General features: G+C 42.8%; 5 protein-coding genes across 8 annotated transcripts; 4 read left to right on the forward strand and 1 right to left on the reverse strand.

Moving 5' to 3' along the window:
- The first annotated feature begins 7,067 nt into the window (after window positions 1–7,067).
- LOC311107951 (mitogen-activated protein kinase kinase kinase kinase 4-like) lies at window positions 7,068–63,695 on the forward strand. 3 transcript variants are annotated; one of them, XM_084150575.1, is made up of 32 exons: window positions 7,068–7,207; window positions 7,704–7,769; window positions 18,971–19,027; window positions 21,708–21,833; window positions 22,399–22,509; window positions 22,939–23,029; window positions 23,187–23,317; window positions 24,635–24,689; window positions 25,712–25,790; window positions 26,477–26,649; window positions 27,957–28,029; window positions 28,536–28,743; window positions 29,242–29,373; window positions 36,751–36,816; window positions 38,762–38,971; window positions 39,277–39,456; window positions 40,312–40,443; window positions 41,737–41,804; window positions 42,985–43,064; window positions 44,254–44,348; window positions 46,881–46,993; window positions 48,704–48,794; window positions 49,872–49,961; window positions 50,659–50,779; window positions 51,159–51,326; window positions 52,218–52,361; window positions 52,558–52,692; window positions 54,021–54,121; window positions 55,548–55,697; window positions 59,495–59,654; window positions 60,460–60,599; window positions 60,802–63,695. In XM_084150575.1, the coding sequence occupies exons 1-32, from the start codon at window positions 7,151–7,153 to the stop codon at window positions 60,883–60,885; spliced, it is 3,687 nt and encodes a 1,228-aa protein (XP_084006701.1). In that variant the 5' UTR covers window positions 7,068–7,150; the 3' UTR covers window positions 60,886–63,695. The 3 variants fall into 3 exon arrangements, with proteins under 3 accessions (XP_084006701.1, XP_084006702.1, XP_084006703.1); XM_084150576.1 differs by lacking the exon at window positions 38,762–38,971 and having other exon boundaries at window positions 7,069–7,207; XM_084150577.1 differs by lacking the exons at window positions 38,762–38,971; window positions 39,277–39,456; window positions 40,312–40,443 and having other exon boundaries at window positions 7,070–7,207.
- A 9,019-nt stretch (window positions 63,696–72,714) lies between these two features.
- Window positions 72,715–78,485, forward strand: LOC311107666 (palladin-like; the record flags this gene model as incomplete). Its single annotated transcript, XM_084150189.1, has 7 exons — window positions 72,715–72,722; window positions 72,966–73,116; window positions 76,932–76,997; window positions 77,510–77,651; window positions 77,877–77,900; window positions 78,059–78,178; window positions 78,313–78,485. The coding sequence occupies 7 exons, from the start codon at window positions 72,715–72,717 to the stop codon at window positions 78,483–78,485; spliced, it is 684 nt and encodes a 227-aa protein (XP_084006315.1).
- Window positions 78,486–84,958: 6,473 nt separating this feature from the next.
- Window positions 84,959–96,362, forward strand: LOC311107339 (myotilin-like; the record flags this gene model as incomplete). Its single annotated transcript, XM_084149823.1, has 9 exons — window positions 84,959–85,647; window positions 86,223–86,370; window positions 87,814–87,915; window positions 89,197–89,234; window positions 90,817–90,949; window positions 93,010–93,217; window positions 93,304–93,469; window positions 93,701–93,834; window positions 96,232–96,362. The coding sequence occupies 9 exons, from the start codon at window positions 84,959–84,961 to the stop codon at window positions 96,360–96,362; spliced, it is 1,749 nt and encodes a 582-aa protein (XP_084005949.1).
- A 1,520-nt stretch (window positions 96,363–97,882) lies between these two features.
- On the reverse strand, window positions 97,883–105,603 carry LOC311107531 (histone deacetylase 3). Of its 2 annotated transcripts, none has more exons than XM_084150038.1 (15): window positions 105,258–105,603; window positions 104,758–104,840; window positions 104,523–104,665; window positions 103,751–103,832; window positions 103,472–103,528; window positions 103,288–103,343; window positions 103,034–103,167; window positions 101,804–101,884; window positions 101,380–101,453; window positions 101,197–101,261; window positions 100,917–101,006; window positions 100,546–100,604; window positions 99,098–99,177; window positions 98,769–98,926; window positions 97,883–98,589 (listed from the first exon to the last, which is right to left on the reverse strand). In XM_084150038.1, exons 1-15 carry the CDS (start codon window positions 105,310–105,312, stop codon window positions 98,520–98,522), a joined length of 1,287 nt encoding a protein of 428 aa, XP_084006164.1. In that variant the 5' UTR covers window positions 105,313–105,603; the 3' UTR covers window positions 97,883–98,519. The 2 variants fall into 2 exon arrangements, with proteins under 2 accessions (XP_084006164.1, XP_084006165.1); XM_084150039.1 differs by having other exon boundaries at window positions 105,424–105,570.
- A 21,207-nt stretch (window positions 105,604–126,810) lies between these two features.
- LOC311107667 (uncharacterized protein) lies at window positions 126,811–136,466 on the forward strand. The gene is made up of 5 exons (XM_084150190.1): window positions 126,811–127,145; window positions 127,654–127,764; window positions 127,895–127,958; window positions 129,757–129,957; window positions 134,302–136,466. The coding sequence occupies exons 1-5, from the start codon at window positions 126,941–126,943 to the stop codon at window positions 135,683–135,685; spliced, it is 1,965 nt and encodes a 654-aa protein (XP_084006316.1). The 5' UTR covers window positions 126,811–126,940; the 3' UTR covers window positions 135,686–136,466.
- Window positions 136,467–144,179: the final 7,713 nt, after the last annotated feature.

Raw genomic sequence — 144,179 nt, forward strand, 5'->3', positions numbered from 1 at the left:
CACCCAAGCTCCGCCCATGTGCCTTCTTCTCAAAGAAGCTCAGCCCGGCGGAGCAGAACTACGACTTTGGTGATCGGGAGCTGTTGGCTGTTGTTCGAGCTTTGACCGTGTGGAGGCATTGGCTCGAAGGGGCGAAACACCCTTTCCTCGTCTGGACGGACCACCGTAACCTGGAGTACATCCGGGCAGCGAGGAGGCTGAATCCTCGCCAGGCCAGGTGGGCCCTATTCTTCACCCCGTTTGATTTTACACTGTCATACATTCCGGGTACGAAGAACGTGAAGGCAGACGCACTGTCCCGGCTGTATGACACAGAGGAGAGGCCCAGAGACAACACTCACATACTCCCGGCCTCCTGCATTGTGGCGCTGGTAGTATGGGCGATGGACGCGGATAAAGAGCAGGCATTACGCACAGATCCATCTCCACCTCAGTGTCCAGCTGGGCTGCGGTATGTGCCTGCTCTTATCCATGATCATCTGATCTTCTGGGCACACATGTCACCCTCCTCTGGTCACCCAGGTATCGGTCGTACAGTGCGCTGCCTGATCGGAAAGTACTGGTGGCCTACCATGGCTAAGGATGTGAGGGTGTACGTCTCCTCCTGCTCGGTGTGCGCCCAGAGTAAGGCACCTAGGCACCTCCCAGCGGGTAAGTTACAACCTTTACCAGTTCCACAACGACCATGGTCTCACCTTAGTGTTGATTTCTTGACTGATCTTCCCCTCTCCCAAGGTAACACCACCATCCTGGTCGTTGTGGACCGCTTTTCCAAGTCCTGCCGCCTCCTTCCTCTGCCCGGTCTCCCCACGGCCCTGCAGACTGCGGAAGCCCTGTTTACTCACGTCTTCCGGCACTACGGGGTGCCAGAGGATATAGTGTTCGACCGAGGTCCCCAGTTCACGTCCAAGGTTTGGAAGGCGTTCATGGAACGTCTGGGGGTCTCAGTCAGCCTGACCTCTGTGTTCCACCCCGAGTCAAATGGGCAGGTGGAACGGGTAAATCAGGATGTGGGTAGGTTCCTGCGGTCCTACTGCCAGGACCAGCCGGGGGAGTGTTCGGTGTTCTTGCCATGGGCAGAATATGCCCAGAAATCTCTCTGCTACTCCTCTACTAACCTAACGCCAGTCCAATGTGTTTTAGGTTACCAACCGGTTCTGGCACTGTGGCACCAGAGCCAGACCGAGGCACCTGCGTTGGATGACTGGTTTCGGCGTGCGGAGGAGACGTGGGATGCTGCCCCCTGATTACCGTATTAACCCCTCGTTTCATATGTCTCTCCTCAGGCCGGTGGTGGTTGGTCCGCTCCAGGAGTCTGAGGTGCGGGAGGTTCCTGCACCTCCTCTGGACATCGAGGGGGCCCCGGCGTACTCTGTCCGTTCCATCCTGGATTCGAGGCGTCGGGTGGGGGGCCTTCAGTACCTCGTGGAGTGGGAGGGGTACGGTCCGGAGGAACGGTGCTGGGTCCCGGTGAGGGATATCGATATCCTCGATCCCTCCCTGTTGCGGGATTTCCACCGTCGCCATCCGGCTCGCCCTGCTCCGCGTTCTCCTGGCCATCCCCGAGGCCGGGGTCGGCGCACTGCTGGAGCTGCGCTTCAAGGGGGGGTACTGTCACGACTTCCGCCGAGGCTGCCTCCCCTCCTTGTTCGGGCAGGCTTCGGCGTTCGTCGTCACCGGCTTACTAGCCACTGCCGCTCCATATATCATCATTCAATTTGTTTTGTCTTGTTTATTCCACACACCTGGTTCTTATCCCCTCATTAGTCCATGTATAAGTGTTCCCTCTGCCCCCCTTGTCCTTGTGGGTGATTGTTGTTTCGTGAGAGTAGTGTAGCTCGGTGGAGCTACTCGTACATTGTTATTGCCAGGGTAGATATTTCCCCTGTTCCTGTTATTGTTGGAGTTACCGTTACCTTGTATTGCCAGGGTAGATTTTCCCCTGTGCCTGTTTCGTTTGTCGCTATCCAGTGCTATTTGTGTACGACGGAATAAACTCTGCATTCGGTGATTACCCTCCTGCGCCTGACTCCTTCTATCACACTCATCACACATGCAGTACAGTGTACAGTCAGAAAGCAGTTTAGTAGCTATACTGGTGGGCCCCAGTGCCAATAAATTAATAAAACCAAAAGCTTACCTTGACTTGGAAGAGTTCCAGTGTTGGATAGAGAGCATCCCTCTCTGTTTGAGACAGGTGTTTGAGTAGGCTAAACTAGCTAGCTGCATTCGCAAGTGAAAGTGAAAGTTAAAAATTCAACCAAATATAGCTATCTCTCTCACTCTCGCTCTCGCTCTCTCTCTCGCTCTCTCTCTTGCTTCTCCTTAATTTTTGAAGAAATGAATTTGTTCAAAACTGTTCAACTATTGTCTTTCTCTCTGTGTCAACTACTCACCACATTATATGCACTGCAGTGTTAGCTAGCTGTAGCTTATGCTTTCAGTACTAGATTCATTCTCTGATCTTTTGATAGGGCGGACAACATGTCAGTTCATGCTGCAAGAGCTCTGATAGGTTGGAGGATGTCCTCCGGAAGTTGTCATTATTACTGTGTAAGTCTATGGAAGAGGGTGAGAACCATGAGCCTCATAGGTTTGTATTGAAGTCAATGTACCCAGAGGAGGACAGAAGACAACTGTCCTCCGGCTACACCATGGTGCTAACCTACAGAGTGCTGCTGAGGCTACTGTAGACCTTCTTTTCAAAACAGTGTGTTTGAATCAATTATTTGGTGACGTGAATATATTTAGTATAGTCTTATCTTATCTTTTTTAATGTTTCACTATTTTTATTTTTATGAAATTCACTGAGGAGGATGGTCCTCCCCTTCCTCCTCCGAGGAGCCTCCACTGGACTGTGGTGTGTGTATGAATGTGTGTACGGGTGTGTTTGAGGTAGATTATTACATGAGGCCCCACAAAGCTAGTTTCGTAGCCCACTACTATTGTAAAGGGTCTTCCAGAAATCCATGTCTGTATTTGAACCATTATTATCTCCTGTCTCTTTTACAACAGGTATTAAAAAGGACAGTACATTTCTGGCCAAACCAAGGACCAAAACATACTGTATCTGGCAATTGTGACACAGCAGTTTATATTTTAATATACACAGTGGTGTAGGGCAGTTTCGTGGTGCCCCGCCGCAAGGTCAATGCATAAATGTTTGCCTATATTTGCAGTTCAAGCCGATGTCAATATTCTGCATGAAACAGAACCAGCTGTATGTATCATGTTGCAGCAGAAGCAGCAAACTCTGTCTGTGTATGTTCCAAATGGCACCATATTCCTTTTGTAGTGCACTACTTTTGACCATGACACATAGGGCTCTAGTCAAAAGTAGTGCACTATATGGGAATAGTGCTATTTGTCTTGTCAAATAGTGCTATTTGTCTTGCATGCCAGTCCCCAAGGCCATGCCTTGCAGCTGAAAACCAGTGGAGTTACAGTGGGGAAAAAAAGTATTTAGTCAGCCACCAATTGTGCAAGTTCTCCCACTTAAAAAGATGAGAGAGGCCTGTAATTTTCATCATAGGTACACGTCAACTATGACAGACAAAATGAGGAAAAAAAATCCAGAAAATCACATTGTAGGATTTTTAATGAATTTATTTGCAAATTATGGTGGAAAATAAGTATTTGGTCAATAACAAAAGTTACTCAATACTTTGTTATATACCCTTTGTTGGCAATGACACAGATCAAACGTTTTCTGTAAGTCTTCACAAGGTTTTCACACACTGTTGCTGGTATTTTGGCCCATTCCTCCATGCAGATCTCCTCTAGAGCAGTGATGTTTTGGGGCTGTCGCTGGGCAACACGGACTTTCAATTCCCTCCAAAGATTTTCTATGGGGTTGAGATCTGGAGACTGGCTAGGCCACTCCAGGACCTTGAAATGCTTCTTACGAAGCCACTCCTTCGTTGCCCGGGCGGTGTTTGGGATCATTGTCATGCTGAAAGACCCAGCCACGTTTCATCTTCAATGCCCTTGCTGATGGAAGGAGGTTTTCACTCAAAATCTCACGATACATGGCCCCATTCATTATTTCCTTTACACGGATCAGTCGTCCTGGTCCCTTTGCAGAAAAACTGCCCCAAAGCATGATGTTTCCACCCCCATGCTTCACAGTAGGTATGGTGTTCTTTGGATGCAACTGAGCATTCTTTGTCCTCCAAACACGACGAGTTGAGTTTTTACCAAAAAGTTCTATTTTGGTTTCATCTGACCATATGACATTCTCCCAATCCTCTTCTGGATCATCCAAATGCACTCTAGCAAACTTCAGACGGGCCTGGACATGTACTGGCTTAAGCAGGGGTACACGTCTGGCACTGCAGGATTTGAGTCCCTGGCGGCGTAGTGTGTTACTGATGGTAGGATTTGTTGCTTTGGTCCCAGCTCTCTGCAGGTCATTCACTAGGTCCCCCCGTGTGGTTCTGGGATTTTTGCTCACCGTTCTTGTGATCATTTTGACCCCACGGGGTGAGATCTTGCGTGGAGCCCCAGATCAAGGGAGATTATCAGTGGTCTTGTATGTCTTCCATTTCCTAATAATTGCTCCCACAGTTGATTTCTTCAAACCAAGCTGCTTACCTATTGCAGATTCAGTCTTTACATTTTTACATTTTTAGTCATTTAGCAGACGCTCTTATCCAGAGTGAGTGAGTGCATACATTTTTATTTTGTTATACTGGAATCGAACCCACAACCCTGGCGTTGCAAATGCCATGCTCTACCAACTGAGCTACATCCCTGCCGGCCATTCCCTCCCCTACCCTGGACGACACTAGGCCAATTGTGCGCCGCCCCATGGGTCTCCCGGTCACGGCCGGCTACGACAGAGCCTGGATTCGAACCAGGATCTCTAGTGGCACAGCTAGCACTGCGATGCAGTGCCTTAGACCACTGCGCCACTCGGGAGTCTTCCCAGCCTGGTGCAGGTCTACAGTGTCCTTTGACAGCTCTTTGGTCTTGGCCATAGTGGAGTTTGGAGTGTGACTGTTTGAGGTTGTGGACAGGTGTCTTTTATACTGATAACAAGTTCAAACAGGTGCCATTAATACAGGTAACGAGTGCAGGACAAAGGAGCCTCTTAAAGAAGAAGTTACAGGTCTGTGAGAGCCAGAAATCTTGCTTGTTTGTAGGTGACCAAATACTTATTTTCCACCATAATTTGCAAATAAATTCATTAAAAACCATACAATGTGATTTTCTGGATTTTTTTCCTCAATTTGTCTGTCATAGTTGACGTGTACCTGTGATGAAAATTACAGGCCTCTCTCATCTTTTTAAGTGGGAGAACTTACACAATTGGTGGCTGACTAAATACTTTTTTTCCCCACTGTATGTTATTTATACAACGTCAAAAGTAGGCAATTTAGCCTACTCAAGAAAGGCCACTTATTTGTGTTTGCATTCAAACATGACCATGTATGACACATCCGTTTCCAAACTGAACAGTGAAAAGTCAGGGGGGTGTGAGACAGTTTAAGAGTGCCGGCATCTGTCTGAACATTGGAAGAAGAGGAGTCAAATACAACAGGGGAAAATGTCATAACTACACTGTCTGTCTGTATCCAGGGACAGTCAGACACTCAGTTGAAAAATCTCTGTGTCTGCATATGTTGTCTGTTTGTATTATGAGAGCAACTGGCACAAGTTGAACCATCTGGCCGAAGTTCAAGAGGCGTTTGAATCCAGACCATTCTCCTAACCCTCCCCCCATGCACCCCCCTAAAATTTGCTTTGGAGTTAGGCAGGAAGGTTACGAGAATCTGTGAATCATTGCAGTATGCCACTTGCAGAGAAATGAATGGTGGAAGTGTGTTTTTATTTCCATAGGAATGCATTGTTGTACTACTTCAGTGTCTTTATGGGCAGTGGAGAGAAAGGCAATGGTTTGGCTGCATAAAAATACAAATGTCAAACTCACTCCCACAACACTGGAACCCCTCTATGTTAAAACATCCATGTTTAAACGCTCAGGCAGGCAGACACAGAACCAGCTCGCTCATACTCTCTTTTATTCTCTAATTCAACTTTACATATGAATGTCGTTATAACATAAGAAATTACTATCTGCTAATTCAAAATGGCTCTGCATTGTTTGTGTCCTGGCTAGAGAATGGGCCCTCTGTGGCCTTACACAGTGGTCCTGTTCAGGGTTCAGCTGCCTCTCACCCTGTGCTGCTCCTGCCACCAGTCGCAGTGTGAGGGAGTATAACACAGTCACAGAGACTAGTCATCGTTAACCATGTGGGTCACTCATTCAGCACAGCCATGCTAGTCAGGAAGGACTGTAGGAACAGCATAGCAATGCACAGAAGCTGAATCTTACAGCTAAATCTGTTGTCTTTTTGTGTCATGAAAATGTATACATTGCTTTTGATATTTCACAGTTTCTATATTTTCCCCTTACTTTTTAACTCTGCATTGTTGGGAAAGGGCTTGTAAGTAAGCATTTCACGGTAAAGTCTACACCTGTTGTATTCGGCACATGTGACAAATAACATTTGATTTGATTTGAAATCATTATGTAGGCTATGTGACTGTCCTTTTCCCCACCATAAATCAACATCACTCCTATTTGGATTGGGCAATCTCTCATAATGCAGATGTTGTCGACGTTACCATGTTATTAGTCTCTTACAGTAATACAACAACATTAAACTGCTTAGCCTACTATTTTGTGTTATTGGTAAAACTATACAGATTTTCTTTTACTAAAGCGTTGAACAATCAAAATCAACAAGTTACTTTGCGCGTCTTGCAGTGAACAGGGGATACAGTTATTCAAAAAAGTTAACTATTCGAATTTGGTTTTCGTCGGGAGAGTAGGGGGGGCTAAAGTGTCCTCAGAATTTTCCAGGTTTTGCTTGTTGAAAAGTTTCCTGGGGCGTATTCATTACGCCGATTCTGTTTCAAAACGTTTCTTAAACTGAAGCAAACGGAACGAAACGGGGAGGAACCTACCTGAATTTGTCCAATAGAAACCAACTGTTTGGACTAATGATTACACCCCTGTTTTGGTTGCTAGTGAGAGACGCTGCAGAAGCAGTACAGTATGGACTGACACGCCGAAACCGTTAACTTTTGGAAAATCAAGTACATGTCCTCTTTCTAGGTGCATTAGCCGGACAAAGTCATAGCTATGGCGCGAGACTGCACTACACGAAGTCTGGACAATATTGATCTCTCTGCTTTGAGGGTGAGTTCTGGATATGCCTAATTAATTGAAATGTAGGCAGACCTTTGTGTAAACATTGTTGCAGCAGATGTGGGTTACAAAGTTTCAATCTCTATTCAAGTCATTTGAGGAAAAGTTACGTAAAATTAAGTTAGCTAGCTACTTCGTTACAAAAAGTTAGAGCTTTCATGTCACAATAGGCTTTAAAGAAACCATGGATCTTACAGTTTTCTGGTTCGTTTTGCTTTCAGAAGTTAATATTTTTTTTGTTTACCGGATTTACAGCTGTTTCATAAGCAACGGAATTGTTTTGAAAAAAGTAAAGCAGTAGTAATATGACATGTTGGCATGTTACAAGTGTGAACAAATGGAACATAGTTGTAGCCAGCAATGCCATGCAATATTCCATTTTAAGTGATGACCTAAAGGTCAGAAATTATTCTGATTTGTGAATAAACATAAGGTTCTTTCAAAATTATTTCATTTGAAGTAATGTAATGTTGTCCTCTTGTTTCAGGATCCTGCCGGAATATTTGAGCTGGTAGAAGTGGTTGGAAATGGAACATATGGGCAAGTCTTCAAGGTTTGTAGTTTGTGTCAGACCCACTCTCCTATTCTTGTCTTTGACCATGATTACAATTGCAGATGTGTTGCCAGTTGCAATGATTTACATTTTAAGGAGCATATAGCAATATACACTATGCAAACATTGCATGGCACCATCTTAATCTTTAAGTAAAAAGAAAATGAATATAGCAATACTACTCGTAATACTATAGCTGCCAGCAGTTGATAGCATGGAACTTGGTGTAGTTCCCATGAAAGTACTCACTAAGTGAGAAAAACTGTGAGAGAAACTGTGACCTAAATTGGCTTACAAACACAAGCATCTTCAACACTCTTGGGTGGAGTCAACATCCTTATCGAAATCGGCTCAACTGAACGCTTCAGTGATGGTTTGTGGTTCTTTAAAAAAAAAAACATTGAGGTGTTTTAAATTATCTTGACAAAGCTGGGCCTTTCGAGTAGTTCTTGCCACATTCTCACAGATGTGTCAACTCTGACCGTGAGGTAGCAGTTGAGTGGATACCTTAGGTTGCACAAGCCTTTGATTTACAAGAAGGGAACCTGTTCAACATAAAGAATATCTATCATTATCAAGTGTACATTACTTGAATATCACTGGAGAAAATCACGTTTCGTCTAGTTATATTCAGAATTGCAAGAAAGTCCCTACACATTAGTTAACGTAGTACCAAAAAATTGACTGTGAAATGTTTTGTTGATGTAGTGCACAGCCTGTCAGTTTCTGCAGGTATCTCAGCTGAATGAAATACATCTCATGTCAAGTGGATCAATGTCAAGAGTTGGCTTCCTTTTCTCCTTCTACTTGTGTGTGCAGTGCACAGTTTCAGCCCATGCTAACAGGAACAGTGACTTTACACAGAACAATAGCTTATCCTCCTCTCAAACTACATGAAAAGTACTTTCCAAATTCCTAGCCATTCTTTAGGTTATATAAACACCAATAAGTGTGTTTAGTAGTACTGTGCACTGTAATTACCCAGCCAAACACTTTCCCTCGAATGTGTTTATTTTCATATTTTAAGTCATACATTCTGTACATATTGTTTACATGTATGAGAAATATTGCAGATTATTTCTTGAATTTTGTTTCACTAGAATAGTCTAAAGAAAGTGGTGGGCCTAACTCAGAAACAATCATATTAAGTTATTACAAATTATTACAAATGTTATTGGCCACATGCGCCAAATACAACAGGTGTAGACTTTACAGTGAAATGCTTACTTACGAGCCCATTCCCAACAATGCAGGGTTAAAAAGTAAGCCAAATATTTCCTAAATAAAAAAGGAAATAGTAACACAATAAAAACAATAACGAGGCTAAATACAAGGAGTACCAGTACCGAGTCAATGTGCCGGGGTACGAGGTAGTTGAGGTAATTGATGTAATACAGTATGTACATGTGGGTAGGGGTAAAAGTGACTAGGCAATCAGGATATATAATAAACAGAGTAGCAGCAGCGTATGAAGTGTGTCTATGTGTGATTGTGTGTGTGTGGCATCAATATGCATGTGTGTGTGCTTGTTCTGTGAGTGTGAGTGGATGTAGTGTGTGTGTGTGTTTGTGTGTGTGTGTGTGTGTGTGTGTGTTGGTGTGTCCGTGTAGTATGTGTGAGTGTGTGGGTAGAGTCTATTGAGTGTGCATAGAGCCAGTGCAAGGGAGTCAGTGCAAAACAATTAAAGTAAATCAATAATAAAGGGTGTCAATGTAAATAGTCCAGGTGGCCATTTGATTACCTGTTCAGCAGTCTTATGGCTTGGGGGTAGAAGCTGTTCAGGTGCCTTTTGGTCCCAGACATGGCACTCTGGTACCGCTTGCCGTGCGGTAACAGAGAGAACAGTCTATGACTTTGGTGGCTGTAGTCTTTGACAATTTTTAGGGCCTTCCTCTGACACCACCTGGTATAGAGGTCCTTGATGGCAGGGAGGTCGGCCCCAGTGTACTTTACTCGCTTAAAAAGGTTGGATGGAAACCTGGTTATTGTTGAGAAAAATGAGGTTGTGGGTGTCTTCTGCAGGCAGCCTAGATTCATTACAGTAGTAGAGGAGTGGATGTTGGTTACAGACAGGTAGAGGGCACTGGTCACAGTGTACAGATGTAGGATCTTAATTGGCTGGAATGGAGCAAATGGAATGGTATCAAACAAATGGATCACCCTATTGCAGGATAGCTTTCCTGAAATGCAGGACATGTAAAACTTGTAGTGTAGTTGAGGTTTAAAAAGGCTTCTGAAGTTTGTAATTTCTACTTTGACGAAAAAATGTATCAACCCCTACAAGAATATCCATTAATTATAATCCACATAATAATTCACATTTCCTGTTGCTGCAGAATTATTTTCAAATTAAGATCCTACATCTGTAAAAGGAAATTCTGTTTTTGATGCCACTACATCAGGGCGTCTGTGGCTTTCCTCTCCTCTCAGAATCTGGTTCTTTTTCTTTTCTCCTGCCAATTTACCCATTCTGAAAATAGAACATCACAGGGAATGCGCGTCTGTGGAAAATATCGATTTTGAAATTGTTTACTGGGCTTGTTCTGAAGGCAGCGAGTCTTGTTTTTCAGTACAGTCTGAGGTCTTGGTTTTAATCATCCGTCCCCTTGGAATTTCAGTGTAGATGTTTGATCGATGCCACAGTTTTGTTCCTTGTTGAATGTGTAAGACGTGACAATTACTGTCAGGCTGAGAAAACAAAGAACAGTCCAGTTTGCTTCTCTGCTTCTTCGGAGGCCTTAATAAAGGACTACCACTTTATCTGTGTCCCAAATCAATACACTGGTAAAATTAGCATCTCATTTTCTTCAGTCTTACAGTACACTTCAGGGCAAATCTTCAGCAGTTTGAAATGCAGAGCAATGTTGTTGTTAGCCTGATGTGTGGTGTGATCTTTGGTGAGAGCAGTGGAAATGGCAGTGGTGTCATGCCAAGAGAAACACTGATGAGAATGTCCACCCTGTAAACCCTCTCGGATGGGTGACCTTTGTCATATGATGTTCAATGTCTGTTCTTCAACACTCCAGTCTATAATACGTTATGAAAGATGAGATAGTATGTATCCAAATCAAATAATAAATAGCGCTTGCAAGCAGCACAAAATTCAAACAACATATTACTTACTATTCTTTGATTATTTCTCACTCATTGTATCTGTTAGAAAAGAATATGACTTCAGTTCACAGGAGGTTGGTGGCACCTTAATTGGGGAGGACGGGCTCGTGGTAAAGTCTGGAGCAGAGTAAGTGGAATGATATCAAATTCATCCAACACGTGGTTTCCATGTGTTTGATGCCATTCCATTAGCTCCATTCCAGCCATTATTATAAGCCGTCCTCCCCTCAGCAGCCTCCACTGCTTCAGTTCATATAATACTGATAATACCATGCGGTTTTATTATGCTAGTGTAGCTGGTTTGTTGTCATGCTCAGAAGAAGCTGACTTGGCACCAATGCTGATCTATTGTTTCCAGTCTGCCTTCAGTTACATGGGAGGCTATTTTTGACCCTGTCCTGTTTTGCTATTTAACACAGCATTGTTATCATCTCATTGTTAAACGCGGAATACCCTTGTTTTATCTGGTAAGTGTTTTGGATCATCTTGTTCTTGTCTTGTGTCTGGCTGGGTTCATTTTTAGAACCCCCCACCCCCTAATCTCTTCAGCTTTTAGGGTGGAGCAACTTGTATGTCAGAACGAGAGGGAATTTTCTCATTATGTTTTCCAGGGGTTTAAAGCTTTATGTGTCAGGCCTTGTCTTTTGTATTCATCCCAGGCATCGGAGTCATGGCTTTCTTAACATAGTAAATCTTAAGAGACCCATCCATGCTGGTTAAAAGGGTAGATTGTAAGCAAGGGGTCACATGATGAGCGTAGTTTCCCTGAGGTCATTTATCCTCTGGGATCTTCATGTTTTTTGGCAGCAAAATAGGATGGTCCATTTAGAGATGCTTCATATTAAAAGAGGAGCTTGTGTGATAGGATCTCTCTCACGCAGCCCAGGGTGAACCCTATCATGTGACCTTCCTGTGTTTGTATGAGTGGGAGATGGGTTGTGATTTGTTGCACCACTGATCTCATCTGTGTCTTCTGGGGATACTGTAATCAAGGGTGTGGAATTAGTAGCCGTAAAGTAAATGGTTTCATCCGTGCCATTTTCAATGTTTAAAATGTTGCATGTTGTTTAGGTTTGCAGGATTCAAAGATACATTCCTATTGTAAGATGATAACTGTCTCATTGCATATAGCAATATCTCATCCTTTTGTTCTTAGGGTGGCTACATCTAGGGCGTATTCCTCTTTTAAATGGGCACTTCCCTATCTTGCAAGATGCAAACTCATGAAGTGTGAAAAATTGGGTCAGGCCAGGCTTGCACTGCAGTGACAAAGCAATAGACAGTGATGCAACACTCGAGAGCTGTCGTCACTTGCATGCCTCCAAGGTCTGATATTGAGAAAGTCCCAGTGTGTCGGGAATCATCACGAAGCAGGCAGGCTCCACTTTGACCCACAGAGAGGAAGCGTCTTTCTCAACATACACTTCCTGAACCGCAGTCGCTGCTCAAACCACTGGGACGCCTGCCTGGATCTGGTGACGTTATCCCAGTGCCCTCAGCTCTGGAAGGGCCATGGAAGGGCCCCGTCGTGGTGTTGAGATGTGGGCTCACTGGATGCGTCCCGAATGGCACCCTTTTCCCTATTTAGTGCACTACGTTTGACCAGTTCCCATAGGGCTCTGGTCAAAAGTAAAGTAGTGCACTACATAGGGAATAGGGTTCCATTTGGGATGCGACCACCAAGTAGACCTATGTTTGGGTAGGGGAAGGAGAAGAATGCCCTCCATGCGTGCGGGGTAGGAACTGTGGTAGTGGGTGATAACCCTTAACCCCTGTACCCTGGAGACTGGGGAGGACAGCCTGTCGCTGGTGGAGATATTTCTGTCCAAAAGGGGATTTCCTCATTATTCCCTAACCCAACTGTGAAGCCCCTTGCTCCCCCATCGCATTGTATCTAATGACCAGCAGAAAAACAGGAAGTAGTGAATGAGAAAAAGCAGATTTCCATCAGAAGAAAGGCAGTGGCACTTCCATCAACACTACTAAGGTGTTGATAAGAAGTGTATTGTGATGAGAGGTTCATTGTATGAGATTAGATCATTACCATGCAGATTGAGTTTAGTGTTGATAGAACCCGGAGTATATCGACAGTGAAAAGATAATATAGATGGATACTTTCCATATGCCAGTAGTTAAAGTGAGCCCTTCACATTTGGTTTAGGAGCCGATCAATTTCTCTTTGTTGGATGACCTACTCGAGTGTCTCTTTATTAGAATAGGGAATGTGATTTATGCAATGCGTCCCCCCCACAAATTGAATGTGTTTCAGAGAGACCATGCTGTGACTGTGTGTTGTGTGGAATGCTGAAGAGGTTGTAGGGGTTTGAGCCACGGGCCGATTAGTGGACAGTTTTCTCTTTTCTCTCTCTCCTTTGATCAGCGGGAGGAATGTGCTCTCATGCAGTCTCTTTATGGCCTGCTTTGGATCATGTGCACATGCTTGCAATCATTATCTGTCAAATACTAATGACTCTGTGGCAGCATGCATACAATGCCAGTGAAGTTTATTTTTGCAACATGAATAAATAGTTGACTATGGTAGCTACATGTATTATTATTGAACATGTTAATCTGTGGCGTACTGCATTAGCATTGAACAGCCCCCGTGATATGCAACTTTTCAGGGAAGTCAGGAACCAATATACACAATCAGTTAGGAAAGCAAAAGCTAGCTTTTTCAAACAGAAATTTGCATCCTGTAGCACTAACTCCAAAAAGTTTTGGGACACTGTAAAGTCCATGGAGAATAAGAGCACCTCCTCCCAACTGCCCACTGCACTGAGGCTAGGAAACACTGTCACCACCGATAAATCTAGAATAATCGAGAATTTCAACAAGCATTTTGCTACGGCTGGCCATGCTTTCCACCTGGCTACCACTACCCCGGCCACCAGCTCTGCACCCTCCGCTGCAACTTGCCCATGCCCCACCCCCCCGCTTCACCAACTACTTCTCAGATAGAGTTCAATGTGTCAAATCGGAGGGCCTGTTGTCTGGACCTCTGGCAGTCTATGGGGGTGCCACAGGGTTCAATTCTCAGGCCGACTCTATTCTCTGTGTATATCAATGATGTTGCTCTTACTGCTGATGACGCTCGGATCCACCTCTATGCGGACGACACCATTTTGTATACATCTGGCCCTTCATTGGACACTGTGTTAACAAACCTCCAAACGAGCTTCAACGTCATACAACAATCCTTCCATAGCCTCCAACTGCTCTTAAACACTAGTAAAACTAAATGCATGCTCTTCGCCCAAACGCTGCTTGCACCCGCCCACTCGACTAGAATCACTACTCTCGGCGGGTCTCACCTAGAGTATTTGGACAACTACAAATACCTAGGTGTCTGGTTGGACTGTAAACTCTCCTTCCAGACTCACATTAAGCATCTCAAATCAAAAGTTAGATCTAGAATCAGCTTCCTATTTCGCAACAAAGCCTCCTTCACTCATGCTGCCAAACATGTCCTCGTAAAACTGACTATGCTACCGATCCTTGACTTCGGCGATGTCATTTACAAAATAGCCTCGAACACTCTACTCAGCAAATTGGATGTAGTCTATCACAGTGCCATCCGTTTTGTCACCAAAGCCCCATATACTACCCACCATTGTGACCTGTACGCTCTTGTTGGCTGGCCCTCACTACATATTCATCGCCAAACCCACTGGCTCCAGGTCATCTATAAATCACTGCTAGGCAAATCCCCGTCTTATCTTAGCTCACTGGGCACCATAGCAACACCCACCCCTAGTCTGTGCTCCAGCAGGTATATCTCACTGGTCATCCACAAAGCCAACAGCTCCTTTGGCCGCCATTCCTTCCAGTTCTCTGCTGCCAATGACTGGAACGAACTGCAAAAATCTCTGAAACTGGAGACTCTTATCTCCCTCACTAACTTTAAGCATCAGTTGTCAGAGCAGCTTACCGATCACTGCACCTGTACACAGCCCATCTGTAATTAGCCCATCCAACTACCTCATCCCCATATTGTTATTTATTTTGCTAATTTGCACCCCAGTATCTCTATTTGCACATCATCTTTTGCACATCTATCATTCCAGTGTTAATACGAAATTGTAACTATTTTGCACTATGGCCTATTTATTGCCTTACCTCCATAATTTACTACATTTGCACACACTGTATATATAGTTTCTGTTGTATTTTTGACTTTATGTTTTGTTTACCCCATATGTAACTCTGTGTTGTTGTTTTTATCGCACTGCTTTGCTTTATCTTGGCCAGGTCGCAGTTGTAAATGAGAACTTGTTCTCAACTGGCTTCCTGGTTAAATAAAGGTGAAAGAAAATAGTAACAAATTATCTGACATGTTGGGCAAAGGTTTTGCTGGCATGCAACAAGAAGCATTTTGAAATGGGAAATCAAATGATCTGCTACTTCTACAGTCATTTCGTGAGCTTGAGACCTAGCTATTATCCTACTGTATGTAATGCATGTTCAAAGTCTCAATGTCTCATATCCCACTAACACGAGGAATTATTCCTCTATATTGTAAAAATAGTCTACTCTGCAGTGCCCACAACTGATGGTGAATTGTCGGACCACCAAAAGCAATTTCAACCATTTATTAACTAACTTCATTTTTGTGTCCCTTTGAAATAGCCTGTATAAAAGCTTGGCTTTGTATTTGGAGAGTTTGACTGTGACAATGGAACACAGCCAGCTTGAATGTTTAAGAATAATTTTGGTCAAAGCAAGACTATATGCCACAATCCCTCTTGTGACTAACATGTTTTTCTACAGAAGTAAAATACATCTATAATTGTGTAAAGCGTTTGTAAAAATTCCTATTTTGATCATACTATTATCAAAGTAAATATCAGTGACTTTGCCTAGAAGTCTATTGTTAGTATTTGGTCATTAGCCCAAACAGTTTTCAGCTCATTGTTATTGTTCAAGATAATCATATTTTAATCAGATTCGATTATGGGGCTCTTGTTATTTTCCCATGTGTGCTTGCTCTCTCACTCTGCTCTAGTCTGGCACAGGAAGCTGTGGCCATTTTAACTCCTGCCTGTGCTTGTGGGGAGCACTGGCCCACTTCCTAATTGAACCTGGTGCTGAGTGTCTGCTTCAAAAATCTGTTCACATGGTGTGGCCTGCTGCTGTCTGCCCAACCGCCAAGCAGCAGTCTGCACCGACCGCTCTCGAATCTTTTCTCACATTGATGTCCTACAGTACACACAACTATCACAGATAAACATGGGCAGGCAATGGCAGGAAATAACAATAAACATGGGAATACTCAAAGGCACCGCTGTTTGCCTGTGTATTTATTTTGTATTGCAACCTGTACAGAAATAATATAGGGGTTTATTTCAAGGCAATCTGTGGATCGGATCGTTATCACATATGTGAGTGATTAGTGATGCCGAATTTCTGTGGATGTGCAAGACTGTGGTTACATAGACTAGCATATTGTGCAACAGTGCAGCTGCACAATACTGTCCCACTGGGCACAGACCTCAGTTCAACGTCTAGTTTTGATTTACATTTGGTTGAGTTGTCAACTAATGTGAATTCAATGTGAAATCAACAAAAAAAGACACAATGTCATTGGATTTAGGTTGCAAGTTGGGTGAAAAAAATACAAAAATCCCTTAGGTTGATGACTTTTTGCAAATCCAAACAGTTTTCCACGTTGATTCAATGTCATCACATTTAAGTTTTTTGTTCAAATGATCTGGAAAAAATGTTTATTCAACCAGTTTTTGCCCAGTGGAATGTGATTGATACTAGTCCCCAAGTTTGCATTTGTGAAACGAGTAGGTGTCTTGTCAATTGCCATTGGGATATATTGGAACAATACTGGCAAGCTACCAACAGCTACCAACAAACTCTCTCTAGGTTTTCCCTGATGTGTTCATGGTTTTCAAAGTTGAGTTAGAAACTCTGCTTTAGATGGGTAGCTTGGATCTAAATGGATAGCTAAATCTGCTGCCTATATCCCATAATATCCATATATTAGAGTATAGAAAGCATATTGGGAATTAAAAGACATTCAAAGTGCTCTCTCTCCTTGTGCATTTCACTCCCTTTTCCTGTTTTGTTAAGGTAAAATACACCAGACTAGTGAGAGCATTGTTGTGTTATGGAGTGAAGTGAGTAGTTCACACCCGGTATAGCTGTGTGAAATTCTCTTCCTGGACACAATTGTCCTCTCTTCTGCTACATATGTACAAACAAAATGCTTGCGGTGGGTAATTCAGAATGACAAAGTAAGGAAAAATCATTTGTGTAAATGCACTGAGGCAAAAAAGACACATATGCTGCTTGCATTCTGTCCTCTTATAAAAAATGAATGTTGGTCACGGTTGTCCTCTTACCATTGGTAACATAAATAGCTCTGTTGTCACAAAATTACATACCCATGAATATGTGATTTTAACCTTTGCTGAGTGATAATAAAAATAAAAATAAACGTAGTTTGTGTACAGCATTGCCAAGCTGTAACATGGGAAGCTAGCTACTAAGATCTTTCTCAATTACCTCCATCTCCGTGCACTTTATTACAGATGGGCAGTTGTGTCACATTCTGTCAGTGAGCATAGCCACGTATGAAAGGTCAGGACCATTCCTCTCTCCTCTGGGATAAGTGATTCTACCATCTAGAGCAAAACTGCACAGTGCTATTTCCAATACTGGATGATAAGTGCTTGCTTTGCCTGTAGTCTGTGTTCTGTTTATTTTTCATTTGGAGAATAACCTCCATAGTCATTACACTCACTCCACTGCATAAGTAACTCAAATGTATGGCATCTGTCAAAATGGCAAATGAATTTGCAAAATAACGGTAAAGTGCAACGGACTAACATCAATCTGCCTCAGCCCATTGCGCTGTGACTGAACATGGACGAGATGGCTGCAGTCAGTGGGAATGCTACAGAAGCCTCTTATTGGCTTATGAGAGGCAGCTAAATGCATTGTATTGATTATGTGATTGTCCCACCTGAATGCTCCTCGCTACACTCCTGATTTGGGAATAGGATATTGACTCATATTTTTTGAAAAACATTTCATATGGGGATAGTTTTTTTCCCGCACATTTACATTCATTGCAACAGTTCTCAGGATGGACAATGTAACTGTTTATTTGAATCAGATTCACAAGGAGTATTGCATCATTTTTACTTTAGAATAATTTTACTGAAACTCTTATACCATACTAAGTGTGACTTTCTGCTTGCCGAATCAAACATATGAAATATAGTACGCTTTTGTATGTGAAATAAGAAATTACAATATTAGCGGAGGTTATAAGAGTTGTTCTCAAGATTGGTGGAGTAAAACTGTGATTTCTGAGGTGGATAACAGCATTTTGTGGTGTTTTCAAGCAACTCAATCTCGCCATATGTACATGATATTCCGTAGACCACAGTCAATTGTGTTGGATGATATGAGCCATTTTTCAAATGAACAAACAATGGAGGTCAGTCTAGTGAGACATGTACTGTTCCAGCTCAGGCCCGTGTTCCATTTTCTCTACACACTTTTCACAGAGTTTCTGTACCTATACCTCTTCTGCTCCTTAGGTTCTGACACATACATAACGTTTAAAAATGTTCCGTAGCAACTCACTGCTCTCCTACCTCCTTCCTCTTTTTCTGCCACCAGACTCAGTTACAGAAATAGATGCATTTTCCCCTCCCTCAATTTACCTCACCTGACTGGTACACATGGTCTTAGACGTTAGACTTTCCGTTGTGGTTGCCAGTATGGTTGTTGCCCTGTATTGAATGATGCGTATGTTTAAAAAAAGATGTTTCATAAAATGCTGTGGTTGTCTCAACAATAACCTTAACTACTGCATAATGTTTGTGCAAGTAGCCCAACTGTAATTATTATGCGCTAAATGCATTGTCTTACTTTTTACAATGTGTCTTGAGTGACTTTGTGACATAAGCTTCAAGGGTCACAGTACCAAATTTGCTTAATAACTCTTAACAGTATAATCATCATCATCATAGACTCTGAGGGTCCTTGATTGTCTTAGCTATTATTGGCGGCCGATGGCCATTCTGTCCCTAACTGTCCCACTGACTGTCCTTGGATCTCGACAGGGACGACATGTGAAGACGGGACAGCTGGCTGCTATCAAGGTCATGGACGTGACAGAGGTAAGACGGCCACTTCCTGGTTCCTGTCTCCATCCCGCCACACAGACATATGCAGGGAGGGCCACGGCCGTGCGACTGCCACTCTGCCGAGTCAAAGGGGCAAGGAGGGGCTTCACACTCAGATCAGTTTACCTTCAAAGACAGTGTTTTATTTAAGAAATGCAAATGAGACCCAGTTAACACACACCAAAGGTTATTATATCCTGAGCTGTCAATCAGCAGGTGAGAACACTGGGAGCCATGTTTGTTCAGGGAAAGTTTAATCATCTCGTTCCCCTCAGGGCAATAAAGCTACCTGGTGATGAGACTATGTACTGTATAGAAACTGATTGAGTTGGCCCTCCTGGCCCTCTACAAGAACAAAGAGGAGTGTTATTACAATAGCGCAAAGTGTACATGGCCAAAGATTTAATTAAATCCTTCTTCTTTTTTTTGTTGCTTTGAGGTACATTTTAAACTAAGATCTGAGCAAGGATCAACAGTGTCAGTCTCTGCAGTGCAATCTGAAATTATGTATAGAGTGACTGAAGTTCAACGCACTTATTATTTTCTCAATAGAGAAAATAAGACACAGTTAATCAATACGGCACAGTTTCAAATGTATCATCATAAAAACATAGCATTAAAACTGATATTAAGTTCTCCAATATCTGTGTTTTGATCTTGCTTTTTATTAGATCAGCCTTGAATTGCTGGCTGATATTAAAGGTGTTGTATTGGCCTAACACGTAAAGAATGTCTGAGGTGCCTAGATGAGTTTAAAAGGCCCAGTATTGAACCCCAGAGAGTAAAAGCAGAGGAGATAACACCGCCGCTCCAGGCTCTCGGACAATAATCTCTCTCTTCTCAGCACACAAATGCCTTTGCCCTTTTCCTGTCCATCTTGTATTGTCGATCTGCCCAGGGCGATAATAGCAGGACATTTCCTGTAGGACTGAATGGCCCCTCGCTGAAGGCCCAGGCCCAGGCTTCCTCCTCTCCGCTCCAACACATCCCTCCGACAGTCACATAACTTAACCCCCCCCATCCCCTACCCTCACCCTCGCTCCCCTTCCCTCACTCCCCCTCCATTAGCCCCTGCTCCTCAGGCTGCCTGGCCCCAGACCCAGGGCCCAGCCGCGGCCCGGTCACTCGCCTCGACCCCTCTTGGGGATTGAGACATTGTCCTGTACAGAGAGCAGCTGTGCCGGGTCCTTTCCGAGCAGGAATGTCCTCTCCTCTTCCTGGTTTGATTTAAAGGGAAAGGAAGGTTCAGTGAAGGCATGTGGTTGTCTCCCTTTCCAGTACAGAAAGGTACCATTCTTTAAGAGAGGTCAAATGCCTGTCTTGAATGGAGCTGCTGTTTCTCTCGGGGTCAGGAGACAGGAGCAGGGAGGCTGTAGGTAAGGCGAGAATAGAGAGAAATACTGCCTGATGTCCCCATTTAAACCTCTTCTGTTATACTGCTATCGTTTAGGGAAAAGTTCATTCCCACTCATATTATTATATAGGAGGCTATTTCGGATGTGTACTTGTAAAATATGTGTACTGGCAGAAAACAACACATTTATTATTTTGTTATTATTTTGGGGAGCTCAGTATCATTATTAAACCACACAACCTATCAGCCCCTGTAAATCAAATCAAAGTCTCTCCCGAGTGGCGCAGTGGTCTAAGGCACTGCATCGCAGTGCTAGCTGTGCCACTCGAGATCCTGGTTTGAATCCAGGCTCTGTCGTAGCCGGCCGCAACCGGGAGACCCATGGGGCGGCGCACAATTGGCCCAGCGTCGTCCAGGGTAGGGGAGGGAATGGCCGGCAAGGGATGTAGCTCAGTTGGTAGAGCATGGCGTTTGCAACGCCAGGGTTGTGGGTTTGATAAAATAATGTATGTGCTAACTGTAAGTCGCTCTGGATAAGAGCGTCTGCTAAATGACAAAAATGTAATGTAAAGTCTAATTGGTCATATGCACAAGATACACTGTAAACAAATCCTTTACAGGATTTTTTGGAATGAACTAGTCTACCAAATCAAGCACATTAGGTTGAATTTCTAAGATACATTCTGGGCAGTAGCTAAGGGATGTTGTGGTTTTCCTGTCCAGAAAGACAGTGTCATGTTACAGTCCATTGACTATAGGCCTACTACTGTATGAAAAACCCAGGGAATAGAAACGCAATGCATAAAGAAGTGTCATGCTTTTCCAAGGCTTCACACACAAACAAATCCCCTTCAGGCCCCTCTGACACACACTACGGCTTCTTAAAGAGAAGCTGCCTGTTTCTATCTCCACGCCAAAGACATGCTACGCTACATGAGCCCTCCCTTAGCCTTACTGAGGGTATATCAGTGGAGTGTATGTGAAGGAACAAATCAACGTAGCCTTAGTGCCCCATGCAATGTAAATATGAATGCTAAAATGGACTCCAAGCCCACATGCCATAATTGGTAGAGACTGAGCCAGTGATGAAATCATCACTGCTGTTGATTGCAACGCGTGTTGGCAGGCTTGTGGGTCACCAGTATGGCGAGCCCAGCACAAATCCACCATCTCAGTTTAACTTGAATGTTGGCTTAAAAGTAAACTGTAACTGTTATGTGCATGGGCAGCAAGAGTTCTGGGTTGGCTGCATTACGGCCTGCTGTTTTCCATTGTCAAGTTTGATATTAAAAATGTTTAATATCCTTTTTTGTTTTGCAGGAAGAAGAAGAAGAAATCAAGTTAGAGATTAATATGTTGAAGACATATTCCCATCATAGAAATATAGCTACATACTATGGTGCCTTTGTGAAGAAGAGTCCTGCAGGTCAGGATGACCAGCTCTGGGTGAGTGGCTGCTCTCCATCTCTGTTGATTTCTCCTCACTTCAATCATCTCAATAATGTATCACCTTTAAGAGGGCCTGTATCGCTATCTATATGTATGTACAACTCATACAGATTCTTTAGGTTAGTATGCACCAGTGGAGGCTGCTGAGGGGAGGATGGCTCATAATAATATCTGGAACAGAAGTAATGGAATGGCATCAAGCACCTGGAAACCATGTGTTTGATGTATTTGATACCATTCCACTGATTCCGCTCCAGCCATTACCTTGAGCCCGTCCTCCCCAATTAAGGTGCCACCAACCTCCTGTGGTATGCACCAAAAAACATGGTCGCAGAATGCATAACCAGGGCCAGGTGTTTTTCCTGACACCGTGACCTGATCAGGGAAACCTCAGAGCCCTTTAACTCATCTAAAGTCCAAGTTGTATCTGTGCCTTTCCTTGTGTGCTGTATTTGATGTGTTTTTAGACCTAGCAGTTGTAGTAACAGGGTGCTGTTCTGCTGGTGGGCTGGCATCTGTCTGAGCCATTTCCTCTGTGTCTGTGTGTGACCTTGCTGTGTAGCTGGTGATGGAGTACTGTGGGGCGGGCTCAGTCACTGACCTAGTGAAGAAGACTAAAGGGAACTGCCTGAAAGAAGACTGGATCGCCTACATCTGCAGGGAGGTCCTCCGAGTGAGTACTGCTACTGGAGATAAGCCATTTAAGTAGGACTCACGCCACAAACCCCTGGGGAAATGTAAAGGTCCTGAGAATCACTTCAGAGAGCTCTTCTCATCCTATATCCGCCGTATTGTAGTGGGTACGTTATTGAATTGGGCTAGGAGCTTTTGCTTATAAACTTATGGTAGGACAGTAATGGAGGGTTAGACGATGGCCCACAGGGGCAGATAGCAGCGTAGCACGGTGAAGTCATTGTCTTAAATAAAACAAACTTCATGCGTTTATTTTTAACTCCTTTGAAGCAGTGGATGATTTCTGTGCCTGTTCTGTTGGACAGCTCCCAAGCCCCAAGAGAGAGAGAGGTCATGTAATGTGTACACTGTGTGCGTGCCTGTGTCGTGTTCTGATATTGTGTGTGTTTTTGTGTGTGTGTCAACACAGGGCCTGTCTCACCTCCACTCATACCACGTCATTCACAGAGACATCAAAGGCCAGAACGTGCTGCTGACTGAGAACGCAGAGGTCAAGCTGGGTAAGGACTAGGAGACAGGGTCAAAGTTCAACTCACAACCCACATAGCCACAGTTGGCCATTTCAAAAGGATGTGTCACTGTCACTTCAGTATTGGCTTGCTCTCCTCTTGTAGGTGTGGTTTAATCTGTTCAAACACTGTATCTTGTCTTTGCCAGTTGACTTTGGGGTGAGTGCTCAGCTGGACAGGACGGTTGGGAAGAGGAACACTTTTATTGGCACTCCGTACTGGATGGCCCCTGAAGTCATTGCTTGTGACGAGAACCCAGACTCTACTTATGACTACAGGGTAAGAGGCCGCCATTTCTCCTGGAAATGCTGTTTGTGTGTGTGTGCGTGTGTGTTAGAGTTCTCATTCTGAGCACAAACCCGACGGGGCCCGACAGCCTGGTCTTATGCCTCAAATTCTGTTAATTGATTCTGGCAGGTTTCAGTCTTGCCATGCTGTTTTAAGAGAAAAAAAAACGGTGCGTATCTGCGCACCTTTTAGCCTTCTACGGCTCTCTCTCAGCCGCAGCAGCTGCAGACACTCGCGGTGCCAGGATTCCAATATTGGCTGGGCCAGAGACATTTGTGACCATGATGAAACTTAATTTTCTGATGATTTACATTTTTCAAATTGCGATACGAATAGGCTGGAGTGCACTCGGTAGAATGATGATCCACAAGAATACGACAGGCAGCGCATCTGAGTATCAGGGAGAAGCCCATGTTCCAATAGCATCTGTTAACGCTGATACATCCTAACAAAATACACCCTATGACTGCCCTGCTAATGTGCCTTGCTGGACCTTGTAAACTATCGAAAGTAGACCCATAACTGATCCAAATATTTCCCTAATCAAGCATGCATTCAAAACACGGCGCTTTTGAGCGATTATTCAAATGGGTGTTTGGCAGAAAATCTAGTTTTATTTATTGTTTAATGATTCAAGGCTCCCTTTGTTATTCAATAAAAAAATGTAAATGCTTGATTGTATTTAAAGGCATGAATGACTCGTATGCTGTGTAATGACATGAATGAATGATTGATTATATTGAAGTATGCTAAGTTACGTTAAGGCAAATAGAAAAGGAGGCGCTCTCACAGCTGGATGGTGGATAGATTATATAAGGCTATTACGTGAGTCAAGAGCAAAATAATACACTTGATTTAGGATACATTATTGCATTCTAAATGTTTCTGATCAGTGATAGATGAGCAAATTAATAAATGAGTTACCACCTCCACTTGCCCAGCCAGAGATCAATTAACCAAATATACAGACGGAGATTCAGTAAAACAAAATTACATTGATTCATTATCAGACAAGTCACGGGCTTGGGAGTAGGACAGGCTACTACGCGACTGAAGGGAAAAATCAACTTGATAAGCTACATAACATGCTAGCAAAATCTTCCTATCAGCTGATATATGAGCAAACTAGAATAAAGATGATCATGAGCACTCACCTTAACTTAACTATTATTTTCCCAGCCTAATTGTTACCAAATATCCAAACAAGATTCAGTGAAAACTAAAATCTGACATTGATTGATTTATCAAGATGAGTCCCCACGCTTGTCTGTTGAGTGGATCTGACTGGATGACTCTCCTCCTCTATAGAGTGACCTGTGGTCTCTGGGAATCACAGCTCTGGAGATGGCTGAAGGAGCACCACGTAAGTGTCACCTTCTCCCTCCCCTCCTGTCCATACACATTACAGTCTCATCAAGCAATCTTCTCTTTCTCCTCCACATCTTAGAGTTGGAGGGTATTTTTGGAGACCCTGGCTAATATGCTCTACTGTAATTATATGGTTTATTTTCTTTTAAAGGGATACTTCAGGATTTTGGCAATGAAGACAACATATCTACTTCCCTAGAGTGAGATGAACTCGTGGATACAATTTGTATGTCTGCGTGCAGTTTGAAGGAAGTTGCTAACTAGTTAGCATTGGCTCGAGAAACTACCTCTAACTTCCTTCATACTGGATGCAGAAACATAGAAATGGTATCCATGAGTTCATCTGACTCTGGGGAAGTAGATAAAGGGCCATTGCCAAAATCCTGAAGTATCCCTTTAAGCATATCCTATGTTATTATGCTGTATTTTTTTTGAGTTTTGTTGGATTAACTCACTGTATGTTTTCATTCTCTCTCTGTGAGTGACTTCACAGTGTTGTCAGATGTTGCGGCCCATATTACCAGTCACGGACTGAATCCAAGTGTCGTTGAAAGTGATTGGGCTCACAATGATGTGACTGAGGTCAGACAGTTCTCTAGCGTTTTGAAATGGAAAACCCTTGAGTCAAAAACCGAGAAACAAATGAAAGAAACTCATGACTGTTTGGTGTCTGCTAAGCCTAGTGTTGCACCATGACCAAGAGGGAGTTCACAATCACTGAATGAAAAACAAACAGTGTTGTAGTAGGACTGTGAAGTATACACACACTACAAGCAGGCCGTGTGCACCAGGACAGGACTATAGCCTGACATTGACAACACTGTGGAACACTTCTTCCATCCCCTGCCATGTGATTAGGCCACAATGGAGCCTCTCATAACCTCGATCCCCTGTCTGTCAGCTGCGTTCCAAATGGCACCCTATTGCCTACACAGTGCACTACTTTTGACCAAGGCCCAGAGGGTGCCATTTGGGACGCAACTAAGTTTCTCTGTCTGTGTCTGTCTCTGTTCCCAGCCCTGTGTGACATGCATCCCATGAGAGCCCTGTTCCTCATTCCTCGCAACCCGCCCCCCAAGCTCAAATCAAAGAAATGGTAAGACAGCTCAGCCTCTCTCGCTTAGAGACACCACGCCCCACAGAGCCTCAGCAACACAGCAAGGAATGTTTTCCCCAGAGTGGCCAAAACTCATACAGCCTCCCTTCGCCTTCCTTCGCCCTTCCACCCAGCCCTTTCTCTTGGTTAGCTAGCTCCAATAACATTACTGCCAACAGAACTGCCGCAATACAATGTCCCTTATTCACCCCTTATCTTACCGGTTTTTTTTTTGTGTACTGTAGCATTAGTTCAGGCTGAGCACATATTGTTTATCATCATGTTCCTGGGTGTAATTTTAGCATCTCAGTGTGAGATGACAATCCCCACAGTAACAGTTTGACTGCATGCAAGGCTCTAAAATAAGGCTTTTTAAAGCCAATGGGAAGGGAAAGTGGATCAACTTTTGTCTTCCTGTTCACATGTCTTCAGCAGCCCTACTTTGTTACCTTTCATAATGCATGAAGCCTTGTGTTTGAACCCATGAAGTTCGATCATTCAATATTAAGTGAGAGTGAGTTGGGTTCATGCATGGCAGACATTGAGAATTGAGACTGTATCTGAAATGGCACCCTATTCCCTATAGCCCATGACGATCTGGCCAAAGGTAGGGCACTACATAGGAGTTAGGGTGTCATCTCGGACACAGCCTGAGCTTGTATGTTGTGACCCTCTGTCCTCTCCAGGTCCAAAAAGTTCCTGACCTTTGTGGAGAGCTGTCTGGTAAAAAACTACCTCCACCGTCCCGCCACAGAAACCCTCCTGAGACACTCGTTCATCAAAGACCTGCCCAACGAACGGCAGGTCCGCATCATGCTCAAAGACCACCTGGACAGAACCAGGAAGAAGAGAGACAAAGGTGAGGCCATGTTGTCATAATGGGATATCAGAGATCACCTAGTCTCACTCAACAACTGAGTCTTGCAGTCAAGGCTATAGAGATAACTTAATATCATGATTTAGTGCTGTATGATACCTTGCGCTGCTAATGACCGTGGGGCACCTTTTTGGCCTTGTTATTCTTAGTCACACTGGCAGCGACAGTGAAAGTGGCAGAAAAAAGGTGTTTTGATTCTCAATCTAGTCTCCCAGTTCTCTGTCTACCCTTGTGTTGAATGTCTCTAGGCCTAGGGAGAGGCTACTGTATGCCTGTCATTAATGAAAGGTTGTGATAAAGGGTTCCATTATCCACTGGTAATGTGGTGGGATTTGGGTTTAGAGGCAGCAGCAGGACTGCTCCTTGTCAGCCCTCTCACAGTGAGACTGCACACCCGTGTCATGTGAGAGGAATGCGCCTCGGAGGAAGCAGTGTTTAATCATCTCCTAGACTGCACCACACCCCCTGCGGCCTCCCTCGCTCCGTCTTCCTCCCCATGCCACATAATGACATCGTCTCCCTGCCTGCCTGCGCCCTCCGAGCCTACAGGCTTCGCCCCGATACCAAAACAGCAGTTTCCTCGGCCCTGTGCCGTTGGTTTGTTGGTTGGCGTTCTGCTCTGCTGGTCAGACGGAGAGAGAGATGACCCTTTAGAGCAGAGCCAAGCCTGTAGTGAGACCCTGTGACGCTGATAGCGGCGGCTCCAAACACAGCAGAAACACTCAGTCATTATCCTGTTTTCATAACCTACTAGAGTTTGACTTGGAATTAGAAACATATACCCATTCTCTGGGGCCAGCCACACTCTGTCTCTCTCGCTCTCTCTCTCTCTCTCTCTCTCTCTCTCTCTCTCTCTGTCTCTCTCTCTCTCTCTCTCCCTCTCTCTCTGTATCTCTCTCTCTCTCTCTCTCTCTCTCTCTCTCTCTCTCTCTCTCTGTGTAATTCACAATCACTCATGAGGCTTCAGAAGGAAGAATGAGCCTTACTTAACATGCAGAAGTATTTCGTCATTTCTGACAAGCATTTTGGAATGCAATCCTATTGAAGAAAAGGAAGTGAGTGAGACAGTTCATGACGAGTTTTAGTTCCATGTGGGTAAACTGCAGGAGACACCTGGATGGGAGACATTAGGTTGGTTTACTGATGCTTGATGTCTTCCCTGCTCTGTTCTACAGTATAGAACCATCTCCTTGTTTTCTCAGTATATACAGTCATGTGCATGATGGTATCATTGGGATTACATGCATCCCTCATGTCTGAAATATTCACTGGTCACATGTTGTCCACAGAGGGCCCAGAGTATGAGTACAGCGGCAGTGAGGATGAGGAGGAGGAGATGAACGAAGAGGAAGGTGAACCCAGGTATGATGACACAGCGTTTGCACTGTCTGCAGTGAAGGTCAGACTCTAGCTGTGACGTCACGTCTACGTCCATCAAGCAGCCAGCTGACCCCGTCTGTGACAAGTCCGAGTTTTACAGGTTACGTAATAGCTGATGCAGGCGTTGACCCTGAGAACTGTCATAGAGGATATTCATCTGAGAGTGCACAGTGTGTGAATGCATCGGCGCGTCCATGAAGACATTAATGTGTCACCAGATGCTCCTGCTTGTGTTCCCTTAGCTGGACACAGGGCGCCATATGGCAGTGACTATAAAAAATAATTTTCTTTTCTGCTGTGGACAGTATGTGTGTGTGTGTGTGTGTTTGCACGTGTGTATGCGTGAGTGCGTGCATGCTTGTGTGCATGTGCATGCAAGTGTTCCTTCCTGTGTGTAACTCTACTCCTATCCATATAACCACGTGCCTCCTCACTCCTGCCCGTCACTCACTATGTGCCTTGCTACCATTTCTGTCCTTTCTCCATAGCTCCATAGTGAACCTGCCGGGGGAGTCCACTCTAAGGAGAGAGTTCCTGCGTCTGCAGCAGGAGAACAAGAGCCGGTCAGAAGCCCAGCGACAGCAGCAGGTCCTCCAGCAACAGCTCCTGGACCAGGAGAGGTACAAACAGCAGCTGCTGGCCGAGAGGCAGAAGAGGATCCAACAACAGAAAGAGCACCGCAGGAGGCTGGAGGATGTGAGAGACACTCTTTAGTTGAACCACTCTGCTGCTCTCTGCAGCCCTCTCCAGCAGAGCAGCAGAGCCAAACACCTGCTGCCCAGCCAGCAAATGAGCTTGGCTGGCTAGAGACTGAAGGGCTCTCTCTTTCGCTCTCTCCCTCCTGTTGTTTGTTTGGCTCAAATTAGAAGAACTCTTTTGTGTTGAACAAACCAAAGAATTGTGTTCTAGAACAATATAGAGTATTATACTGTGGATTGCTTTCGGGAGTGATGCTTTTGTGTGGTGTGCTTTGCACAAATGACGACTGACGTGATACTGTATGTCGTATTAGGTCTGAGTATAGAGCTATGGTGTGTTCTGTAGTGTTTTTGTTTGTACAGTACAGATGGATAGAGAATTATGTCATGTGCCGTGTTGGACTGTGATGTCGCATTGAGAATTGGCAGAGAAAATATATTCTGTTGAATGAGGTAATACCATGTTTAGTGACGTTGTGTTGTTGTTGTGTTACAGCAACAGAGGAGACAGCTGCAGGATTCTGGGGTCCAATGGCCAGAGCTACAGGAGATGCTATGGAGGGAGGAGACTGAAGCTAATGAGAGAGGTCTATTCAATGAGAGGAGCAAGCGAAGGGACAAGAGACAGGTAGCTGGCAAATTTTATCCCCCAGAAAGAACACAATGTTTTAAGTAGTAGACTGCCTACCCTACCCACTCAATTCTTATCCACTCGTATGGCTCCATGGGATAGGCAGAAACCAAACTAGTTTGTGCTGATTTGATGGTCTTTTGTGCCCGATACCTGAGGAGGATTATAAATATTTAGATTATTGTGTAATAACACTGTACTTTACAAGCTACTACAAGCTGTAAGTTCCTGGAGTTCAAACGGCATTATCATGGGCCAATATGATCTAGATTCTACAGTCTCGGTAGACATTTTTGGTCCACACATAATGTGTGTCTTAAGTCTGAACATGTTAACCTGGTTGAGCATCATAACACATAACACTGTAGTTTTCACTGGGACGGGACCCACTTTGTTTTGTCAGTAACCTGCTCTGAAAAATGCATTGTGACAAGGTTAATGCATTTTTAATCCAGGTGCAAGTTAACATTTTATACATGTTCCTCTACAAAAACTGCTTATATGCATTTGATATGAAGGGTGTTGACGCAGCACTTGCACTTGTCTCAGGTTTCAGCCCATTGGTGATTAAATCCACCAAGCTAGCATTTAACTCCACTGATGAAGTTAGAAACGCTATGGAAGATCGCAGAAATAAATTGCCTGTGGGACCATCCTGAGAGAAAATAATTAAACGTCTCTTACTTTTTTATGCTGTATTAACATTTCCCATTATTTGAAGTTGGAGCTAGGCTGAGTGCCATGGCGAGAAGTCACTGACAATTACATCATCCTATAGCCGAGGTAAAGGGAACTGTCATGTCGTTCTGAGGACTTTAATTAGACTGTTTAATTCGAACACTCGGTTAATTAATCTCACACAGTTCAGTGGCTCTGAATGAGCCACACCTGCCTGCCTGACTGCAGTGCAGTACAGTAGATGACATGTCAGTCTGTGTGTGTCTGTTACGGTCATGTTCAGTGGGATCATTAAGGTGTGCAGTGGTTTTGAGTCTGTTCAATGTACCATTAGCTGAGCAATAGCCCACAAATCATTCTCCAGGATGTATACAGTATGGGTATACAGTATGGGCCATTCCAAATGGCACCATATTCCCTATTCCCATCCACATCGACGCGGCCGCAGTGGAGAGGGTCAAGAGCTTTAAGTTCCTCTGTGTCCACATCACTGAGGACTGATCATGGTCCTCTCACACCAGCACAGTCGTGAAGAAAGTAAGACAGAGCCTCTTCTCCTTCAGGAGGCTGAAACAATTTGGCACGGCCCCTCAGATCCTTAGGAACTTTTACAGCTGCACCATCGAGAGCATCCTGACTGGTTACAAAGGGTGGTGCGGATGGCCCAGCGCATCACTGGGGGTGAGCTCCCAGCCATCCAGGATGTACATGCCAGGCGGTGTCTGAGAAAGGCCCGAAAAATCTCTGAAGACTCCAGCCACCCGAGATAAGGACTGTTCTCCATGCTACCGTCCGGCAGGCGGTACTAGTGCATCAAGGCTCAGACCAACAGACTCCTTAACAGCTTCTATCCCCTGGCCATAAGACTGTTAAATGGCTAACAACTACTGCTCCCCCTCACACCTACGCTGCTACTAAATTGATTATTGATTAGATGTATTACTACCACTACGCTGCTTTTCATTGATTATTGATTGCCATTACCATTAGTGTCTATCTATTTATCCTGCTACTGGTCACTATTACTCCTGTTTACATGTACTGTATATATTACTACTAGTATATTACCATAAGTATGTGTATATTCCTGCTACCAGTCACTTTTCAGCCCTGTTTACATGTATATCCGCCTATCACACCTACACTATCACTATGGCACACACACTCTGTCTCGATCGTTGAGAGACGGGTCAGACCAAGGTGCAGCGTGGTATGCGAACATGTTTATTAAACTCAATAAACATAAACAAAACAAGAAACAACGTAACGTGAAGTCCTCAGGCTATACACATACAAGCCTAAACACGGAACAAGATCCCACAACCCAGGCAGGAAAACTGGCTGCCTAAGTATGATCCCCAATCAGAGACAACGAGCGACAGCTGCCTCTGATTGGGAACCACACCCGGCCAAACATAGACTTACAATACATAGATTCTCACAACCTGACCAAACTACCTAGAGAATAACAGTCTCTCCAGGTCAGGGCGTGACACACACACACACTAACACTTACATACACACACTCACCACCATGCAAACACCCACCCACCACTTATGTTGCTGCAATACTGTTTACTATTATTATTAATACTGCTACCAGTCACTTTACATGGACATACTGTATTACATTTACATTTAAGTCATTTAGCAGATGCTCTTATCCAGAGCGACTTACAAATTGTATCTACCTCAAATACTCCAGTATCCCTGCTCATTGTAAATGTGGTATTGGCACTGATCCTGTATATAGCTTCATCTCCAATTTGTTATTTCTTGTTTTCTTTATTATACAGTTCATTCGGAAAGTATTCAGACCCCTTGACTTTTTCCACATTTTGTTACGTTACAGCCTTATTCTAAAATGGATTAAATTAATGTTTTCCTCATCAATCTAAACACAATATCCCATATTGACAAAGTGAAAACAGGTTTTTAAACATTTTTGCAAATGGGTGGTCCTCTGTAGCTCAATTGGTAGAGCATGGCGCTTGTAATGCCAGGGTAGTGGGTTCGATCCCCGGGACCACCCATACGTAAAAATGTATGCGCACATGACTGTAAGTCACTTTGGATAAAAGCGTCTGCTAAATGGCATATTATTATTATTAAAACACGGAAATACCTTATTTACATAAGTATTCAGACCCTTTGCTATGAGACTCGAAATTGAGCTCAGGTGCATCCTGTTTCCATTGATCATCCTTGAGATGTTTCTACAACTTGATTGGAGTCCACCTCTGGTAAATTCAATTGATTGGACATGATTTGGAAATGCACACATCTGTCTATATAAGGTCCCACAGTTGACAGTGCATGTCAGAGCAAAACCCAGGCCATGAGGTCGAAGGAATTGTCCGTAGAGCTCCGAGACAGGATTGTGTCGAGGCACAGACCTGGACAAGGGTACCAAAAAATGTCTGCAGCATTGAAGGTCCCCAAGAACCCAGTGGCCTCCATCGACCTTAAATGGAACAAAGTTGGAACCACCAAGACTATTCCTAGAGCTGGCCGCCCGGCCAAACTGAGCAATCGGGGGAGAAGTGCCTTGGTCAGGGAGGTGACCAAGAACCCGATGGTCTCTCTGACTGAGCTCTAGAGTTCCTCTGTGGATATGGGAGAACCTTCCAGAAGGACAACCATCTCTGCAGCACTCCACCAATCAGGCCTTTATGATGGAGTGGCCGGATGGAAGCCACTCCTCAGTAAAAGGCACATGACTGCCCACTTGGAGTTTGCCAAAAGGCACCTAAAGGACTCTCAGACCATGAGAAACAAGATTATCTTGTCTGATGAAACCAAAATTGAACTCTTTGGCCTGAATGCCAAGCGTCACATCTGGAGGAAACCGGCACCATCCCTAAGGTAAAGCATGGTGGTGGCAGCATCATGCTGTGGGGATGTTTTTCAGCGGCAGGGACTGGGAGACTAGTCAGGATCAAGGGAAAGATAAATAGAGCAAAGTACAGAGAGCTCCTTGATAAAACCTGCTCCAGAGCGCTCAGGACCTCAGACTGGGGCGAAGGTTCACCTTCCAAAAGGACAACAACCCTAAGCACACAGCCAAGACAACGCAGGAGTGGCTTCTGGACACGTTTCTGAATGTCCTTGAGTTGCCCAGCCAGAGCCCGGACTTAAACCCGATCAAACATCTCTGGAGAGACCTGAAAACAGCTGTGCAGCGACGCTCCCCATCCAACCTGACAGAGCTTTAGAGGATCTGCAGAGAAGAATGGTAGAAACTCCCCAAATACAGGTGTTTTACAAAATGTGTAAAAAGTCAAGTGGTCTGAATACTTTCCGAAAGCACTGTATATAAATTTTTTCTATATATTTTTTATACTATTTTGATATTGATTACTGCACTGTTGGGTAGAGCTTGCAAGTTACACTGTAAAACCATGAAGCATTTGACACGTTCATAACCTAAATGTCAGTGTTTAAAACTTAAACATTAGGCATTTAGATGTGCCAATAAGTGTTCTCCTCTTAAACTCAGGCGTTTAGAATGCAAGATTAAACATGTAGTCAGCTTTTTCCAGTCAGTTTCCAATAAGGAGAACACCTATCTCCAGATTTTAAACACTTTCCAATGGTCCTGTTTAGAATGCATTTTGTCATTAGAAATTGCTGTGACTTTCAATGCCTTTTATTCTGATCAGATCAACTTACCTACATTTCAGGACAACTGAACATGGCATTTGATTCAATAAATATTTTCAATCGCGTGGTGTTGTTGTTACTCAACTGTGTTGAGTTAATTTCCGGTAACTCTCTCAAAGTGAAAAAGATGTGGGAGGGGCTGCATTATCATATTTCCCAGCATGCTTTGTTGCAGTTTGTTTTTTAGAATAGTTTGTTTTAATATCTAGGTTTCCTCATGCACATTGATTGATTAATTGATTTTATACTATACAAAGATAAATGAGCTCTGCAGCAGGCAGCTGAGTCACAGAGACAGAACAGCATGCCAGTTGTAGGTAGGCTACAGTGCCTTGCAAAAGTATTCATCCCCCTTGACATTTTTCCTATTTTGTTGCATTACAACCTGTAATTTAAATTGATTTTTATTTGGATTTCATGTAATGGACATACACAAAATAGTCCAAATTGGTGAAGTGAAATGAAAAAAATTACTTGTTTCAAACAATTCACAAAAATTAATACCGGAAAAGTGGTGCGTGCATATATATTCACCCCCTTTGCTATTAAGCCCCTAAATAAGATCTGGTTCAACCAATTACCTTCAGAACTCACATAATTAGTTAAATAAAGTCCACCTGTGTGCAATCTAAGTGTCACATGATCTGTCACATGATCTCAGAATATATACACCTGTTCTGAAAGGCCCCAGAGTCTGCAACACCACTAAGCAAGGGGAACCACCAAGCAAGCGGCACCATGAAGACAAAGGAGCTCTCCAAACAGGTCAGGGACAAAGTTGTGGAGAAGTACAGATCAGGGTTGGGTTATAAAAAAATATCCGAAACGTTGAACATCCCATGGAGCACCATTAAACCCATTATTAAAAAATTGAAAGAATATGGCACCACAACAAACATGTCAAGAGAGGGCCGCCCACCAAAACTCACGGACCAGGCAAGGAGGGCATTAATCAGAGAGGCAACAAAGAGACCAAAGATAACCCTGAAGGAGCTGCAAAGCTCCACAGCGGAGATTGGAGTATCTGGCCATTGCTTACAGAAAAAAATAAGCAAACACGTTTGTTGTTCGCCAAAAGCCATGTGGGAGACTCCCCAAACAAATACTCTGGTCAGATGAGACTAAAATTGAGCTTTTTGTCCATCACGGAAAACGCTATGTCTGGCGCAAACCCAACGCCTCTCATCACCCCGAGAACACCATTTTTCATCGGCAGGGACTGGGAAACTGGTCAGAATTGAAGGAATGATGGATGGCGCTAAATACAGGGAAATTCTTGAGGGAAACCTGTTTCAGTCTTCCAGAGATTTGAGACTGGGACGGAGTTTCACCTTCCACCAGGACAATGACCCTAAGCATACTGCTAAAGCAACACTCGAGTGGTTTAAGGGGAAACATTTCAATGTCTTGGAATAGTCAAAGCCCAGACCTCAATCCAATTGAGAATCTGTGGTATGACTTAAAGATTGCTGTACACCAGCGGAACCCATCCAACTTGAAGGAGCTGGAGCAGTTTTGCCTTGAAGAATGGGCAATAATCCCAGTGGCTAGATGTGCCAAGCTTATAGAGACATACCCCAAGAGACTTGCAGCTGTAATTGCTGCAAAAGGTGGCTCTACAAAGTGTTGACTTTTGGGGGGGTGAATAGTTATGCACGCTCAAGTTTTCTGTTTTTTTGTGTCTTATTTCTTGTTTGTTTCACAATAAAAAATATTTTGCATCTTCAAAGTGGTAGGCATGTTGTGTAAATCAAATGATACAAACCCCCCAAAAAATCCATTTTAATTCCAGGTTGTAAGGCAACAAAATAGGAAAAATGCCAAGGGTGGTGAATACTTTCGCAAGCCGCTGTATATATCACTTCTCCTCGGGCCTTATTGTTTATCATAGCAGTCAAAACAAGTTAAATCGATATCCGTTGATGGAAAAGCATCTGGCGAGTTTAATAAGAGCAAAAAATATTTTATCTTGCAACATATTCTTAACCTCGCAATAATTATTATTTTGATGGAAAAACAAATGTAGCTTCTTAGTTTACATCATTACAAATTACATCAATATTCCTTCTTAATTTGCTCGATAATTTACATTTACATTTACATTTACATCATTTAGCAGACGCTCTTATCCAGAGCGACTTATGTTATAGAAAAAGGGTTTATTGGATAAATGTGGCAACAAAATGTAGGGGCTAGTTTTCAGGCCTTGTGGACGGGTTTTGAGAGATCATTGGTATCGAAATTTAAGCGAGACCTGGCAACCCTGTGTGCATGTGACAATAAAACTTGAACAATGAACAATGAACAATATAAAACATATGCATGGACAATTTAACAAACACATGCATGGAGCATGTCAAGATGCACACATAGGGTGAATCCTAAATGGCACCCTATTCCCTATATAGTGTACTACTTTTGACCACCTCTGATCAGAAGTAGTACAATATATAGGGAATAGGGTGTAATTTGGGATGCAGCCTATGTGTGTATCTTGACGTGCTCCATGCATGTGTTTCTCTTGGTGAGAGTGATGTAGAAGGCAGTTCTAATGAGTTTAGACAGAATCCTGGAGAGTGGCCCGGCTACCAATTTATTACAGATGGTCAGTGGCGCTGATTGCCTGGCTGTGCTGCTCTCTCACCTCCTGTCTGCCTGTCTCAGCTGTAGCTTACATGGGTTTCTGCTTCCTCATCCACAAGCATCCTCAAGCGCATCTGGAGATGCAACGTGTACCGTTTAACATCTATGAACTAGAACATGTTTTTAACCCATTCTGTGTTAACCCAGGGGGGAAGAACTCTCTGCACGCTTTTGATTCAGCCATTCACTCTATCAGGGTCATTTAGAGTTATGTGGACACATTTTTATGGTTAAATATTTTAGAGAGGAGGGTTAAGAGCCTTATGGAAGCTAGCTAGACACTGAATATTTTAGGTTTTTCACCAAGATTCAGTCATTGGATTTCCTAAATCAGAAACCTTGACGTTATCAAATCTTTTTTCTCTCTCTCTCTCTCTCGTTGAATTGTAGCTGGAGGATTGTGGCACACAGAGGATTGATGTCGGAGGAAGACCTGCAGGTCCTTTAAATGAACAGGTAATAACTGCCTTCTGATTTTTCTCACTCAACCTGCATGGAACGAAATGCATCAAACCGTGCAATGAAATCACTCCAATGTTTATGAAAGACATGGGTGGTTATTGCATTCAAATGTTTTGGTGTGAATGTTGTGCCTTGGTCTATGGGAAATATTATGACTGGTTCTTCATGAAACGGCACATAATGTGAGAACATCGGTGTGTCAAGAGGATCACACTGTATGTTTGTTGCTGTCAATGAAGGAGTGGAGAAAATGGAATGGTGAAAAATTCAATGTTTAGACTACCATGGCTGATTTCAATGTCAAGACCTTGTTGCTATCTCAGAGTATGCTATGGCTCCTGTACCACAGGTCCTGTTAAATGATTCCTCTCATGATATCCCACACTTAGCATGGGTAGCTAAAGGCCACGTTCTCTAAAGGTCTGTTTCCCTAACTTCTAATGATGATAGATGCTAGGCTAACTGGAAATACAGTCAACCCTGCGTACTCAAAAGGCAACATAAAGACTATGAACTGTAATGTACTGTAGAAGAAAACACTTAAGAACTCTGAAAGGCTCTGTTTGACTTTTAATCCGCAAGGAGCCTTGTACTAAAAGGCGTCATTTGCTTTAAAAGGCATCGACTTTAAAGTTGCATCTAAAGTAATTCACAGGAGGAATCCTATTTAGGCACAATGGATTGTAACTGCTTGATATGTGGATGCAAGTGCAACCCCCTACGGCGATGTAAAGAAAAATATGTTTGAAAAGCAATGAAAAGGAATGCTTAGGCTTACAACAAGAAAAAAAATGTCCACGCTACAGACGACTATATCAGTCCGCTAATACAGGACTAGTAAAGGCTAAGTGCACCACTTTTATGAGATTTTATTTTTTAAATATGTATATTTTTTATAGATATATTTGTTATTTATTCCGATTTTTCAGGGGGTGCTGCAGCACCCTCAGCACCCCTACTTCCCGCGGATATGGTAGGGCGAATAAAGCAATGCATTCAAGTTGGTTGAGATCAAACGCAGCCTATGTGTTTGTCACTTGAGTATGGAATCCTGTCTCCTCGTTTGCTTGAGAAGGCCACTGCTGTGCCAAACAGCCGGAACCCTATTCGATTATTTATGCATCTAGCTTCACAATATCCTCATTGTAAACATTAGTCTTGATCCCCATGATATAATTCCATGGCTTGTGTTTAGTCTTTAAATAGCATGCAGAGCTTGGAGAAAAAGGCTCTCCTTGCGTTTGTCAACGCTGGTTAAAAGAGAGAGTAAATGCCTAGTAACATAAAGGGGCTTTTTGTTTCTCATTTAATCTGATTTAGAAAAAAACATGAAATGACGGTGAACTCATCATAAATCATAGATGAAAAACATCTATATGGGATTAAAGGTGTTGAATTGATTTAGCTCAACTTCTCTTTCTCTCTATTTAGTGTTCATGTCAGTGTGACCTTGTAATCACTTCATTGAATCTGAAGTGGAAACGCATGACATACAGTAAACAGTGGGAGAAATGTCCTTGGTGGTTAACTACAATAAGAAATTGAGACTGTATTTATGTCTGTTGTGTGTGTGTATGTGTGCTTGCCTGTGTGCTTCCTGCGGGTGTGTGTTTGGGGCGAGGGCTCTATGTGTGTGTATGTGTGTGTGCGTTTTATGTGTGCTGATCATAAAGCCTGGGAGTGCCCCTCCTTAAACAATACCTCCTCCAGTTCTGACGTCTGGAGAGAGTTTAGCCTCACTCCAGTTTCAGTTTCAATGAGAGGCTCCTACAGGGCCTGGGTCTGCTAGCTACAGTAGAGGCTCCATTGAAAGCAGCTGTTTCCAGGCTGCAGCATTGGCCACATGGCCTTGTCATCTATCTGTCTTGGGGCAGTACTGCAGGCACGAGATGAGGCTGCTGAATGCCAGTGTCCTGTGTTTGTCTCTGTCGTTGTGTAGAGGAGGACCGAGCCTCTACCTCCACTGCCTCATCCTCAGCAGCAGCCCCAGCATCATCAGCAGCAGCAGGGGAAAAAGTTCCACCGCACGCTGCCCAAAGACCAAACGCAGCTGCTTTCGCTTCAGCACGACCACAGGCACAAACAGAGGGAGCCCCAGAAGGCTGCTAGTGCCATGCCTAACTGCCCCGCAAATAGCCAGTGCAAAGCGGTAAAGTCCCCCTTGTCCCACTCCCCCCTTGTCCCACTCCCCCCGTCTCCCCCAGCCCACCCTCACTACCCGCTGCCTCTCTCTCTCTCTGTCACCGCCCTGTCTGTATCCCTATTTGTCTAGTGTTGTGATTGTTTGCGTTTGTGTTTGTGCATTAGTGTGCCAGATAGCTATTAGTCTCTCAAAGAGAGATTGCAAGTCTGTTTTGGGTTATTAGTTCTAATTCATAATCCAGTATGCAGTAATATAGTCTGCCTCCAGTGTCCATGGGTCTGGTTCTGACTGCTCTTGTCCATGTTGCTCAGCTGGAGATGGAGAGGGTGAAGGCCTCTGACTGCTATCAGGTCAACCTGAACAGAGTGTTGGCTGGTCTGCCCCTTCCCCTACACCCCCTCCCTCCCTCCCTAAACAACCAGACCAGACTGAGCTCCGGGAGCAGCTCCAGCCCCTGTACCCCTGCCTTGCAGAGGGCTGCCATACAACAGGTACAGTAGTCCACCCCCCATCCCCCTGCCTAAATAACCGTACCCTTCCTAACACCGCCAATCAATGAAATCAGTCAATATCTTTATTTGCCCCAGTTTGGAAAATCATTTCGCAGCTATGCATTCACAATATGCAATATGGTGTACTTACCAATACAGTACATTACATGTAATGGCAACATCAACACCATCACCATATATAAATATATACTTGACATTGACACATTGTTAAAACAGCTGCCTAAGAGATTCAAAGTAAAGGGTTAACTTAGCACACAAGTCAGAAAATAGGCATTGCCTCTCTATATCAGTAACTGTGAACTTTAGATAAAACATCTCTGTAAATATCACTCTTTCAATTTATTTTGAAGTTATGAAACGTATTTCGCAAGACCCTATTGACTAATCAAACGTGTGTCAAGGCTTCAACATATATTTTGATCATTGCAACATTTTGAAATCCCACATTTTGTACTCTCACAGTTTTTGTCAGCTCTTCTGTTAGAAAGGTATTAGTCAAGGATCTATACATATCCTATGCCATCTTGTGCTTTGTGGTTGATTACTTAGTTGTCCTTCCTCTTACTTTACCCAGAAGCCGAAAACTATTACTTCCTTTTATTCATATTTCCCAACTTGTCTGTCCTACAGTACTCAGAGTCTGTGTCTCAAATAGTACCCTATTCCCTTTATATTGCATCCATAGGGCTCTGCTTGAAAGTAATGCACTTTAGGGAATAGGGTGCAACTTGGGATGCGACCAATGTCTCACTAAATAAAAAAATCTAAACCAGAGCCGTATGAATATATAAAAAAAAAAAAAATGGCCTGATCTAAACTAAGTGTCCATTTCAGAATGCCAATCTTCGCTCAAGTCGAGACGCCCCTCACTGCAGCTCTATGTCTGACATGGCCACCACTCCCATGTCTCCTATGTTTGATGATGTCTTCTGGGACTTCCAAAGCTCTGTGGAGTGCCCACCAAAGGTCTGTCCATCTATCAGTGTGGTGACATGTGTGTGTATGTTGTGGTGTGTACACACACATGTTGTGTACATACTGTATATACACGTGTACATTTACACATGTTGTATGTATGTGTGGTGAATGTTTGTATTTGTGTGGTATGTGTCTATCTGTCTGTATGTGTGTGTGTGTGTGCCTGGTGAGACTATAACCACATGTGCGTGTGATATTATCTCTTAGGGGGTTCTGCTGTTGTTGTTTGTTTGATTATGTTGATCATGCAAGCTTAGAGGAAGTGAAATGTTCAGCACGAGGTTGGCAGTGCCCTCAGGCTTCCTATGGCACCCCTGACTAACAGCAAACACATTCGATGATGTGATGATTATTCAGTGTTTCCAATAACAAACTCTCACAACATTTCTGTAGTTCAGGTATTGGCAACTTTGATGAGGGTGGGGACCACAAAAAATCTGAACTCATCATGAGGGGCCACAGTGTCTCGCGGGTCAGCGTCTCCACATACACACCCTCACATGCAGTCAGAGATGGCTTTAGCATTTTGGGGGCCCTAAGCTACATTTTGTTGGGGGACCCACGCCTCCTTGCAAGCAAAAAAAAATGTATGGCCCCCATATTGATAGCGGAGAGAAAACATTGACGTTTTAGAGTGAATTTCCTGCAAAGGGTACTGTAGGTCCGCTGGCCGCCAGTAGCCCATCCGTGCTCTGGTTCCTCTAATAAGCATAGATTTGTATCCTTAGCATATGGAGTTGATGTGCTTTAATTGCTTACAAGTTCTCTTGTTCTATTCATGTCACAGAAAGAACAAAAAATGAAACACTTATGAAACCCAGAGCTGCTATTAAGCCCTGTTGAAGGGGTGTCAGTAGTTAGATGGGTATTTTCAGAATGACTTCCTCTTTCAATGGGTGTAGTCTTCCTTTCCACTTGTGTGATGATGTGACACATGAGAGCAAGGTGAAAAGGTTGACAGCTGCTGGGGACCACATTGAGAAATTGAAGCATTAGTCACACAAACACAAGGCCTGAGTGCCTGCTTGACATATGTTTCTTCTCATGTGTTCACCTAAAGTTGGGATTCTTAGAATGTAGCTATATTGAAATGAAATATCAACTAACTATAGAAGGTGATACTGTCCAGGTTGCCTCATTTGGATCAGTTTCACATACTATATTGTTTCTGGAGTCCCTACATAGTATGCCGTTTTTTGTAATGTCCTAATATGCAGCATGCTTTGTTTAAGGCAGTCAGGCAGATACTGTGTCCTCACATGTCCAAATTATATTTTGAAGGTTCCGGAGCGTACAACATCGAAATTCTACTGTAAAGAGCTGATGAGTCATCACCGGACTGCGTCGAGGTACGTTTTTCACCACATCACACATCCTTCTCAGTGAGCGAGATCCTACCAGTCACAGGGTGGATGATCCATAGATCAGCTTTGACAGGCCCCATGTGCTTAGGGGATCAATTCCACTGGCACTCTATGGACATTTGATATCTCTGTGACATCATTTGAAGTATAGAGTATAACTTGTGTGTGCCTGATCCTTGTCACCTCTCCCTCTCTCTCTCTCTCTCTCTCTCTCTCGCTCTCTCTCCCTCTCCTGGTTGCCCTTTTCTTGTGGCAACAGGTCACAAATCTTGTTGCTGTGATGGCACACTGTGGTATTTTACCCAATAGATATGGGAGTTTATCTAAATTATTTGTGGGTCTGTGTAATCTGAGGGAAATATGTGTCTCTAATATGGTCATACATTTGGCAGGAGGTTAGGAAGTGCAGCTCAGTTCCCACCTAATTTTGTGGTCAGTGTGCACATAGCATGTCTTCTCTTGAGAGCCAGGTCTGCCTACGGCGGCCTCTCTCAATACAAGGCTATCCTCACTGAGTCTGAACATAGTCAAAGCTTTCAGGTATTTCAGGTATTTGGTTGGGTCTAATTGTGTTGCTGTCCTGGGGCTCTGTGGGGTCTGTTTGTGTTTGTGAACAGAGCCCCAGGACCAGCTTGCTTAGGGGACTCATCTCTCTGTAGGTGATGGCTTTGTCATGGAAGGTTTGGGAATCGCTTCCTTTTAGGTGGTTGTAGAATGTAACGGCTCTCTTCTGGATTTTGATAATAAGTGGGTATTGGCCTAATTCTGCTCTGCATGCATTATTTGGTGTTTTGCGTTGTACACTGAGGATATTTTTGCTGAATTCTGCATGTAGAGTCTCAATTTGGTGTTTTTAGGAATTATTGGTTGGTGAGTGGACCCCAGACCTCAATACCATAAAGGGCAATGATTCAAGTATTTTTAGCCAGATCCTAATTGGTATGTCGAATTTTATGTTCCTTTTGATTGCGTAGAAGGCCCTTGCCTTGTCTCTCAGATCGTTCACAGCTTTGTGGAAGTTACCTGTGGCGCTGATATCTCTCTCTCCCTCTCCCTCTCCCTCTCCCTCTCCCTCTCCCTCTCTCTCCCTCTCCCTCTCCCTCTCCCTCTCCCTCTCCCCCTCCCTCTCTCTCTCCCTCTCTCTCTCTCTCTCTCTGCTGTCCAGTGGGGGCCATCAGTCTCCTGTGGAGATGGGTGGGAAGTCCATGTCATCTCACGGCAGCTCCTGCAGCAGCTCCCAGTCAGGTCTGTGTCCTTGTGTCCTCCACAATTACTCACTCACTTCACCTCTCACTCTTCCTCTCTCTCTCTCTCTCTCTCTCTCTCTCTCCCCTTAAACCACTCACTAGAGATGGGTTTCTTTCTTTCAACACATCAATTCATAGTAGATCCATCAGCTGCATAGTGTTACTACAAGGTGAGCTACAGCCTGTGTGAAAGCATTGGGTGTTTCCAAATCAGACTATAACCACAATACACAGGAAATATCTCACTGGAACTTAACATCCTGTCAGAGTTGTTCCCCCCCCCCCCCCATGAGTTGAAAGTGGTTGAAAGTGAAACTCTGAACCGTGCACCGGGCCACTGGCTTACTGTTTGGCTTTGGAACAGAAAAATAGTTTAAAGTTTGACCTCGTTTTTTTGTCTTTAGGAAAGACCTAAAAGGCTTCTAACATTGTCTGTAGTAGTGGTAGCATTGGCCTGTGCTCTGTTTGTTGAGTAGCGCAGTGTGTTTTGGGGTGTGTGGGTGAGCAACAGGGCATGTGGTAGAATGGGTGTGGGGAAAACCAATTAATTAACTACTAACAATTAATGGGTAGACAGACTCTCAAAATAAAAGCCTTTTGGATGGCGAAAGAAAGAAAGAAAGAAAGAAAGAAAGAAAGAAAGAAAGAAAGAAAGAAAGAAAGAAAGAAAGAAAGAAAGAAAGAAAGAAAGAAAGAAAGAAAGAAAGTAAGAAAGACTGGGTAATATGTTCATAGATCCCCTTTTTCACCAGTCATCGTCAGTTTTAAGAAAGCAGTTCAGGAGCCTCCCACACAATATGGTAAATAAATGTGCTAACGTGTTTGTTTAAATGACAAAGGAATCATATACTGTACATGAAGAGGGCGCAATAGCTCAAATAGAGTAGTAGTAATGATACATTTTTATAGTGCTTTTCCAAGTCCTTTACAAGGGCTTTACATTGTAGCATTCAGGCAGTAAGCCAGAGGAAAAACAAGGAATACCATACAATGTATCATCATGCCTTAGTCCTTATCTAGACTTGTTCATCATACTAGCAGAGCATACTGAGCATACATAGTTTGAGGAAAGATCACATAATGAGACACCAAAGCTATCTAGAGGATCTGTATGGCTCTGGTAATATTTAAAGAGAGTGGACAACATAATGAAATGTGAGATAGAGATTTTCCTTTGACTCTTTCAGGTTACTTCAAGCTGGAGAGCCCGATGCTGCAGAGCCGTCTTCAACAGTACAAGAAATCTCAGGAGACTTCTCCAGGAGCCCTGCTGCAGCAACATGTATGTATAATATCTATTAGGGTTGGGCTATATTACGGAAGCATCGTCTATCGACAATGATTGACAGCCGTCGTCGATGGTTTAGCCTATTTGAACTTGCATGGCACCGTGCAGGAAAGAACGTAGTCGGACAGCGCACAGTAGGGCAGCACACGAGTGACATTCTGAGTAATTTGCCTATTCCTATTTGCTCTAGCAATGTAGCGGCAGGTAGCTTAGTGGTTAAGAGCGTTGTGCCAGTAACCAAAAGGTCGCTGGTTCTAATCCCTGAGCCGACTAGGTGAAAAATCTGTCGATGTGCCCTTGAGCAAGGCACTTAACCCCAATTGCTCCTGTAAGTCGCTCTGGATAAGAGCGTCTGCTAAATGACTAAAATGTAAATGTAATACAGAATGCAAGAGAGGAAAGTAGGCTAGACAGAGCGGAGAGAGATTTCCAACCATATTGTGTCTCTCTCTCATGTCGGATGCATGGGCCTTATAGCCTAAACCATTTTTTTAAAATAACGGACACTCCTTAACTATCTTATGTCTAGCTGTTTAAAAAAATGTAGGCTATATTCCCTTCTCTCTCCATACGATATGAATACTACTTTGGGCAAGACTACGCTTTCATTGTTTTATGCATGCATGGCTTTCTCCCGATCAAACAATGAATGAATCTAATGGACTTCCATCTCCAAAATGTATTTGAATAGCCTAAAAACGTAAGGTAACCAGGGGACTAATAATAAGAGAGAACAAACTATATCAATTGCCTATAGTAAAATAAAGTTTAAGCTTATTAGGAAATAAATTATCTGTGCGGGCCGGAAGAATCCCCCCATGCAAGCATGGCCGCAGGATGTAGTTTGGGGGTGGGGGTGCTGCAAATGTTGTATTTTTTTGTATTCACATTTTTCAGGGGGCGCTACAGCACCCTCAACACCCCTACTTCCCACGGCTATGCATGCAAGGTTGAAAACAAAATGGCCAATAACCTATCCTCCTACTTGGCTTATCATAAGTTAAAGTTATGAACAGTATCCTATTTCCAAATATTCTAATAGCCTTAGAAGGAGTTGTCCTAAAGTTGCGGCTTTCAAAAAGAACAAGAATGAAAGTCGGAATCTACAGGCCTAGGCATACACCAATCACAGCTTTATGAGAGAGAGAACAAACCATAGGTGTATTAAGAAAGGAGGATGGTGCAAATAACATTATTACCCAGTTCTGAAGACTTTGCTTCTATCCAGCCCCATGATTTATAACCTAACTCATTACGGTATAGACTGTCACACCATCGTGTGCGCCCCACACAGACACACGCACACACACCTGACCTGGCCATGCTGAAGCACCGTCCGAAATATTAGAAAATATTTGCCTCCACTTAGCTTCTGCCCAGGCTTTCAACAAGATGATCTTTCATCACGTTGTAGCATGCAAGTTTGTTTGAATTAACTTTTCCAATAACACATTTCGGGTTGGCCAATAGGGGGCGATACCATCGTATATCACAATGTTTTATGAGTATATCATCAAGATAGGACAAAGCTTGACATCGCCCAACCCTAGTATCTATATATAATAATATATGCCATTTAGTAGACACTTTTTTCCCAAAGTGACAGTCATGCGTGCAAACATATTTGTGGTCCATTGGGAATCGAACCCACAATCCTAGCATTGCAAGCAACATGTTCTACCAACTAAGCCACAGAGGACCACATCTGGCACTATCCCCATCTAGAACACTATTTTACACTACATATTTTACATCCGTTATTTTACTCGTTCACCCACATTAGATTTATAATGTCGTTTTCAGCCAGGATTATCAGAACTGTTGCAGTGGGACAAGTTGTTATTTTCTTTATTGGCTCCCATTGCCCTGTGGTTGTGGAAAATATCTGCATTTGTAACACATTAAAACTTGGACGTCAAGCTTGAAGGTCATTGTGTTGGTCTCATCTTGGCGTTCGTCAGATTTTCGTTACTGTTGTTTGTGACCGTCTGTTTAAAAAAGAAAATGTAAGAGACTGATGAATCCGATTACCTCTGGATTTGAATTAGGAGAATCTATCTGACCGTCTCACATCTGCGTTTGCTTTTATCAAAACAAAGAATGCTGGAATTCCTCCTCATCGACTCATCTATATAGATAGTCTCATCTAAATAGTGTATCATTCCTGCTTATCCGTTCTAGACCAAATAGTGCATCTTATGACTAGGCCTATTGATTTGAGGTCAGAGGTATGTCATTCCGAGAAGTAATGCCAGTTAAGAGTCCAGTCATTCCGACGGGAGCAGAGGACAAGGCAGCAGATGGGGTTCCTGTCCTGTCCTGTCTCTGATTCCCTCCAGAGGACACACAGTGTCCTTGTGTTTTATTCAATAGCATTCAGCTGTTTGTCATCTTCTTGTGACAATTATTCCTATACTCGATTAGCATTAGCAGTTCTGTATTATTGCATAACCGTGTCTGTCTGTCTCAGGAATCCTGATGTCTGGTGTTCTATCTCTTATGTTATTCACTGTGTTTCTCTCTCAGGGTTTCGGCCAGTTATCTGGGCTTAAGTCCAATCTCAGTCCGTTTGTCAAGGCAACAGAGTACTCCTCTTCCAGTGATGAAGTCGGGAGTAGTGATGATGAGGAGAAAACCAGGTGGGTTCACATAGGGCTGTGGCGGTTATGACATTTTGTCAGCCGGTAACTGTCATGCACATAACTGCTGGTCTCACGCTAATTGACCGTTAATTAACATCTCCAGGCTTCCACGCATGGCCTACAAGCCACTGATGCGGACCTTTGGGACATCTACATTTTAAAAAGTCTAAAAAATCAATTTAATATAGCCTACACCAAATAAACATTATGATATGAAGAATATGTAGACTATTTCAGAAGAACAGAATAGCATATTCTGAGTCATCCTTATGTTAGGCCCTGATCTGGCTATGCCATACACTAGTTCATTTGCAGACAAGATTTGCTTATAATTCCCGTGGCATTATTTTATAGTATTTTATAGTATAAAGAATACAATTGAACATAGCTGAATAAAATAGAAAGGATATTTTTCCCAAACGATTTCTGAGGGAGTGTGCAGACATGCGGCTATTCTGTGTTGGGCAGTTAACAAAGTGATCATTTGAAACAGGTCCTCCTAAATGCTTTATTTAGAGTTATTTATGCAACTTAAGTTGTGATACAAAACATAGGCTATATCTTTTGAGTTCTAATACATTCTAAGGCTGCATGACGCGACTAATGATGATTTGAAAAAAGTTGCATGAAAGGCATGCGCTCTGCTCTGTTTCTTGCGTAGGCTGCGCACACTTCATCAGTCTCTCATTCACAATTTGACAAGCACTTTATAATATTCTCACCCATCAGACTATTCTCTATTTAATCTGGTCTTTACATATATGCTAAATAATATATGTGTAAAATGAGTTTTGATTTAGAATGGGCCATTATCATGCACCTGTTGGAACAGGGGCAGGGGAAAAAACATGCCACCGTATGCACTTACATAGCGAATGGAGGACACTTTTGCGGTTCATGCCAGCCAGGTAGGCTACACCGGTTGTAAAGTGAAGCAATGTGCTTAATATTAGGAAAGTTGAAAAAGAAATATAGTAAGCCTATAGAAAGCTAATGGGATCATCCTCTTTTTAATAGAGGCCATCAAAACTCAGTTTTCTCATGCAATTGCATAGCAAAGCCTATAGAAATGTAGCGCAACATGGGCTTATAGGAACACTTATTTCATTCCACGTTTCAAACAGCTATGAGGAGCTGGCTCTCTCTGCGCAACAGGTGATCCTATTCCAAACTCTGAATGCCCGGGTTCTCATGAAGTGTTTGATTTGATTTTTGATTGCATTTGCATTGATGTCAGAGTGATTATAGAAACAATAGAGCCATTAGCACATTTGGTAGGCTACTATTGCCCATCAGCGGCATCAGAGCGCAGTTTTGGAGAAGCCTAGTTACTCAACGGTCACGTGGAATTTGACTGCGGTCATGACTCGTGACTGCCGGTGTGGCGTTAATAAAGTCACCGTAACAGCCCTAGGTTCACATTGATTGATAGATTGATCGATTTATTGATTGATTTAGATAATTTAAAAATACTTATATAGCCAAAAACAAGCAGTATACAGTAAAACCTCACTAGCTGGTTCAAATCCCTGAGCCAACTAGGTGAAAAATCTGGGTATGTGCCCTTGAGCAAGGCACTTGACGGTAATTGCTCCTGTCAATCGCTCTGGATAAGAGCATCTGATAAAATGTTAAAAACGGATTAAGGTTGAATAAAATGTTGCATGAGCCTCCTCTCTCTGACTGCTGTTGTATGTGTTTCTCCAGGTCTCCGTTGAGTAATGGGAAGGGCAAGTTCTTCCGAGGAGCCCCTGATGGGATTGTCCTGCAGCCCCATCATAATCTCAACCAGACCCCGGTATACATACACACAAAACCTCATCCATACAGTACCACCTCTGGAACATTTTAGAGTGTAAAAGTACACTCACTTATTAGCTTTGAGAGCTTAGCTTCTCTCAGTGTAATGGATATTTATTCTGCACTTGATGAAAACTCATAACAAATACGTTTCAAACTCTTAAAATTGACTTCAGGTTCGAACGGGATGATGGTCCATGCTTTCCATGGATATTATAGTCAGATAACAGATGATGGTGTCCATTGTCTTCAGGTTCATACCACAGAGTCAGCTTCATTAAATCAGTGTAATAGGTTGCTTAACATGGCTTCCCTGAACTGCTGATTTGGAAATTGGGTCATAGTCAGACTTGTTGTAACAGTGCAGATGCAGCCAGCCACATTTCCAGTGTGAAATCTCATTACTTACTCACACAGGCAGCAGCATTCATTGACCCAAATGGCACCCTACTCCCTGGCCTATAAAGTGCACTACTTTTGACCAGAGTGTACTATATAGGGAATAGGGTGCCATTTGGGACTCAGGCCATAGCCACTTGAGCTCAGCCGTGTCCCCGGTCCTGTCTGAGTCATTTGCATGACAAACACTAGAGGGCACTTTCTGCATACTAACTAAAACATGGAGCAGAGCAGGGCCCACTGATGCTGCTCTCACACAGGCCCCTCAGAGCCTCCTCCACCTCCAGTGATGAAAGCAATGCCACTTGGCATGGTGTAAGCAGGGCCTGATATCCTTGTTTAACTAGCCCACTTAAAGAAAACACTCATTGGAGACTTAGTGTCATGAAAACCTAAACAATGCCTTCATGCCATAAGACAGCGTTAGCATTGGCGTGTGTGTGTAGATGCCTCTGCCTGTTCCTCCACACAGTGTTGTTGTGACACAGTGAATACAGCGTTACATGACAGACAGGCAAGCAGGAGTAACGAGGCATTATGCTGCTGTTCTGCTGTGTGTCTCTTCTCTAAGCAGAGCAGCGTGGCATCAGGCCTTAAGAGTGGCCAGCTGCTACACAGGCCCATAGCTGTAGGATCAGAATGCAATGAGAATGACCTTCTCCCTGATCTCCTGCAGAAGAGCCCGGCCCATGAGCCCCTGCAGCAGCACGGTCTGAATGACGTCATCTTCCCCCAGTCTCCAACCGGACGAGGACCGCACTTTGATGTGAGTTCTCTAGAAGTCATAAAATGTTTAAAGTCCCAGTGCAGTCAAAATTCTGTTTTTCCTGTGTTTTGTACAACAGCTGATGAAACTAACACTGTAAAAGTGTGAAAAAATGTGATCAGTGTTATTTCCTGATAGTTGCTGGTTGAAAATACAATCTACATAGGACGTTCTAATCAGCCTGTTTGCATGGGCGGGAGTTTCGGTTTGCCTAGTAGCATCACCAGGCGGTACATTGGTTAATAGACCAATAACAGAGAGAGTTCCAAACCTCTCTGCCAATAACAGCTAGTTTTATGTTTTCCCCTCCCCACTCAAGACCACTCCCAGACAGTCCTAGCAAAATTCTTGCTTGAGAATTTTGTTCATGATAAAAAACAATTTTTGTCAATTTTAATGGAAAACTATTACAGTAATATACATAATTGTTACCCAGAAATGATTTGATATTGATAAATGGGCCTTTAAGAATATGGGCCTTTAAGAGTAATACTTTATAGAGTGCAGTGGTTTGGATCACTGAATTTGTATTTGATGTGAGTTTATCTTCCTCCACTAGGGGGAGATGAAGTAGCTGTTTTAGACTTGCACTCCCCCTTCCATCTCAAGATTGATATCAAGCCTACTGGAAGTCTTTGATTTATTGTTGTTGATGTTGTTTAATTTATATGAATTATGATTTTGGATGCATTTGCAGAAGCCTGTAAACAGTCCTCCAGGGAAAAGCATCTCGTCCTCCTCCTCCTCCTTCACTCCCTTCATCGACCCCAGGCTGCTGCAGATCTCTCCCCCTCAGAGCCCAGTGGGCTACAGTCCCAGTGAGTGCAAACATACACACACACATACATATGCACACATTTTGTATAAATACACACATACACACACACATACACACTATGCTACGCAGGAAATGCCCCATAGACATTCTAGCACTGCAGTAAATCACTGCATGCTAGGGTGGTCTCTAAACAGCATGCTTTGGTCTATAAAAAGGACTATCTTATCATAAATCTCATTCGATCTATGTTTATATATTAGTGTATTGTAAAATAAGAAGGGACAGAGGGGAGGGATTCTCTCACATATGTTTTTTCTCCTGTACATGTTTACAGAAATTAACATAGAATCAGATGCCTGACATCAAAATGACATCCCATGGTTGTGAATAAGAGTATTGGTTGTGCTTTTCCCCTCCAGCGAGTGGCCAGCCGCCTGCTAATCAGGAGCCAATCAGGAGAGAGGGGCACAGGAAGGGCTCCGTGGTTAACGTGAACCCCACCAACATCAGACCCCAGAGCGACACCCCCGAGATCCGCAAGTACAAGAAGAAGTTCAACACCGAGATCCTCTGTGCTGGCCTGTGGGGTAAGCAACAGTTAATAAACACTCAACCCCTTATCCCCTAGAAAGGCACCTTTATAATAACATTGATCTGACAGGATTGGATAGGTATTACTGAGATATGGTAATAGCTCTACCTTACAGTGGTTCCCAACCTTTTTTGAACCGTGACATGCCACACCAAAAATGGCCATATTAATTTATTTAGTGGTAATGACATCCATCTCATCTGATCCATACAGAAAATAATATATTTCCATGTGTAGCAAGTGAAGTGGAAGATGTCAAAACAATGCAAAATGGAATAAAAATTTAGGAATTAAGTTAGCTAAATGAAAGGAGTAAGCTACAATGATCAACCAACAGGTAGACGTTGTTTCATATTAATGGAGTTGTTGTAGACGAGGACGCAACAAAATAGCCTCAATTAGCCTTGCCACTATAGCTAGCTAGCTGGCTAACCTAGCTGGCTACTGTAGCTAGCTAACTTCTTTACAACGATTTGATGCAGTCAATATAGGAACTACCAGATGGTATGATAGATAACCTATGGCAGCAACAAGTTTGTCTAATTAGCATGAGTCGGTTTGGCTATATTCTCTCACTCTCTCTCCCTCCCTCCATGCCACACACATAGACTGTCTCACACACCGGCCTCTGCTCCTCTCTCGCCCCTCCCCCACCATTCTGCTTAAACAAGCAGAGCGCAGTGCACCGGCTCTCTCTCGAGTCGCGCAAACAAGATTCCATTCAAGTTAAATACATTTTAAAATGTAAACATGTATTCCGACTATCCGGATATCCGAAGAATTGTCATTATATTTTTTAAAATAGTGAAATCATTTCAAATGCCCATCCCTAGTTTGCTGCTTTTGATGTTGAGGCCTAACGCAGTGGTATGGTGTGTTGGTCCAGGTGTGAACCTGCTGGTGGGGACAGAGAATGGTCTGTGGCTGCTGGACAGGAGCGGTCAGGGGAAGGTCTACTCTCTGATCAGCAGGAGACGCTTCCAACAGATGGACGTTCTGGAGGGCCTCAACGTGCTCATCACCATCTCAGGTAGTTACACTAGTTACAGTAGAGCCAGTATATACAGTACATCTATCACACACACACAGATAAACATACACACACACAGAGATAGGCACACGCACCCACACACACAGAAATAGTCCGTCTTGGAATGTTTTTTGCACCTACTTTTGCAGCCAATTCTCTCGTCCTCTAAACCCCATCACTGTCCCCTTTCTGTCAGGTAAGAAGAACAAGCTGAGGTTGTACTACCTGTCGTGGCTACGGAACAAGATCCTAAGGAACGACCCAGAGGTGGAGAAGAGACAGGGCTGGACCTCAGTAGGAGACCTGGAAGGATGTGTGCACTACAAAGTCGGTGAGTATACACTACCTGGCCTTAGATCATGATAGTGTTAACGAAACCAATAACTAGCTTACGGATATTGTTGCACTCACTTTGTCTAGGGGTCCTAGGCCTAGTTACATGGTGTGTAACCTGAATGAATGTGTGCATTTATGTGAGAAATCAGCAAATGCACCTAGGTGTTGAATGTACATGTGCCCAGGGAGACCGCAACCTTACCTTGATCCAGGGCCAGCTCTGTCTCTCTTGACCTCTTGGTCAGCCAGTCCAAGCGGATTCTCATTTGTTCAGATGCTGACGAAACATAAATATGTACAAAAAGGAAAAATACCAAAGGCAAAAACTAAAGACTCAAAAACAAACGAAAGGCCTCATGGCCACCAAACAAAACCAGCGGGCTCACGGCTTGCAAGATGGGACACTGACTGACTATCCCCTTAATTGGCTGAACCTGATGTGCTTATCAAGCCTTGGATCAGAATCTAGACCCGGTTGCTGCTACCTGGGGGATAGAGTGTGGAAGTGTATCCTGGATAGTGTGTTTGTCAATGTCCTAACACTAACCTTCCCCCCCATATCATAACGATAGCATCACGACTGATGTGTTGGATCAGTCTTACATTGTATTGCATGACAGGCCTATATGAGCGTACTGTAGACACATCACTGCTTATCAAAGGTTTTTGTGTTGTGGTATACAGAAAGCAATGAGTATAATTCAAGCAAAAAATGATTTCAAGATGATTTCATCTATTCTCTGAGTATCTGATTCCATTTGAGCACAATAGGTCAGTGTGTGAGAGTGTGGGTGCATGTGAACTGGATGTGAGGGAGTGATTGTGTGTAGTGCTGAGCTCAGGAGATGTGAGCCTCTCTTTTCTGTGACTCTTCCTGAGGTTAGTAAGAGTGTTGACAGAGTGAGGACAGCTCAGGGACTCCAACCAAGGAAGGATATGATGTCATAGTGAGGCACACACTGTCCTTCCCAACACTCCCCTCAGTATTGTTTCTCATAATCAGAGGCATGCTGCTATTGCCTCATTGAAAGGCAAATTGTCTTCCTGCCTTTCAAAACGTAGTTTACACAAGGGTTCCATCCTAAATGGCACCATATTCCTTATATTGGCCCTGGTCAAAAGTAATGCACTAAATATGGAATAGGGCGCAATTTGGGGCACAACCAAAAACCTCTTTGTTGAGATTGTTTAGTGATAATTAGTTCAAGACCACTGACACGTAAGTATTACAGACTGATGTAGTTTATCTTGTTCTGTTTCCATTATGAGAGAAATCCCTAATCCTAATTGAAATCTCTGCTTTTTCGTTACATGCAATTTCAGTTCGATATGAGAAGATTAAGTTCCTGGTGATTGCCTTGAAGAATGCTGTGGAGGTGTATGCATGGGCCCCCAAGCCTTACCACAAGTTCATGGCTTTCAAGGTGAGAGTCACATCAAATATGTATGGAGGAAAATTAACACATCCACATGAAGAGAGTGGTCGGATATTATATTATTAATGGTGCATCACTACAAGACTACTTTCCACTACAAGACCATGGTGCTTACCTACGGAACAGCAAGAGGAACTTGCTATGCTCAAACCCTACACCCCAACCCGAGCACTCCGTTCTGCCACCTCAGGTCTCTTGGCCTTCCCACCCCTACGGGAGGGCAGCTCCCGCTCAGCCCAGTCCGAGCTCTTCTCTGTCCTGGTACCCCAATGGTGGAACCAGCCTCCCCTTACTAAAATGTAAAAATGTAAAATGTCAACACAAACTTCCACTTGTCTTCTGATATTCTCTATGGCGATGTCCTTTCATTGTATCCTGGTTGCCTGGGTGCCACTCCTTATGGAATTGTCATGACAATGTTTGGCTTGGAGTAGGAATAAGCACAAACGGATCTGGGACCGGGCTACTTTCGTTGTGAATCTAGAACGCTCTAATGATAGACAAAGAGAATATGAAATGCTATTAAGGTCACCTTGACAACACTGTCCTAGTTCTGAACTCTCTTCAGTGGCTTGCCCTACTTCTTACACATCTTTCTGGAATGATCTGTTTGAATTATTTCTACTCACTCCACAAAAACCATGAAAGATATGAACTAGACTAACCTGGGTGGTCACTATGTGTTAGCTCCTAGTGTCATGGGTTAGCTCCTAGTGTTAGCTCCTGAGTGTACAAAACATTAGGAACACCTGCTCTTTCGATGACACAGACTGACCAGGTTAATCCATGTGAAAGCTATGATCCCATATTGATGTCACTTGTTAAATCCACTTCAATCACTGTAGATGAAGGGTAGGAGACATGGTGCCAGGCGCACCGGTTTGATTGTGTCAAGAATTGCAACGCTGGGTTTTTCATGCGCAACAGTTTCCCGTTTGTATCAAGAATGGTCCACCACCCTAAGGACATCCAGCCAACTTGACACAACTGTGGGAAGCATTGGAGTCAACATGGGCCAGCATCCCTGTGGTACGCTTTCGACACCTTGTAGAGTCCATGCCCCGATGAATTGAGGCTGTTCTGAGGGCAAAAGTTCCTAATGTTTTGTACACTCAGTGTGTGTCTTGACCAGGAAAAACTATTGGTCCCAGTTATACTGTATACCAGGGTTCTTCAATTCCGGTCCTGGAGGGCCGAAACACTTCTGTTTTTTATTTCTACCTGGTAGTTAATTGCACTCACCTGGTGTCCCAGGTCTGAATTAGCCCCTGATTAGAAGGAGAGGATGAAAAACAGAGGTGTTTCGGCCCTCCAGGACCGGAATTGAAGAACCCTGCTGTATACTATATATATAGTTATACTGTATACTCTTCCGAAGTCATTCCTAATGTCTGTCCTTGTTGTGTGTATCCAGTCGTTCGGCTCGCTCCCCCAGAGGCCTCTGTCTGTGGACCTGACGGTGGAGGATGGACAGAGACTCAAGGTCATCTACGGCTCCCTGTCGGGCTTCCACGCCATCGACGTGGACTCGGGGACACCCTACGACCTCTACTTGCCAACACACGTGAGTCCTCCATCCCCCACTCAACCTCAACCCCAGCCTCCTCTAAACTCTCCCACACCCCCTCCACCCTCTCCCTACCCCAGCCTTCTCTCTCCCCCTCAGGGCCATGCAGCCTGGATCTCTGGGTCTCTGCCAGACCTCCATCCTCCAGTTTCTGTGTCTCTGTTCTCTAGCGGCTAAGCAGCGCCTCTCCTCTGCACCCACGCCACTCAGCGTGATCTTTTGTTCTGACTCAGATTTGACGTGGGTAGAAGCTGTTTGCCACCACAGCCAGTTGACTAATTGCGGTTGATATAGTATAATATCGACTGGATGGGTTTGTGTTTAAGCCAGGCCTGCTACTGTCAGCATCTGACCTTGTGGCACTTGTCTTTGGAGCGGCATGTAGCCTAGTGGTTAAGAGCGTTGGGCCATTAACTGAAAGTCGCTCTGGATAGGAGCATCTGCTAAATGACTAAAATGTCAAATGTAAATGGATTTCTCGAAAAGCCCCTCGTAGAAATTCTGCTCTGTCACAGTATAAGCTCAAACATCACTTACCTCAGAGCAAAGGAGATACAGTGCATTTAGGGAGCTTTTCCTCTCGGGAGCAAACAGATTTACTGAAAAATAACTAAAGCATCAGTCCAGTAATCTACCTCGGTCACAACAGTTGCCTGAAGATACAGGGAAGTCAGACTTGATCAGTTATCAGTTCATCTCAGTGGTAGCTGTGTTTGGCTGACTACCAGGAAGTGAATGAGGCTGAGAATGACTGAGTAGCCAGCTGAACCAAGTGATGGATATTGTGTTAGTTAGAACCTCTAACCCCTCTATGAGGCTCAAGGTGTAGCAGGGCGGAATGGTGCAGAGGTGCAGATTGTTGCACTCTTAGTCACTGTGGACAGGGGCGCCGAGGCAGCCTCTACTCCTACTGATGAGAATCCCACACACCCACACAATGCTGCAGAGAGCTGCTGGGAGCTGAGAGCCAGAGCAGAGGAAAAACATTCTCCGAAGGAAATGAGCTATATTACACACTCACGCACACACACACACACACACACACACACACACACACACACACACACTGTACCACCTCCCAGTGCTGTGGCTCTATCCCACTTCTCCCACTGCTGGCCCACATAGCTATCATTGGCTGCTTCTCTTTGGCCCCAGTCTCCAGCCATGTGTGCTACTTTTCACCAGATAGATAGCTCTAAAAATACCTTGGCAGCGCCGGCAAACCATGTGCCTGCTAAAGTGACCTGTTATTCTGCAATTTTTTCTGATAACACTGATATATTTAGAGAGCACTACCACGCACTCCATAACACTGGTGCCTTAGTCTCTTACACTGCAGTGGAAGAGAAGAGTCCTTCTCTTTTACCCGATCACTCGCTCTCACATTCACTCTCATATTCACTCACTCTCACTGACACTCACTGGTCCGCTCATTCTTTCCTTCACACACACACAACTTTTGTCCCACGTACATTCTCCCTGCTGGCTGCTGTTGATGATGAGATGATAAGGATACCGAGGCAGCGGATTAAGATAGCACTGCGTCTGTGGATGCCAGTGTTGATGCTGAGGATTGTGGTGGCACAGCCACAGCAGCACGAGGACAGCGGGGGGCAGCTGGGGGGACAGGCTCTTGGCCGGGCAAGTATGGGGATCCTGTGGTGACTAACACTGGTCCTGTGGTAACTTACACTGGTCCTGTGGTAACTTACACTGGTCCTGTGGTGACTTACACTGGTCCTGTGGTGACTTACACTGGTCCTGTGGTGACTGTGACTTGCTGTACATAGAGCTTTTGGGGTTGTTTGAGGTGTTGGTTTGTTTGGGGATTTGGGGTTTGAGGTTATACCTGCTGTTTAAGCTACTACTTTGTTATAATCTTCTTATGCGAAGGGGTCTTTTTGGGTTATTGTGGATCTCTTGTGGTCTTAGAAATGTTGTGTATGTGAATGTGTGAATGTTGCATCCTCAAACAGATAACAGAGACTTAAAGACAGTCTCATTGTTTGAATGTTGGCTATTATGCAAGCGCTTATGAGGGACCTGAGGGGGTCAGAAGTGGCTCCCTCCTCCACCTCGCTGCCACTTATTCAACCCAAGATGCTGTTCAGTGGTTATATTCATAGGTTGCACCTCCGTCACTCGATCGCGTCATGCCATTGTTATGAACGTTCTCAAGCCGCCCTCTATCAGCGGCGCCATAGTGGTGCCTTAAAGTGGTGATAAGCCCAGTCATTCTGGACGATGGCTAACTACTGTTTAGTCTAAATTACACTATATTGCCAGGAAATACGATGACATTGCTAAAGTAGTCAAATATTCTGTAGGAAACAACTTTGCCAGCATTATCATGTCGTCAAATCTACTTTAAACAGATGGCAATGTTGTCATTAGATAGCAAAGTTAGTCAAAAATAGCTAGCAATGCTAATGTTAGCTAGCTAAAATCCAGTGGCCTCCCCTCAATCTTAGCTAGCTAGCTAACGTTATACTGCATCTAAAGTCAATATGGTGACATCAAAATGATGACAAAAGGTTTTCCTACTAATTATTTGCCTCCTTTTGAATGTCATTGTATTTTCAAGCCACTTTAATTCACTTTTGATGAAATCTTCATCAGCGCTCATTGACGATGCATTGAGTAGCATCAGGCATCAGTCCAAAACGAATGTTCAAAACAATATTGTGACGAAACATGCAACCCATGAATAGCTCTGCATCACATCTCAGTGGAGCTCACCCAGCCATAGCAACAACACTAATTTGGGTACCTGAGTTGCATCCCGATGCCAGGAGAGAAAGAGCTGATCACTGAGCATCTTTGGCAAATGAGTTTGTAATTAGAGAAATTAAGTGAAGACATTGTATGGCAATTAATTAGCTGAGACAGAATCGATTAAGCGTTGTCACCCTCTCTCTGTTGCCACCTGTAGTCAGTGACTCGGCTGATTCAACATGTTGTTTAGCCTCAGTTTACTGACTCTGAACCAGCCTCACATCAAACATAATTATTCCAGATGGTTCCAGGGAGGGAGAGTGGGAGTGTGAGGGAGCAATGATACTTTGTTTTATTAGTCAATGTTATCTGGTAGGCTTAGGCGATATACCGAATATAATGTATACTGGGGTATTTAGACATACCGACGATTTAATTTCAATACCAGGGGCTGCAGGGGTGTGTGCTATCCAAGATGTGCCTAATAAATGATATCCAGCTCAGGACTCCAGAATGCGTTTGGTTTGCTAACTTGCTAGCTCAGTGGCTAGATGGCAAGATCAAGCTACTTGGTTACAGCAAAGACAATTAATCCCCTCCTGGACCCGTTGTGTGCACTTCTGGTAATACCCGGTATGGTACAGAAATAGTATGACGGTATGAAAATCTGGATACCGCCTATTAGTTGTATTGGTGTATTGGGAGGATTACCCCTGGTGATGTGGATGTAGCTGGGTGAGTACTGCTGTTGCTGGTAGAGATGATGAGGTTTGGATTGAGAGTGCTGTGCTGTGCTGTGCTGTGCTGTGCTGCACTTCCCGTTGTCGTCAAATAAAGTCAAGTCAATTGTTATTTTCCAACAGGGAAATGTAGTTTGCAGACAGAATAATACCATATCACACTATACTTGAGAGCGACACTATATTAAACATAATGGATGTGTCTTAAATGGCGCCTGTCAGACCCATAGGGCTCTGGTCAAAACTAGTTCACTATATAGGGGATACCATGCCATTTGAGACGTAACCCATCTTATCATCATCTCATCTCATCTGACTGTGTGTGTTTGTCTGTCTTAGATTCAGGGTGTGATCCGGCCCCATGCCATCATCATCCTACCTAACAGCAGTGGCATGGAGGTTCTGGTGTGTTATGAAGACGAGGGGGTCTACATAGACACCTACGGACGCATCACCAAGGAAACCGTGCTGCAGTGGGGAGAGATGCCTGCATCTGTCGGTGAGTTTCTGTACATCGTACCCACCCACCAAATCTGAAGGCTGTGTGTGCGTACGTGTGTGCGCATGCTTTTTTCCGTATCTCTTGAAAGACGGGGGAGAGAGATAAAGAGAGAGATTCCACCTCCACTCGGATTGAAAAACTAGCGCTTATAATTAATTCTATATTAAAATGGATATATTTGATAGACCTGCAGACCCACAACGTTTTAAAAATTGAACATGTCTCTTGTGTTGGCCCTTTTTGATATGCAGCAGCCAAGAAATAAACCTTATTTATTGTGCTTGGATCACTGGATTCAAAGAGGAGTTAAGCTGGATCCAACCCCTCTAGACAGATTTGGGACAGTGGCTCTAAAAATAAGATGTTCTGTTAGACTCATTTAGTTGGGTCCCTTGGCCAGGTCATTATTCAAGGGGAAGGGGTGTCTGTGGGGAACAGACTCACAGACAGGACAGCGCTCAGCCCAGTCTGGACCTCAGTATATAGAGTGTAAATAAACTCTGGGTGTAGGCTCTAAAGAGGAGAGTGTGGTAAAAGGGAACCTATTGATTTTCATCTCTAGATGCATCTCAGGATTGGTTTACAACATGGCACTCACTGAGAGAGGCAGAAAGCCTTGGAGAGTCTAAAAGCCTGAGTGTGTACTCTAGTGACTAAGGCTGCATCCCAATGACACCTTATTCCCTATATAGTGCACTACCTTTGACAAGACAACTATGGCTCCTGGTCAAAAGTAGTATAGGGAATAAGGTGGCATTTGGACCTCAATCTAAGTCGCTGGTGTATGTGTGTATCTCCACAGCCTACCTGCAGTCCAACCAGGTGATGGGCTGGGGAGACAAAGCCATCGAGCTGAGGTCAGCTAACACAGGCAACCTTGAAGGAGTCTTCATGCACAAGAAGGCCCAGAAACTCAAATTCCTGTGTGAGAGGAATGACAAGGTAAGACAACATCCCAATATCACCAAAACACACCTTGGGCAAAGCTCACATGACACCCTATTCCTCCCATATCACATAGGGCTTGGGTAGATGCAGAAAATGTGTCCTAGCCTACTGTATGTTGTTCATAGTATTGTAGGTGTTGAATATTATACTGGTAAGTTGTAAATGTTTAACTGATTCACCTATCTTCTGTGTGAAGGTGTTCTTTGCCTCAGTGCAGTCTGGTGGCAGCAGCCAGATCTACTTCATGACACTGGGCCAAAACTCCCTGTTCAACTGGTGAGCTCTGGGGCCTGAAGACAACAAACATTCATACAGGGATCATCTCAGAAACAACATGAATTATGCTCAGATACAGTCCTCTTAATAACTGAATTTACACGTTAGTAATACAGCTACAAACCTCCATGCATATGAGGATACACCATTAGCAATCAGCATTAATTTATTATTTTTGTGGCTAAGGACAACACATTGGTTTTAGGCTGATGATTTCAGGTCTCTGGCTATAGTACTTAAGAAGTGAGTTTTGGTCCTTAATAGCCATGCACAGGGCTTCTTGGTTATGTTTTGAAATACATCGGCAACCTACATTTGAATTCATATTGATCTCAATATCACATGGACTAAAAAGCACAATTGCTTCTTTGTTTATATCAAAAATGCATCAAAACGGTTTTTATTAAGTGATTGTTGCTATATTCGTCATTGTATTATTAGCAAGTGCCATTGTTGGTGTTAAATCCTGATATATTTACCATCCAGTATTATTTGCAAGTATTATGTGCTTTTAAAGTTGCACAAATTAAAATCAAATGTTCTTACTCCAAATGGAGTGACAAAACATAAGTCCCTTAATAATGAAGTGTGCATTAAAAAGACTACAGAGATTAGTGGGCTAGCAATCGTTTTTAAATGTAGACACTGATACTGCAAATTGCTTGTCCTTATTTCTCACTATTAAGTCATTTTATGGCCCCTGCAATTCCAATGGTGTATTCTGAGTTTTACGGTCTCCACTTTCTAGTCGTAATTTAGATAACCAAATAGGCATTAAATACCCGGTTGCATCTCTTGATATAAAACAGATCATGTTTTGCATAAAGTCATTTTTATGAGGAGGAAGAAAAGGATCATTATGTTGACCTCGTGCTATATAGGTATTTTTGTACGTAAGTGGATGTACATATTATTTGCACTGTTTTATAGATATTTTATATCCACTGGTCATCTCTATGTACAGGTTAATGGATTTGCAAATGATCTAGCCCTTTGCACTATGACCACTTTTGTAAATGTTCAATGTAAAATGCTTTATTGTCACCATGTAATACATTTGAAGTCCTTTTGAAGTCCTTTATTTTCAACATTAAACAGCATTACATTAAACAGAGATTGCATCTGATTTAGATCAAGCTAAATCTTCTATTTGATATGTCATGATCTAAAAATGATGTTATAACAGCAATAGGCTTTTAACTCTTTAAATGATCAAACATGTACTCTTTTGTAAAAAAATGTTTGTTAAAGGACATTGAAATAATTGATCTGTACCACAAATGTGAAATGTAAACTCAAATCAATTGTATTTTTATCCAGTTTTATTTTGTTTTGCTTTTTTGCTTTTCCTTTCCTTTTTATGATGAATGTTTTGCCACCAAATGGAGCTCAACGTTTTCATTACAAATCCAGTTTGGACTATTATAGTTACTTTATGTTCATGATAGAAATACTGCAGCTGGTTCTGTACGCATATTTTCAACTGAAAATGAACTTTTTCAAGGGACAGTTTGATATGATGTTGTTATTTTATTGTTATCAAAAAGCATCTCATATTTTTATGTGAGCATTCACTCATGAGGTGTATTCAACTGACAATATATTTAGGTTAGAAGGAATAGCCAGTAAGGTACTCAGTTTCACATAGCAATTATTTTAACGTATATTTACCCTATGATTATTATTAAGTTTCCATGAACTAATGCTTTCATTGTCATTGGTCTAATTCACAGAATTTTTTAACTTACATTCTGACTGAGATTTGTAGTCAAGGCAAAGTGGTTAGGAATCAATCAAATTGAGTTTTTAATAAATGTTTTTAATAAATCGGTTTTAATTAAGTATTTTTGAAAATAGTAACAGAGCAATCAGTTAATATCTCACTCATTTGGCAGAAATTATAATTTGTCAAATTTCGAATAAGAATTTGAATGGGTAGATTTAAACAATTTCAACGTTTTATCATGAACTTACGTTTGAACAAGTTTTTCCCCCAAAACATATGCCTAAGTAGAACTTGTGATAGTGAGTCACTATATTGTCCATTTGTAAACAGTTGGTAATTATTTCTATAAAAAAGGGGGATTATAAGCAAAATGTGTGATATCAGACATGTTACTGAGTTAAATAATAGTTTATCAACAGACAGTTATATTGCAGTTGAGGATTGTGAGTCATTGCACTCTCTGGTTCATTTCTCCTCCTGTCCACCCCCATATCTCAGGAAGTGCTCTTGTGTGAGATCATGAGTTTGCTTGAGAGATGTGTACTGTAGGAAGGACTGAGGAAGTTGATGGTGGTTTGTGTCAGGTGTGCGTCGTGTAGCTGTGAAGATTCCTCTCTGCTTTAGATGATGCAGAGCAAATTGAGTTTTTGTTCTCGGGAATTTGAGTAAGATGGCGAAAGAATTCGGAAAGGTTTTTGATGTTGAGTGTAGGTGACAGTTATATGAGATTGTATTTAATAGACTGGTAGACCAGTCAGTCTTGATCCATATTTCCCCTACAAAATATATATATAGTGTTAAAAACTTAATGATAAAGTTGACCACATTATATTGATAAATATCCACAAAATATATTGTTTCCTTACCTGTCCTTTTTCCATTTTGTTTTTGAAATTGTATTGAAATATAAATTTTATTTTATTTTGTCCTTTTTTTGTCTTACTTTTGCTTTATTTTTGCACTGGAACTTTCTTATCATTTTACAGCATGTACTGTATACTCAACCCGTGAAATTAATTAGTAACACTAATTGAGGTGTTATTATATAAAAAATACTGTTGAACAATAAAATATGTTGTAGACAATTATTTTGTCGTTCAGTGGTTATTTGAATAACATTGGAACAATATCAACTTACCAAAGCTATACATTTGCAGGCAGGACTATGTCATTCTTATGGTTATACTTTAAGAACAGCACCTGGAGTACGGAAGAGGTTGTTTCAGTGCACCAACCTTTTAACGCTCCCAAGTTATTCATGTCACACAACACCTGTGCCAATCAGTGATCGAGCTGGGAGCTGAAACAGGAAGCTCGGGTTCCATCTTCACCCGGAACCAAGTCTGACTGGCACCATAGTAGTAGGGACTTCCACACAAGAGCAGGATTTATTTAGCTATTTCTTCCATATGATGCATTCCACCTGCTCATGGTGATTCAAGACTTCCATTTCATTTCCACATGCTTACAGTATTCCCGTATCTGCTGAAGCACTGCTGGAGCAGTCACAATGTTTGGGCAGCGTGATGGCTAGGGGCTGGTCTATATTTGCGGGTCAGAGTGTTTAGTTCTCTGGTTAACTGTGGAGTCAGCTGTGTCAGATGGAAGGGATGTAACCTGAGACGGGCCCTAGCTCACTTCCTCAACCCAATCCGTCCTCAGGCTCAGTCAGACACTGCTACAGTGGAGCTGGAGACTCAGTCCCAGCCACTGCCATGGCCGCCTCCTCCCACCTAACACTCCCCCTGACACCCCCCACCACCACCCTCCTGTCTGGATCCCACCCCCTCTGTAGATGACAGTTGAGTGGTGCTCAGAGAAGGACCCTCTGCGCCCCCTTGGTGAGCAAGGAAGAGAGTGTGCCAGGGAGTGGAGCAGAGAGAGCCGTTTGTCTGTCCCTGCCTGTCTCACACAGTACAGTCATCACCCATTGGACTAGTAGCTGCACGGTGGTCCACTGGTAAGGTCTCTGCATGGTGTGGAACTTTTTATTTTCCCCAGAGGAACCATTAGTTGGGTGGTCTAGGGGTCAGGTGTTGGTGCAGCTTAGGGTCATATGGCTTGTGTCATGGGATCCTTACTCAAAATATGTTCTGGTTTGTGTTCAACTGTTGACTATATATAAAGCTGTAAAGCTATCTATCTCTTACCAACTTTAAATGAAAGGTACATTTGCATGTTTATCTATCAATCAAACATGAAATCTTAGCCTGGTAGTCATGTCAAATTTGAATGACAACTGTTTTTTTAGTGATCAAACCATATAAGCTGGCAAATCAAAAAGTTGTGTGGTGAAAAATCTGTTGCATTCGCTGGGATTTAACTTTGGAACTGCAAAAGTGTGTCAATTATATAGTGTGCAGCGGGGTGAGGCAGCTTGGCATTCCAGGGTGGAGTTGGGGGTGATGGAAGGGACCAGGATGGGGGGGGGGGGCTTGGCCAGGCCAAACATGCTTATGCAATGCACTCTGCAAACTGAGACCTCTGATTGGCCCCCGGGGATCATGTGCTCCTCACTCTAAATTGGTCCACCTGGAGACAATTCCGAGACCTGTTGGAGTTGTTGACTTGTGCAATGGCTTGATGAATAGAACCCAGTCAGTCAACAAATATTCAATTATAGACCACAAGAGTTTCATAATATCAGTAGTAGCAGTATGTACAAACTTTACTAGATTCTCAGTGGCCTTGTGCAAACAAAACATGTCAGGAGTCTGATGACTTGCAAATCTTTTGATATCTTTTCAACAAGGGAATCCCCAGAATGTCACATGACAAAATTTGCTGACTTATTTATTGGAGACGTCCCCTCCAGTCATTCTACTTTGAGGTTTGGGGTTTTGAAGTCATTCAGTTTGGTTGATGAACAATTGAGGTTAGCCTGTGCATTACTGTAGACCTGGGTCACTAACTGACATTCTGAACAGGTTTATTCTCACCAGGTGTTATCTGGTATTTTGACCTCGCTTTAGTGTATTGGAATATGGGTTCAACATGACCATGTTAAAGCCTGGATCACTACCCTGTCTGATGATCCCTCTAAATAACCACCTGAATAAGATTCCAGCATCCTGCCCGGTACATAGGCACCTGCTGGACAGTAGCCGCGGTATCATTACTGAGTTGTGTTGTGATGGTTGGGATGGAATGTACTCCATGACTGGACATTGATATGAGTCGGTATTAGAGAGGCAGCTGCAGTACAAACTGAAGACTCCTATGGTGGCAGACTGATGGAGACAGACTGGGTCATTCCTACAATGTGGTGCCTTTTCTGTCCTCAGGAAATATCACTTTAGTGTATAATTCCAAAAGGCTTTAAATATAAGGTCAGGTGTCCTTTCCCTTAAAAACATAAAAATATGGATCTTGAAAGGGAATTTTATGCATTTTGAACACTTTTTTTCAGTGGATGAGGGCATTTTTGCCATGTTCCTGGGTGTTATTCATCAAATTCCATGATAAATATAAGCCATAAAATAATAAAATATTTAAAATCTTTCTTCATTATTGTATAGACCTAGTTAAGTTATCTCTCATCAATAACTATTTTTTCATGATTATTGTATTTATTATTATTTTATTTCAGATTTTCTGTGTGTCCTTGATGTCACTTTCTACCCTGTTAGTTTGTTGTAATTCTCCATTTAAGAAAACAACCCATTCCTACAATTACACGACATTCAAGAAGTGTCATCATTTCTTTGGTTGGAAAACAAAGGTGCAAAGCTAAAGAAATATACACACTCAGTTTGATCTATTTTTCCATGTTCCATGTTGTTAGTCTGTATGTCCCACTCTTAAATTTCCACCCTGTTAGGCTAAATTATAAAGACAATTTACAATTTTTTTATGTTAAAATATGTTTGATAGAGAAGTCCTGTTAAAGTGTTCTCAATTATGCTAGCTCAATCTTGCTCACTCACAGAGCTATGGCTAATTTAAGCTCCAAATTTCCACCTCGTTAGGTTCCACCCTGTTATGATTATGCACCTAACAGGTTGAAAAATGTGCCTGAGCTTGTCCAATATGCTTTTTTGATCGAATACATAATTGTATTTTCTCAAAAAGTTACAAGGTCCAAAATGCACCACATAATGTGAATGACCCGACTACAGTGGGAGACTATTCAATGTTCCTCCTTCCAAAACTGACTGTTCAGTTTGACAGGCCTAATAAAACAATGGTAACACTTTAACCTTTAACCATGCCATAATATGTCATAACAGATTACATAACTTGTCATAACATGTCATAATATGGTCATAACACTGTCATGACACATATATTTAGACCTGTTGTGACATATATTGCGTTATTTTATGGCTGGTTATGACACCTACCTAAGAGTGTCAAAACCCACAAAACCTACCACAGTAGTAACTTTATGGCTGGCTATGACACCTACCTAAGAGTGTCAAAACCGACCAAACCTATCACACAAGACAAAACATTCCATTACACCATAGCCTACTTGTCAACAATATGTTTATGTTATGTAACATTTTCTGAAATGTACCATATTAAATTAGGAGGACAAGACACCCTCTTTTTGACTGATGACTGACATAAGGGCATGTACGTGATAGGCCTATCTGGCTTATATGATTATGATGGTCATAATGCTTCTTCACAGTGTCGTAAAGTGTATTTTCTTAGTCCAAGTAAAGTGACACAGGATGGTCATAATGCTTCTTGACAGTGTCATACAGTGCATTTTCTACGAGTTATAAAAAAATTAACAAATTATACATGACTGTAAAGATTTCATTACAACAACAACTAAGGATTTAAGAAACAAACTTTAAAAGGAAATGAAACTTCTTGGCAGGGAAAAAGCACATCTGAATAAACATAGTTATTGACACTCTTATGTAGGTGTCATAACCACCATAAAATAACGTATATATGTCACAACAGGTGTAAATATATGGGTCATCACAGTGTTATGACCATATTATGACAGGTTATGACAAGTTATGTAATCTGTTATAACATATTATGACATGGTTATGACCGTGTCATAACGTGTTATGACGCTGGGTGTCAAGTAAAGTGTTACCCAATTTTATACATGTGATGTGAAAGTGGCTTCATGTTAATTATACTGTATAAAGCTGAAATAAGCAAAGATACACTAATTTCTTGTGCCTGTAGTTTCAGAGGGCATGCATGGGTATTGAGACTGTCCTTGTTTATGTCTCTAAACACTCCAAAGCTGTCAGATGTCAGATGTTGTGCCTCTCTGGTAATGTGTAGAGGAAGGTGTGAATTTGAGGCCTGTATTTCCATGTTCCCTCCTTTGCATTTACTCTTATTTTCCCTTCTTATATTTATGGGAGTCCCCGGGAATTGGCTACTATATAAATTCTCTCCTTTTATAAATAGTGGGGTTGTTGTTCCCTATGATGAGGATATGGAATGTGTTTGGAATGGATGTGTTGTTTAAGAGGACAATGCGAGGTGAGCAAGCGAGGGGATGACCAGTGTGAATATGTGAATTAAGCCCACTGTGGATTTTGGACTGCACTTTGTCTCCAGTGGACATTCCAGGCCAGGCCATGGGGGGAAGATTTATCTTACGCATGTGTTTCTAAATCCAACGCACAGAAGGCAAAACCAAATTAGACTGTGGCTTAGCTCGGGTTTCCTCTCGTCCAGAAGCTCTACTCTAGCTAGTAGCTAGCCAGTCCTCCAGGCTCAGGGTGGGTGCTGATAGGTGGTAGAGGCCCAGTCACTGGATCTCCTGCAGGGCACACTGAGAATACCATGCTGGCCTGCTGGGTGACACAGGGAGTGTCATTTGCATCTCAAATTATGTTCAATTTAATAATAAACTACATTCATCCATCTGACTTCATTATTATGTGAATAAATGCAACAGGCCCTGTGTGTCTCTGGAGGAATCTAGTCAAGGTAGCGAGCCTTGCTTTACCTCTCAGTATGACTATAATGAACATGTGTCTAACTTGCACAGTCATGCAATTATTAAGAGACTAGATACAACAGCTAATCCTGGCAACCAATGTACCAGCATTAATTTATTGAGTCAAGTACACCAGTGATGCCAAGGTGGAACCCAAGCATATACACTGCATTCGGAAAGTATTCAGATCCCTTGACGTTTTCCACATTTTGTTACGTTACAGCCTTATTCTAAAATTGATTAAATTGTTTTTTTCCCTCATCAATCTACACACAATACCCCATAACGACAAAGCAAAAACAGGTTTTTAGAAATGTTTGCAAAGGTATTTTTAAAACCCCCGGAAAAGTATTCAGACCCTTTACTCAGTACTTTGTTGAAGCACCTTTGGCAGCGATTACAGCCTTGAGTCTTCTTGGGTATGACGCTACAAGGTTGGCACACCTATTTTTGGGGGGTTTCTCCCATTCTTCTCTGCAGATCCTCTCAAGCTCTGTCAGGTTGGATCAGGAGCTTCGCTGCACAGCTATGTTCGATCTGGTTCAAGTCCGGGCTCTGGCTTGGCCACTCAAGGACATTCAGAGACTTGTCCCAAAGCCACTCCTGCGTTGTCTTGGCTGTGTGCTTAGGGAAGGTGAACCTTCGCCCCAGTCTGAGGTCCTGAGCGCTCTGGAGCAGGTTTTCATCAAGGATCTCTCTGTACTTTGCTCCATTCATCTTTCCCTCAAACCTGACTAGTCTCCCAGTCCCTGCCGCTGAAAAACATCCCCACAGCATGATGTTGCCACCACCATGCTTCACCATAGGGATGATGTTGGCCAGGTGATGAGCGGTGCCTGGTATCCTCCAGGCCAAAGAGTTCAATCTTGGTTTCATCAGACCAGAGAATCTCACCTCCCTGACCAAGGCCCTTCTTGCTCAGTTTGGCCGGGCGGCCAGCTCTAGGAAAAGTCTTGGTGGTTCCAAACTTCTTCCATTTAAGAATGATGGAGGCCACCGTGTTCATGGGGACCTTCAATGCTACAGAAATGTTTTGGTACCCATCCCCAGATCTGTGCCTCGACACAATCCTGTCTCGGAGCTCTATGGACAATTCCTTCGACCTCATGGCTTGGTTTTTGCTCTTACATTTACATTTTAGTCATTTAGCAGACGCTCTTATCCAGAGCGACTTACAGTTAGTGAATACATATATATATTTATTTTTTATTTTTGTATATATACTGGCCCCCCGTGGGAATCAAACCCACAACGCCATGCTCTATCAACTGAGCTACACCCCTGCCGGCCATTCCCTCCCCTACCCTGGACGACGCTGGGCCAATTGTGCGCCGCCCATGAGTCTCCCGGTCGCGGCCGGCTGCGACAGAGCCTGGATTTGAACCAGGATCTCTAGTGGCACAGTTAGCACTGCGATGCAGTGCCTTAGACCACTGCGCCACTCAGTGCTCTGACATGCACTGTCAACTGTGGGACCTTATATAGACAGGTGTGTGCCTTTCCAAATCATGTCCAATAAATTGAATTTACCACAGGTGGACTCCAATCAAGTTGTAGAAACATCTTAAGGATGATCAATGGAAACAGGATGCACCTGAGCTCAATTTAGTCTCATAAATAAGGTATTTCTGTTTTTTAATTTGTACAAATTTGGAAAAACCTGCTTTCGCTTTGGCATTATGGGGTATTGTGTGTAGATTGATGAGGGAAAAAATCATTTTATACATTTTAGAATAAAGCAGTAATGTAACAAAATGTGGAAAAAGTGAAGGGGTCTGAATACTTTCCAAATGCGCTGTACTATGTGTAGTGTAAATTATATTTACCAATAGAACTACTAAATTATGAACATATAGTTAGTCACAGAATTACTCTGTAAAATGTGGAATGCATTTATTCAATTCAACTAATAGGATTTATTAGTCACGAAAGAATGAACACTCAAACAATTGCAGTGTACATGAAATACATGATACATTACAGAATAATACAGAGTAAATGACTATCAACTAAATAAGACTTAACGTGGTTACAGGTGTCTTCAGTTCAAAATAATCTCTAAGAAAAAAAACGATGTGTGTCACACATACAGGAACTTGCTAACAAGTTCTCAGAAGTATGAACGAATTCACTGTCCTTTTAACCAAATTCAAGCAGAAACTCATGCCCAAGCTGAATTAAAATTGCTTTGCACTTTGCTAGTTAAAACAATAAGCAGGAAAACACACCCAGATTCTAATCTAATCAACTGAATTTAAATGATAGGACCACACCCCTGGACCACACACGTCTGCTGTCCGACGAACTGAATAACACAGTTTCTCTGTAACTATAAATCCATAGCACTTACAGTACAATATAACATATCAAAATGTGTAGCTTTTTGAGAACTCCTGAAACAATCCAAACATGACAATTTAATTCACAGTAACATTCATTTAGTTGATTCAAGTTTCATCAGTCCAGTGACTCCAGGACTCGTCCCCGAGATTGCCACAGATAAGGTGTGGCTCTCTCCTGTGAGATGCAAATATATGGCCATCCATCTAAATAATTACATTTACATTTTAGTCATTTAGCAGACGCTCTTATCCAGAGCGACTTACAGTTAGTGAGTGCATACATTTTCATACTGGCCCCCCGTGGGAAACAAACCCACAACCCTGCCGTTGCAAGCGCCATGCTCTACCAACTGAGCTACAGGGTGGTATTGAGTCTTCATGCTCGTCCTCAGCGCCTGCAAGTTGCTAGTCGCGAGTATCAACTTCTCAAATTGTTCCACTACAGTTAGATTTCATGTATCTGATACGTTGAGGAGATGAATCATCAGATCAGACTGGGTGGTCAGAAGAAGATCTCCCTGGTGACAGGGTGGGTTTCCCTCCTCACTCAATCGTATCAAGAGGTCCAGTCTGTCTGTTGTTAAATGGAGCCTCTGTTTTAAGGGTGCCACTTAAATCACACAAACATCCCCATCTCTCTGGAATGTTGGGATTACCTCAGAGGGTTCCATGTACTTGTTTCTGTTTTCCTCACGATGCCGTGGCATGGTGGAGCCCTTTTCTTGTTAGCCAAAATGTATCTGCTTTTCATTGTCAAGTTAATAATTGTCTCTGTTACAGTCAGTACATGTCTTAGCGCTTGGAACTGGAAGGCGAAAAGGAAAAGTATATTTTGTGTGTCTTGTGTTATGCTTGTCCTCTTCCTCTTAGCAGTGTGTCTCCAACGCAGTGATATGTGTTGTTGTTTTCATGCAAAGCATTTAGAAGTGTCATGTTGCTACTCTGATGGGTTGTTGAACCTTCCCCTAATGCTGTTGAAGTGTGTGTGTGTGTGTGTGTGTGTGTGTGTGTGTGTGTGTGTGTGTGTGTGTGTGTGTGTGTGTGTGTGTGTGTGTGTGTGTGTGTGTGTGTGTGTGTGTGTGTGTGTGTGTGTGTGTGTGTGTGTGTGTGTGTGTGTTGTGTGTGTGTGTGTGTGTGTATATGGATTGCGTCCATACTCCACAGGGATAACTTGAAGTATCCTATTTCTAGGTATTTCTGGGTTTCCTGGAATGAGCTGGTTCAGTCAACAGCACATGATTTACATTGTTGCAGAGCCTTGGCTCCAAGCTGAGCTCCCTCTGTGTGCCAATGAGATCCCCTTTCTGTATAAATAGTCAGAGGCTCATGCCAGTATTCATCAGCAGAGTGATTGTGGGAGATTAAAAGAGATGAACAGTGCCTTTCTGCGGTAAGCAACATGAGCTGCAGATGGATAGATTGTTATGTAACCTTTACCCACCGTGATGATCACTCAGTCGTGGGCTTTTGAGGCAACACACACAGACAGACAGACAGACAGACAGACAGACAGACAGACAGACAGACAGACAGACAGACAGACAGACAGACAGACACACACACACACAATTAAACTTGGCATGTCACATCACAATGTTGAAGCAGGATCTCAAGGTGCAGTATCCTTAGTTTCATTTGTAAGATCACATAGTGTACAGAAGTGTACAGTTGGTCTGATGGAGGCTTGAATTGTGTTAGCTTTAGGACCTATGGTGTACAGAATGAAATAATGATATTGGTGTATGACACATATAAACATCTGCTTATTCTCCCTCCCCTCTGTATAGAAATCAGCACCTATTGGACACAGTGACACTCCCCCTTGGAAAAGCCTGAAACATGGCACAGTAAGTTGGAAGGACATAATGACTAGGCTGAAAAGTTTTCAATGAAAACCAGTAGAACATCTAACATTAAATATTGAGAAATGTAAAATGACATGGGGTTGGACAACTGTGTGTGTGTGTGTGTGTGTGTGTGTGTGTGTGTGTGTGTGTGTGTGTGTGTGTGTGTGTGTGTGTGTGTGTGTGTGTGTGTGTGTGTGTGTTGTTTGTGTGTGTGTGTGTGTGTGTGTGTGTGTGTGTGTGAAGCATCCAGAAGAAGACCAGTAGCATGTCCTTGACCATCTCCAGCTCCTCCAGAGCAATCTCCTCTTCCTCCTCCTCTTCCTCTTCCTCTACCTCGGTCCAGCAGCAGAGACACTCCAGCCTGGTGCAGCCCCTCTGCATCAGCCCCCAGAGGGTACCTACCTGATACACACACACACACACATGCACAAACACACACACAGAGACATACACCCTATTATAGCTATGCTGATGCTTCGCCCACCACACCTTCACTCACAACATACAAGATAAACATATTCATAATAAATATATATTTTATGTCATTAGTGAAAGTATTCACACCCCTTGACTTTTTCCACATTTTGTTGTGTTAGACCCTGAATTTAAAATGGATTACATTTAGATTTTGTGTAACGGATCTACACACAATAACCCATAATGTCAAAGTGGAATTTTGTTTTTAGAATTTTTTATACATTAATAGAAAATAATACGCTGAAATGTCTTGAGTCATTAAGTATTCAACCCCTTTGTTATGGCAAGCATAAATCAGTTCAGGAATAAAAGTTTGCTTAACAAGTCACATACGGTTGAAGTCGGAAGTTTACATACACTTAGGTTGGAGTCATTAAAACTTGTTTTTCAACCACTCCACAAATTTCTTGTTAACAAACTATAGTTTTGGCAAGTCGGTTAGGACATCTACTTTGTGCATGACACAAGTAATTTTTCCAACAGTTGTTTACAGACAGATTATTTAACTTATAATTCACTGTATCACAATTCCAGTGGGTCAGAGGTTTACATACACTAAGTTGACTGTGCCTTTAAACAGCTTGGAAAATTCCAGAAAAGGATGTAATGGCTTTAGAAGCTTCTGATAGGCTAATTGACATCATTTGAGTCAATTGGAGGTGTACCTGTGGATGTATTTCAAGGCCTACCTTCAAACTCAGTGCCTCTTTGCTCGACATCATGGGAAAATCAAAAGAAATCAGGGGAAAAAATGTAGACCTCCACAAGTCTGGTTCATCCTTGGGAGCAATTTCCAAATGCCTGAAGGTACCACGTTCATCTGTACAAACAATAGTACACAAGTATAAACACCATGGGACCACGCAGCCGTCATACTGCTCAGGAAGGAGACATGTTCTGTCTCCTGGAGATGAACGTACTTTGGTGCGAAAAGTGCAAATCAATCCCAGAACAACAGCAAAGGACCTTGTGAAGATGCTGGAGGAAACAGGTACAAATTATCTATATCCACAGTAAAACGAGTCCTATATCGACATAACCTGAAAGGCCACTCAGTAAGGAAGAAGCCACTGCTCCAAAACCGCCATAAAAAAGCCAGACTACGGTTTGCAACTGCACATGGGGACAAAGATTGTACTTTTTGGAGAAATGTCCTCTGGTCTGATAAAACAAAAATAGAACTGTTTGGCCATAATGACCATCGTTATGTTTGGAGGAAAAAGGGGATGCTTGCAAGCCGAAGAACACCATCCCAACCATGAAGCACGAGGGTGGCAGCATCATGCTGTGGGGGTGCTTTGCTGCAGGAGGGACTGGTGCACTTCCCAAAATAGATGGCATCATGAGGAAGGACAATTTGGCAAAGAAATGAACTTTTTGTTCTGAATACAATGTGTTGTTAGGGGCAAATCTAACACTACACATCACTGAGTACCACTCTTCATATTTTCAAGCATGGTGGTGGCTGCATCATGTTATGGGTATACTTGTCATTGGCAAGGACTGGGGAGTTTTTTAGGATAAAAGGAAACATAATACAGCTAACCACAGGCAAAATCCTAGAGGAAAACCTGGTTCAGTCTGCTTTCCACCAGACACCGGGAGACAAATTCACCTTCAGCAGGACAATAACCTAAAACACAAGGCCAAATGTACACTAGAGTTGCTTACCAGGACGACATTGAATGTTCCTGAGTGGCCTAGTTACAGTTTTGACTTAAATTGGCTTGAAAATCTATGGCAAGACTTGGAAATGGCTGTCTAGCAATGATCAACAACCAACTTGACAGAGCTTCAAGAATTCTTAAAAGACTAATGGGCAAATATTGTACAATCCAGGTGTGCAAAGCTTTTAGAGACTTACCCAGAAAGACTCACAGCTGTAATCTCTGCCAAAGTTGATTATAACTTGTATTGACTCGGGGGGTTAACTACCTATCTAATGAAGATATATTAGTGTTTTATTTTTCATAAAAAATGTATTGTACAATCTTAGCATTTTTCTTCAACTTTGACATTACAGAGTATTGTGTGTGGATCATTTTATTTTTATTTATTTCACCTTTATTTAACCAGATAAACCAGTTGAGAACAAGTTCTCATTTACAACTGCGACCTGGCCAAGATAAAGCAAAGCAGTGCGATAAAAACAACAACACAGAGTTACATATGGGGTAAAACAAAACAAAGTCAAAAATACAACAGAAATACATATAATATACAGTGTGTGCAAATTTAGCAAGTTATGGAGGTAAGGCAATAAAATAGGCTATAGTGCAAAATAATTACAATTAGGATTAACACTGGAATGATAGATGTGCAAGAGATGATGTGCAAATAGAGATACTGGGGTACAAATGAGCAAAATAAATAACAATATAGGGATGAGGTAGTTGGGCGGGCTAATTTCAGATGGGCTGTGTACAGGTGCAGTGATCGGTAAGGTGCTCTGACAACTGATGCTTAAAGTTAGTGAGGGAGATAAGTGACTCCAGCTTCAGAGATTTTTGCAATTTGTTCCAGTCATTGGCAGCAGAGAACTGGAAGGAATTGCGGCCAAAGGAGGTGTTGGCTTTGGGGATGACCAGTGAGATATACCCGCTGGAGCGCAGACTACGGGTGGGTGTTGCTATGGTGACCAATGAGCTAAGATAAGGCGGGGATTTGCCTAGCAGTGATTTATAGATGGCCTGGAGCCAGTGGGTTTGGCGACGAATATGTAGTGAGGACCAGCCAACAAGAGCGTACAGGTCACAGTGGTGGGTATTATATGGGGCTTTGGAGACAAAATGGCCTGTGATAGACTACATCCAATTTGCTGAGTAGAGTGTTGGAGGCTATTTTGTAAATGACATCGCCGAAGTCAAGGATCGGTAGGATAGTCAGTTTTACGAGGGCATGTTTGGCAGCATGAGTGAAGGAGGCTTTGTTGCGAAATAGGAAACCGATTCTAGATTTAACTTTGGATTGGAGATTCTTAATGTGAGTCTGGAAGGATAGTTTACAGTCTAACCAGACACCTAGATATTTGTAGTTGTCCACATACTCTAGGTCAGACCCGTCGAGAGCGGTGATTCTAGTCGGGTGGGCGGGTGCAAGCAGCGTTCGGTTGAAGAGCATGCATTTAGTTTTACTAGTGTTTAAGAGCAGTTGGAGGCTACTGAAGGAGTGTTGTATGGAATTGAAGCTCGTTTGGAGGTTTGTTAACACAGTGTCCAATGAAGGGCCAGATGTATACAAAATGGTGTCGTCTGCGTAGAGGTGGATCTGAGAGTCACCAGCAGCAAGAGCGACGTCATTGATATACACAGAGAAAAGAGTCGGCCCAAGAATTGAACCCTGTGGCACCCCCATAGAGACTGCCATAGGTCCAGACAACAGGCCCTCCGATTTGACACATTGAACTCTATCTGAGAAGTAGTTGGTGAACCAGGCGAGGCAGTCATTTGAGAAACCAAGGCTATTTAGTCTGCCAATAAGAATGCGGTGGTTGACAGCCTTGAGTCGAAAGCCTTGGCCAGGTCAATGAAAACGGCTGCATCATTGACAAAAAATGACAGTCAAATCAATTTTAATCCCACTTTATAACAAAACAAAATGTGTAAAAAGTCAAGGGATGTGAATACTTTGTTAAGGCCCTGTATATAATATATACCTTCAACTGCTCCTTGTCAATATGTTATGTACCCACAGACAACACATGACAGTGTTTATTTGTGTTTTTGAATCCAGACACAGAGCCCATCATATCCCCAACAGTATTCAGGGAGTGGTGGAGTGGCCCCTACTTTTGTCAAGGTAATACAGGATACATCTTTACCCCCATCTGGTGACTGAATATGGAACTAAAGCATGGATTTGTCTGGTTTGGAAATAAAGGTTGAGTCAAAGGTTGAATTGGACTTGGCCCTTCATACATTCTATGAAGGTTCCTTCCTACTTACATCAGAACTGTGGACAGAGTTATGATCATTGTCATTCAACACATGGATTGACACCTGCTCTAGTTCCTCATGATTACGTAGGCATATGACATAGCTTTCCAGTCAGAAGATGAGAAAGGCCATTGCCTTAATTGCTGTCAGAGGTAAAAATATATATATATAATAAAAAAGTATTATAAATATATATATGTCAAAAGTGTTCTTGTCAGTTTGTTAATGATTGTGCCCTAAACATGTGGGTACACACTCTTTGTGTAGAGGGCGAGGAGAGGAGAGAGGTTAAGAGAGGAGGGGCTTGGTGGTGGTGGTGGTATGTGAGTCTCAGCAGCCAGCCAGTCACTTTGATCCAGTTCTCTTCGTGTCCAGTGTCTCCACGATGTCAGCACGATCAAGGGTCAGTTGGTGGTTCTAGAGTGCCGTATTCGTGGAACGCCACCACTGCAGGTTCTGTGGTATCGCGAGGAAGAGCAGATAGTGGACTCTGCTGACTTCCGCATCCTCAGAAAGAGTGAGTGGCAGCAGTGCATGGTGGCTCCATCGGGGTTGGGAAATACACACAGACCAAAAATTACCTTTGACCCAATAGGCACACACTGGTTGAATCAACATTGTTTCCACGTCATTTCAATGAAATTACATTGAACCAACATGGAATAGACATTGAATTGATGTCTGTGCCCAGTGGGGAGGCACTAAATAGAAATTATCTCTAAACGTTCTCCTTCTTTTTCAGAGGCTACTTCTGCATCAGTGGCAGGTGAGTGGGAAATCATATCAAAGGCCCACTGTTGGCTATTGTTGAAGGGCACATTTACCAGTGTCTTCCATTATAAAATGACATAACATTAACATGATACATTGGTGCTGGTATTGGTGTGCCATTCTCATGTGTCCCCTACTCTCCTTCCTTCATAGAGGAGCTGTGTACCCTTGTCATCACCGAGGCATTCCCAGAGGATTCTGGGATGTTCAAATGTATAGCAGGGAATCCGTTCGGAACAGTATCATGCAACGCCATACTGGAGGTGTACATTGGTGAGCAGAGACTCGTTTCAGAACTGGTCAGACACACAAGACTACTTTTGTGCTTTTACTCAGCTTTCTTCATCTGCTCTAATCGACATACAGTCCTGAAATACATTCTGACAGTGTGATGTCTCTGTGTCCAGACCTGGAAGAGCAGATGGAGAATGAGCCACGCACGGATGAGCAGCCCTTAGAGTCTACCAGGCTGGAACCTGATGAAGTCCCCTCTTTACTGCAAGAAGTAGCAGCGATTCCCCCTCCAGAGTGGCCCGAGAGCCCAGTCTGCGAGATTGACCCCCCATTGGAAGAACAGTGAGTTCAACTATTCTAATATTCTGCAAAAACCCTAAAATGGAAAGATGAGGGGCCAGTATGCTGTTCTGTGAGACAGTATTAATTTATCAAAATACCTATCAATATGTAAAGTACTTTGGAGAAATTAACATAAATGTAATCTATGAAATGGCAGAGATGCAGAGGTTCCCACGGGGGGGCAGTAGTAAAAAAATGCTCTGGATAAGAGCGTCTGCTGAATGACTAAAATGTAAATGTCAGGAAAATATTTCCCTACTGTCAATTCGATTCAACTGCCACAAGAGGGGACTATTTCCTTGTTTTGAAGTTGCAGGTAGGCTGCCATAGTTTGAAAGGTTTTATGATCTAATTCTCTGTGTCCATTCATTAATTACGGTAAGAGAGTACTCAATTAAGACAGGTATTACAGCGCTGCTGATTGTTTGGTTTGTAGATGTGTTTGATTATCATCTGATTGTAATAACAGGGAGGGGCTTATTTAGCCTATTTGTCCTTAATTTTGATTGGAAACAAATGCAAGGAACACATGTTATACCATGTTATTAAATAGCACTATTATAGATGATTGTGTGTAGGCTAGAGAGGCACACCGAATGGGGGCGACTGTGACATGTAAAATTAAAATAAAGGCAGGTCAGGTTATGGTGTCGGAAATGAGGGGTAGCAGCACAGCCGTGCTCTGAAATCAGCTGAGAGTCGCGTGCACGTCATTCTGCATACTTGACGTGGGGGTACACAATCTATACAGACCTTTTGCTCTCCGACTCAAATCAGAAACAATCAACTCTCTGTGGTTCAGCCTATATTGAAGTTGAAATATTGAGACTTTTAGTCTAGTAACTTTTATCCAGGTAAGCTTAATGCATTATTGTTAGATTTTTTTAAATGTTCTTCTATCACTCAATTGGTGATACATTTGTCACAGGTGCAACTGATTATAAAAGTTTGTCTAATTGATTTGTTTTTCTATTTAAATGTATATATCGAAATATGTGTGAGTGTGTAGAATCTTCTAATATGCACTGTGGTCATTTTCTAAATGGGTAAATGCAAATTGTATTTTTAATTGGATGTTACAGTACTGACATTTCTGCATGACATATCAGTGACTCAGTGAGTTGGTTAAATTGTGTTTTTGAAGGTCTGTGGCTGTGCTGTGTAGTGTCAAAGTGATACCTCTATAGCAATTTGTAGTAGGCTAAAGAGTAATAGTGCTCTGTAGAGACCCCAAGCATTGTCTAATGTATTTAAGTGTGCATACCAAAGCTAGTCCAATATGTACTCTTAAGGAGCCTAATGTTACCGTTACTCCTTAAGGTCCAAGGACCTTATACTACATGACACCCGAACATCTCATTCCAAAATCATGGGCATTAATATGGAGTTGGTCCCCCCCTTTGCTGCTATAGCCGCCTCCTGTTTTGGGAAGGCTTTCCACTAGATGTTGGAACATTGCTGCAGGGACTTACTTCCATTCAGCCACAAGCATTAGTGAGGTCGGGCACTTAGGCCTGGCTCGCAGTCGGCGTTCCAATTCATCCCAAAGGTGTTCGATGGGGTTGAGGTCAGTCTCTGTGCAGGCCAGCCAAGTTCTTCCACACCGATCTCGACAAACTATTTCTGTATGAACCTCGCTTTGTGCACAGGGGCATTGTCATGCTGAAACAGGAAAGGGCCTTCCACAAACTGTTGCCACAAAGTTTGAATCACAGAATCGTCTAGAATGTAATTATATGCTGTAGTGTTAAGATTTCCCTTCACTGGAACAAAGGGGCCTAGCCCGAACGATGAAAATCAGCCCCAGACCATTATTCCTCCTCCACCAAACTTTACAGTTGGCACTATGCATTGAGGCAGGTATCGTTCTCCTAGCATCCGCCAAACCCAGATTCATCGGACTGCCAGATGGTGAAGCGTGATTCATCACTCCAGATAATGCGTTTCCACTGCTCCAGAGTCCAATGGCGGCAAGCTTTACACCACTCCAGCCGACGCTTGGCATTGTGCATGGTGATCTTAGGCTTGTGTGCGGCTGCTCGGTCATGGAAACCCATTTCATGAAGTTCCAGACGAACAGTTATTGTAATGACGTTGCTTCCAGAGGCAGTTTGGAACTCGGTAGTGCAACCGAGGACAGACGATTTTTACGAGCTACACGCTTCTGCACTCAGTGATCCCGTTCTGTGAGCTTGTGTGGCCTACCACTTTGGGGCTGAGCTGTTGTTGCTCCTAGATGTTTCCACTTCACAATAATGGCACTTACATTTGACTGGGGCAGCTCTAGCAGGGCAGACATTTGACGAACTGACTTGTTGGAAAGGTGGCATCCTATGATGGTGCCACGTTGAAAGTCACTGAGTTCTTCAGTAAGACCATTCCAATCCCCCATGTTATATATATATATATATATATATATATATATATATAAAACGTCAGGGAAAAAAGCATTTGATCCCCTGCTGATTTTGTACGTTTGCCCACTGACAAAGAAATTATCAGTCTATAATTTTAATGGTAGGTTTATTTGAACAGTGAGAGACAGAATTACAACAACAATATCCAGAAAAACGCATGTCAAAAATGTAATAAATTGATTTGCATTTTAATGAGGGAAATAAGTATTTGACCCCCTCTCAATCAGAAAGATTTCTGGCTCCCAGGTGTCTTTTATACAGGTAACGAGCTGAGATTAGGAGCACACTCTTAAAGGGAGTGCTCCTAATCTCAGCTTGTTACCTGTATAAAAGACACCTGTCCACAGAAGCAATCAATCAATCAGATTCCAAACTCTCCACCATGGCCAAGAAAAAAGAGCTCCAAGGATGTCAGGGACAAGATTGTAGATCTACACAAGGCTGGAATGGGCTACAAGACCATCGCCAAGCAGCTTGGTGAGACGGTGACAACAGTTGGTGCGATTATTCGCAAATGGAAGAAACACAAAATAACTGTCAATCTCCCTCGGCCTGGGGCTCCATGCAAGATCTCACCTCGTGGAGTTGCAATGATCATGAGAACGGTGAGGTATCAGCCCAGAACTACACAGGAGGATCTTGTCAATGATCTCAAGGCAGCTGGGACCATAGTCACCAAGAAAACAATTGGTAACACACTACGGCGTGAAGGACTGAAATCCTGCAGCGCCCGCAAGGTCCCCCTGCTCAAGAAAGCACATATACAGGGCCGTCTGAAGTTTGCCAATGAACATCTGAATGATTCAGATCTCGCTGTGTTTGGAGGAGGAGGAATGCTGCCTATGACCCCAAGAACACCATCCCCACCGTCAAACATGGAGGTGGAAACATTATGCTTTGGGGGTGTTTTTCTGCTAAGGGGATAGGACATCTTCACCGCATCAAAGGGATGATGGACGGGGCCATGTACCATCAAATCTTGGGTGAGAACCTCCTTCCCTCAGCCAGGGCATTGAAAATGGGTCGTGGATGGGTATTCCAGCATGACAATGACCCAAAACACACAGCCAAGGCAACAAAGGAGTGGCTCAAGAAGAAGCACATTAAGGTCCTGGAGTGGCCTAGCCAGTCTCCAGACCTTAATCCCATAGAAAATCTGTGGAGGGAGCTGAAGGTTCGAGTTACCAAACGTCAGCCTCGAAACCTTAATGACTTGGAGAAGATCTGCAAAGAGGAGTGGAACAAAATCCCTCCTGAGATGTGTGCAAACCTGGTGGCCAACTACAAGAAACGTCTGACCTCTGTGATTGCCAACAAGGGTTTTGCCACCAAGTACTAACTCATGTTTTGCAGAGGGGTCAAATACTTATTTCCCTCATTAAAATGCAAATCAATTTATAACATTTTTGACATGCGTTTTTTCTGGATTCTTTTGTTGTTATTCTGTCTCTCACTGTTCAAGTAAACCTACCATTAAAATTATAGACTGATCATGTCTTTGTCAGTGGGTAAACGTACAAAATCAGCAGGGGATCAAATACTTTTTTCCCCTCACTGTATATATATATATATATATATATATATATATATATATATATATACATACATATCCTTAAAAAATATATATTCCCCTTTATTACTTTCCAACCCCGCCACCCTTTCCCTACTTGGAGTAAACTAGTGAACAACAATGCTTAGCCCTCTACTTCCAGCTTATACTTACTATCTACATTTTATGGACACAGTCAATTTTACAATAATTATATTTTGTTAGTTTTTTTCTCCTGAACATCTTCTACTCTCAACCTCTCCGATCATTTTCATGATGTCCATCCGGTTTGCTTCTATATGCCATATCTTTCTAACTGTGCTCTTTCACAAAATACTTATTATGGACACAGTATGCTTACATTATTAGTTATCTTGTTATTATTTGTTGTTAGTTATTAGTTCTACTGCCAATGTTTGTCTCTGGAGATCGCATAGCTGTGTGCTCGATTTTATACACCTGTCAGCAACGGGTGTGGCTGAAATAGCCAAATCCACTAATTTGTGTCCACATACTTTTGAATATATAGTGTATGTTATTTTCAAAGGTAGACTGGCTCTGGCAGCCAAATACTCTATCTAAACGTGAATTGATTCTTAATTGCGATACGGTTCTAGAAACAGAAAGCCCTTTATTTTCATATCACATCAAAATAATTTCACAAATGCAAAATACACACTTATTTTAACCGGTTTTATCACAGTTGCAGCCGACAGTATTTTTCAGTGACATGTTTCTGGCAGCCTTCCTTTACACACAGGTGTTCAGAGCATGCTAATTAGCACAGGTGGTCCCTCTTCGGTAAACACGCACTGTAACTTGGAGATATGGCAGTGTGGGAACACTAACCATATAAAGGTGTGTATCAATTTACCGTTTTAGTTTTTTGAAATGTGTTTTTCTGATATGAAAAATAAGGTCCTTATGCTTCCAAAACCATACTGCAAGCCATGAGTGTTAATGTTCAGACCCAGGCTTTTAACAAAAATCCCCCGTACAGAAGACGCCTTAGTCCAATGACTCTTATGTGTAATGGAACAGAGTCGTGATCGAGGGCTAACCAAAGTGTACAAGGCACTTGGTGCTGCTCCTTAGTGAATGTGGAATTTGATTCCTTAGTAAATTCTTTTAGAAATGTGTTTTAAAGCCTGAGTGAGTTGTGGTTTGAGTTAAGGCTATTCTCACATTTCTGTTAGTTTGGATATGCTAGGAATACTTGAATACCCTCCTAGTTTATAGCAAGGGCACATTGTGTTAGTGGTGTAGTTGGTTCACTAAGCTATAAATCCCCAAATATACTGTATTGACTCTAGCCTTTTCCCTAAGATTCTGAGAGTAAATTTAGCTGAGACTATGTTGATCTGTGATTAGGTTTGCATTATGTCCACAAAAAATAAAAAATAAAAATAACAGTCCGCTCTTCTACATTGGACTCGCTACCTGTCCTATCAATCAACATAACTCTCACTCTTTACTTTATTGATTCCCCTCAAAATGGAAAGAATTTGAATGTCAGTGAGGGAGATCCCTTTTTCCACAAGAGGAAAACTGGCTGCTTTCCAGGCAGTCACACAAAGCTCTGAAAGGACCAGAGCACTCAATAGCATATCTCTATATTCCAGTGTCCCCTTTCTGTTAGATCACAGTCATACCATTCCACTGTTCCCAAAGGGGAGGGAGGGCTTATTCAGTTGGAACTATTAGAGTTTCAGATCATGTGCAGTCTGCAGAGCTGGTAAGACTTGTTATTCTACAAGTCAGACAATCAAATCTGTTTGATTATGTATTTCTTTCTGAATTGTCTTTAGCATTGTGAGTAGAAATTAGTAGTATGGGTTAGACCCTGCGTGAATCTGTTGACGGTGGTTGGGATTTGAAATGCTCGTCACAGTATTGGCCGAGGGTGTCGGGGTTAGCTATAAATTAACTGCACCTGCCAGCTAATGTCAGTCAACACTACAGGCTCCTGATTTAGCCCCTCAAACTTTAATAGCTACATACGGCAACGTGTGTCCGCTACTCTTGTAGGTCATGTGGACAGTGTTTGTGTTCAAGTAATTTTTCCTTTCAGTGAGTAAGGCAAGCCAAAACATACAGCACATTAAACTTTTTATGGTGAATTTACTCAGACTATTTACTATGCAAAAAGGGGCACTCAACATGCATGGATCCACCTTCAAGGCTGAGCATGGGTATAACAATTTTACTGTAGTAAGGAATGTTGTTTCTATGGTCACCATTTATCCAGTTAACTTGAGTAATGCAAATTTAAGTTACCAAAGTGTTTTTCCTTGCAGGTCTCTAGAGCCTGCACTGCAGCCACCTAGTAAAACCCTAGAGGAGCCGTTCAGTCCGAGTGAAAAGAGGATTCACTGCTCAGAGGGCCATAGGTCACCTGAAGCCCGCACGCCCACCCCACCCCTGCCGGCTGTGGAAAGAAAAACTACCCCCAAACTGTTCACTCCCAGCAAGCCCAGCTTCCAGAGCTCAGGAGACTCTGGAGGCAGCAGTATGAGCAGCAGTGTGGCCGACCTGCCCACCTTCACCCCGAGCCTCTTTGCCCCCAGCGCCTTCAACTATGCACGGCCACGCCAGTTTATCCAGTCCCAGCCGGCCTTCCAGGCCCCCAGCTACGACGTCGCCCAGGCTCTGCCTCAGCCCAACGGGAACAGTAGCAAGGCCTCTCCCTCCTCCTCCAATCTGAGCTCCCCCATTTCCACCCCTGCATTCTCACAGCCGACGGTTTTCCCCCGTGACCCTCCTCCTCACTCCGCTGCTGCCCAGCCCGTGTCCTCCTCCCGCGCCCCCATGCGCTCCACTATCACCCTCACCCCCAGGGTCCCCAGTGCTAACACCAGTGTCAGTGTCCCAGCCCCATCTGAGCCCAAGCCCCAGTCCTCTTCGGCTGCCTTCCTCTGCTCTGTCCTGCCCTCTCAGTCCACCCCACAGTACAAGCCTGCTCCCATGTCTGTTCCCCAGCCTCCATCACCAGCTCGCTCCCCACACTCCTCCAACCCTCCCAGCCCCCTGCCCAAGGCCCGCTCTGATGCCCCCCTGCACATGGCTCTCCCTACTCACAGCCTGCCTATGAGTCAGTCTCCCCACTCCCTAACTCTCACCACAGTTTCCATGCCACAGCCCTCCTTTCCTCCTCCCTCATGCGTGTCTCTGCCTCCTAGCTACGGAGGGACCCCAAACATGTGAGTTTCTGTATTTTGAAACGGTGAATAAAACGTCTAAATCAGCTAGTATGTAATAGCCATTCACCATACACTGAGTATACCAATAATTAGGACCCCCCCCCCCCCCCCCCCCCCCCATTAGGAACTCTACAAGGTGTCGAAAGCGTTCCACAGGGATGCTGGCCCATGTTGACTCCAATGCTTCCCACAGTTGTCAAATTTGCTGGATGTCCTTTGGGTGGTGGACCATTCTTGATACACACAGGGAACAGTTGAGTGTGAAAAACCCAGCAGCTTTGCAGTTCTTGGCACAAACTACCATACCCGTTCAAAGGCACTTAAATCTTTTGTCTTGCCCATTCACCCTCTGAATGGCACACACAAACAATCCATGTCTCAAGGTTTAAAAATACTTATTTAACCTGTCTCCTCCCCTTCATCTACACTGATTTGAAGTGGATTTAACAAGTGACAACAATAAGGGATCATAGCTTTCACCTGGTCAGTCTATGTCCTGGAAAGAGCAAGTGTTCTTAATGTTTTGTACACTCATTAATGGTCGATTAATATTCTGGCTGTCTTTCCCTCTCCAGACTTCCCAAACTCATCCTGAAGAAGGCCCCTGTCCCTCAGCCAGTGTCCCACAACTCGGATGAGCAGATCCAGGGTTCCAAGGACGCCCTGATCCAGGATCTGGAGAAGAAGCTACGCACCAAAGAGGCCCGCAGGAGAAATAGCCAGGTATCCATTATAATCAACTGACCCGGAGTCAGTGGGCAGCGATGTGTTTGTCATTTTTGTGTGGATATACTGTATGTACGGATGTGGATACAGAAATGTATAATATACTGTATGTTGTGATGTGAGTTAAGACAGATGTTATAATCTAAATGTTGTCTTAGTTTATTCCCAAACCACATTAAATAAGTGCTTTTTTACAACTGCTTGTTTACTCCAATACCACATGAATGCTGTACAAGAAAATGTGGTTCCCATTTTGATTTGAACCCATACATCATCAGCCATTTGATATCACAATGTGGCAACTATGCAAGAGGGAAATATGGATTCATAATGTGTCATCCCCTTGTAGCCTCAAGGACATGCAATATTCTTGATGCCATGTGCATCAAGAGTGATTCTGAACTTTGAATAGATGGCTTCAGTAGAACCCAACTTCCAATTAATAGAGGCTTCAGTGGAATCAATGGGACTTAGTGGACCAGTGTACTATGATCAACACACGGCAGCTGTTGTGTTGAAGTAGACCCAATAACATTGGAGGCTGCTCTATGGACAGACCTACAGGCACAGCCGGTCCCAATTCACTCCCTACCCCTTCCACCTTATCCATAAACCTTCGATGTTTGCAGTTCTGAATAGATATAGCAGTTCAGTGTTGGAGCTTCCATCATATTGCTTCCAATGAGTAAGTTGGGACCATAGACTTAGATGGACAACTCATCTTTGTATCTGTCCCATTATGGCATCTATGAGAGCACAGACAGTGCCATTAAGGCCATCTCCATTTTGAAGTAGTACATTTTCTTCCTCTACTATGTCTATGAGTTTGTAAACAAACGGAAAGGGTGCATACTACCACCTGGAGTGTGGTGTTTGAACAGGTATAAAGCCAAGGTTGGTGATTTACTGCCACCTGCAGTTATGGAATGTTTTCTCACAAGTATAATTCATTGGCTGATCCCTCCTGATGACCTGGATGGAATTATGTGATCCTTCCTTAACCTATAGGATTTCCCACCGAATTGAGTACTTCAAAATGGTGAAAGTTCTCAATGGTGTTTCCCATGCTAAAACAGGCTTTTGGGCACGAGTTGTCTATCTAAGTCTATGATTGGGGCTTACTGGCCCGCTGCAGTATACTGGCTCACCATTGGCTGGTTTACGGGTACTATATAGTATACTGGTGTAACCGGAGGGATTTGAACCCGGGTCTCCCACGGGAGAAACCAAGGTCTTGACCTTTAGAACAAGAGGAAATTCCCTGTTTGGCCGACACTGACTTTGAAGTCTTAGTCGGGGCTACCTCATTATGTCCGCTACACTGGCTGGCTATTGGCTGGTTTACTGGTACTAAACATAATACTGGCTCACCATTGGCTAGTTTAATGGTACTAGTATACTGGCTGACCATTGGCTGGTTTCCTGTTTGTCCCCTGACAGAAGTTGTCATATGAGGAGCGCATGGCTCGACGGTTGCTGGGTCCAGATAACGCTGCCTCTGTCTTTGACTTTGAGAATTCCTCCGACTCACAACTCGACCAGGTATAATCTACTCATATCCCTTCTATATCATCTATTACAGCCCATTTGATTTGCAGGAAGTTCTTTTTAGGAGGTACAATACACTTAGCTCAAGTCATTGTATTTCAAGGATCCATGCTTTTGCCATGTTACTGTATGTCTTTGATGTTCTGCTAATACAGAGCATAAGTTTGTCAGGCTTGGAGCCGCTGTTACTAATACTATGTGAGGTTTAGATGGGATGTTCCCTGTACTGTGTGTGACTAGTCCCCTGTCATTGTCCATCAGCCCTCAATCCTCCTCACACAATGGGATTGGGCTCCGGCTCTGTTGTCCTCATCAGTCACAAGAGATAACACCACAGCCCTCTTCTAAGAATGCAGCTAGAAATAGCAGGTGTGAAGACTGTGCCAAAGCAGCATTCTCCCAGGGATATGTAGTGTAGGATGCCAGAAAGAGACCACACACAATGGTACAACACGTGTGTCCACAGCACAGGCTTAGCCCCTAGCCCCCTACACTATTCCATTTACATTTTACATTTTAGTCATTTAGCAGACGCTCTTATCCAGAGCGACTTACAGGAGCAATTAGGGTTAAGTGCCTTGCTTAAGGGCACATCGACAGATTTTTCACCTAGTCGGCTCGGGGATTAGAACCAGCGACCTTTCGGTTACTGGCACAACGCTCTTACCCACTAAGCTACCTGCCCCCCCATCCAGCCACCCCTATTGCCCTAGGCTCCTGAGTGGATCAGTGGTCTAAGGCACTGCATCGCAGTGCTAGAGGCGTCACTACAAATCCGGGTTCGATCCCGGGCTGTATCACAACCGGCCGTGATCGGGAGTCCCATAGGGCGGCGCACAATTGGCCTAGCGTCATCCGGGTTATGGGAGGGTTTGGCCGGGGGGGGCTTTACTTGGCTTATCACGCTCAAGCGACTCCTTGTGGTGGGCCGGGTGCCTGCAGGCTGACTTCGGTCGTCAGGTGAACAGTGTTTCCTCCGACACATTGGTGCGGCTGGCTTCCGGGTTAAGCAGGCGGGTGTTAAGAAGCGCGGTTTGGCGGGGTCATGTTTCGGAGGACGCATGACTCGACCTTCACCTCCCGAGCACGTTGGGGAGTTGCAGCGATGAGACAAGATTGAAAAAGGGGGTAAAATACAAAAAAATAAAAACAATGGGTGAGCTTTAGTGTTGGCTAGTGTACAGGCAGGGATGAATCACTCTATATACAGTATGTGAATGCTTTTACACATGGCAAAATTGTAATTCCCAAATCTCTCTGTCCTCTATCTTGCAGCGAGAATCACCAGAGGGACGTAACACCGGAGGAATATGGTACATTTCACCAACGGTCGGCAAAAGCATGTGCATACATTTATAATGCTTGACATTTTTGTAATTTGGCAGACGCTCTTATCCAGAGCGACTTACAATAGTGCATTCATCTTAAAGGAGTAGTTCACTATTTTACAACTTGACGTTAGATGGTTCCTCGCCCTGAAAGTAGTCTATGGGCCAGGAGAAACTGTAATCCTGGTTCAGTTTTCTTTAAACCGCCACTACAAACTTTAGCTAACCTTAGCCACTGCAACCAATCCACCGCAATTAATGGAAGTGATGTGGGCATGTTTTTTTCTTTTTTTATGGCCAAATCACCTTTAAGTAACATCAAACCAAATATCGAGTTGATTTGAATTGATTTCGGGTGATTTGGACATAATTTTTTTTTAAACATGACCCGATCAATTCCATTGATTGTTAGCTTGTGGTGGCTAAGGTTAGCTGAAGTTTGTAGTGGATGTTTAAAGAACTGAATCATGGATTACAGTTTCTCTTGGCCCATAGACTACTTTCAGGGTGAGGAACCGTCTAACATCAAGTTGTAAAATAGTGAACTACTCCTTTAAGATATCTAGGTGACATATTTAAAATACTTATTTAAGAGGTAGGGTTTCAGACCTTTTCGAAAGATGGGCAGGGACTCTGCTGTCCTGACTTTAGGTGGACGCTTGTTCCACAGAGAAGAGCTTTGACTGGTCTGAGCGGGAGCTTCCCCTGAGCGGGAGGGCAAAGAGACCAGAGGTGGCAGAAAGGAGTGCTCGGGTTGGGGTGTTGGGTTTGAGCATAGCCTGACCCATAGGCAAGCACCAGAGTCTTGAAGATGATGTGAGCTTCGACTGGAAGCCAGTGGAGTGTGCGGCGGCGAGGGGTGACCTGGGAGAACTTGGGAATGTTGAACACCAAAATAGTTTTGCTTGTACCGAATGTGTACCGCATTACATAATAAAGCCATAGATGAGGAGACCAGAAAGAGGGGCAGAGTGCTCCACGTGAGGGTGAATGAGACCTGAGGCTTGGGGCTGGGTAGCGGGTTGTCTGATCCAGGTTGAGTTTCCTGGCGCTGCCGTGTGTTTGTGTACCGTTTCCACTGCCTACCACAGGCTCCGGTTCCCCCCGGCCATGCTGTAAGCGAGACAATAATAGACCATGTACTGAGTGAGCTGACATGTCTCCCAGTCTCTATGGCTATGATGTCTTCCTTACTGATGTTTCCTGGGATTGCCTTGTCTTCCCATTATGATGCACAGTCGGAAGGTGAAGGGCACATGCTGTGCTACATGAAGTGAGTTGGCTTAGAATCCATGTTGGCCATTTGTTTATGTCAATGTTAATGGGGTTTTCTGTACCGACGGTCAGCATGAATGGAGATGCAGCATTTGACGCTGTTGTCAATTAATTCAATTTGCTCTGTGAACCTGAAAAGACGAGAAGAGCAAGCTCTTTTGTCTGCATGGAAACTCACTCATTCGAAGTCAGCCATCGGAGCAGCTATGAATGAGAGCTCCTCTGTTCCTACCCCCTCCCTCTTCCTCTCTCACGTTCTCCTCACTATCACTTTCTCCACACTCTTTTCTAGGGGAAAGCACCACTCTGGTACTGATGGCAACGAGGGCTCGGCCATCCAGGAGAAGTGCTACGCCCCGCGCTTCATCCAGGTCCCCCAGGACCTTACAGTGGAGGAGGGCAGGTTCTGCAGGATCGACTTCAAGGTACAGCACTGGATAAGCAGTAATCGGTTTAGTCATGCATGTTAATCAAATACATTATGTACAGTGCCTTGCAAAAGTATCCATCCCCCTTGGCATTTTTCCTATTTTGTTGCATTACAACCTGTAATTTAAATGGATGTGTATTTGGATTTCATGTAAAGTGAAATGAAAGAAATTACTTATAAAAAATAAATAATGGAAAAGTGGTGTGTGCATATGTATTCACCCCCTTTGCTATTAAGCCCCTAAATAATATCTTGTTCAACCAATTACCTTCAGAACTAACATAAGTAGTTAAATAAAGTCCACCTGTGTGCAATCTAAGTGTCACATGATCTCAGAATATATACACCTGTTCTGAAAGGCCCCAGAGTCTGCAACACCACTAAGCAAGGGGCACCACCAAGCAAGCGGCACCATGAAGACCAAGGAGCTCTCCAAACAGCTCAGGGACAAAGTTGTTGAGAAATACAGATCAGGGTTGGGTTATAAAAAAATATCCGAAACGTTGAACATCCCACGGAGCACCATTTAAATCCATTATTCAAAAATGGAAAGAATATGGCACCACGACAAACATGTAAAGAGAGGGCCGCCCACCAAAACTCACGGACCAGGCAAGGAGGGCATTAATCAGAGCGGCAACAAAGAGACCAAAGATAACCCTGAAGGAGCTGCAAAGCTCCACAGCGGAGATTGGAGTATCTATCCATAGGACCACTTTAAGCCGTACACTCAACAGAGCTGGGCTTTACGGAAGAGTGGCCAGAAAAAAGCCATTGCTTAAAGAAAAAAAGAAGCAAACACGTTGGTGTTCGCCAAAAGCCATGTGGAAGACTCCCAAAACATATATGGAAGAAGGTACTCTGGTCAGATGAGACTAAAATTGAACTTTTTGGCCATCAAGGAAAACGCTATGTCTGGCGCAAACCCAACACCTCATCACCCCGAGAACACCATCCATCTTTCATTGGCAGGGACTGGGAAACAGGTCAGAATTTGAAGGAATGATGGATGGCGCTAAATACAGGGAAATTCTTGAGGGGAAACCTGTTTCAGTCTTCCAGAGATTTGAGACTGGGACGGAGGTTCACCTTCCAGCAGGACAATGACCCTAAGCATACTGCTAAAGCAACACTCAAGTGGTTTAAGGGGAAACATTTAAAATGTATTGGAATGGCCTAGTCAAAGGCCAGACCTCAATCCAATTGAGAATCTGTGGTATGACTTAAAGATTGCTGTACAGCAGGGGAACCCATCCAACTTGAAGGAGCTGGAGCAGTTTTGCCTTGAAGAATGGGCAAATATCCCAGTGGCTAGATGTGCCAAGCTTATAGAGACACACCCCAAGAGACTTGCAGCTGTAATTGCTGCAAAAGGTGGCTCTACAAAGTGTTGACTTTTGGGGGGGGCGAATAGTTATGCACGCTCAAGTTTTCTGTTTCTTTGTCTTATTTCTTGTTTGTTTCACAATAAAAAATATTTTGCATCTTCAAAGTGGTAGGCATGTTGTGGAAATCAAATGATACAAACCCCCCCAAAAATCCATTTTAATTCCAGGTTGTAAGGCAACAAAATAGGAAAAATGCCAAGGGGGGTGAATACTTTCGCAAGCCACTGTAGCTAGCATTCAACATTTACAGCTGGGATCCATTTCCTATGTAGGAACTTATTGCTAAGGTATCTTCTGTAAAGACCTCGTTAAACTTTGACACGGACTCATGCAACAATTTATTCAAGTGTATTGTAATTAAAGCCTCTGGAGTCCAAACATGAAACCCAATATCACATCTGGACAGAATAACCAGGTTGTTAAAAGCTACCTTGTACTCTCCTCCCCCCTCATCCACTTCCTCCTCTGAGCTATCACACCCCTACTCAGGGTCCCTGCACTAAGCCCCCTATGACCTCCTAGTCCACACTCTACCTGGGTCACTCGCTCATCAAGGCTGTGTCCAGGGTTGTATTTATTAGCACACACTGTAGGAAAACATATTGCAACAAATTGTTTCCATTTTCTTCTGTTTGTTGAACAAATACACCCCTGGCTGTGTCCTCAGGTGGGAGGTTTGCCCACCCCAGACGTGGCCTGGTACCTGGACGGGAAGGCCATTCGCCCGGATGACTACCACAAGATGCTGGTGTGTGAGAAGGGCATGCACTCCTTCATCATTGAGATCGTTACTGTGCATCATGCCGGTGTCTACGAGTGTATTGCCAGGAACCGCGCTGGGGAGAACCGCTTCTCCATAAAACTGGAGGTTATCGGTAAGGGCTATTTTGACTACTGTATTCTGTCAAATAATCTCTTAGCAATGATGCTCTAACACTGCTTCAACCCCTCTCCTCTTCAGCCCAGGAGGTGCTTCGCCCCCCCACCTTTGTCCAGAAGATGATGAACTCTCGTGCCCTGGAGGGAGACACAGTGAGGTTAGAGTGTAAGGTGGCTGCCTCCCCTCCACCAAAGCTCTTCTGGAAGAAGGACAAAGAAATGATGCGCATTGACCCCACCAGGATGAGGTGGGTGGAGCTTCAATTCCAAGTTTGAATCCTCTCAGAAGGAGAAATACTCACAGTAGAGATTGTAATTTCTGTTAGCTGACTTGAATCTAGCTGAAATGTGTTTGTTAATTAGCTGATTTAGCTTTGCTAGTTAAGGTGAACCTCTGTTAGCTATAAGTGAGAGGTATTAGCTGTGAGCGGGGCCGTTGATTCCATAAGGGAGTAACCCAGGCCTGGTGTGTCTTCCAGCCTTTACCAGGATGGCACTGGAAGTCAGTGCCTGCTCATTGAGAGGCTGGTAAAATCTGATGCAGGCTGGTACACCCTGTCTGCCATCAACGAGGCCGGCATGTCTACCTGCAACGCCAGACTGGACATAGGAAGTAAGTGGACCGTTTGTACGCATGTGTGTGTGTCTGTGCTTATCACACCACACAGTGTTTAGTTAAGAGATCTAATTGGCTGATCCCTGTCCATTACCTATTACTGTATGTGTTTCAAGAATTAAACTCATAAACACCACATAAATGCTGTGCCCATCAACCTCCTGTGGCCCTTCACAGCTAATAGTGTGCTGACATCTGCACTAGTGGGACAAAGGCAGGGATTACCACACTGTTTACATCAGAGAGACAGACAACGCTGTAACCTTGCACTCAGAATGTCCGCTATGACAGGGCATTGAAATGTCAACGGCATACTACACTACTGTACTATACACAGTGGTGGGAGAAGTACCCAATTGTCATACTTGAGTAAAAGTAAAGATAATAGAAAATGGAAAGTGAGTCACCCAGTAAAATACTACTTGCGTAAAAGTCAAAAAATATTTGGTTTTAAATATACTTAAGTATCAAAATTAAATGTAATTGCTAAAATATAGTTAAGTATCAAAAGTAAAAGTATAAATCATTTCAAATTCCTTATATTAAGCAAACCAGAGAGCAGTGTTTTTTTATTTATTTAGGGATCGCCATGGGCACACTCACAAATTAAGCATTTGTGTTTAGTGATTCCGCCAGATCAGAGGCAGTAGGGATGACCAGGGATGTATTCTTGATAAATGTGTGAATTTGGACCATTTTCCTGTCCTGCTAAGCATTCAAAATGTAATGAGTACTTTTGGGTGTCAAGGAAAATGTATGAAGTAAAAAGTACATTATTTTAATTAGGAATGTAGTGAAGTAAAAGTTGTCAAACATAAATGGTAAAGTACAGATGCAACTTAAGTAGTACTTTAAATTATTTTTACTTAAGTACTTTACACCACTAAATTACCAGTGTTGTACTGTAGCAGCAACGGGAAATGGTCTGTTACTCAATATTTGTAGTACTTTCTGCTGTTACAATGGAGAGGGGACAATTTCCTGTCATTTCTCCCGCCATCCTGCAAATATAGTAGTTGCCATGGCGGTGCAGGTTGTAAAGGCTGAGAGAAACCCATAGCAGATGTATCATTACAAGGCTATTGTTAAGTTGCGTCAATTCAAATCTGGTATTAGGAACAAAAGAGGTCAATAGACATCTTCTGAAATAGACTAGTATTTTAATTAATGCAAAACACTTCAATGGTAAATATGATGTTCGTATATACGGGTCCACTGAAATACCACGCAGGGCACTCAGAGAACTGATCCATTGTTCTAAGTTCTTCCCTAAATACTCTGACAGAGATAGTTCCCGCTCCCTGCTGGCCAATCAGAGTAGAGAGTGAGCGTGGTTTAGACTTACTCAGCCTATCGTTGGCGCACAGGCTGGTCCCATCCCCTTGGCGCTTCACTGTTGCCAGGTGTTTAGTTGTTTTGCAACTTCAGACATAGTCTGTTCCTCTCCACTGTAGCAGAACACATGTCCTTGAGCGCGGTCTAACAAAGAGGCAGTGTGTATGTGTCTGTGAGAATCACAAGTCTGTCTCACCCTACATTCCTCACATGAATCACAGCTTGTTATGTTAAACAATTTATATCAGTACAGTACAAACCTATTATGTTTAATCATTAATGCATTCTTTCTAAGCTAGGCATCACATCTAGTTATAAGAAAATAGATCCCCACACTAGGAAAATGAGGGGCCGCTGTATTCATTGTGCCTGGCTGGCTATTATATTTCTCCTCGATCACATAACATGCCATCTGTTATGCGGACCGAGAGCAGCCATATTGAGTTTTACCTCTATTCAGCCTAGCTAGCTGAAGAAGTAAAGTCTGCAATTGATCGGTGAGAGAGAGTGCATATACTTGCTCTGTCCTCTCAGCGCAGGGTTACTAAATGGAAAAACTGACTCTTCTTTATTCGTATGATTGTCTCATCGCGACGATATCAGGCCCCAACTGTGCAGCACAATTTAGCCGGGCACTCTGCTGGCCACAAGGAAAGCTTGTCTTTCGACCCCCAAGGTTTGAACCTGTAACTGGAGATGGTGCTTAATACAGCAGAGAGGGCAGCGACGCCATGATCACAGCACAGGCATGCCTCAATGGCTCTTGTACAAGCCATAATACCAGAGCAGTGTATCTTTTGGAGTTATTTTAGGAAAATCTCTTAGGATAGCAGCACATTCTTCCTGTAGATGAGGTCCAAACATTTCTGATGGTTTTAAAAGAAAAGGTTGGTAATATTTACATTGACCGGCTTTATTTTCATTTAGTTTTATTACCTGGCTCAAACGCAACATTTTATTATTATTATTATTATTATTATTGCATTAGAGGTTCAAGGAGACTTTTCTGAATATATCTTGACCTTTTGTATTCCATTCTGTTTACTCCTCTCTCTGCAGCTCGCACCAACAAGACTGCCCCCCCTACAGGCAAGCATTTTAAAGTCCCCCTCCTCAGCCATCTCCCTGTCCTGACTCCAGACCCCACCCCCCAGAACACGGCCCCCCTGTACGAGAGCGAGGAGCTCTAGACAACACGACACCAGCAGTGTAATACCCGTGGATGTGTGTTGTGCTCCTTGTTATACCTGCCTGTCTGTCCGTCCACTGAGGCTGTCCTGTTGTCTGTCTTGGGGAGGAAACCAATCGAGGTTTTGAGGAAGCAGGTAGATGGACTCTCACATTTTACCCACACTGCCTCAGTCTCAATCCAGGACACCTCACCAGACCCCGCATTTGTCAAATGCACTTTAGTTTGAGCCCTTACGGTTTTGTGTCAAGGGCAGGCTGGTCAGATGTGGCTTTCCCAACCGCACATCCTCTTAGTGTGGTGTTGCCTTCCTGGCCGGAGCACTTGACTTGACACAGACCTTTTGTCAAATGCTGTCCTGTTGTTTGCTGTTCTAGCGGATAGAGAATGAATCATGTATCGTCTCCAGACATGTTACTATGTTTGTGTAGGTCAAATGGTTTTATTATATAAGCTATTTATTGGACAATTAGTTCTAAATGTAAATGGTTGCCGTAACACCCACATTTACTACAACAAGGTCTAATCCTGACCATAGAAAAACATGTTATGTAACGTGTATGATGTGAAATTGAATGGATGTGTAATAAAGTTTTCCTGACCTTATTACAGGTGGTCATCTCATTTCACTTTCAAAATAAGATATCAAATTGAGTTCTTATACACTGAACAAAAATATAAACACAAAATGTAAAGACATGTTTCATGAGCTGAAATAAGAGGCCAGAAATGTTGCATACGCACAAAAAGCTTATTTCTCACATTTGTTAGTGAGGATTTCTCATTTGCCAAGCTAATCCAGCCACTTGGCAGGTGTGGCATATCAAGAAGCGTATTAAACAGCATGATCATTACACAGGTGCACCTTGTGCTGGGGACAATAAAAGGCCACTCTAAAATGTGCAGTTTTGTCACAACACAATGCCACAGATGTCTCAAGTTTTGAGGAAGCGTGCAATTGGCATGCTGACTGCCGGAATGTCCACCAGAACTGAATGTTAATTTCTCTACCATAAACTGCTAACATCGTTTTAGAGAATTTGCCAGAACATCCAACCGGCCTCACAACCGCAGACCACATGTAACCACGCCAGCCCAGGACCTCCACATCTGGCTTCTTCACCTGCGAGATCGTCTGAGACCAGCCACCCGAACAGCTGATGAAACTGGGTTTGCACAAACTGTTGGGAAGCTCATCTGCGTGCTCGTCGTCCTCACCAGGGTTGTAACCGACTCCAGTGGGCAAATGCTCATCTTCGATGGTCACTGGAGAAGTGTGCTCTTCACGGCTGAATCCCAGTTTCAACTCTACCGGGCAAATGGTGGTCACACCAGATACCGCCTGGTTTTCTGATCTAAACCCCTACCATTTAAGGTATGTGACAGATGCATAGCGGTGTTCTCAGTCATGTGAATTTATTTCAATTGACTGGTTCCTTATGAACTAACTCAGTACAATCTTAAACTGTTATGTTAAATTTTCCAGTGTAGCTATAACTTAATTGTGAAGCATTGTAGCCATTTACGTTTTGTAATTTATTTTATATTTAAAGTAACAATTTCATCAAAACATTGAACACTTTTTTTTTTTACTTGATATTCAAAGGATGGACCTTTGATCCCAATGTGTGAAGTGGAAAACTGGCAATATGACTGACAAGTCCCCTCTTGACACAGCACCGAGCAACAGGTAGTAAAGCACAGAAAGTCAACCCCCACTGGACCGTTAACCTGACAACCTTTAGGACCAAGAGGAAGTCTCTTCCATCCTGTTCTGATGAAAAAGGCCCAGACATTTCAAACAATATAAGAGACGACATAACGTTTCAGTACATGATGGTGTATTGGGCTCTGCTTGGAGGTCTTCTTCAGGTGAGTCAGAAGGTGACTGACTGAGGAAGTGCTTGGCAATAGAACTGCTCAGGATGATGTCCTCTACATACTCAATGACACGTTTACACATAGTAAAAAATAAAAAGGAATTCGTGGTGGTAGTCTCGCTCTAAGTACAGTAAGGTCAAGTCCATGAGATGGCTTTGGTTGAATCGCCCATCATTTCTTGGGGAGGAGTAATCATGGGGTTCACTTTCCAGAGACTGCAGCCTTAAGACTATGGTTTCCCAATCATATCAGAGGGAAAAGTCTGACATCTGAGCGCTCAAATCTCCACGTCGCTCTCCTTGTCGTTGTCATGGTCACCATCATAGAACTCATTGGCTGCCTCCGGCCTGTAAAGAGAACATAAGCCATTTAATTCCAGAATGTTCAAACACCATACAATTTTCACAGTTCACACAGATACTACATGCAGTTAGACCAAAACGGGTCATATTGACTCCATTACTAACACATATGATAGAACGGATATGCTCCTGTGTGTCACAAAGCCGACTACGAGTGTATTCACCTGGAATAGTTGTCCTCTGATCCCCTCTCGTCTGGGTCTCCCTCGTCAGTACGCTCGTAGCTCAGGATGTCCGAGGGCACGTCGTGGATCTGGACACTGGGGGCGTGGTTCAACATCTTCAAGTTCTCAAAGACTGTAGAACGTATCTGCTCCAGGTACTAAACAAACACAGGAGGAGGAGGAAGATAAATCACTTAAAACTGGAGATAATTATTTTCATGATCACACATATTCTATAGTTTGAATCCTTGTTGAAAACATGTAGACTGTGGTTCAGGAATACACAAAACAAGAGAAGAATGTGAGGGAGAGTGCATTCTCAAACTTACCTGTCTTGAATTCTGGTTCTCTATCCTGGTGCTGACGTCTGGGTGGAGCGTGAAGTCTGGCGCAAAATACTCAAAGTACTCTGGAGGGGTGAGAAAGAAAATGAGCAAATTAAATAGTGCTTCTACACTGAACAAAAATATAAAACGCAACATGCAACAATTAAGATTTTACTGAGTTACAGTTCATATGGAAATCAGTCAATTGAAATAAATTCAGTAATCTATGGATTTCACATGACTGGGAATAAAGATATGCATCTGTTGGTCACAGATACCTTAAAAAAAAAAGGTAGGGGCGTGGATCAGAAAATGTGTCATTAACTTTATGCTGCGCGACATCTCCTTCGCATAAAGTTGATCAGGCTGTTGATTGTGGCCTGTGGAATGTTGTCCCACTCTTCAATGGCTGTGCGAAGTTGCTGGATATTGGCGGGAACTGGAACATGCTGTCGTACACGTTGATCCAGACTATCCCAAACATGCTCAATGGGTGACGTCTGGCGAGTATGCAGGCCATGGAAGAACTGGGATATTTTCAGCTTTCAGGAAATGTGTACAGATCCTTGCGACATGGGGCCGTGCATTATCATGCTGAAACATGAGGTGATGGCAGTGGATGAATGGCACGACAATGGGCCTCAGGATCTCGTCACGGTATCTCTGTGCATTCAAATTGCCATCGGTAAAATGCAATTGTGTTCGTTGTCCGTAGCTTATGCCTGCCCATACCATAACTCCACTGCCACCATGGGGCACTTGTTTACAACGTCTGCCATCTGCCTGGTACAGTTGAAACCAGGATTCATCTGAGAAGAGCACACTTCTCCTGCGTGCCAGTGGCCATCGAAGTCAGTTACAACGCCGAACTGCAGTCAGGTCAAGACCCTGGTGAGGACGACGAGCACGCAGAGGAGCTTCCCTGAGACCGTTTCTGACAGTTTGTGCAGACCCACAGTTTCATCAGCTGTCTGGGTGGCTGGTCTCAGACGATCCCGCAGGTGAAGAAGCCGGATGTGAAGGTCCTGAGCTGGTGTGGGTACACGTGGTCTGCGGTTGTGAGGCCGGTTGGCCGTACTGCCAAATTCTCTAAAACGACGTTGGATGCGGCTTTTGGAACAGAAATTAACATTTGAGTGGCCTTCTATTGTCTCCAACACAAGGTGCTCCCGTGTAATGATAATGCTGTTTAATCAGCTTCTTGATATACCACACCGGTCAGGTGGATGGAATATCTTGGCAAAGGAGAAATGCTTTGGGATGTAAACAAATTTGTGCACAACATTTGAGAGAAATAAGCTTTTTGTGCATATGGAACATTTCTGGGATTTTTTATTTCAGCTCATGAAGCATGGGAGCAACACTTTACATGTTGCGTTCATATTTTTGTTCAGTGTACATCATAGAATGTCGACATATCAAACCAATGTACAAAAGGCTTGCTCACTTACCACTATAGGGCAGCTCATCACTAATTGGCTCATCAACCAGGAGGGAGGTTTCATAGGTCCTAGAATGGCAGAAGAGCAACAATGTTCAGTCTTAAGTGGTTCCATATACACTGTGAACATGATCTTCTGTCTCCATTAAAAACAACTGTCGCCTAACCTCTACACCAGGGGTATTCAAGGTCCAGAGCTTGCTGGTTCAGTTCTACCTGATATTTAATTACACACACACCTGGTGTCCCAGGTATAAATCAGTCCCTGATTAGAGGGCAACAATGGAAAAAAGGCAGTGAAACAGGCTTCAAGGTCCAGAGTTGAGTTTGAGGGCTCTACACTATAGTCTAGTTACAGCAATGAAATAAATGAGCACTCACCAGCATCTGGCCACATTGCGTACTGTGTACCCTCCTCCTCCCAGCACCAGCAGGGGAATCCTGAAGCTCTTTACAAACTCCACACATTCCCTATAGGAAAAATGTGTACCCTGGGTAAGACAGAGTTTACCATATCCTGGCTCTTGTGTAAATTGGTAAGGGATTTTCTGTAATCCCTTAAATTTGCCCTCCTACCAGTAGGTTGCAGTATATCCTCATTAAGGAGTACATTGACTTCCATCCACCAAACCTGCATCCTTATCACTCCTAAGACACTTACCCATGGCCTCGTATACTGAGGTTGAAGCATCCTAGTCGGTCACAGCCCAGAGAGTCAGCCCCACACTATCAATGACAAGAGGTGCATGTATGAGTCCCATATTCAATACCACAATCCATGCCACATGCCACATGCCATTCATGCGAAAACGCCAATGATGATCTCTGGCTGCCAAATGCTCACCTGAAGAACGATACAGGTTGGCTGGTAGAAGTCCACCACTTGCTTGATGACTGGCTGAAACAGTTGCCTGTAGCCTAAGAAACAAAGTGCTATAATGATAAGGTATTGGACACAATGAAGAGAATTCATCCTTTCAATCATTCTTGCCAATTATGCAATGTTTTGCTTAATTGATCCCCTATCAAAAATCAGGAAACATCTGTTGTTGGTTATTATCCTGTATGCTATCAGACCCTTTGTAACATTTTAACACCCATCAGAGAGATGTTAATAGTTTAGACATCAGAAACTAATAGGCAGCATAACACATTTCTGATAAAAGCACTCCCTAGAGACATCTCACTGGCCTGAGTCTAATAGCATTATCAGACTGACGTGCCAGAGAGCCACCCTGAGTGGGGGATCCAGGAAGGACACTACTCACTCTGGTCATCGATCCCATCCCGGAGAGGCACGTTCAGGCAGTAGTAACGGCCGCTCTCAGCCCCTACCTCATACATGTCACCTATGGGACAAAACATTCAAACACAATTTGTTTATCAAAGACTAGGCTCTTTCACACCAAATTGGTTTGGAGCAGTTTTCCCGAACTTTGCCGCATTTTCCCCCTTAGTTCGGTTCATTTGGACCAGTGTGAACAGTATCCGCACTCGGGAGCGCACTAAACAATGCACTATGGTTCGCTCAAAAAGGGTGGTCTCAGTCCATATCTATATGTACCGTGGTGCGGTTCGCTGCACGTGAGAAAGCAGTCCGGACCAAACACAGGAAAAGAACCAGAGGCACGCATTATTATTGGTTGTTTGACTGCGAGCATTTGATAAAATGTACGCAATACCATAACTTGATAACTCTCAAACATTCTGTGAGTAGTGGCGCATTTATGAGCGCATCCGATGCAGATTAGGGGAGATAGGGGCTATACCGGGGATATAGGCTATTGAATAGCTCATTCACGTCAAAGTTAGAGCAGCTATTGCGCCGTTTCCACAGGTTGTTAGCCGTTTCCACGGGTTGTTAGCAGTTTCCACGGGTTGTTAGCCGTTTCCACGGGTCGTTAGCCGTTTCCACGGGTCGTTAGCCGTTTCCACGGGTTGTTAGCCGTTTCCACAGGTTGTTAGCCGTTTCCACAGGTTGTTAGGTAACAGGTAGCTTAGTGGTTAAGAGCGTTGTGCCAGTAACCGAAAGGTCGCTGGTTCTAATCCCTGAGCCGACTAGGTGAAAAATCTGTCGATGTGCCCTTGAGCAAGGCACTTAACCCTAATTGCTCCTGTAAGTCGCTCTGGATAAGAGCGTCTGCTAAATGACACAAAAAAAAGGTTTGGGACACAAGTTATGCTTCTGGATAATCATAAATGGATTTAACGTGAGCATTTTCTACAACAAAACAAATCACTTGCATGAACATGTGATTTTGTTTAGGCATTTTAGTTTGTTTGACATTTGGCAATGTGAAACCAACCGGACCAAATGAAAAAAATACAATGTAACAAATAATCAAACTGATTCGAACTATAGCTCAGAACTATGTTTGCACTAAGACACCTCTATTGTCCCATAGAGATAATTATTTAGTCATTAAGACAAACTGTATCTCTATTTCTCAATGAGTATTCTCACTGATTATAACAGACACTCATATGGCTCGTCTTACCTGTGCCTGGGAAGAAGTAGTTCCCATACTTGTGGAAGGATACAGTCATGACCCGATCAGTCAGGTAAAAGGCTTCCTGCACCCCATCGCCATGGTGAATGTCAATGTCTATGTAGAGCACACGCGGGTGGTATCTAAAGATACATTTACATTATTAGTTGTCAGTGATCCTTAGAGGGACATGAACCCAGAAACAGAAAAATATATATTTGGGAAATAGTAAAATACAGACTGTAGGGGTGCTTTGCTCTTACTTCAAAAGCTCCAGTATACTGATGACAATGTCATTTACATAGCAAAATCCAGAGGCCTAAAAACAAAAACGAGTGAAATCATGACATCATAAAAAGCTGTACATAGGCATATTAAAAGATGACCAGAGGCCGTAGAAGTAAATTGTCTTGACAAAGAAACAAATGCATGTCGCATAATTCTTACCTCAAATTTCTTAGCATGATGAAGACCCCCAGCCCAGTTGATGGCAATGTCACATATCTGCAAAACAATGGTCCCGATCAATACACAAATCACAAAGCCTGGTCGACTATTTACCTGGCTCTGTAAATTGCTTGGCCTAAATAAATATAGCCTACCAGTAGATAGAATACATTTATAACAATAGTGCTGACATGACAGAAAAGAAGCTGAGCTTACCGTTTTCCCTAAAACAAACTGACCTTCACAGTGGTACAACATGATGTGTGTGTGTGCGCATACCTTGTGATTTAGCTGTGTTGCTCCCTGTAGTGACGCTCCGGTATACCTGGAACAGAACTCAAACAGGCCCGGGAATACAGGGCTGACAGAGGACACATGCATTACCACACATATATATGCATACGTCAAACAGATATTGATCACAAGTTGCACATTACAGTGAGCATAATATTACAAAAACAACATTCTGTATTATGACACATTATGTATTTCACACACAGTTGCATTGTCCTCAAGTCACACATGAATCCAAATTTACACCAGGTTATCAAATCAAATTTTATTTGCCACATGCGCCGAATACAACAGGTGTAGACCTTACAGTGAAATGCTTATTTACAAGCCCTTAACCAACAATGCAGTTGTAAGGGGGTGAAAAAAGTGTTAAGTAAAAAATAGATAAGTAAAAAAAAATAAAAATAAAGCAAATAATTAAAGAGCAGCAGTAAAATAAAATAACAATAGGGAGGCAATATACAGGGGGTACCGGTACAGAGTCAATGTGTGAGGGCACAAGTTAGTTGAGGTAATATGTACATGTCGTTAGTAATGTAGGCTAATACATTATAGAACCCTCAAACTCAACTCTGGACCTCGAAGCCAGTTCCACTGGGTTTTTCCATTCTTCCCCTCTAATCGGGGACTGATTTAGACCTGGGACACCAGGTGGGTGCAATTCATTATCAGGTAGAACAGAAAACCCCCAGGCTCCAGACCTCATAGGGGAAGAGTTGAATACCCCTGTTATAGAAGATAGATAAGACATTCTCACCAGTCATCCCCCACATTGAAGGTGTTGAGACTCTTTGTGAAGCCCTGCATATTGTTGGGGCTGACCTTCTGAAGAAAGTCAATGTAATCTTCTGAGTGGAATCGGCACATGTCATGTTGGGAGGCTTTGTATGGTTTGAAAACCTGTAAAACAAGGACCAGTCAATGCATGAACATTGTGTCAAGAAGGACATGAATCTGTCTGGTTTCATCTGGTACTTTTCAGCAGGACTTACCTGCATCTTTTTGTATAGGCCATAGTGCAAAACAAGGCTGTGCGTCAGAGAGAGACGATGGGGTTTCATAGGGTGACCAGCACCTTGATAAAGAAAGGAAAAGCAAAGAAAGAGGGAAACATCATGTTTCAGTTAGTGTTATTCTCTCCTATGCAGTTATCAATTTCTTGATTTCTCTGTGGTTCTGCGTGATGCTAGCTATCATTCATAACCTACCTAGCCAGTAAAAATTTAGAATAAAGCAAATCTAACGTTACTCTTGCAAACACACGACTACTAACGTTAGCTAGTAACGTTAGATAGCGAACAAGTTTCGAGTTTGCGGCGAGTTCAATTGACCTGATTCCTAGCATAAATAATAATCAAATAACGTTACGATCTAATCACAAATTGAAAAGGAAATAACTTTAGCTAGCTATTTATCTAATAAGTTAGCCAGCTTGCTAATATGCTATGCTAGTGTCTAGCTTCGTGTTTTTTGTAGCCAAAATGTATCTTACCATAATGAAAGTTGCCCACGTCCGGATCATAAAAATATGCTGTTCTGTTGGACATTGCAAATCAGCCTCCTTTTTTTTCTACGGTTCACTGGGTATTTGTTACTGTAAATATATAGTTCCTTCATTTAGCAAGTAGCCGCCATCGTAAACGGCGAGTAAAACTTACGTCATTGTTCAGCGACAGTCAAAAGGGGGCCGGGAGCAGGGGTCATGGCTAAAAGGATCCAGTTTTTGTCAAATAGAGTCGCACCAAATATTTATTTGAACTAACCCAAGATAGATAGACCCCAGCCTGTCGTTTCCAACGGGAGCTAATTAATCCTAGTGGGCAGAACAAGCAAGGAGCCAAGCACGAGCTAGCGTGAGCCTATTGGCGCGTTCTATAATTTATTTGCATATTTCCGTTAGGGACCGCCTAACTTGTGAAGTGCGCGTGTGCAATAACTCAATTCACCTTCGCACTCCTTCTAAACAACGCAAACACATTTTAAACTTTGGCAAAGGGTAAAGTCTACAAAACTTATCCACTCTGTTCGTAACAGATTTTAGTTTTGGAAACACAAAACTGTATTGAGCTCAAATGTTTAATCAATTAGCAGAAATCCATCTCGCTCTATCTTCTCCCACTGCCGGTCTCTGGGCTTCCTCTCACCACCATATTTGGTAATGAGTGGAAACGCCAATCAGATGCTTCACATTTATACATCCGGTGAAATATCTGTCTCATTGTTCTATCTGTGGTACCACCGTCGGGCTCTATTAACGTTCGATTTGACTTTTCGTATCAGGTTAGAATTTACGAAGCAGGTTAGGAGAATTAACGTAGCAGGTTAGAACAATTAGTTTAAGGTTAGAAAAACAGTTAGGGTTAGCTTAAATGCAAAATAATCAACTTTTGGATAGTTTCTAGCCATGACCGTTGGCAGTGGCATGGCTAGAAGGGATCCAGCTTTTGTCAGAATTGACTTTTCATAGCAGGTTAATGAGAACTTAAGCAGCAGGTTAGGAGAATTAGGTTAAGGTTAGGAAAAGGGTTAGGGTTATAGTTAGCTAAAATGCGAAAAGAAATATCAACTTTTGATGTAAATTTGACAAAAGCTGGATTCCAGCTAGAGATAGAGGACTCATCTTTGTATCTGTGTCATTAAAGCATCTGTGACAGCGCCATTGAGGCTATCTCGATTTTAAAGTAGTCAATTTTCTTGTTCTTCATTGGCTGATTGCTCTGAACTCATAGGAATCCCCACCAAGTTGACTACTTTAAAATAGCTGAAGCCCTCAATGGCAATGTCCATGCTAAAATGGGTTATATCCATGATGAGTCCTCTAAAATCAAATCAAATTGTATTTGTCACATACACGTGTTTAGCAGATGTTGTTGTGGGTGTAGCGAAATGCTTGTGCTTCTAGCTCCGACAGTGCAGTAATATCTAACAAGTAATATCTGACAATTTCACAACATATACCCAATACACACAAATCTAGTAAGGAATGGAATTGAAGAATAATAATAATATGCCATTTAGCAGACGCTTTTATCCAAAGCGACTTACAGTCATGTGTGCATACATTTTTACGTATGGGTGGTCCCGGGGATCGAACCCACTACCCTGGCGTTACAAGCGCCATGCTCTACCAATTGAGCTACAGAGGACCACCAAGAATATATACATATATGGACAAGCAATGACAGAGCGGCATGGACTAAGATACAGTAGAATATTATAGAATAGAATACAGTATATACATATGAGATGAGTAGTGCAAGATATGTAAACATTATTCAAGTGACTAGTGTTCCATTTCTTAAAGTGGCCAGTGATTTCAATAGGCAGCAGCAGCCACTAATGTGCTAGTGATGGCTATTTAACAGTCTGATGGCCTTGAGATAGAAGCTGTTTTTCATTCTCTCGGTCCCAACTTTGATGCACCTGTACTGACCTCGCCTTCTGGATGATAGCGGGGTGAACAGGCAGTGGCTCGGGTGGTTGATGTCCTTGATGATCTTCTTGGCCTTCCTGTGACATCGGGTGCTGTAGGTGTCTTGGAGGGCGGGTAGTTTGCCCCCGGTAATGCGTTCGGCAGACCGCACCACCCTCTGGAGAGCCCTGCGGTTGCAGGCGGTGCAGTTGCCATACCAGGCGATGATACAGCCCGACAGGATGCTCTCAATTGTGCATCTGTAAAAGTTTGTGAGGGTTTTAGGTGCCAAGCCAAATTTCTTCAGCCTCCTGAGGTTGAAGAGGCTCTGTTGCGCCTTCTTCACCACACTGTCTGCGTAGGTGGACCATTTCAGTTTGTCAGTGATGTGTACGCCAAGGAACTTGAAGCTTTCCACCTTCTCCACTGCGGCCCATCGATGTTTCCTCTATCTATCTCTATGACGACAGTCACAACTCCGATTTAAAGTTGTTTTTGTGGGGTGAATTGCCGAAATGCCACTAATGTCAGTGCATTCATAACAACCTAACCATTACGAAAATTATATTAGATCAAATAAACCTCACGTAGCAAATTAGCAATACCAATATTTTCGTGGACAGATTTTGGGCACTGTGTCCCAGTGTTGTTGCCGTTCATACCCTCCCCACTGAGTAGTAGACTGTATGTATCACAGGAGGTTGGTAGCGCCTTAATTGGGGAGGACGGGCATGTGATAATGGCTGGAGTGGAATAAATGGAACGGTGTCAACAGCATCAAACACATGGTTTCCATGTGTTTGATGCCATTCCATTTACGCCGTTCCAGCCATTATTATGAGCTGTCCTCTCCTCTGCAGCCTCCACTGGTATGTACAGTATGTATCAAGGTGAAGTCTAGATGGTTATCAATATTAGTTATTTCTTGTTTAGGCTGCTTTCCTACTTCAAATAAAATAATGTTTGAGAAAAAAATTGCCAAGTTAGCTACTGCCAGCGACACAGCCATGATACCCAGAAGGAAGCACTTCAAGTCGGCAGGCACAACACCGGAGCACTGGTCGCAGGCTTACTATCGACTCGTAGTGCAGCCCAATCAGCCACGCAAAACGGTCTTGAGTGGCAACAAATCTGCCAAATTAGCTGATTTGTTCAATTTTCTTCAACCTACCATGGCAGAGTTAGTGCCTACAATAAGACGCCATTACTATTGCTCTCTATAGAGACCAATAGTGATGGCATATTTTTTGTACACCAACTTCGCTCCCGCTTGCCAAGCACTACTGTTGGACAAAGCCTATGGGGAAAATAATGGGGGTTTTGGAGGGTTTTTGGATAAACGCAGAAAATAAGGTCTGTGGTAAACACAGGCTTAGGACGGAGATCTTATACGTTTTCTTCTATGAGATAATCTTCAGCTAATGTCACTTTTTGTGAATTTTGAAGCATTTATGTAATCAAAACAAGCACATAAAGGCTTCATAACAGATTGATATTACAGTGAGGGAAAAAAGTATTTGATCCCCTGCTGATTTTGTACGTTTGCCCACTGACAAAGAAATGATCATTTCAATTTTGGAGAATCTCTTATAAAATGGGTCAAAATCATGTATAGTAACCCTAGGTGTAAAATAGTAAATAATGGCTATTTCTCAGAAAGTTTTAAACTGTCAAGAGGAGTGAAACAAGGATGTCCACTATCGGCATATCTATTTATTGTGGCCATCGAGATGTTAGCTATTAAAATCAGATCCAATAATAATATCAGAGGATTAGAAATACAGGGCTTAAAAACAAAGGTGTCATTGTACACTGATGATTCATGTTTTCTTTTAAATCCACAACTAGAATCCCTCCACAGCCTCATAGAGGATCTAGATACATTTTCTAAGCTCTCTGGATTACAACCAAATTATGACAAATGTACTATATTACGTATTGGATCACTTAAAAATACAATTTTTACATTACCATGTAGTTTACCAATAAAATGGTCTGATGGTGATGTGGATATACTCGGAATACATATCCCAAAGGAAATAAATGATCTCACTTCAATAAATTTTAATAGAAAGTTAGCAAAAATAGATAAGATCTTACTACCATGGAAAGGAAAATACCTGTCAATTTGTGGAAAAATCACCCTGATTAACTCTTTAGTATTATCCCAGTTTACCTATTTGCTTATGGTCTTGCCTACGCCTAGCGAACAGTTTTTTAAATTATATGAGAAAAAAATATTCAATTTTATTTGGAACGGCAAGCCAGACAAAATTAAAAGAGCATATTTATATAATGAATATGAATTCGGAGGACAGAAATTATTAAATATTAAAGCATTAGACCTATCACTAAAAGCTTCAGTCATACAAAAGTTATACTTAAATCCAACTGCTTCTCAAGCAAATTAGTAAGATTGTCTCACCCAATGTTCAAGAAAGGCCTTTTTCCCTTTATTCAGATTACAACCTCTCACTTTCAGTTATTTGAAAAGGAAATAATCTCCCAAATGTCACTATTTCTAAAACAAGCCATAGAAAGTTGGTTGCAATTTCAATTTAATCCTCCAGAAACGACAGAACAAATAATGCAACAAATATTGTGGTTAAATTCAAATATACTAATTGACAAAAAACCTTTATTTTTTGACAGAATGTTTAAAAAAGGTATAATCTTCGTAAATGATATCATCGGTAGGACTGGTGGAGTTATGTCGCACATGCAGCTAACAAAAACATATGGAAATGTCTGCTCTACCCAAAATTACAACCAAATAATTGCAGCCTTACCGCAAAAGTGGAAGAGGAAAGTGGAAGGGGGAGAAAGTAAGGAACTTGTCTGTCGGCCTTGCATTAAAGAACATAATTGGTTAAGGAAAACTGTGATAAATAAAAAAGTATATCAGTTTCACTTAAGGACCAAAGGATTGACAGCCGTCCCATATAGATTGCAAAATAGTTGGGAAGAGATCTTTGACGTACCGATCCCATGGCATAGTGTTTATGAACTGACACGCAAAACGACACCGGATTCAAAAATTAGAATCTTTCAATTTAAATTATTATATAAAATTCTTGCTACCAATAGAATGTTATTTACAGTGGGGGAAAAAAGTATTTAGTCAGCAACCAATTGTGCAAGTTCTCCCACTTAAAAAGATGAGAGAGGCCTGTAATTTTCATCATAGGTACACGTCAACTATGACAGACAAATTGAGAAAAAAAATCCAGAAAATCACATTGTAGGATTTTTTATGAATTTATTTGCAAATTATGGTGGAAAATAAGTATTTGGTCACCTACAAACAAGCAAGATTTCTGGCTCTCACAGACCTGTAACTTCTTCTTTAAGAGGCTCTTCTGTCCTCCACTCATTACCTGTATTAATGGCACCTGTTTGAACTTGTTATCAGTATAAAACACACCTGTCCACAACCTCAAACAGTCACACTCCAAACTCCACTATGGCCAAGACCAAAGAGCTGTCAAAGGACACCAGAAACAAAATTGTAGACCTGCACCAGGCTGGGAAGACTGAATCTGCAATAGGTAAGCAGCTTGGTTTGAAGAAATCAACCGTGGGAGCAATTATTAGGAAATGGAAGACATACAAGACCACTGATAATCTCCCTCGATCTGGGACTCCACGCAAGATCTCACCCCGTGGGGTCAAAATGATCACAAGAACGGTGAGCAAAAATCCCAGAACCACACGGGGGGACCTAGTGAATGACCTGCAGAGAGATGGGACCAAAGTAACAAAGCCTACCATCAGTAACACACTACGCCGCCAGGGACTCAAATCCTGCAGTGCCAGACGTGTCCCCCTGCTTAAGCCAGTACATGTCCAGGCCCGTCTGAAGTTTGCTAGAGTGCATTTGGATGATCCAGAAGAGGATTGGGAGAATGTCATATGGTCAGATGAAACCAAAATAGAACTTTTTGGTAAAAACTCAACTCGTCTGTGTTTGGAGGACAAAGAATGCTGAGTTGCATCCAAAGAACACCATACCTACTGTGAAGCATGGGGGTGGAAACATCATGCTTTGGGGCTGTTTTTCTTCAAAGGGACCAGGACGACTGATCCGTGTAAAGGAAAGAATGAATGGGGCCATGTATCGTGAGATTTTGAGTGAAAACCTCCAGCCAATCAGCAAGGGCATTGAAGATGAAACGTGGCTGGGTCTTTCAGCATGACAATGATCCCAAACACACCGCCCGGGCAACGAAGGAGTGGCTTCGTAAGAAGCATTTCAAGGTCCTGGAGTGGCCTAGCCAGTCTCCAGATCTCAACCCCATAGAAAATCTTTGGAGGGAGTTGAAAGTCCGTGTTGCCCAGCGACAGCCCCAAAACATCACAGCTCTAGAGGAGATCTGCATGGAGGAATGGGCCAAAATACCAGCAACAGTGTGTGAAAACCTTGTGAAGACTTACAGAAAACATTTGACCTGTGTCATTGCCAACAAAGGGTATATAACAAAGTATTGAGAAACTTTTGTTATTGACCAAATACTTATTTTCCACCATAATTTGCAAATAAATTCATTAAAAATCCTACAATGTGATTTTCTGGATTTTTTTTTCTCATTTTGTCTGTCATAGTTGACGTGTACCTATGATGAAAATTACAGGCCTCTCTCATCTTTTTAAGTGGGAGAACTTGCACAATTGATGGCTGACTAAATACTTTTTTCCCCCACTGTATATGGGGGATACAATCTTCCCAGCTCTGCAGGTTTTGCTGTGAATAGACAGAATCATTAGATCATTTGTTTTGGTTCTGTCCATTTGTAGCTTGTTTTTGGACACAGGTCCAGGAATGGCTAAAGGATTGCAATATTTACCTGGAACTAACCTTGCAGATAGCATTACTGGGTGATCTGAAAAGTCATAGTCAATCAATCAATAATATAATAATACTTTTAGCAAAAATGTTTATTTTTAATTCACAATCTGTAGAAGCAATGAGAATAGAAAGGTTCAGAATTTTTGTAAAACATCACAGTACGGTTGAAATATATATGGCAAATAGAAATCCTATATGGATGGTGTTAAGAGATAGATGGGAGGTATTGAATAGAGTTGAAGGATGGGACTAATAACAAATAACAACAAATAATAACAAAGATAGCTAATAATGTAAGCATACTGTGTCCATAATAAGTATATAGGTTGTATGTTGGGAGCTTTTGGGAAGGAGCACAGTTAGAAAGATATGGCATATAGAAGCAAACCGGATGGACACCATGAAAATGATCGGAGAGGTTGAGAGTAGAAGAAGTTCAGGAGCAAAAAAAAAAAAGATATATATATATATATAATAGAATTATTGTAAAATGAACTCTGTCCATAAGGTGTAGATAGTAAGCATAGACCGGAAGTAGAGGCCTGGGCATTGTTGTTCACTAATTTACTCCAAGTAGGGAAAGGATGGTGGGGTTGAAAAGTAATAAAGGGGAGTATATATATATAAAAAATAATAAAAAACATGGGGGATTGGAAGTGATGCAGACAATTACATTGATATAAGATACAATCTATCTGCAATATTAAGCTGATCCATTCCCTCCAACAAAAAAAAAAAAAAAAAAGAAAAAGAAATGATCAGTCTATAATTTTAATGGTAGGTTTATTTGAACAGTGAGAGACAGAATAACAACAAAAAAATCCAGAAAAACGCATGTCGAAAATGTTATAAATTGATTTGCATTTTAATGAGGGAAATAAGTATTTGATCCCTCTGCAAAACATGACTTAGTACTTGGTGGCAAAACCCTTGTTGGCAATCACAGAGGTCAGACGTTTCTTGTAGTTGGCCACCAGGTTTGCACACATCTCAGGAGGGATTTTGTTCCACTCCTCTTTGCAGATCTTCTCCAAGTCATTAAGGTTGAGGCTGACGTTTGGCAACTCGAACCTTCAGCTCCCTCCACAGATTTTCTATGGGATTAAGGTCTGGAGACTGGCTAGGCCACCCCAGGACCTTAATGTGCTTCTTCTTGAGCCACTCCTTTGTTGCCTTGGCCATGTGTTTTGGGTCATTGTCATGCTGGAATACCCATCCACGACCCATTTTCAATGCCCTGGCTGAGGGAAGGAGGTTCTCACCCAAGATTTGACGGTACATGGCCCTGTCCATTGTCCCTTTTATGCGGTGAAGTTGTCCTGTCCCCTTAGCAGAAACACACCCCCAAAGCATAATGTTTCCCCCTCCATTTTTGATGGTGGGGATGGTGTTCTTGGGGTCATAGGCAGCATTCCTCCTCCTCCAAACACGGCGAGTTGAGTTGATGCCAAAGAGCTCCATTTTGGTCTCATCTGACCATCACCCAGTTCTCCTCTGAATCATTCAGATGTTCATTGGCAAACTTCAGACGGGTATGTATATGTGCTTTCTTGAGCAGGGGGACCTTGCGGGCGCTGCAGGATTTCAGTCCTTCACGGCGTAGTGTGTTACCAATTGTTTTCTTGGTGACTATGGTCCCAGCTGCCTTGAGATCATTGACAAGATCCTCCCATGTAGTTCTGGGCTGATTCCTCACCGTTCTCATGATCATTGCAACTCCACGAGGTGAGATCTTGCATGGAGCCCCAGGCCAAGGGAGATTGACAGTTATTTTGTGTTTCTTCCATTTGCGAATAATCGCACCAACTGTTGTCACCTTCTCGCCAAGCTGCTTGGCGATGGTCTTGTAGCCCATTCCAGCCTTGTGTAGGTCTACAATCTTGTCCCTGACATCCTTGGAGAGCTCTTTGGTCTTGGCCATGGTGGAGAGTTTGGAATCTGATTGATTGATTGATTGCTTCTGTGGACAGGTGCCTTTTTACAGGTAATAAAATGAGATTAGGAGCACTCCCTTTAAGAGTGTGCTCCTAATCTCAGCTCGTTACCTGTATAAAAGACACCTGGGAGCCAGAAATCTTTCTGATTGAGAGGGCGTCAAATACTTATTTCCCTTATTAAAATGCAAATCAATTTATAACATTTTTTACATGCGTTCTTCTGGATTTTGTTGTTGTTATTCTGTCTCTCACTGTTCAAATAAACCTACCATTAAAATGATAGACTGATCATTTCTTTGTCAGTGGGCAAATGTACAAAATCAGCAGGGGATCAAATACTTTTTTCCCTCACTGTATCTCATAGAACAAAACGTATAAGATCTCCTAAGCCTGTGTTAACATCAGACCTTATTTTCAGCGTTTATCCCAAAACACTCTTCTTTCCCTATTAATTTCCCCCATAGGAATGGCCGAACAAACCAGAGGTAGGCCTAACTCATTTCCGGGTTTTAGGATTACAAGCTGGCATGCTCTATTCTATACCTACAGTTGAAGTCTGAAGTTTTCCATACACTTGACTTAGGTTGGAGTCATTAAAGCTGGCATGCTCTATTCTATACCTACAGTTGAAGTCAGAAGTTTACATACACTTGACTTAGGTTGGAGTCATTAAAACTTGTTTTTCAACCACTCCACAAATTTCTTGTTAACAAACTATAGTTTTGGCAAGTCGTTTAGGACATCTACTTTGTGCATGACACAAGTAATTTTTCCAACAATTGTTCACAGACAGATTATTTCACTTATAATTCACTGTATCACAATTCCAGTTGGTCAGAAGTTTACATACACTAAGTTGACTGTGCCTTTAGAAGCTTCTGATAGGCTAATTGACATAATTTGAGTCAATTGGAGGTGTACCTGTGGATGTATTTCAAGGCCTACCTTCAAACTCAGTGCCTCTTTGCTTGATATCATGGGAAAATCAAAAGAAATCAGCCAAGACATCAGAAAAATATTGTAGACCTCCACAAGTCTGGTTCATCCTTGGGAGCAATTTCCAAATGCCTGAAGGTACCGCGTTCATCTGTACAGACAATAGTACGCAAGTATAAACACCATGGGACCACGCAGCCGTCATACCGCTCAGGAAGGAGACGCGTTCTGTCTCCTAGAGATGAACGTACTTCGGTGCGAAAAGTGCAAATCAATCCCAGAACAACAGCAAAGGACCTTGTGAAGATGCTGGAGGAAACAGGTACAAAAGTATCTATATCCACAGTAAAACAAGTCCTATATAGACATAACCTGAAAGGCCGCTCAGCAAGGAAGAAGCCACTGCTCCAAAACCGCCATAAAAAAGCCATACTACGGTTTGCAACTGCACATGGGGACAAAGATCGTACTTTTTGGAGAAATGTCCTCTGGTCTGATGAAACTAAAATAGAACTGTTTGGCCATAATGACTATTGTTATGTTTGGAGGAAAAAGGGGGTCACTTGCAAGCCGAAGAACACCATCCCAACCGTGAAGCACGGGGGTGGCAGCATCATGCTGTGGGGGTGCTTTGCTGCAGGAGGGACTGGTGCACTTCACAAAATAAATGGCATCATTAGGAAGGAAAATTATGTGGATATATTGAAGCAACATCTCAAGACATCAGTCAGGAAGTTAAATCTTGGTCGCAAATGGTCTTCCAAATGGACAATGACCCCAAGCATACTTCCAAAGTTGTGGCAAAATGGCTTAAGGACAACAATGTCAAGGTATTGGAGAGGCCATCACAAAGCCCTGACCTCAATCCAATAGAAAATTTGTGGGTAGAACTGAAAAAGCATGTGCGAGCAGAGGCCTACAAACCTGACTCAGTTACACCAGCTCTGTCAGGAGGAATGGGCCCAAATTCACACAACTTATTGTGGGAAGCTTGTGGAAGGCTACCCGAAACGTTTGACCCAAGTTAAACAATTTAAAGGCAATGCTACCAAATACTAATTGAGTATATGTAAACTTCTGACCCACTGGGAATGTGATGAAAGAAATAAAAGCTGAAATAAATCATTCTCTCTACTATTATTCTGACATTTCACATTCTTAAAATAAAGTGGTGATCCTAACTGACTAAGACAATGAATATTTACTAGGATTAAATGTCATGAATTGTGAAAAACGGAGACTGGTGGTGTATTTGGCTAAGGTGTATGTAAACTTCTGACTTCAACTGTACCTAGATGTTTCAAATGAAACTGATTCAATGTCCAAATTGGGGTTAGTGGCCTCTCAATAGCATCGCTATGTCCCCCCGGCCTACTGAGAACACTCTCTCTGAGGTGAATTACCTAGGACCACTTAAGTGATGTCAGGTCATAAACTTAGATAGACATCGCATCATGGTGGGTGTGTCGAAAGGAGTGGGTGTGTCGAAAGGAGTGGGTGTATAGAAAGCAAATCAGCTAATTGGGCAGATTGGATTAAACTCAAGACCGTTCTGCGTGGCTGATTAGGCTGCACGATGAGTCGATAAACCAGCGACCAGTGCACCGGTGTTGTATCAACGTGCCTACCGACCTGAGGTGCTTTTTACTGGCCAGCTGTTTCACGGTCGTGAAGCCGGCGGTAGTTAACGTGGCCATTTCTTTACCCTCCCATAATTTTATTTCAAGTAGGATAGCAGCCTATACAAGAAATAAGTAATATCGATAACCATCTAGATGTCACCTTGATACATACATACAGTCTACTACTCAATGGGAAGGGCATGAACGGCAACAACACCAGGACACAGTGCCCCTTCGCTCCTGTTTGCCAAGCACTACTGTCCGGCAACAGCGTGGAAAGTAGCCATAGAGATCCTATTCAATTCCTAATTCTATGGAAGTAGCTACCTAGTAGCCAATGAGTACAGTTACATGCACACAACAATGTGATTATTGTGGATAGTCAGATTAATATAATAGTTCAATTAAAATGTTTACATGCTTTGCAAGAAGAACGATGTCCCTAATAATCCTGTTTACATGGACACATTTGAAATCAGGCTACCTGATGGCACTCTGATAAACATTCTACCACAGCGACCATGTTCTTTTTGGGAAGCATATTTGATTCTGAGTTCTGTCAAGTTGCGTCAATTCAAATCTGGTGTAGGAACAAAAAGAGGTCAATACACGTCTTCTAAAATAGACTAGTATTTTAATTAATGCAAACACTTGAATGGTAAATATGATGTTCGTATATACGGGCCCACTGAAAAACCACGCAGGGCAGACAGATAACTGACTTTTTCAACCCAAGGTTCTTCTTTAATACTCTGACAGAGATAGTTCCCGCTCCCTGCTGGGCCTGTCAGAGTAGAGGCTGGGTGTGGTTTAAACTTACCCAACCTATCGATGGCGCACAGGCTGGTCCCAGACCCTTGGCGCTTCACTGTTGCCGGGCATTAGTTGTTATCTTTACAACTTGTCTCGAGTCAGCAACCTCAGACATAGTTTGTTCTTCTTCATTGTAGCAGAACACATGTCCTTGAGCGGTTTAACAAAGAGGCAGTGTTTGTGTGAGTCACAAGTCTGTCTCAGCCTACCCCCTAACGGTTCCTCACATTAATCACAGCTTGTTATGTTAAACAATCTATATCAGTACAGCACAAACCTATTATGTTTAATCATTAATGTATTATTTTTAAGCTAGGCAAAACATCTAATTATAAGAAAATAGATCCCAACAGTTCTGACATATCAAATTTGTATGTGAAAACTACTTCTAAGACGCATACATTCAGTTGTTCCGAACTCACTTCACTCACGCTAAAGAAGGCTGGTGCTAGCACATGTGCAGATCAAATACACAGCTGGAACGCTGATTAAGGTGTTTACATGTCCTAATAATTTGAAAGATTGTTAAGAAAACCAGGTGTTTTAATCGGCGTATGCTCATTTCGATTGGCGTAAAGTCCAAATCGAAGTAAGCATAAGCTGATTAAGATAAACAGAGTAAGGTGCATAATCTGCCTGCTGCCATAATCAGTTTAATATCGCATTATTAATGTGCATGTAAACGTACTCAATAACAAGGTGAGTGACAGTCAAAGTAAGCACAGGCATACAACGCATGAAGCAACAGTACACCCATCATCAGTACTTTTAATCAAAAATAAACAATTGTCAGTTTTATCACTGAAAATGTAAAATTATTTGTGTAAAACGAACAGTGAAATACGACTCAGACTCATCCTCTGGCTTCAAAACAGAAGTCCAAATTCTAGTGGTACGGTAGCTCAATGTACGGTTCTAGTTGCATGGTAAGAAACAGAAAAAAAAACAGCTATTTGAAAACCGACTAACTTATAGCACACCCACTCCTTTCCACACGCCCACTGTTTTCCTTTCGACACCCATTCGTCCATTCTCCAGTCAGCATAGTGGGATACAGCTACACCCTTTTCGAGCAAGAGCAGCGTCATAAACCACGTTTCCATCTGACGCATGAAAAAAATCATGACCAGCAAGTGGCAATTTTAGCATGTAAATCTTGGTGGGGCAAACTCCCCAAAATGTTTTTAGATGCATGCCAGCAAAGACACTTCACAAAACAACACTAAACAATACATTAATTGCACTATAAGGGTGACAAACGGTGCCCACAAACTGTCAGGGCCTACATCAAGCTGTCCCAACAGCAGAGCTTTCTTTTCAGCACCCAGGAGTGAATCCTTACCCACGCTACACCTGGTTTTCAGCAGAGCCTTGTTTGGCAGCGAAAAAGTTCATTCAGCCTCATTTACTGCCTTTTTAAAAAACATAGCTGATATGGCTGACTTGCCTAAACAAATGTGGTTTCTACTGACAATTGAGACGTACAAACTATGGCATAAGGGAACGACGAGCGGATAAGAGGCAATCCGTAAATTCGATTAAGACATGAAATGTCAGTACAATTTTAGAAATGCGGACAGGCAATTTGTTCGCAACAGTTTTTGTGACAGAAACCATCAGTACAGTTGAAAATGCGATGGAAACCCATTTAACTTATATTTTTCATTCGGTACATTTTTATTTTATTTTTTATTTCACCTTTATTTAACCAGGTAAGCCAGTTGAGAACAAGTTCTCATTTACAACTGCGACCTGGCCAAGATAAAGCAAACAGTGCGATAAAAACAACAACACAGAGTTACATATGGGGTAAACAAAACAAAAAGTCAAAAATACAACAGAAAATATATATACAGTGTGTGCGAATGTAGTAAATTATGGAGGTAAGGCAATAAATAGGCCATAGTGCAAAATAGTTACAATTTCGTATTAACAATGGAATGATAGATGTGCAAAAGATGATGTGCAAATTAGCAAAATAAATAACAATATGGGGATGAGGTAGTTGGATGGGATAATTACAGATGGGCTGTGTACAGGTGCAGTGATCGGTAAGGTGCTCTGACAACTGACGCCTAAAGTTAGTGAGGGAGATAAGAGTCACCAGCTTCAGATATTTTTGCAGTTCGTTCCAGTCAATGGCAGCAGAGAACTGGAAGGAATGGAGGCCAAAGGAGGTGTTGGCTTTGGGGATGACCAGTGAGATATACCTGCTGGAGCGCAGACTACGGGTGGGTGTTGCTATGGTGACCTGTGAGCTAAGGTAAGATGGGGATTTGCCTAGCAGTGATTTATAGATGACCTGGAGCCAGTGGGTTTGGCGACGAATATGTAATGAGGGCCAGCCAACAAGAGCGTACAGGTCACAATGATGGGTAGTATATGGGGCTTTGATGACAAAACTGTGATAGACTACATCCAATTTGCTGAGTAGAGTGTTGGAGGCTATTTTGTAAATGACATCGCCAAAGTCAAGGATCGGTAGGATAGTCAGTTTTACGAGGGCATGTTTGGCAGCATGAGTGAAGGAGGCTTTGCTGCGAAATAGGAAGCCGATTCTAGATTTAATTTTTGATTGGAGATGCTTAATGTGAGTCTGGAAGGAGAGTTTACAGTCTAACCAGACACCTAGGTATTTGTAGTTGTCCACATACTCTAGGTCAGACCCGCCGAGAGTAGTGATTCTAGTCGGGTGGGCGGGTGCAAGCAGCGTTCGGTTGAAGAGCATGCATTTAGTTTTACTAGTGTTTAAGAGCAGTTGGAGGCTACGGAAGGAGTGTTGTATGGCGTTGAAGCTCGTTTGGAGGTCCAATGAAGGGCCAGATGTATACAAAATGGTGTTGTCCGCATAGAGGTGGATCCGAGCGTCACCAGCAGCAAGAGCAACATCATTGATATACACAGAGAATAGAGTCGGCCCGAGAATTGAACCCTGTGGCACCCCCATAGAGACTGCCAGAGGTCCAGACAACAGGCCCTCCAATTTGACACATTGAACTCTATCTGAGAAGTAGTTGGTGAACCAGGCGAGGCAGTCATGGGAAGTTAATGGCAAAAGTTATTTTTATGTGCGCTATGTCATCACGCACCTTTTATCCGCAAAAATTCTGTTTGATGGAAACACATCTCTGGTGGGAAAATGTGCATATTGTTTTATGCAGATTTTAGAATATTCACATGAAAATCTGTCACAAATTGGATGGAAACCCAGCTATTGAGGCCATACCCATTTTGAAGTAGTCAGTTTTCTTCTTCTACTACTTCTATGAGTTGGTAAACAAACTGAAAGGGTGCATACTGCCACCTGGAGTGTGTTGTTTGAACAGGTATAAAGCCAAGTTTGGTGATTTACTGCTACCTGCAGTTATGGAATGTTTGCTCCTGACTATAATTAATTGGCTGATCCCTCCTGGTGACCTGGATGGAATATGTGATCCTTCCTTAAAGCTGTAATATGTCACTTGTTGGGGGCGACCCGACCAAATTCACATAGAAATGTGAGTTATAGATCTGTCATTCTCATTGAAAGTAAGTCTAAGAAGAGGTATATATGTTCTATGTGTGCTATTTCTATGCTTCCCATGCTTAATGTTTGATTTTGCATCTTTTACTTTTGGTATTGTACACCAGCGTCAAACAGCTGAAAATCCAATATTTTTGATTATGGAAAATACGGTTTAGATGGTACGATGTGTTGTCACATAAACTGAAATTAGCTGAACTGTGATTTCTGCATTGTGCATCTTTAATAACCAGGCGGTGATGCTCTCGATGGTGCAGCTGTAGAACCTTTTGAGGATCTGAGGACCCATGCCAAATCTTTTCAGTCTCCTGAGGGGGAATAGGCTTTGTCGTGCCCTCTTCATGACTGTCTTGGTGTGTTTGGACCATGATAGTTTGTTGGTGATGTGGACACCAAGGAACTTGAAGCTCTCAACCTGTTCCACTACAGCCCCGTCGATGAGAATGGGGGCGTGCTCAGTCCTCTTTTTTTTCCTGTAGTCCACAATCATCTCCTTTGTCTTGATCACGTTGAGGGAGAGTTTATTATCCTGGCACCACACGGCCAGGTCTCTGACCTCCTCCCTATAGGCTGTCTCATCGTTGTCGGTGATCAGGCCTACCACTGTTGTGTCGTCAGCAAACTTAATGATGGTGTTGGAGTCGTGCCTGGCCATGCAGTCATGGGTGAACAGGGAGTGCAGGAGGGGACTGAGCACACACCCCTGAGGGGCCCCCGTGTTGACGATCAGCGTGCCAATAAAGCCCTTAAATTGAAATTGAATTGAATTGAGAGAGAGAGCGAGAGAGAGAGAGAGAGAGAGAGAGAGAGAGAGAGAGAGCTAGTCCATCGGCATTGCTGATGATAACAATTCCTCTAATTCCTTTTCTACAAATGACCCACGCAATTTATCCGCACATTTTTCCAGCAATTCTCAGCGTAGACGCGAGAAAAATAGACTTTCTTTAATTTGACGCCGTTGACGCTCGCGGCCCGTCTGTTTTTTTCTCATAGCTCATATCAAAGATAGTCAATTATATTGACAAGTGACCGCTCTAACAATGGAAATACATGTCCTCAAAGATGGAAGGCAGGCGGGGATGTGGCGAGATCAGGTGGGACCATTCTAGCCAATGAGAGGGCAGATCAAATCAAGCTTTATTTATATAGCACATTTCAGATATGAATGCAACACAATGTGCTTCACAGGAAAAAAATATAAATAAAAAAACAATGAAAATAAAAACATAAATATTTACTACACAACAAACATAAGAGGATAAAAACAAAAGAATAATAATACAAACTGAAAGACTAAAAAAGCACCCTAAGGAAAAGCAAAGCTAAAAAGGTGTGTTTTAAGATCTATTAAATATGCCCAAAGTCTCTGCCCCCCTCGGGTTCTCTGGCAGGCTATTCCAGAGGCAGGTGGCATAGGAACTAAAGGCTGCCTCTCCATGCCTCTTGGTCCTAAGCTTTGGAATAGTGAAAAGGCCAGTGCCAGAGGACCTGAGGGACCTACTGGGTACATAACTCAAAAGCATGTCTGATATGTATTGGGGTGCACAATCGTGGTTTGATTTAAAAACCAATAGATTAATCTTTAAATTAATTATAAAACTCACTGGCAGCCAGTGCAAAGACTTTAAAACCGGTGTAATGTGTGCTCTCCATCTCGGTATTGGTCAGTACCCGTGCTGCAGCATTCTGTATGTTTTGCAGTTGACCAATGGCTTTCTTGGGTAGACCAGACAGGAGAGCATTACAGTAGTCAAGCCTGCTTGTAATAAAAGCATGGATGAGTCTCTCTGTATCAGCCTGAGATAGAAACGGACGCACCTTGATAATGTTCCTCAGATGGTAAACATCTATTTTGGTCACATTCCTAATGTGTGATTTGAAATTGTGTTCAGAATCTAAAATGACACCTAGATGTTTTTACCTGGTGTTTTATCTTTATTGCCTGTGAATTAAATTGTGCGGCCAGATTCTCTCTCTGTGGTTTGGCTCCAATAATAAGTACCTTGGTTCACCATAGCAGTTTTCAGTGCAGTGGGGAGTGATTAACAATAGATTGCATTTCTTCAGATATGCAATTAAAAACTGTTTTGAAGAAGGTGGTGGGGATAGGATCGAGAAGGCAGGTAGAAGGCTTAAGTTGTGATATCACTTTCCTGATTATGTCTGTGTCAACCAGGGAAAATAACTCCATTGTGCCTTTGTGTGGTAGGCTGGGGCACATATCATCAGACTTCTCATCAGGTCTTGCTTGACTGATACCCAGCCTAATGTTTGCTATCTTATCTCTGAAATATGCAGCAAACATCACATTTAGATGTGGAGGAAAGTTCATATAGGTTTGCGGGTGTAGGATTTATCAGGTCATCAATGGTAGAGAAGAGCACTCTCGAATTATTCTGATTATTAGAAATCAAGTTAGAAAAATTAGCCCCTCTGGCATTTCTAATTGCCTTGTTATATATGCCAAGTTTCTCTCTCTGAATATCATAATGGACCTGCAACTTTGACTTTCTCCACTTCCATCACAAGAGGAAGGCAGAATAGGTGATGGTGTATTGTTCATACATTCAATAAAATATATAGCAACTTCAGAGGTAAGATAGCGTTTCTTAAAGTAGTAAAAAATGCACAGTGGTAATCAGATAAAGCAACATCAACAACAGGATATGTCAATAGAAAGCCCCTTGGTAATAACCAGGTCCAGAGTATGGCCGCGGTTATGGGTGGGTTCTGGAAATGCACTACTGATCATAGCCACTAGGATACAACTTTCTCCACGGCAACACATGGCAGTCCAGCTGTTTTTATTACCGGTATGTGGATCATATGTGGAGAGAGAGAAAAATGTAAAAGCTTAATATGATTAAAATAATAGTTCACTTTTTCATATGATGAATGTGGCTTATTGTATGCAGATTCGATATAGATATGATGTGTTTACTAGCCTAAATAAGTCTACATCAAATCCAGTAGCCTATATCTTCTGGTTATCCAAATGTTTCCCCCTTTAATGTGGATAGTGCATGGTGCTGACAAAACTCATGTTTGATAATCATGCCATGTGTGAACCTGTCCATCTATTATTTTGTTCTAAGAGGGTATTCTTCAAGTACCAACATCTAATTTTAGTTAACCCTCATTTTTGTAGTTTTATTTTTAACAGGACTACTAGAATAATTGTTTAAATTATTGAATGGTTAGCCTAGATTAATTGGACCAATTGGATGAATTGTACAAATATAAGAGTCCAAAAATCTGGCCGCAAAATAAAAAACACTGTTTACACAATATGTCTTGGCTATTTTCCCTTTAAATAACTTGCAGAATCTCCTTCCCTCCGTTTACTCCAGAGCAGCTCTCGTTCGCCCAGAAGAAAACAAGCGCACCTCAATAGACTTACTACAGGAGATCACACACCTATCGGGATAGCATCCACATTTACTACGGGTTCCTAATGTTTCTGAAAGAACGTGAGTAGGGCTCGTTAAATAATGATCAAAGGGAATGTTTCATTATAGGTTGTCGATGGGCGGGTGGGCTGTTCAAATCAGCAAGCGAACCTTGGGAGCATATGATGCAGAAAATGAATTGCGACTATGTTGTTATGCACAGCGATAGATACAGTATTACTATGCAATAATATTATATTATTAGAATGAATATATATATTTGTAATTTGGCGTAGCAGTGTGTCATTGATTAATTATGTAGACCGCCTGATTTAGTCACGATGATAGAGCGTATCATGCACTCAAGTGCATCCTCCGACAAGTTCCGACTCAGACTAGACCCAGCAAGAATATCTGGTTTTGTCATATTTGTCATTGTCAAAATTCCATCATATGTGTGCGTGTCGTTGCTCTACTAGTTCATTTACAAAGCCAAGGGCAGATGTGTCATCATGGGCCACGAGGCCGCCCAAAACTTGTAAAAGATGGAGTGCACTGCGGGATGGTCACTCTGTTCTGGGTCTTCAATTTAGGCTACTGTTGCAGTCACGGGCCACCGATGCTCATGTCACAATGAATTAACTGACTTCACTATTTTGGGCTAAAAGGATAGTACAAAAGCTGAACTTGAACATTCCTGAATGCTGTCCGACAAAGGATGCACTATAATAAGTGTATAAAGCTGTTATTACTAAAGAATAGTGATTAAAGTCTTTACAAAATCCAACCAAACCAGAAGTAAACTACAGTGTTAGGCTACATTGTTTCCATAACAAAGTGTGGAAAGATCTTAAATAGGTTAAGTATATCCCATGATCAAATAGAGTTTATGATTTTTTCAAGTGGCTCACCTGCTGTCACCTGCCTAACCAACAGGCTAGTTAGTGGCCATTGCCTAATAGCTGTCTTGTTTGTCCATTGCCTGTCTTTAGTTTATATTGAATTATGTAAGCCTGTAGCTTACACATATTTCTAACTATAATAGGATTAGTAACAGCATGTCAGGTAGTCATCACTGAGATCAAGGTAACTTGTGTAGCCCAAGGCTTGAACTTGAACTGAGACAATTCATGTTGATGATGCAGTAATGCAAATATGCCTCTAAACCCTTACCCTCCCGAAAAACATTTACTGCACAGCTGTGCATTCTCCACAGTTGAAGTTATAGTAAAGGTTATCTGAAAGGAAGTTGATATTCAAAAGGTCATGTATGTCACTGAAGGAGTCGGAATGTGGAAACAGTCAGCCATGGTGAGTAGAGGTCAGGTATTTTTTATATGACACTAATCTATAAAATTAAAATGGCCAGTTTGTAGCTAGTTTGAAATTATATGAATCTCTAGGAAATAAAAGGGAAAAGGACTGCTGACAACAGCAGGCATCACATATAAAAAATCAATGCCTCAATTGATTCACGTTTTTTTCTGCTATTCTTAAAAATGCTGTTTGCAGTGATATGAGTGCTGAGCTTCCCTTCAGTGACAGGGAAAAACACAGTATGTTGCTGCAGTGGCATCAATGTGTGTGTTCCTGATGGAGTGCATTATATTGCTGAGTCACCTCAAGATTATCTGTGCTTATGCTGATGCAGAGATATTCTGCCCCATATTTCAGTTGGCTTGTGTCCTTTCCTGTCATTTTCTTTGCTGCAAATTCAATGTTTAGTGCAAATTACCTAATTGTAATTCAGCAGATTTATTGAGAATCTATAATCAATTGATGTAAGTCTGACATAACATACAGGACTTGTCCTCTTGTGACAGTGTCACTAGACTAGTGACAGCCTTATCAGTAAGTGGCATGATTTAGAGGGACAGATAGACTACATTTCACAGAAACATTACTTGCCATACATTTCCAATTCCACCCACGTATTGTACAAATGTCAGGCTGGGAGAGTAGGCAGAAGGGAATGTAATTTTTTTCTTTAGAGAGACACAGGAAATATTATTCTACTGCTGCTGGGGAACAGCAATGGAGTATATGTCTGAACTGCTGGGGTGATGGGCTTTAGGTGGTTGTGTTTAGGCCCTCTGTAATAAGAGTTTATCTGAAAAATATGGACCAAAATATTGACCAATTTCCTCTGTAAGCAGAAGCATTAAACTTTAATTCACAACTTTAAAAATAACATTGTAGTACAAACATTTAGTTATTTTGCTGACCAGGTTTTACAACCTATCAAGTACCATACAACGAAATTTGAATTAAAGAGTCACCGATGAAAGCCTCACTCCTTGGCCTGTGGAATTTAGCACAGTGTGTCTGTGTGTGAGTGTGAGTGTGAGTGTGAGCTAAGATGCCCAGTGAAAAAACATCAGAGGGTGTGTGCCCCCTGGCCCAGCTCTGCCTGCTGAGATAGATAAGGTTGGCTTTAGCCAGCGGTACGCACGGAAGCTGAGAGGAGGGGGGTTATCTATTCCACACATGATGACAGGAGACTCAGATGGCCAGACAAGACCATGCACGCAGGCCCATCAATGTTGCTGAATGGATCAACAGTTGTCGTCTGTTAAGTGTGGTGGGGGACCCTTCAAGGTTTCATCACTGACTCTACAGTACAGTACATATGTATGTGTCCATTGCCTATATAGGACTACGGTACAGATAGAGGGTGAGTGAAGACTCTGCTGAGAGATGACGGACCTGGAGGCATCGACAGTGGGTGAAACCCCTCCCCCATACATTATCTTCCTCCTGGTTTTCTTCTTCTTCATCACGGGCCTCCTGGGTTTCCTGGTCTGCCACCTGCTGAAGAAGAAGGGCTACCGCTGCAGGACAGGGGAGGAGGAAGAGGAAGATGAGGAGGAGTGTAAGCAGAAACTGGGACCAGACAAGAATGGTAAGTATCTACCAGGGAAAACAAGGATCTGTCAGAAAGAGTTTTATATATTGGCTTTGGATCTATCCATTGATTTCAGGATCAGGGATATGGCTTGAAGAAGTTAACAAGCATCCATTATTGATTTTCTAAGGCAGATATATAAGGTATGTGTGACTTTTTTCAGAGGTGTCAGTCTTTATCCAAAGGCTCTTGGGCTTTTGCCAAACAGGAAACAGAGGCACTCTGTTGTACTGTTTAGTTTAAGAGGATGCTTATTCAGCTTGAATTCCTATGTAAACATTGGACACTCACGAAGAAGTCATATTTTCCATATTGAATTAGTGAGTACTTCAAAAGCCGGCCCCTTAGTGGATGCTTTAGTTGAAATAAACTACCTTAAAGGAGCTGTAGAATCGGTTGATTCACACAAACGGAAATAAACTCCTTTCATTGAAGTGATGAAAAATGGTTAAGGTCGACAACTTTGAGAATTTCCTTTACTAATCTTGAATGATGATGGAGCAAGCTTGGGGGCAAGCTGCTTCGTCAGACAATCTTTCATATATTACAGATGATGAAGAAGAGGACAATCAAGACACTGTTGAACAAATCCTGAAGTGCATAATTGAAAATGAAGGTAGTAACTCAAGAAACAACACAATAGATACTAGATTTTGTCAATACCTTAGGCATTACACTTCAATACTGCAATTTAAATTGTGCTTTAAAATAAAAGTGTCATTTTTGGGTTCTGTTTTGCTTTCTAGCCAACATGGAAGCCTTCAAGGAGATGCTAGGAAAACAGAATATTTGTGAACATCATGATCCTACGTATGTATGGCTAATACTAACTTTTTTGATTTGGTTATGATATCTATTATTCATGTAAGTAGATTCACATTCACCTTGCCTTAAAAATATACTGAAAAGAAGTACACTTAAAAATGTGAACTATTTTGATTTAGAAAATTAAGCACAGCTTGTTCAAACATTAAGCCTCTTTTAGATATAAAACATTGATTTACATTATGTTTAGATCCTCTGACTGGCATTACTCCATGGTTGTATTAACCCTGGGCGAAAGTCTTTTAGTGTGCAGAGCTAAGGTAAACAAGTGCCTTACTTCCTAAGAGCACCAACTCTCTCAAGTAATATAGTCCTAGTTTATTTTAGCTCTTAAACAAACCAGTATTTGTGTGGTACATAATACATATGGTTCAAATGCAGGTCTTCTGTACTCGGCGTACCGTACTACAGGTTTTTTCCTCCTGCTTTAGGGTGTGGCGGTTTCAGAGAGGCCACAGTAATGGGTGCACATTTCACTGTGCCTGTGGGAGTCAGACTGAGCCTGGATAAAGTGTATCGTGTGTAGCTTGTATTTATCCTGGGACCAGACGGTAGCTTTACAGTGGGGTGCCCAGCCCCTCTGTTCCTGTGTCCCTGTAGGCAGCTGTGTATGCAGTCAGTGTCTCTTACCTTGGGCTGTCTGTCCCATGGGGCCAACTGGCTTATTGTTGCCCTGGCATCAGTAGCTCTATTATGGGATCTGATCTTTACTGCCGTGTTCTGAGGCAAAACACAAATAGTCTCCCAACATATTATGCTACTACTGTACTCCAACAAAGTGTTACTCACGTCCATATAAAGCATTTGAGGAAGACATAGAGAGAGAGAGAAGAAAAGCTAAGAAACAGAGCAAGAGAGAACAGCTATTCTACTCCCAACATCTCCCAACAACATGCTACTACTCACATCCATATAAACAGTGGTGTAAAGTACTTAAGTAAAAACGCTTTAAAGTACTACTTAAGTCGTTTTTTTGGGTAACTGTACTATACTTTACTATTTATATTTTTGACTACTTTTACTTTTACTTCACTACATTCCTAAAGAAAATAATGTACTTTTTACTCCATACATTTTAGACTTGTACTCAAGTAGAATTTTACTGGATGACTTTCACTTATACTTGAGTTATTTTCTATTAATGTATCTTTACTTTTACTCAAGTATGACAATTGGATACTTTTTTCACCACTGCATATAAAGAATTCTAGGTTGAGATGATCGAGGGCATTTGAGAGAAACTCCGACCCAGTGATGTGCTGTGATAATATAGCTGTGATGTGCTACTAGCGTATTGGAGAGAGGAAAACTGATTTATGCTTTTTAATTAGATCCAGATTCTTACTTGGTACCTCTAGGTTGAGTGTTTTAGTGTTCCTGCCTGTTTGCCAAGCTAGTGCTCAGACTGATAGCAGCCTGCAGGGCTGTGGCGTTTGTTGGCCACCCATTCGTATTCTTCCCACACTCTCAGCCAGCTACAGCAGCACAGCTACAGACACCTCCCCAGGGATGCTGCAGTCTTGATGGGAGGGAGGGCACAGACAGAGGCGGTCAGAGTGGGGAACCGAGGGACTAATAGATCACACTAGAGACTCATATTTCACAGACAGACTCCAATAAATATGCTAGAAACCAGCAGCTGCTTCTTAAAAAATTTCTCCTTAGATGCTTGGAAAGATGTCTTTGGCTTTGGATGTTTTTGCTTAGTCAGGTTTCTATGGTTCAGTGTGTTTGAATGGAAAATACATATGACAGAGTGATTGCTTCATTGTCTTTCCGAAAGGTTACTGCGCAAAGAGAGCCTGGGGGGTATTCCACCTCATCACCACACCGTGCACTCTGGCGCCCAGCTTGACCACAAGTCCTGCACACTCTGTGTGCAAGGGCGCTCCAAGAAGGCCCGACGCCGGAGCCGTGTACCTCGGAACAATAAGCCGAGGACGCCGGGAGAGAGGAGAGAGTCCACTGTGTTTGCTGTGGGAAGGTGAGTCACACTGGTCTGCTCACTGGTGTTTGACAACACAAAACATTCATATTGAATTATTTAAATCTTTATTTACACTCTTAGAAAAAGTGTTCCAAAAAGGTTACTTGGCTGTCCCTATAGGAGAACCCTTTCTGGTTCCAGGTAGAACCCTTTCCACAGAGGGTTCTACATGGAACCCAAAAGTGTTCTACCTGGAACCAAAAGGGTTCTAGCTGGAAGCAAAAATGTTTCTTCAAAGGCTTCTCCTATGGGGACAGCCAAAAAACCGTTTTATGTTGTAGATAGCACCTTTTTTTCTAAGAGGGTAACCAAGTAAGTAATTAAGAACACATTTTATTTTACAATAACGACCCTGTAGCCACATCTACCCCTTATGGTCTAAGGGCCTGGGGCTGGGTTTCTACTAAGCTAACATTTGGAATTGTTTTAAGATGGTCATACCAAGGAATTACCAAAAGGAAGTATGTTTTGAAGTGTCTGTCTTATATCTGAGAGATATAAGAAAGCTCAGTAAATGATTAAAAATATATTTGTACAAATTTCTAACCCCTTTGTTGGGCACTAAACTACTCAGTGGTGGAAAAAGTACCCAATTGTCATACTTTAGTAAAAATAAAGATACCTTAATAGAAAATTACTCAAGTAAAAGTGAAAGTCACCCAGTAAAATACTACTTCAGTAAAAGTCTAAAAGTATTTGCTTTTAAATATATTTAAGTATCAAAAGTAAATGTAATTGCTAAAATATACTTAAGTATCAAAAGTAAAAGTATAAATAATTTAAAATGTCTTATATTAAGCAAACCAGACAGACAGCCTCATTTTCTTGTTTTTTTTATTTACGGATAGCTAGGGGCACGCTCCAACACTAAGATATAATTTACAAACGAAGCATGTGCTTAGTGAGTCCGCCAGATCAGAAGCAGTAGGGATGACCAGGGATGTTCTCTTGATAAGTGTGTGAATTAGACCATTTTCCTGTCCTGCTAAGCATTCAAAATGCAAAAAGTACTTTTGGGTGTCAGGGAAAATGTATGGAGTAAAAAGTACATCCTTTTCTTTAGGAATGTAGTGAAGTAAAAGTAGTCAAAAATATAAATAGTAAAGTAAAGTACAGATACCCCAAAAAACTACTTAAGTAGTACTTTCAAGTATTTTTACTTAAGTACTTTACACCACTGAAACTACTTTCATATATACCTCCATAATATTTTTTTAACTGGTACCTGGCTAACTTCAGATGAGTCTTGTGAGGCTTGTCAAATTAAATAAAATAAAATAAAATTTTATTGGCCACATGCGCCGAATTCAACAGGTGCAGACATTACAGTGAAATGCTTACTTACAGCCTTTAACCAACAGTGCATTTATTTTTAATTAAAAAAGTAAAATAAAACAACAAAAAAGTGATGAGAAAAAAAAGAGCAGAAGTAAAATAAATCAGTTTTTAATGTCCCGTTGGTAGGATAACCGTAATCTTAGGTAATCCCATTTCTTCTCAAATGATTGAAAATTGGCTAATAGGATTGATGGTAGAGGCAGTTTACTCGCTCGCTGTCGGATCCTTACAAGGCACCCCGACCTACGTCCACGATATCTCCGTCTCTTCCTCATGCAAATGACGGGGATTTGGGCCTTGTCGGGTGTCTGTAGGATATCCTTCGCGGCCGCCTCGTTGAAGAAAAAATCTTCGTCCAATACGAGGTGAGTAATCGCTGTCCTAATATCCAGAAGCTCTTTTTGGTTATAAAAGACGATGGCAGAAACATTATGTACAAAATAAATTACAAATAATGCGGAAAAACACACATAATAGTACAATTGGTTAGAGGGCTGTAAAACGGCAGCCATCTTCTCCGGCGCCATTTGGAGCAAACAACCGACATCTACACTATATATACAAACGTATGTGGACACCCCTTCAAATTAGTAGATTTGGCTATTTTAGCCACACCCGTTGCTGACAGGTCTAAAAAATTGAGCACAACGCCATGCAATCTCCATAGACAAACACTGACAGTAGAATGACCTTAATGAAGAGCTCAGTGACTTTCAACGTGGCACCGTCATAGGATGCCACCTTTCCAACAAGTCGGTTTGTCAAATTTCTGCCCTGCTAGATCTGTCCCGGTCAACTGTAAGTGTTGTTTTTGCGAAGTGAAAACGTCTAGGAGCAAAAACGGCTCAGCCGCGAAGTGGTAGGCCACACAAGCTCACAGAACGGGATCGCCAAGTGCTGAAGTGCGTAGCGTGTAAAAATCGTCTGTCCTTGGTTGCAACACTCACTACCGAGTTGCCTCTGGAACAGTGGTGGAAAAAGAACACAATTGTCATACTTGAGTAAAAGTAAAGATACCTTAATAGAAAATGACCCAAGTAAAAGTGAAAGTCATCCAGGAAAATACTACTTGGGTAAAAGTCTAAAAGTATTTGGTTTTAAATATATTTAAGTACCAAAAGTAAATGTTATTGCTATAATATACTTAAGTATCAAAACTAAAAGTAAAAGTATAACTCATTTCAAATTCCTTATATTAAGCAAACCAGACGGCACCATGAAAAAAATAAAGATTATGGATAGCTAGGGGCATACTCCAGCACTCAGACATACATTTTATATTTACATTTTAGTCATTTAGCAGACGCTCTTATCCAGAGCGACTTACAGTTAGTGAATACATATTTTATTATACTGGCCCCCCCATGGGAATCAAACCCACAACCCTGGCATTACAAACGCCATGCTCTATCAACTGAGCTACATCCCTGCCGGCCATTCCCTCCCCTACCCTGGACGACGCTGGGCCAATTGTGCGCCACCCATGAGTCTCCCGGTCGCGGCCGGCTGCGACAGAGCCTGGATTCGAACCAGGATCTCTAGTGGCACAGTTAGCACTGCGATGCAGTGCCTTAGACCACTGCGCCACTCAGGAGTGCATACAGTGCATTCGGAAAGTATTCAGACCCCTTGACTATTTCCACATTTTGTTATGTTACAGGCTTGTTCTAACATTTATTAAATTGTTGTTTTTCCAATCTACACACAATACCCATTCTTCCTCCAGACGTGACGCTTGGCATTCAGGCCAAAGAGTTTCATCTTGGTTTCATCAGACCAGAAAATCTTGTTTCTCATGGTCTGAGAGTCCTTTGGGTGCCTTTTGGCAAACTCCAAGCGGGCTGTCATGTGCCTTTTAATGAGGAGTGGTTTCCGTCTGGCCCCACTATCGTAAAGGCCTAATTGGTGGAGTGCTGCAGAGATTGTTGTCCTTCAGGAAGGTTCTCCCATCTCCACAGAGGAGCTCTGTCAGAGTGACCATCGAGTTCTTGGTCACCTCCCTGACCAAGGCCCTTCTCCCCCGATTGCTCAGTTTGGCCGGGCAGCCAGCCCTAGGAAGAATTTTGTTGGTTCCAAACTTCTTCCATTTAAGAATGATGTAGGCCACTGTGTTCTTGGGGACCTTCAATGCTGCAGAAATCTTTTGGTACCCCCTTCCCCAGATCTGTGCCTCAACGCAATCCTGTCTCGGAGCTCTACGGACAATTCCTTCGACCTCACGGCTTGGTTTTTGCTCTGACATGCACTGTCAACTGTGGGACCTTATATTGACAGGTGTGTGCCTTTCCAAATCATGTCCAATCAATTAAATGTATCACAGGTGGACTCCAATCAAGTTGTAAAAACATCTCAAGGATGATCAATGAAAACAGGATGCACCTGAGCTCAATTTCGAGTCTCATAGCAAAGGGTCTGAATACTTATGTAAATAAGGTATTTCTGTTTTTTATTTGTAATACAATTGCAAAAATTTATAAAAACCTGTTTTCACTTTGTCTTTATGGGGTATTGTGTCTAGATTGATCAGGAATTTTTTTTATTTAATCCATTTTAGAATAAGGGTGTAACATAACAAAATGTGGAAAAAGGGAATGGGTCTGAATACTTTCCGAATTAACTATAATTTACAAACGAAGCATTTGTGTTTAGTGAGTCCATCAGATCAGAGGCAGTAGAGATGCCAGGGATGTTCTCTTGATAAGTGTCTGAATCGGACCATTTTCCTGTCCTGCTAAGCATTAACAATTTAACTAGTACTTTTGGGTGTCAGGGAAAATGTATGGAGTAAAAAGTACATTATTTTCTAGCTTTTATTTTGATTATGCCAATTCGATTTCCGCGGGGGGCGCGTGGACATTGACTCTAGGGGGTTTAGGATTTAGGATTCTGGGGATTCAGAGGCCTTTGTGTTTGTGTTTAAGTACTTTACATGTGTACAGTTATGCTATGTAAAGTCCTCATCGTGGTGATGTACTTAACTAACAGAGGTCCGTATACCTACAGGTTCCGAGTCACCCACATGGACAAAAAGGATCAAGGGTCTGGCGACCAGTTAGACCAATCGGAGGCCCTGGATAGTGAGAAGGGGGATGAGGAGGACCCCCAGAGGAAGGACGGGTACAACCTGCGGAGCATGTTCAAAGACGTCAAAACGGACAGCACCAATGGTGTGGTTCCCACCGCAGCCAAGCGGAAGAAGAGTCTGGTTCTGTTCTCGCTGCGCAGAGGTAGTGATCCAGTGGGGGCCAAAGTGCCACTGAGCCAGCCCATGGTAGAAGAGGAACCCCTCTTCACTGCTCCATTGAATACTTCTCCATTGCAGACCTCCAGCCCTGTGAAGATCCTGTCATCCCAGCCCAGCCTGGACTCTGGTGCACCTGACGACACTGAGATGGCCCCTGTTAAAATGTCCCCCACTAGGGTCACTTTTGTAGTGTCCCCCACAGAGGGTCCCGTACCGGTCTCTCCCAACGTGAGTCCAGGAGGAGTCTCCCCCCTAACGCCCCCAATACAAGATTCCCCCACCACCACCCCAGTACAAGTCACCCCCATGACCCCTGAGATATTCCCCCTTACCCCAGGCACCTCTAATAACCCTACCCGTAGCCCCTTAAATGTCTCTCCTATCCCTACCCCTGTACAAGCCTCTCCAACCTCTAGCTTCTTGAATGTCCCCCCTGACCTGTCCTCCAGAAAAGTGTCCCCCTCCCCTACTCCCTTAATGGTGTCCCCCGACCCTTCCCCCATACAAGTCTTCCCAGTCATGTCCTCCAGGAAAGTGTCCCCCATACCTACCCCCTTAAATGTCTCCCCCACCCCTACCCCCTTAATGGTGTCCCCTGCCCCATCCTCCAAAAAAGTGTCCCCTGCCCCTACTCCCTTAAATCTCTCCCCTGCCCCTACCCCCTTAATGGTGTCCCCCACAACTGCACCCCGTAGCATTCTAAAGAATACTACTACTTTTGTCAAGGTGGACGAAACCTCACCCACCACGAAAGGGCCAGAGGACAAGGTTGAGAGCCTTGCTACTGTCAGGGCCGACCAGGTTTCTCCCACTGCGGTTCCTGTGAAAGTCTCCCCCACCGTGGACCCCATGAAAGTCTCCCCCACCAGCAGAGGCCCTTTAGAGGACAAGCTGGAGGTGGGGAGTGTTACCATAGTCAAAGCCAGCCCGGACAGTCAGATGGAGTTCTCTGTGGTGCGTATGGCTGAGGTAGAAAAGGAGGAGGAAGAGGAGGAGCCTGCTGTGGCTCAGAGCCCCCCAGAGGAGGGGAAGGATGACGAGGTGGAGATGGAGGACATAAAGGACTGTCGGGTCAGCCAGGAGGAGGAGGGTGTGTCTCTGGAGGAGAAGAGGAGATCAGTGCACAGTCAGCACAAGTGGTGAGAGAGAGAGAGAGAGAGAGAGAGAGAGAGAGAGAGAGAGAGAGAGAGAGAGAGAGAGAGAGAGAGAGAGAGAGAGAGAGAGAGAGAGAGAGAGAGAGAGAGAGCCAGAGAGAGAGTGAGAGAGAGACAGAGAGAGAGAGAGACAGAGAGAGAGACAGAGCGAGAGAGAGAGAGAGAGAGAGAGAGAGAGAGAGACAGAGAGAGAGAGAGAGAGAGAGAGAGAGAGAGGGGACACACCGGGATGGGGGAGGGGGAAAGACTGGCCGCACCCCACTGTGACAAACTGATATATTGCAATACTACGGAGGTAAGCCAACCAGGCAATGCCAAAACTGAACTATGCCAGACTGAGACTGGCTGTCTGGCACCAACCAGAGCTTGACATGGCTTTAAAATGGCAGGGTCATACCAGCAAGGTTGTGATTTATTCATTGATAAAGTTGTGGTTAGCTAAGCACTGGCACCTTATATCCAGATGTATTGATCTTAAACGCTTGCATAATGTGGCTAACAGCACAGCTACAGTACTACTCCTATTTTCACCAGACAGTGCAAGCCTAGGCCTCCATCTACGAGTGCACTTTTTGAAAACACTGCTCACAGACTGCATTTTACAACAATCAACTTTAACCCCAACAACAATCAACTACACCACAGTGTAAATCGACCAACAGCAAACAACGGCTAATATCTGTGTAGTCTACATCATTGTCAGTCCAGTCTGTAACTCTTCTATATCAGTGGGGGCTGCTGAGAGGAGGATGGCTCATAGTAATGGATGGAATGGAATGAATGGAATGGTATCAAACACGTGGTTTCCATGTGTTTTATAACATTCCATGCACTCCATTCCAGACATTATTATGAGCCGTCCTCCCCTCAGCAGCCTCCACTGTTCTATATATACTATACTATGGCCTTTGAGTAACTGTAGGTTCCCTTTCAGTTGGTCACTCGGTATAACAAACTATGGGGAGTCACCTGAAGAAAACTAAAAACACGCCCAACGTGCCAATGAATGCAAAGCCCGCCCTTGGAAGCCCCGACTTCCTGGCCATAACACTGGGGCTCGCATTAATTTCCTAAATTCTCCGCTCTTCAGCTCGCCTGAAGGAGAACTTGTCCCTCGAATTACAAGCATCGAAAGTATGGTATGGTATCCCAGTCCCCAAGGTGGTGCTCCGCCCCTGCAGATGACAATATTGGCCATGTGCTCTGCCCAGTGGCGGGCATGTGAGGTGTCACTGTGGGTGTTTCCTAGCGCCTGTTTTGAGAGAGGAGATTTCTTCTCATCTTTGGAAGTGGGCTATTTTACATTTACATTTGAGTCATTTAGCAGACGCTCTTATCCAGAGCGACTTACAGTTAGTGAGTGCATACATTTTTCATACTGGCCCCCCGTGGGAATCAAACCCAAAATCCTGGCGTTGCAAGCACCATGCTCTACCAACTGAGCTACAGGAGGCTATGGTGGTTCTCCTGTCAGAAGTACAGAGTGGTTGGTACAGGCGGTATTCCCTAGTTCCTAAGAGCAATGGAACGCTGCATCCAATCCTGGACTTGCGTGGTTTGGACAAGCCCCTTAAGGTGTGCAAGTTCAAAATGCTCATGCTTCGGCGGCTACTACAGTCGGTGCGTCACAGCGATTGGTTCACGTAGCTACGCGTCTGGATGCATCTCGCCATTGCCATCGGTTGCTCAAGATATCCCCATCGTGCCTGAGTGCGTTAACTCCTTGGAGAACCCAGCGACTGTTGTTGCAGGAGGTTCCCATGGGCCGGGTAGTGTCCCGCAGGGTGATCACGACAGACGCATCCTCACTGGGATGGCAAGCGCTGTGTGTGGGCTACTCGGAAAGGGGGATTTGGTCGAAAGCGCTAAGGGCGCTGCATATCAATTACCTGGAGCTACTGGCTGTTTTGCTGGCACTGAGGCACTTTCTTCCGATATTGGAGCAGCAGATGCCCTGTTGTTTTGGACTTGCGGTTCCTTGTCTGAGTTCTGGAATTCCAGACTCCTTGGGTCTCTGTGGGAGCCTTTTTGGAACCGGTAGGGTCTATGGATTTGGGCCGCCTAGGTCGATATTAGGCAGCGTTTTGTCCGGGTTAACACAGTTTCCCTGTGGGTTTGAGCCTTGGGCTGCCTTGCTGGGTGGCAGTGTGCAGTACGCATTTATCAGGTAGCGGCAGGTAGCATTGGGCCAGTAGTAGTTAGAGTATTGGGCCAGTAACCGAAAGGTCACTGGGTCAAATACCCGACCCTGTAAATCAACACATTTCACGGCACCTATCCGGTGTACAGTATGTGACAATAAAACATATATTTTTTTGGGTTACCACAATTCCCTGTGGGTTTGAGCCTTGGGCTGCAGTGGTTAATCGACTCTGGTCGATGCTATGCAGCGCGTGTGGGCGCTTTACCAAGTCACGACAGGTGTTCTATTGTTTTGGACTTGCAGTGCCTTGTACGAGTTATAACATTTCAGGCTCGTAAGGTAAGTAAGTATTGTTCTTGGAACCGTAGGGTCTATGCAGTAGCAGCGTGTCAGTGCGCATAACCAAGTTGCTGCAGGTTCTGGTTACCTATATGGGGCTCTGACAGGTCATGCTTCTCGGGTAAGTTTAAGGGAAAAAGGTGGCTTCTGTAACCCCTTTCTGGAGCCGGTGGAACCTGTGTGCTAGGGCTGCCGTGGGCCTCCTAGTTTGGTACCCTCTGAGCTGGCTTGGGGCGTGATTGTATGTCCCCATAGTATGTTATGCCGTGTGACCGACTGAAAGGGAATGTTGAGTTATGAATACAACTAATGTTCCCTAAAGGAGGGAACGAAGTATAACATATTTTGGCCCTGTGCCGTCAGGGGGTTTGGCTCGCCGAAGAGCAGTACTGATTTGACTAAATTATTGCGAGCCCCGGTGTTATAGCCAGGAAGGCGGGGCTTCTGAGGGTGGATTCTGTATTCATTGGGCCGTTGGGTATGTTTTTAGTTTGCTTCAGGTGTGATTGGTCATTGACTCCCCATAGTATTTTTTAAATCTATATATTCTTTTTAACTTTAGTTTATTTAGTAAATATTTTCTTTTCTTAAAACTGCATTGTTGGTTAAGGGCTTGTAAGTAAGCATTCAGTATTCGGTGCATGTGACAAATACAATATGATTTGATTTGTATGTTATACCTCGTTCCCTCCTTCAGGGAACAGTAGTTATATTCATAACTGTACGTTTTTATTTAGCCATCTGAAATAAATAGCCTCCACTAGCTGTTATTCTATCTGGACATCCTCATGCTTTCTCTGTCATATTCCACATCAGAGGACCCATTTTGATCTGATAAATGTTAAAAAGTGTCATAAAGGATATATTATCATCAAGGGCATTGATAACTCAAATATTATACAGCCCAAAATAATTCAGCTATCTGAGCATCTAGATTCTATCTTCTGGATTCACTGTGTAAAATAAAAGACTGAGAGACTGAGGGTCCATCTTGGATCAGTTTGAAACTGTCTCCAATCTTATTAAGTTCTTATGTGTACAGTGGGACGGAAGTTTCCCTGCCCTGAGACATGGAAAGTTGAGCTGGGCAGTGGTATGGTACTGTGATGTACTACAGAGGATAGTTATGTAACTTTTGACATTCTCAGAGCAAACTCCAAAACCAAAAGCTAGTCCTTAACCAACTATAACAAATACTCAATCAAATATCAGTCTGAATAGTGCTATTAGCTAATGAGTTTTAGAATAAAATGTCAAGGTACCGGAACATGTTATTATTGTTGTTTATTTGTTTACTTGGAAGCATACAGGAGCAGCGGACAATCCAAAGTCTTATTCTGATCATATTTGAAAAATCACATAGAAATCATAGGCCAGCACTTTAGTTGATCAATATTTTATTTATTGTGGTTCACAGTATTCTTTTGTTTGGAAGTAATTTGTTTACTGTCAGGGTGACCTCACTATTCCCGCTGGACTACATACTCTTTGGCAAAGAATATACTCAGATGCTAATAGTTAGATTTTGTAGTCCTGAAATGAAACATACATGTTTTCAGTGGTGTATTTACAAGGAACCAAGTGGCAGCAAATGGGCCGAAACAGGGAGGGACCTACCTGATTCTGTCCAATGAGAAAGGCTTGTTTTTGTTTTCCGTTGCAAAACATTTTGCTACGGTATGTACTAATGAATATCCCCCAGATCTGTAGTAGTGAACCACTTCTCCCTCATTGTATACACACAGCACACACCTCACCTCTTCTCTCTCATCGACTCCCATTTCTTCTAACTGCACTTCATCATTTTAACAAAATGCCAATGGGATTTTAGGCTGCGTTTACACAGGCAGCCCAATTCTGATCTTTTGCCCAATTATGGGCAAAAGATCTGATTGGTAAAAAGACAAATTAGTGGCAAAATATCAGAATTGGGCTGCCTGTGTAAACGCAGCCTTGATGTGATATTATTTTACATATTCTGTCAAGAGGGCATCAAGGCTGTGTTATTTGTTTTGCACAATATATTATGTCTTTATTGTTATCCAGAGAATACGGTTTTAGCCATGCGATGACAATATTCCTGAGCTTTACTTGACTTGATGGAAATAATGTGCAACTCTTGAATACCAGTTTATTTAATCTAGATTTCATGTCAACAAGGATGTAATTTAATATTTGTTTCAAACTGATCACATCTGTGTCAATTTACTACAAATGCATTGCACTTAGAAAGTGCAAGGTTTTGATGTGACTAAATCCTTCATTGAATACTTGTTTTAAAAATGTATTATTATGTTTAGTCAAGGAAGCAAATGCCAGGTTAAATGACTGTGATCCACTTCTGAATATAATGGGTTGAGCATATTTGAATGGGATTGTTTGTGTAGCCTTGTAGAGATAGTATAAACATTGAAAATTACAAATCGCAATAAAGAACAGCTAACATGACAGCGCATATATGCATTAGACATACTGTTTACTTTAAAATACATCAGAGATGTGAGATGGTCAAGAAATGAAGTGCTTACTATATACAGTTGAAGTCGGAAGTTTACATACACCTTAGCCAAATACATTTAAACTCAGTTTTCCACAATTCCTGACATTTAATCCTAGTAAAAATTCCCAGTCTTCGGTCAGTTAGGATCACCACTTTATTTTAAGGATGGGAAATGTCAGAATAATAGTAGAGAGAATGATTTATTTCAGATTTTATTTATTTCATGACATTCCCAGTGGGTCAGAAGTTTACATACACTCAATTAGTATTTGGTAGCATTGCCTTTAAATTGTTTAACTTGGGTCAAACGTTTCGGGTAGCCTTCCACAAGCTTCCCACAATAAGTTGGGAGAATTTGGGCCCATTCCTCCTGACAGAGCTGGTGTAACTGAGTCAGGTTTGTAGGCCTCCTTGCTCGCACACGCTTTTTCAGTTCTGCCCACACATTTTCTATAGGATTGAGGTCAGGGCTTTGTGATGGCCACTCCAATACCTTGACTTTGTTGTCCTTAAGCCATTTTGCCACAACTTTGGAAGTATGCTTGGGGTCATTGTCCATTTGGAAGACCCATTTGCGACCAAGCTTTAACTTCTTGACTGATCATGATGCAATCTATTTTGTGAAGTGCACCAGTCCCTCCTGCAGCAAAGCACCCCCACAGCATGATGCTGCCACCACCCGTGCTTTTATGGTTGGGATGGTGTTCTTCGGCTTGCAAGTTCCCCCTTTTTCCTCCAAACATAACAATGGTTATTATGGGCAAACAGTTCTATCAGACCAGAGGACATTTCTCCAAAAAGTACGATCTTTGTCCCCATGTGCATTTGCAAACTGTAGTCTGGCTTTTTTATGGCGGTTTTGGAGCAGTGGCTTCTTCCTTGCTGAGCGTCCTTCCAGGATATGCGATATAGGACTTGTTTTACTGTGGATATAGATACCTTTGTACCTGTTTCCTCCATTATCTTCACAAGGTCCTTTGCTGTTGTTCTGGGATTGATTTGCACTTTTCGCACCAAAGTACGTTCATCTCTAGGAGACAGAACGCCTCTCCTTCCTGAGCGGTATGACGGCTGTGTGGTCCCATGGTGTTTATACGTGCGTACTATTGTTTGTACAGATGAACGTGGTACCTTCAGGTGTTTGGAAATTGCTCCCAAGGATGAACCAGACTTGTGGAGGTCTACAATTTTCTTTCTGAGGTCTTGGCTGATTTCTTTTGATTTTCCCATGATGTCAAGCAAAGAGGCACTGAGTTTGAAGGTAGGCCTTGAAATACATCCACAGGTACACCTCCAATTGACTCAAATTATGTCAATTAGCCTATCAGAAGCTTCTAAAGCCATGACATCATTTTCTGGAATTTTCCAAGCTGTTTAAAGGCACAGTCAACTTAGTGTATGTAAACTTCTGACCCACTGGAATTGTGATACAGTGAATAATAAGTGAAATAATCTGTCTGTAAACAATTGTTGGAAAAATTACTTGTGTCATGCACAAAGTAGATGTCCTAACCGACTTGCCAAAACTATAGTTTGTTAACAAGAAATTTGTGGAGTGGTTGAAAAACAAGTTTTATTGACTCCAACCTAAGTGTATGTAAACTTCCGACTTCAACTGTACCTACTGTATGTCACAATCATAAATGTTTCACCAGCAAATAGTACTGTCACTACACATGTGAATGGTAGTATATATGGTTACAGCTCCACCAAGCACAGAATACGACTGATTTCAATGAAGATTTAATGTTTTCAAATGAACTGGTAAACAAAAGCACACTAATCAAAGCATTATTTTTGTTACCTAGATTTGGTCCCTTCTGCTGTTTATGGCTGTTACATGTATTACCAGTTCACAGCAACTCCTCAACTAGTCTCACTCTGTGTCCATTGAGAGTAAACTATATTTAAATGTGTTTGTAGTGGCCTTAGAATCATATATTGCATGTGTTTTCATTGACAGAAGCTGGAAAAACATACATTTATGTATACTATTAATCAACGACCTGATGATTTGAGTATGTCTCAGCTGTACAACGAACAATTATTAAGGAATCAAAGTATATATTAAAGCTATGAATTTTACTTTGTGTTCATATGACACATTTTTGCAGTTGACTTGCTTTTAACACAATTTAGGAATGTAATTCTTTATTTTAATTTTTTTGTTGTCATTTAGCAGACACTCTTATCCAGAGCAATTAGGGTTAAGTGTCTTGCTCAAGGGCACATCGGAAGATTTTTCACCTAGTCAGCTCGGGGATTAGAACCAGCGAACTTTCGGTTACTGGCACAACGCTCTTAACCACTAAGCTACCTGCCACCCCAGTTCTGATGAGAACATTACTTTTTGATACTCATCCTGTAATTCATAGGTAAGATATTAATAAGCATAAACACATACACACCAGGAAGATTGTTTAATAAATCTCAGTGTCCATGTTTGATTATGTTTCTCATGGAAATAGAACATGACATGTAGAATATGGTTTACTACTGTATAATGAATACAGGACAAGGTAAAAAAAGATCTGGCATAAATTCACTTTAACCACAATACTGCACATTTCTACAGGATCACAAATAATCCTGTATTTGATCATAAGCAAATATATACAGTGTCTATAGAAAGTCTAAACCCCCTTGAACCTTTTTCATATTTTATTGTGTTTGTGCCTCAGAGTTTCATGCATTCAAATAAGGATTTTTTCCCACTCCTCTACCCACACCATACTACACACTTTTGGGGATATGTTTTGTTATTGTGAAAGGAAAAAGGTAAGAAATACTAAACAGAAATATCATAATTCAATAAGTATCCACCTGCCTGAGTTAATACTTGGTGGAAGCACCTTTGGCACAAATTACAGCTGTGAGTCTGTTGAACTAGGTCTCTACCAACTTTGCACACCTACTGTAGATTTGGCAATATTTGGCCATTCTTATTTACAAAACGGTTCAAGCTCTGTCAACTTCCTTGGGGAGCGTTGACGGATAGCAATCTTCAAGTCATGCCACAAATGTTCTATTGGATTTAGGTCGGGGCTCTGATCGTCCACTGAAGGACATGTACCTTTTTATTCCTTAGCCACTCCACTGTAGCTTTGGCTGTGTGTGTCGGGTCGTTGTCATGCTGAAAGGTGAACTTCCGTCCCATGACAGCAGGTTTTCCTCAAGGACTTTTCTGTACATTGCTCAATTAATTTCCCCTTCTATCCTGATAAGTGCCCCAGAAAACATCCCCATAACATGATACTGCCACCACCATGCTTCAAAGCAGGGATGGTGTTCTTTGTGTGATGTGCCGTGCTGGGTTTGCACCAAACGTAACACTTTGCATTTTTGTTTTGTCAGACCACAAAACTTTTTGCCACATGGCTATAGAATCTCCTGAGTGTTTTTTTGCATACTTCAAACCAGATTCAAGGTGGGCTTTCTTGAGTAATGTCTTCCTTCTTGCCACCCTACTATACATGCCAGATTTGTGGAGTGCTTGGGATA

The sequence above is a fragment of the Coregonus lavaretus genome, assembly GCF_964263955.1.
Source record: "Coregonus lavaretus genome assembly, chromosome: 32".
NCBI classification, from domain to species: Eukaryota; Metazoa; Chordata; class Actinopteri; order Salmoniformes; family Salmonidae; genus Coregonus; species Coregonus lavaretus.

Bases quoted from the DNA above. Each gene is read 5' to 3' on its own strand.
- LOC311107531 (XM_084150038.1), bottom strand. From the start codon at position 105,312: ATGTCCAACAGAACAGCATATTTTTATGATCCGGACGTGGGCAACTTT. The intron at 103,833-104,522 runs GTGAGAATGTCT...GTCCTCTGTCAG, and splicing joins TTCAATGTGGGGGATGACTG to CCCTGTATTCCCGGGCCTGT. The intron at 98,927-99,097 runs GTAAGTTTGAGA...GTGTTTGTTTAG, and splicing joins AGAACCAGAATTCAAGACAG to TACCTGGAGCAGATACGTTC.
- LOC311107951 (XM_084150575.1), top strand. From the start codon at position 7,151: ATGGCGCGAGACTGCACTACACGAAGTCTGGACAATATTGATCTCTCT. The intron at 46,994-48,703 runs GTGGGTTCACAT...GTGTTTCTCCAG, and splicing joins GATGATGAGGAGAAAACCAG to GTCTCCGTTGAGTAATGGGA. The intron at 48,795-49,871 runs GTATACATACAC...GATCTCCTGCAG, and splicing joins ATAATCTCAACCAGACCCCG to AAGAGCCCGGCCCATGAGCC.
- LOC311107667 (XM_084150190.1), top strand. From the start codon at position 126,941: ATGACGGACCTGGAGGCATCGACAGTGGGTGAAACCCCTCCCCCATAC. The intron at 127,146-127,653 runs GTAAGTATCTAC...TGATGGAGCAAG, and splicing joins ACTGGGACCAGACAAGAATG to CTTGGGGGCAAGCTGCTTCG. The intron at 127,765-127,894 runs GTAGTAACTCAA...TTTGCTTTCTAG, and splicing joins GTGCATAATTGAAAATGAAG to CCAACATGGAAGCCTTCAAG.